Genomic DNA, 144,179 nt, shown 5'->3' with positions numbered 1-144,179 from the left:
ACTAGAAAAGACCGGCAAAACAATTGGAAGCATTTCTTAGAAACATCAAAGCAGGCAATGATTCCATACAAAGGATTAAATACCTACATTTATATAATGCCTTTTATAACTTCAGATGTTTCCTTCAGAAAATAATTAGTCCCAGTCTCTCCAGCCCTTGCTTAAAACCTAGTCCTTTCACAGCAGGGACCTCTCTTATACTGTAAGACCCTAGATGTGGGGAGCAGAGTAGGCCATTCAGTCCATCAATCCTTCTCTCCCATTCAATGAGATCATGGCTGATCTGATAATCCTCAGCTCCACTTTCCTGCCTTTACCCTATTACCCTTAATTCTTTTACTGATTAAAAATCTATCTCAGCCTTGAGTACGCTTGATGACCCAATCTCTATAGCCCTCTGTGATAAACAACTCCTCAGATTCATTACCCGCTAATAGAAGTGATCGGTCCTCATCTCTATATTAAATGTCCAACCCTTTATTCTGGGACTTTTTACATCATTCTTATCATTTGCCTTGCTGTCTATTTTTGTGCTGTTTGCAAACTTGGTGATCATACATTCACTTCCCTCATCCACATCATGAAGAGATATTGTAAATAATTGCAGCCCCAGTACTGATTCCTGTGACATGGAACTAGATTGTCATCCAGAAAACTCACCCCAATTCCCTGAATTCCTTAAGTTAGCCAGTCGCCTATCCATGTGATACACTAGCTTCACTACCATGGGCCCAGCAATTAAATGCCTTCCTCTTTTTAATAGCAAGGTATTGGATACTGAGCTCAGAGTGCGGTCTGTCCAACTCATGTTACAGGGTATGATCTGCTCTGACTTTGTGTTGCCACCATACGTTCAACATTGAATGGATCTGTCACTGGTTACTCTACATTGACGAAACATGTTGAACATTCTTTCCTGAAACACTACAACATCTTCCCATGTCACCTTTTGGGATTCAACACCATTCAAGCACTTTGGACTGTTTATGTTCCCTTCTTGTACTTAAAGTTTTTCACTTAATTGTTTTGTCTGTTATCTGTGCTCACTTCCTGTTGGGAACCATTTGAAGCTAACTCACTAGATGAGCTGCACACACAGGATTTCGGCAAAGTTGCAGTTGCCTGTATTTCTGTTCACTAATAATAATGCCAGTGAAATGAGACCGGATATAAACTCATCCTTTCAGTTTCCCATGACATATGTTGGGTTGCAGTTGTGCCTCATTATTCAATCAACACATTCAGTAATTTCTGAGCCATCTTCTTCAGTCTTTCTGCTCCCACACAGCTTGGATTCATGAGTGGTCAGATTGTGTTGAGGATCCAAATCCAAATTACTGATGTTGATTCAGAAACTATAATGGTTAGAGTCATAGAGTCATAGAGATGTACAGCATGGAAACAGACCCTTCGGTCCAACCCATCCATGCCGGCCAGATATCCCAACCCAATCTAGTCCCACCTGCCTGCACCCAGCCCATATCCCTCCAAACCCTTCCTATTCACATACCCATCCAAATGCCTCCTAAGTGTTGCAATTGTACCAGCCTCCACCTATTCCTCTGGCAGCTCATTCCATACATGTACCACCCTCTGTGTGAAAACGTTGCCCTTTAGGTCTCTTTTATATCTTTCCCTTCTCACCTAAACCTATGCCCTCTAGTTCTGGACTCCCTGACTCCCGGGAAAAGACTTTGTCTATTTATCCTATCCGTGCTCCTCATAATTTTGTAAACCTGTATAAGGTCACCCCTCAGCATCCGACGCTCCAGGGAAAACAGCCCCAGCCTGTTCAACCTCTCCATGATCCTCCAACCCTGGTCCAATATGTGTTCTCTGGGACACCCCATCCATTATCCCCGCTCCCAATCCTAACATTTGATTCCCTACAGTGTGGAAACAGGCCCTTCTGCCTAACAAGTTCACACTGACCCTCTGAACAGCAACCCACCCAGAACCGCTCCCGTACACCTAACACTACAGGCAATTTAGCATGGCCAATTCACCTAACCTGCTCATCTTTGGACTGTGGGAAGAAACAGGAGCAAACTCATGCAGACACGGGGAGAATGTGCAAACTCCACACAGACAGTTGCCCGAAGCGGGAATTGAACCCGGGTCCCTAGTGCTGTGAGGCAGCAGTGCCAACCACTGAGCCACCGTGCCGCCCTTTCTGCCTTTTGGCCAGAGTCGTAGCCATAACTAAGATTCCAAAGCTTTGAGTTTATCTACAAGCCTTTTGGATGGAATTTTATCAAATACCTTATATACAATACATTTTATCAAATACATTGTGGAAATTTGCATTCTTCACATTGCAGAACTTTTTATTTTCATTTAAACAAATTCCGGTGGCCTTCCTATCGGAAAGATGTTGTGAAACTTGAAAGAGTCCAGAAAAGATTTACAAGGATGTTGCCAGGGTTGGAGGATTTAAGCTACAGGGAGAGGCTATACAAGCTGGGGCTGTTTTCCCTGGAGCATCTGAGGCTGAGGAGTGGCCTTATAGAGGTTTATAAAATCCTGAGGGGCATGGATAGGGTAAATAGACAAAGTCTTTTCCCTGTAGTGGGAGAGTCCAGAACTAGAGGACATAGGTTTAGGTTGAGAGGGGAAAGATATAAAAGGGACCTAAGGGGCAACGTTTTCACACAGAGGGTGGTACATGTATGGAATAAGCTGCCAGAGGAAATGGTGGAGGCTAGTACAATTGCAGCATTGAAAAGGCATCTGGGTGGATATATGAATAGGAAGGGTTTGGAAGGATATGGGCCGGGTGCTGGCAGGTGGGACTAAATTAGGTTGGGATATCTGGTCGGCATGGACGGGATGGACTGAAGGGTCTGCATCCATGCTGTACATCTCTGTGAATTTATGACTAAACAAAGGTTAACACCAGGCAAGTGATTCTCCTACTGATCAGGAACACCTAGGACTCCAAATATTGACATTCCTTCTTCAAAATAAACTGATAACTGGGGATTTTGTCAATTTAGGGATCCACAGTCCTTCTGAACACGGTGCTCACTGAGTGGGGGGCTTCTACACTGGAAATAAGACTTCCTTTTATATAATACATTGAATTATTTCAGTGGTTGGTATCTCATCTGAAACAATCTGATACTGGGATGCATTGGAAAGGTAGAAACAGCAGAAAACAGGATGCCTGTGAGCAGTTGCAGGTCAGAATTGTACCATGTTGGCTGTACCTAGTCAGTGCAGACTTAACAGTTTCCAATAATACAATAGAACAGTTCTCCACAACTTGTGCCTTGAATCTTTATTCCCTACAAGGTGATCCAACCCATTTCTGAGTCATTTAAGCCAAGTGCCTTCAACCAGAGGATTAGTAAACTACAGCAGGTTGGATAGGATATAAACTTCATGCCCGAACTGGATCAGTTGTTTCTGTGATGACACCGGCACTCTTGTGTTACTGCACACTCAATGCTACCTTGCATGACTGGTAACCAGGGGCTCTTGATGGAATAGACCAAACTGCAACCATTGTAGGCACAGCCTCTACCTGTTTGGAAAGGTTCACCAGCACAGTACTTGGACTGAGAGAGTGACATTGTGAGGAGAGGTTGCAAAAACCTTGATTTATAAAAGATCAAGTGGAGATCAGGTTGAGGTTTTTCAACTGCTGAATGGACATAACAGAAACATGGAAGATAAGAGCAGGGGTTAGGCCAAGGGAAGGCTTGGGAATGGCATTGGGAGCAAACAGCGGAAGGCATGGCAGTCACTGGTGCAGTGAAGGAGGTGAGGGAGCAGCAAGAGGCCAGACAAAGCAGAGTTCTTTCGAGAGATTTTCTATGTATTTGTCTGCATCTCCGTATTAACTTCTATTGTGACAAAACCTGATCGTTGACACCTTCACTGGCATCAGATATTTTCTGTGGCCTTAACTTGGGTGACCTGTTTACCTGATTTTAAAAAAGTGACAACTTTAGCTGCTACCTGCTTGATTTGTACTCCCTCAAGGAGGAAGGAGAGTACATGTCTGCACGGTTGAAGGAGGTAGGCAAGTGGTCAGTCTTTGTTTTTACTCTGGAATGTATCTGACACTGCGGTCGATTCCCGGTACGGTTAGAATTTCCGTGACCCAGATGTCTGTGGTGCTTTGGCATTTGGCGCCATTTGATGTAAACAGCACTTAATGAAAATTACGCCAGAGCTGGGAAAATATACTCAAGAATAACCGACCACTCATATGGTAAAGATTATAAATCAAAGGTCAAGTTCATCAAAAGATTTTACAAATGCCAAATTTAACTGGAGACTTAGCAATAAGATCACAGGAGGTGTGAGGACTGCAGTCTGGCCCCCATACACATGTACATCACAAAGATGAAAGATTCTGAAACAGCCCTGATTCAGGAACACTCTCTGATTACCGTTGCCACTTGAAGGTTTTTGCATGTTTACTTCGTTTACTATAATGCCTGGAAGTGAGAAGCTTGCATTTGTCATTTATAAAAAAAAATTCTTCCCTCTTAAATTCTTCAGTATTCTTTGTTGAAAGGAATAGCATTAAACTAATCCAAAACAAAAATGCGATAAATGCTGGAAACCACAAATATTACCAGAAATTGCTAGAGAAACTCAGCAGGTCTGACCAGTGTATGTGGGGAGAGAAACAGAGTTAACGTTTCAAGGCTATGATCTTTCATCAGACCTGAGTAAAATTAGAAATGAGGTGAGTTCAAGTCAATGCTTTCCAAACTATTATCCAACAGTTTTAACATCCTATTTTAACCCTCAACAATTAAACCTGATCCCAGAACTCAAACAAAAATAAAATAATAACAAGATAGTTTAAAATAGCATTTAATTGGGAAAGTTCACAGATTTTAGATTATTTATTATAGATTGTTTGCAGTTGACAATCTGTTTTTGAAGTACTTTTTAAAGATGTGATTATTTTATACATTCCTGTAGGTTTCAGTCATGCCTTCCATATTCCTCAGTTAGTAATTTTTTTAGATTAGACTTACAGTGTGGAAACAGGCCCTTCGGCCCAACAAGTCCACACCGACCTGCCGAAGCGCAACCCACCCATACCTCTACATTTACCCCTTACCTAACACCAGGGGCAATTTAGCTTGGCCAATTCACCTGACCCGCACATCTTTGTGACTGTGGGAATTGAACCCGGGTCTTAGGCGCTGTGAGGCAGCAGTGCTAACCACTGTGCCACCGTGCCACCCACACAGTAATGTCTAAGTAAAACCTCTCTTCCTACTGTTTCATTCTGTAGTCATCCCCCTCTCCTTTCATCCCTGCACTTACAATAATTAGCCCCCTTTCCCCTCCACCAGCTTCTACACATGCATGAATCAGATCCTCTTCCACCATCACTTCCCTCCACACCTAATGGTGGAAGATGGAGTCAATGGTAAAAGACCAATGGCAGTCAGGACCTGAAATGTTAGTTCTGTTTCTCTGTCCACAGAAGCTGCCATAACCTGGCAAGTATTTCAAACATTTTCTGCTTCTATTTCAGAGCTAATGTTATTCCACTTCCTTCTCTAATCTCAGGATGGTAATGCACAAATTGATATGAAGATAAAATCAGGATGAGAACAATAACTTGCCTCTGTTTAAGACTCACCTTTGGCATATGGGTGTGGCTGGCAAAAGGGACATTTACTGCCCATCCTTCGATGCTATTGAGCAGTGGACTTTCTTAATCAGATCTTGCAAAGGGGAGTTTTCTAAGATTTTAATCCACTGCTGATGAAAGCGCAGGGATATGTTTCTGCATCAGTGTAATGTTTGACACAAGGGGCTCTCAAAGGGGGTAGTGTTCCCATGCACCAGCTACCCTTGTCCTTCCAGATGGTAGAAGCCAATATGGGCAACACAGTGGCTCAGTGGTTAGCACTGCTGCCTCACAGCGCCAAGGACCTGGGTTCGATTCCAGCCTCGGGCAACTGTGCAAACTCCACACAGACATCCTCCCTGTGTCTGCATGGGTCCCCTCCGGGTGCCCCGGTTTCCTCCCACAGTTCAATAATGTGCAGAGTAGGTGGATTAGCCATGCTAAATTACCCATAGTGTTCAGGGATGTGTCAGCCAGGTGGAATAGCCATAGGAAATGCAGGGTTGCAGGGATAAGGCAGGAGGGTGGGCTGTGTAGGATGCTCTACAGAGGTTCAGTGTGAACTCAACGGGGCCGAACAGAACTTGGCGGCAGTTTAGGATGTGTGTTTGGATGTACTCAAGTTTACAATGAGTGAATTATAGTACCTGAGGAAAGCTAGGCCGGAAAGATAAGACCAGAGTGGTGACTTATATTGGCTCATCCTCAGAAACCTCTAAAAGCTGCTACAAATTGGATATTGCTTTCCTCACTATCTCCCTCCCTTCAGACTCTCTTCCTCACTTACTGATGCTGGGGCTGGTGTTAAACTTGGAATGGATATCACTTGATCTGTGTAGGCTGCTTTTACACTCTGTGATTTCCAGTTTGCCACATGTATTATAGGACTGGGATGTTACAAAACGAGGCTCAAATAATGCAAATAAGGCTTGAATCCAATGTAAAACATAACAGGTGACATTAAATGTAGCTGAGGGTCAGAGGACAGGGATGAATGATGAGACAGCATTACCACATGTTGTGAACAGTGGAGCTGGCCAGAGCTTTTCATCATGTAGCTTGCTAATAGGGTCACTCCATTTGCATAATGTGAATGCATTATTGTCTACCTTCTCCTGTGCCTGTGAGAGATGGGCTGGGGAACGGAGGGGAGTCATTTCAGCTCAGAGACACTCAGTTACTCTGGGCTTTTCGGTAACCTCCCAATTGATATGCAGTAGCAGGTTTAACGTGACCAGTCCTGACGTTCCTGGGACGTGCCTGGCTATGTTACTGGGCCTCTTTCCCCATCATCCGAATATGGAAAGGAGGTGCCTGGTGGTGACTCGTCTTAGAATGATGTCAGCTTTGGCTGACAGAATAATTCAATGCAATGCTCTTAAAGTTGAACCCTAGTCAAGCCATTATTCAACAACTGGCAGATTCAACCTCCTGCATCTGTTCTTTCAGACAGTATTAATGTCCACTGGAATAACTGATTGTGTTGGGACTGGCTGCTTTCAGCTTGTTGTCTTCAGCTGAAAGCAGTAGACTATAAATCATTTGCCTCCTGCTGCTGCCCCGCAGGTTATTAATTGTTAGAAACATCACAAATCAAAATGGCTGTCAGGATGGTCAATGCACGTAGTGACCTATTGCCGAGGATTTCCTGTCGATATCAGTGCACCACCAGGAAATCCTCCTCATCCAGAGGGATTCCTGAGGCCTTTATCCAAGTACTGACTCATTCCTGGTATCCCCCCCCGATCTCTGCCCCCTCATGAATCGATATCAGTGTCAGCTACCCAATGGAAAGTATTATTTCTGTGACACAATGACTTTTTAAAAAATGTGGTGGGAAGTCAAAACAACTGGAGCCAGATGGGACGGAGAGGAACCGCCCTCTCCAGCAGGAGCTTTGAGTGTTCAGAGTGAAGACTCCATTTTGTTTACTCAGCAATACACCGTGATTGATGAGAGCTCCGTACCGTCACTCTGACAGCAGTCAGCTAACTCGACAGAGAAATGGATCATGAGACAATACCCGAATATGATATGTTTTTAGGGAGCCTCCATAGCTGCATAGCTGAAATACTGAGGAGAATTTTTCAGTTTAGAAAAGCTGTACAAGATTATTTTGCCTTTGAAGTTGTGAGACTGTTACATTATTGAGACAGAGCAGTACAAGGAGTCTTTGAGTTAAGGAGAAACTGCCTAATGACAGCCCACAGATTGTTCGAGCAGTTTACTTCAGACTGCTAGGATTAGCACAGCCAGACAAAAGTGGGTACTGCAGACGCTGGAGGTCAGGGTCAAGGTTAGAGTGGTGCTGGAAAAGCACAGCAGGTCAGGCAGCATCCAAGGAGCAGGAAAGTTGACGTTTTGGGCAAAAGCCCTTTATTAGGAATCGTCACTCCTGTTGAAGGGTTTTTGCCCGATATGTTAATTTTCCTGCTCCTTGGATGCTGCCTGACCTGCTGTGCTTTTCCAGCACCACTCTAAGCCAGAAACCTACTCAGTCAGCGAGATGATGACCCTGAAGTAATGAGAATACTCAAGCATTAAAACCTTGGGAAAAGCATCATAATTTGGAGATGCCGGTGTTGGACTGGGGTGTACAAAGTTAAAAATCACACAACACCAGGTTATAGTCCAACAGGTTTAATTGGAAGCACACTAGTTGGAAGCACTCTGAAAGCTAGTGTGCTTCCAATTAAACCTATTGGACTATAACCTGATGTTGTGTGATTTTTAACCTTGGGAAAAGCGAGCAGTAGCACTGAAGATTCACAAGCCAGAACCAATCAACTTGCAAGCTCCTTTCCAAAATTGTCAACTCATTATATTCTGAGAGGAACAGTGCAAGGATCCTGCCAGTTCATACAGAGTAAAAAGTGAGGTCTGCAGATGCTGGAGATCAGAGCTGAAAATGTGTTGCTGGTTAAAGCACAGCAGGTTAGGCAGCATCCAAGGAACAGGAAATTCGACATTTCAGGCCAGAGCCCTTCATCAGGAATTCCTGATGAAGGGCTCTGGCCCGAAACTTCGAATTTCCTGTTCCTTGGATGCTGCCTAACCTGCTGTGCTTTAACCAGCAACACATTTTCAGTTCATACAGAGGCCAGCCATGCAAGTAACAAGAACATAGGAAGTGGGATAATGGTGACATTCAGAGCATCTGAGGGAGATAGGGGTACAGTGGTAATTTCACTAGTCCTCCAGAGTCCCCAACTAATGTTCTGAGGATCTGGGTTCAAATCCCATCATGGTAAGCATTGAAATTTGAACTCAACTGGGAAAGCAATCTGGAATTATAAGCTAACCTAGTAACGACCACTGGGAAATGTCATTAAAACCCATTTGGTTCATGAATGCTCTTTAGGGAAAGCATTCTGTCACCCTGATGTGATCTGGCCTACATGTGACTCCACACACACAATGTTGTTAATTCTTGATAGTCCTCTAAAGTGGGTAAAAATGAGGAGTGCAGATGCTGGAAACCGGAGTCTGAATTAGAGTGATGCTGGAAAAGGACAGCAGGTCAGGCAGCATCCAAGGAGCAGGAAAATCAACATTTCGGGCAAAAGCCCTTCATCAGGAATTGAGGCAGGAAGCCTGCAGGGTGGAGATTTTGCCCTGTATAGTGGCCTGGCCAAGCCAGGTCAGTGGCAATTAGGGATGGACAATAACTGCTAGTCTTGTCGTTGACACCCACTTGAACAAATTAAGGAAAAAGTAGGGAGGATAGCAAAACATCAGCTGAGCTTGTATTCCCCGGAACTTAGGGGAATGAGGGGAGAATCTCATAAAAATGTGTAAACTCCTGATGGGAATGAACAGGCTAGTTGCGGGAAGAATGTTCCTGATGTTGGGGAGATCTGCACCTCGGGGTCACAGTCTAAGAATAAGGGGGTAAGCCATTCAGAACTGAAATGAAGAAGAAGTTCTTCACTCAGAGAGTTGTGAATCTGTGGAATTCTCACAGGAAGCTGTTGGGGCCAGTTCGTTAGATAGATTCAAGAGGGAGCTGGAAGTGGCCCTTGTGGCTATAGGGATCAAAGGGGATGGAAAGAAAGTGGGAATGGGATACTGGGATTGTACGATCAGACATGATCATATTGAGTAGTGGTGAAGGCTCGAAGTGCCGAATGGCCTATTCCTGCAGCTATTTTCCATGTTTCCATCCAATTAAACTAATTGATAGATGTTGGAAACAGATTTTCTTGTGAGCACTTTCAGACTGGGGTTATTATGTTGTACATAATTAAGTAAATACAAATTGAATTATGTGCCAAAATGATACGAGAAAAGTAATTGTTCACCAAATCCTCCAATGTTCACCATCAATGTAGCAAAAGTCAAACAAGGCTAAAGTGAATTAAGGAACACAAACTGATCATTGGGTTCAACTTTTAGAGTCATAGAGATATACAGCACAGAAACAGACCCTTCGGTCTAACCCGTCCATGCCGACCAGCTATCCCAACCCAAATTAGCTCCACTCACCAACACCTGGCCCATATCCCTCCAAACCGGCCCCATACATATACTCATCCAGATGTCTTTTAAATGATGCAATTGTACTAGCTTCCACCACTTCCTCTGATAGCTCATTCCATACACGTACCACTCTGCATGAAAAAGTTGCTCCTTGGGTCTCATTTGTATCTTTCCCCTTTCACTCTAAACCTATGCCCTCTAGTTCTGGACTCCTCTTTTAGAGAAATTCAGTTTGGTTTAAATGTAACATTTCCTCTTTCAATGCAGTTACTGAAAGTAAGCTGTACACCGTTTATAAAAGAATGCACATTGATATGTAACTCAAGTGTAATCGAACTTTGAAGGTCAGATCTGTGCACTATTGGGAATCAGTGTTTAAAATAGCTACTTACAACCACATCCTCCACCCATTCAACAATAACTCCTGATTTAGTGGTGTATAAATGATTTATTCTATATGGTGCAACTTATCGACATTTCTGGCTTGCAGATCATGGATTAGGACCTGATGAGTGCCCTCTGTACAAAGTGTGCACGTCAGTGGCTGGGCTGTTTCTGCTAAGGTGGTGGTGGTGGTGAGCTGCCTTTGTGAACATAACCGAATGGCTTTCTAGGAGAAAGTGAGGACTGCAGACGCTGGAGATCAGAGTTTAAAAATGTGTTGCTGGCAAAGCGCAGCAGGTCAGGCAGCATCAACGGAGCAGGAGATTCGATGTTTCGGGCATAAGCCCTTCTTCAGGAATGGCTTTCTAGGCCATTTCAGAGGGTGTGCTGCTGTAAGTTTCATCTCACCTGTAGGCCATACCAGGCCAGGATGGCATAGTGCTCTCATTAAATTACATTAGTGACAAGATGGATTTTTACAACAGTCGCACTCACCATCACTGACTTTTGCTTCGGACTTTATTTCATAAAACAAAGTTAAATTCCAAAGTTCCTTCCAACTCGCGTCTTTTGATCATTAGTTTACGACTGAGGATGTCACGTTGAGGTTGTGTGAGGTCTGTCCTGGAGTACTGTGTCCAGTTCTGGTCACCCTGTTATAGGAAGGATATTATTAAGCTGGAGAGGGTTCAGAAAGCATTTACCAGGATGTTGCCGGGAATAGAGGGCTTCAGTTATGAGGAGAGGCTGGATAGGCTGGGACTTTCTCCAGGAGGTTGAGGGGTGACCTTATAGAGGTTTATAAAATCATAAGGGGTACAAATAAGGTGAATAACAGAATAAGAGATTGCAAGTGTGAAAGGCATATTTTTAAGGTGAGAGGAGAAAGATTTAAAAAAAAACATGGGGGGCAACTTGTTTTGCACAAAGAATAGTTTGTGTGTGGAATGAACTTCCTGAGGAAGTGGTGCATGTTTGTACAGTCACAACATTTAAAAGATATTTGGATAAGTTGATGAGTAAGAAAGGTTTGGAGAGATATGCAGGTAGGTGGGACTAGTTTAGTTTGAGATTATGCTTGGCTGTTTCTGTGCTGTATGACTCTACGACATTATAACAGTCACTGATTTTTGTTTCAGATTTTATTTCAAAATACGAAGTTAATTTCCAAAATTCCCACCATGGGATTCAAACTCAAATCTTTTGATCATTCTTTTATGATTACTGCACTACTGGTCCAATTCGATAATAAGCTACCTACACAAAATATTGACACAATTCAGAATAACAATACTTCAAAAAGAAGGTTCTTCATCTTTAGAATTAAATATGTGTGTGTATCGTTCATCTCACAATGACTATCCCTTTTCTCCTCAAGTCAATCTACCAATCATTTACACTTTGTTTCTTCCGCTGTCTGTCATGGTGTAGCTGTCTGTATTAGATTAGATTACTTACAGTGTGGAAACAGGCCCTTCGGCCCAACAAGTCCACACCAACCCGCTGAAGCGAAACCCACCCATTCCCCTACATTTACCCCTTACCTAACACTACGGGCAATTCACCTGACCTGCACATCTTTGGACTGTGGGAGGAAACTGGAGCACCCAGAGGAAACCCACGCAGACATGGGGAGAATGTGCAAACTCCACACAGTCAGTCGCCTGAGTCGGGAATTGAACCCGGGTCTCTGGCACTGTGAGGCAGCAGTGCTAACCACTGTACCACTGTGCCACCCACATATCTTTCCCATTATGGTACTGAGGGTGTGCTGTATTGTAAGAGATGCTGTCTGCTTGCTAAGGAGAATGTAAACGATTCTAGTTATGGGGAGGAACAGTGGGGTCATCTCCAGTGACCTGGTCAATATCCAGCCCTCAATCAACATCACCAAAATATATTGCCCTGATTCTTCTAAGCTGAGTCAGAACCGGATCAGACAAACCTACGTCGAACACAACAGTGCAATACAAGTCCTTCGGCCCTCAATGTTGCGCCGACCTGTGGAACCAATCTGCACCCTATCTATCCTACATTGTTCCGTTTTTGTCTATATGTTTATCCAATGACCATTTAATTGCCCTTAAAGTTGGCGAGTCCACTACTGTCACAGGCAGTGCATTTCACACCCCAACTACTCTCTGATAAAGAAACTACCTTTGACATCTGTCCTTTATCTATCACCCTTCAACTTAAAACTATGTCCCCTGATGCTTGTCATCACCATCCGAGGAAAAAGGATCTCACTGCCCACCCTATCTAACCCTCTGATCATCATGTATGTCTCAATTAAGTCACCTCTCAACCACCTTCTCTCTAACGAAAACAGCCTCACCTCCCTCAGCCTTTCCTTGTAAGACCGTCCCTCCACATCAGGCAACATCCCAGTAAACCTCCTCTGAACCCTTTCCAAAGCTTCACATCCTTCTATAATGCGGTGACCAGAAGTGTATGCAATTCTCCAAGAGCGGCCACACAAGAGTTTTGCATGACCTCGTGGTTCCGAAACTCAGTGCCTCTACCAATAAAAATGAACACACAGTATGCCTACTTACTTTTAGTTTTTCAAGCCGTCTAATGGAGAATCCTTCACTGAAGGGGCAGTGGAAGAGAACAGCAAAAAAGATCTTTGTAGCAGCCACACCCCTCTTTTTACAGTGTGAGCTGCTGTGTTCCAGTCAGTAAAGGGTTTAAACATTCAAAGCTACTCTGAGAACTTCGAGAGAGAGATTACGTGTGAGTGGTTAAGGGTGTAGGTGTCAAGTGGGTGAAGGGTAGGATGGATTTGGATAGTTGGGTGTTAATGGCAGCTAGGTCAGGTGGCGGCCACATGATACATAGTCAAGGGCTCTGGAGGAATCAATTATATAACCACCCAGTAGTTAGAAATGTTTACTATTTGTCTCCTGTTTCCTGGGTAATTATTCAGGTAAGTCATCACTCTTCGAAGGCTTTGACTCTAATTAATTGGAGACATTTTTGGAACCTTCCAAACGCAGGGTAGTTGTCAATCAGAATTTTAAACCTTCTGGACACTTTCCACATGGTTGGGCAGCACGGTGGCTCAGTGGTTAGGACTGCTGCTTCACAGCGCCAGGGAGCGGGGTTCGATTCCAGCCTCAGGGTGACAGTGTGTGTGGAGTTTGCACATTCTCCCTGTATCTGTGTGGGTTTTCTCACGGTAACAAGGATGTGCAGGTTAGGTGGATCGGCCATGGGAAATGCAGGATTACAGGGGTAGGATGGGAGGGTCAATGTAGGCTGAATGGCCTCTGTGATGTACGTCCAGTATCCTATTTTCCAGAGACTGGAAACCCTCTGACTTAATCTGGTCATGGATTAACAACTCCATCTTGTTTCTTGGAGTTCTCTGTGTGGAAATTGGCTGTTACATCTCCTCTTTCTAACAGTGACAGCACTTCGAAAAGTACTCCATTTGCTGTAAAGCACTTTGTGGTTTTCACAGTTTGAGGATATTGCAATGGAAATGGAAATCTTTTTTCTCCCTTGCTCCAGTCAACCCCTGGGTGCCATGTAACCCACTGGGCATCCAATACAAGGAGGTGACATCATAGAATGTGTGAGCTCCAGGGCTTAGCTGTGCTCTGTCAACTTAGATGAGAGTTTGGGAACGGTGGGTTAATGTTGTCAGATAGAGATGTCTGGTTAACTAGATGCAGCTGCAGGTCATTGGAGTTGGGCAACTTTAATCACAAAATACATCTGCACTGATAAAGGGTGGAGTAAGCTATTTCCAAATAAACAATTTATTCTTGACTGTTTATCTTGACACAGCTGTCCCATTGCCCCAGGATTAGTGGAGTTAAGTGAGAATTCTTGTGGTAATTTGCTCTTCAGCTCTCTGTCAGGGGAAGAGGAATTTTATTTATCCTTGTAATGGGCAGTAGTTGTAGACATGAGCTCGAAGCTTGGTGAGCATACTGACTGATAGCTAATGTGGTTGATAAGGATAGGCTGTGGTAATGTTAATGAACTGATACTGCACTTTCTGTAACAAGTAGAGATTTTAACGAGCACTTAATGCAATTCCAGTTTCTATCAAAGACTTTTCTGCTATATCAGTTCAAGTTGGGTAGTCCACATTTAAACTGCCACGCGGAATTAAATGAAATCTAACGGAACAAATCATTCTGCCCAACCCAGGCTTACTGCACACTGGTCTCCCTCATCAAACATTTCTGACTGAATTTAATGTTTGCTTTACTTTATTGGGCTACCTAGGCATTGTTGGCAGTGCTGGTATTAGTTGTTAGGTTTGATAGGCGTTACTGTGTGCAGAAGGCAGTAAAGACTCACTCACATTGTAAGGGGAACCAGAATAACAGATCAGTTAGAACTGGTGTATAAGGATGTCAGAATTCCTTCCTAAAAGGGTGATCATCATAAAACCCTTACAGTATGGAAAGAGGCCATTCAGCCCATCGGGTCTATAGCGACCTTCCGGAAAGTGTCCCATCCTGACTCACCTCCCTCATCCTATTCCTATAACCACCGCCGCTCCCTCACCACCCGACGCCTGGAGGAAGAACGCCTCATCTTCCACCTCGGAACACTTCAACCCCAGGGCATCAATGTGGACTTCACCAGTTTTCTCATTTCCCCTCCCCCACCTTACCCTAGCTCCAACCTTCCAGCTCAGCACTGTCCCCATGACCTGTCCCACCGGCTAATCTCCCTTCCCACCTATCCACTCCCCTCTGACCTATCACCTCCATCCCCACCCCCTTTCACCCATTGTACTCTTTGCTACCTTCTCTTCAGCCCTACACCCTCTCCATTTATCTCTACACTCTGGAGGCTTCCTGCCTCTATTCCTGATGAAGGGCTTTTGCCTGAAACATCAATTTTCCTGCTCCTCAGATGCTGCCTGACCTGTTGTGCTTTTCCAGCACCACTCTAATCTAAACTCTGGTTTCCAGCATCTGCAGTCCTCACTTTTTGCCTATTCCTATAACCCCTCATTTTAACCCATCTAGTCAACCTTTATCTGCTGGTGCTGCTGCTAAAACATCCCTATAGTGTGGAAGCAGGCCATTCAGCCCGTCGAGTCCACATTGACCCTCTGAAGAGCATCCCACCAGACCCACCCCTCTACTCTGTTGCTGCAACCCTACATTTTGCAGAGCTAACCCACCTGGTGTCCACAGTCACTCAGTGATTAGCATTGCAGCATCACCTTGCCAGTTCCCTCCCACAGTCCAAAGATGTGCAGGTTCGATGGATTGGCCATGCGTTCAGGGATGTGTAAGTTAGTTGGATTAGCCATGGGGAATGCAGGGTTATGGGGAATATGGTAAGGGAATGGGATGCTCTTTGGAGAGTTGGTGTGGACTTGTTGGGCAGAATGACCTGTTTCCACACTGTAGGGATTCTATTGATCTTTGGACTGTTGGGGGAAACTGGAATACACAGAGGAAACCCACGCAGACACAGGGAGAATGTGCAAATGGACAGTTGCCCAAAGTTGGAATTGAACCCGGGTCCCTGGCGCTGTGAGGCAGCTGTGTTAACCACTGGGCCACCATGTTGCTCTGAATCAGTTGGAGTTTCTTGACAGATTACACTCACTTTTACTGACACCATTCATTTCCAAATTTTCAAACAAAATGTAAGCTCTGAAACAGCCAAGTTTCGATTGGAATGCACGTTCTCCAGGTATTTGAATCTCTGGATTGCTCAGTAAAACCAGTAAGTGCTGGAGAAACATAGCTTCTGTGGAGAAGGAAGCAGAACTAACTGGAAGTACAATCAGAAGAGCCAAAGTTCAGAACATCTGCTCAGGGCTGGAAGGGAACTTGCAGTGGGTGGGAGAGGATCAGTTGACGTGGTCCATGTAGGTGTCTAGATTAGAGTGGTGCTAGAAAAGCACAGCAGGTCAGGCAGCATCCAAGGGCTTTTCCAGCACCACTCTAATCTAGACTCTGATTTCCAGCATCTGCAGTCCTCACCTTTGCCCATGGTCCATATAGTTACAATGAGGTAGGGAGGCAAAAAAAGCAGTTTCTGCATACTCACTTAAGGGAGATAGGCGTCAAAGCAAGAAACGGCAGCAACATCTCTGCATTATTACCTGAGGCAGGTGCAAATTGTCATAGAGTTAGAGAGATGCATCTGTTGCTCAAAGTCTGGTGTGGGAGAACTGGGTTCCAAGACTGGGGAAAGTGGGATCTACACCAATGGGGTGGTCTCCATGTAAACTGTACTGAGGCTTGTATTCTTGTGATCAATAGAATTAGGGAAATAAAGAGAGGTTTCGGCTAAATACCAAAGGCAAACGATCAAATTTGGAAAGATGTGGCAGCACAGTGGCTCAGTGATTAGCAATGCAGCCTCACAGCTAGTGCTTCCAATCAAATCTGTTGGACTATAACCTGGTGTTGTGTTATAACCTGGTGTTGTGTGATCTTTAACTATGAGAGGAAGAGATAGAGAATTCAAGTCTAAAGGTCAATCATTGGGTAAGACTCAAATGTACAAAGAGAATAATGGATATAAATAAAGGCTCCGTATCTGAATACATGTAGCATTTGAAATTAAACAGATGAACGGAAAGTGTAAATAGAAATGAATCTCTATGAATTGGTAGCCATTCCAGAGACATGGCTGTTGGAGGACAAATATTGGGACCGGAACCTTGAAGGGCACAGGACATTTAGGAATTATAACAAACTAGGAAATGTGTGTGTCTCTGTTACTTCAAGATGGTGTTAGTGAGTGATGACCTAAGTTCAGAAAACCAAGATGTGGAAACCATTCAGGTAGAAATAGAAATGATAGAGACATGAGGTCACTTGTGGGAATGTGTACAGATCCCCCAGCAGGCAAGGTGGAAGATAAAGGAAGAAATAAGAAGGGCTTGTCAGAAAGGCATGATGACCATGAGACATTTAATCTACAAATCAACTCGAAAGTCAGATGGGCAAAGTCAATCTAAGTGAGGTATGCGTAGAATGTTTTCCAGATAGTTTCTTAAAACAACATAGATTGAACATACAATTTGTATCTGTCGTCACTACAAAGGATACAAGTGACACCCGGGAAATAGCATTAAGATAGGAAATGGAGAGAGGAAGGAACTCACAAAAATCACAATCACCGGAGAAGAGTTACTGAGAAAATTGTTGGGCGGACAAGTGCCAAGATCCTGGTGGATCTCATCCCATGGTCTTAAAAGAGGCGCCTAATGAGATAGTTGGTGCATTCTTTTAATCAGTCGAACAATCAAAGGGAATTCTTTGTGCAAAGTAACACATACTATAGCTAAAGGGGAACCAGTGAATGTACTGTACTTAGATTTCCAGAAAGTATTTGATAAGGTGATTGGTTAACTACCAAAAAGCAGAGAAGGCATAAGTTGGTCTTTCTTAGGTTGGAGAAAGTGAGGACTGCAGATGCTGGAGATCAGAGCTGAAAATGTGTTGCTGGAAATGCGCAGCAGGTCAGGCAGCATCCAAGGAGCAGGAGAATCGATGTTTCGGGCATAAGCCCTTCTTCAGGAAGCCCTTTCTTAGGTTGGCAAAATGTAATGGGCAGTGTGCTACAGGCATCAGTGCTGGGACCTCAACTGTATCTATAAATGGCTTATGTGAAGGGATGGAAGGCATGGCAGGAAAACAGGAGATAAGGATGTTACAAAACCAAAATAGAATAGAATATGAAATTGGCCTATTTGGCAGGAAAAATCAAAAAAAGTATATTATCTAAATGGGAAAACATTGCAGAGTTTGAGATGCAGGGGGAACTAAATGTCTTTGTCCATGAATTGCAAAATGTTAATATGAAGGTACAGCAAGAAGATTTTTTTTGTTCATTCATAGGAGAGAAGGACATTAATTTATTCTCCATAGACAAATTAAAATTCATTAACTTAAATGTGGTGTTAGGGGTCACAGTAAACAGAAGATGGGTTTTTAATGATAATTGATATTACTGCTATTGGGTTAGGTTTTAATTTCAGAGTTTACTGAACTCAAAATCCACCACCTGCCACATTGGGATTTGAGCCCACATCTCCAGAGAATTAGCCCAGGGTTCTGGATTACTAGGCCAAGTGACATTACTACTGTGCCACCCTCTTCCCATTAGGTGAGATAATAGAATATTATAATTTGTTATGCATGGAATTCAGTTTTAAAGTAGGGAAGTTATGCTTCAGTTATATAGGGCGACACCAAATCAGGAAAACATTGGTCATCTTGTTTGAAAAAGGAGTGAAAACACATTGGAAGTAGTTTTGGAGAGAGTTTACGGCCTGCGAACCTGGAATGAGCATGCTTTCCTATGAGGAACGCTTAGACAGGCTCGGCTTGTATCCACTGGGGTACAAGGTGATTTGATTGAAACTTGTCAAAGCTGAGTGGTCTTAACAAAGGCAGATGAGGAAAGGTTGTTTCCTCTTGAGGGCAAATCCAGAACAGTTTAAAAATCAGAGTTCGGCCCATTTAAAACCAATATGACTCTTGGAGGATCCTGTATCTTTGGAACTTTGGAAGCAGAGTCCTTGAATATTTTTATGACAGTGGTACATAGATTCCTGTTAAGCAGAGTGGTGAAAGGTTATCAGATATACATGAATGTCAATTTGAGGTTACAATCAGATAGTGGAACAGACTTGATGGATTGAATGGTCTACTCTCGCTCCTAATTCATATGATCAGACCTATATCAGACTAGGATGTAGTTCTTCAGATTCTAGTTATATGTTTGTCTAGTTTATATGCAATTGAAATTGGATCTGCTGTGAGCTGTATTTATAGAGTCATCCAGCATGGAAACAGACCCTTCGGTCCAACCAGTCCATGTTGGTCATAATCCCAAACTGAACCAGTCCCACCCTGCCTGCATTTGGCTCACATCCCTCCAACTTATCCAAATGTCTTTTAAAACTGTAACTGCACCCACATCCAACAAACACTTCTTCATTACACACATGAACCACTCACTGTGTAAAAATAGTTGCCCCTCATGTTTTTGTTAAATCTTTCTCCATTCATCTTAAAATTAGGTCCCCAAGTTTTGAACTCCTCCACTCTTAGGGAAAAGACTCTTCTCATTCACCTTATCTATGCTCCTCTTGATTTTATAAGCCTCTATAAAGTCACCCCCTCAACCTCCTACAGTGTAGTGAAAAAAGCCCTAGCCTTTCCAGTTTATTTTTACATCTCAAACCCTCCATTCCTGCTAACAATTGGGCAATGTTATGAAATATAATTTTTTTAAAAAGGAATATTAGAAGTATTATGTAGTATACTTAAGAGTTGTAGCTGGGTGTAGTTTGATTGATATGGGGTGTAAGTGATAAGGGATTAATCACTAAAAATTAGCATTTCTATGAATGTTTGCAGACATTTTAGTAACCCCATTTTAAATGATTGAAAAATTTGAAGGGAAATAATGTTTAAAGCTTTTGGAATTTGTTTATGAGCATCATTGTGCCCAATGAAAACTTAATTTTAACTCAGTTCTTGAAAGCATACAGTACAGGTATGATTGACAGACTCCCCAATGTGATTAATTCAGTCTGGGGCTTTCAGTGGTTGTGTGGGTGTGGCTGGCTTCAAATATTATTTAAACTAAAGCAAAGAATTGCAGAAACACAATTTGCTTTGAAAGCAATTTACATTTAGAACCGTTCTGTCGTTTGCACTGGCTTGTCTGATTTTTGTGAAGATTGTTCTGATAAAACCAACACCATCTGTCAAAAGACCTTGCCAGCTGCACAAGTAATGGGGAAATTAATTGTTACTTTACATTTTAACTAAAAAAAATCCTGATGACCAAGTTCAGAGAAGTTATCAAGCACCTCTAGAGAAGGTGGGACTTGGACACAGACCACCTGGTTCAGAGGTAAGAACACTACCTCTGTGCTACAAGAGCCTGAAAGCTTTAAATGTTAATTTTGTTGCAAATTCCACATTTGTCTGAGCTCTAGTTGGTTAAACTGATTGTGCTTCTTCTAAGTTTGGCTCTACTCTAATTAGATTCTTGGGGGATAAAGATCATAGAATCCCACCCGCTACACTATCCCCACTACCCATGACTAACCCATACATTCTCTGGGCAATTTAGCATGGCCAATCCACGTTTGGACTATGGGAGGAAACCCATCCAAATACAAGGACACTCCACACAGACAGTTGCCTGAGGCTGTGAATTGAACCCGGGTCCCTGGCACTATAAGGCAGCAGTGCTAACCACTGAGCCACCTCAATACAATTGATTTTTATCAGATTGGAGAACTGTCTTAATTACCTATCTTAATCATCAGTGGGTATGGATCAGTTCCAGTGGGTGCTAACTCCATTCCCACAACAAACGTTTTTGATGTTTGTTAGCTTTTGGGTCTTTGAATGATGCTATCTATGGGGACAACGTTTCAATTGTTTTCTATCCTGATTTCCACAAATGCTCTATGACAATTGTTATCTGTTTCCTTTAGCTCATCTGCCATCACAAAAATCCAGCCATTCCTTTCTGTTAGTAATGGCACATGCTGCCATGGGCAACCCTCAGTCTTGTGTTACAGGTTGGGCCTAGTGATATTAGCCCCTGGAATCAACACTTACAGTAAATTACACCATTCAGGAAGGCAGTCAAGAGCCACTTGACTAAATTCATACCCAATTAAACATAATCAGCTTTAGTTAAGAGAGAATCAATCAACAGGAACTCAACATTAAAGTGAAATCAGCGAATAATGATTGCAGGTGCAAGCCTATCTAACAAAAAAACTTGGAATAGCCGAGTGAATCCTGGTTTTATATCTCTATGAGGAATATAAGTAATGAGATTGTTGGGAGTATTATAATCATTCGATTTCTATTGTTTCTGAGGCTGGTAAATATTTGACTGAAATCACACCAACGTTAGCATCTCTGCACTATCTTTAGATATTTTTTAACCAATCTAGTCTGGGATCTTATGACACATCTCTGGAGCAGGTGGGACTTGCACCGAGGCCTCCTGGCTCAGAGTTAGGGACGCTACCACTACATCACAAGCACCCTCAATTAAGTTTTTATGTAAGTATTAGGATAAGGAGTAGGCCTTTAAAATAACACTCTGCCATAGGGATGGCTCTTGTGATGTGGTGGTACTATCCCTATCTCAGAGCTAGGAAGCCTGGGTTCAAGTCCCACTTGCTCCAGTGGTATGTCATAACATCACTGAATGGATTTATTCGAAATTATCTCCAAATGCATGTTTATTGTGCAAAGCCACAAGTGCAACAAATATCAGGAAGTATATATGTATGTGAAATGTATCCTCACCCAGTCTGCCCTGGCCAACCCATCCCCTTGAATTATTTTTTATTAACTCTCCAAAAAGTGAGCATACACACACACACACACACACACACACATTCTCTCTCTCTCTCACACACACACACACACACATTCTCTCTCTCACACACACACACACACATTCTCTCTCACACATACACACTCACATACACACACATGCAGGGTCTGATAGTTTTTCGTTTGTGTCCCTGAGTGCAGAATAAGTCACATGCTATCCTCAGTCCTGGATACTTAGTGGTTTTATTTGTTGGGATGTGACGTTTACTGTCAAGGTCAGATTTGTTCCCCTTTCGTAACTGCCCTTGAACTGGGTGGCATGCTAGGTCCTTTCAAAGGATAGTTTACAGTCAACCACATTACTGTGGGTTGGAAGCCATGTGTAGGCCAGACCAGGATAACATGGCCAGATTTCCATTCCAAAAGGACAATTTAAAATAATTGACAATAGTTTCAGTGTCACCATCAATGAGTTTGGCAGATCTTATTAATTTAAATTCCAACAGTTGCTGTGGTAGGATTTGAACCCATGTTCCAACAGCAACAGTCAGGGTAATAGAGCTTGGTCACTGTCTCCCCTTAATGTGATGTTCCCCCCTCCACTCCCTCCAATATGATGCTGCTGATTACAGTTAACCTATTCACCTACAATGACTGACAGTCGGGTGACGTTACGGTAGAAATCCCAGACCTTTAGCTGGTGTTCTCGACATGGAGCTCTGCTTCAGTTTTGCAAACTGCAAGCCAGCTGCTTTGCATGCTGCTGCACTGCCCAAACACTCATGAAAAGACTCCAATTGAACATAATTCGGGTACTTGGAACCCGTGCCAACCCAAATTACATCAACATTCTTCAGTGTCGACTTGTCTCGTAAAGTCGGCTGACAGGCGCTTGATGAGCGGGGGGGGGGGAATTTTGGGCTGAACGTTGCAGTTTACAAGGCCACAGGGAATATCAGAGGAATACTCAATATTAATCTACAGCCAGTTATGTCACATGGCATTGTCTGTACTTATCTGCTCTGCTCGTTGTGCAGATTATAGTGTTCCAGTAAATGGCAATCAAGGCCACTTGAATTGAGCATTCCCTGATTAGTTGCACTTGTGGGTTAATTGCAGGGCGTTTGAGGAATAGTTTGAGTAACTTAATCAGGCGCTGCTTGACTACTGATGCAGTGGAATGTAAGCATACTCAGAATCAGATGGCTGGATTAGATACAGGACAAATGTACAACATTTCGTTGTTCAGCCCTGTTGCTAATGCAACTGTAGGGACTCGAAGTCCCTGTTACTACAGATTTGCATAAGAATTTGATTTCATATTTATGTAAGTCAGAATTCCATCAACATTTCCGTGAAATGAACCTGATACGTTGGCGGGTAAAGGCACTCAGTCAAAGTTAATTTAGTATCTCCGACTCAAGATGATTTGAAGTGGGATATCAATAAGGGAATGCACATCTGAAATCTATCCTGCTGCTATTTTCATGGAATCATTAACCCGTTTATTGGCAGCGAGTTGACACTGTCATTATTTCAGAAGCCCCTGGGGTGGTGTGGCAGGAAATAAAGAATCTTCCTCTCCACCTGGTTTAACGATGTCAGAATCAACTAGTTGCTTCCAAACTCGGGAGCATTGACAGGAAAACCTCAGGGAATTGGGCCCAAGAGGGCATGCAGAATAACCTGAGTAACTGCTGAAAGAGAAAGGAAATGAGGCTGCTGCCTAAACTGCCTTGTTTCTGTCAGTGACCAGTGTGGTATTCCTTTGGTCACTATGTACAACTAAAACCGATATAAAATCGACATTCCAAACTAAATTGGTAAATTAGATCATGCCATAAACGTAAACTAATCACCCTTGAATCAAAGATGTGCAGGTTAGGTGGATTGGCCATGCTTAATTGCCCATAGTGTCCAGGGATATGTAGGCTAGATGGATTAGCCATGGGAAATGCAGGGTCACAGGAATAGCTTCGAGTGTCAGGGTAGGATGCTCTTCAGAGGGGCAGTGTGGACTCAATGGGCTAAAGGGCTTGCTTCCATGTCCTAGAGTTCTCTAATTCTGTGACTGAACATTTCCTTAGAAGCTGACTTCTGTATACTTTGCCTGTATAAATGCATTTAGGTATCTTTACTCCAGTGACTGTAGCATGGATGGTGAAAATCTACTTGCAGTGGGCAGGACTGTAGGTGGCCTGGGAGGGACAGATCTTCAACAACTCTTAGTGTGGAAGGATTAGCAAGACCTCAGAATAGATAGCGGCAGACTAAGGTGGGTTTCTAATGGGTAACAGCAAGGGTATTGATGAGTACGGGGCAGGCTGGCTACAGCAGTAGGAGTACATACGTTATTATCTTGAGGTGGGATAACAGACCCACGCACTATGGAGTTACCTTCACTTACCTGATGCAAGCATGCACCCAAAGAGTAGCAAGTTTAAGGCTGGCTCCACACCACAATCCTCAGCATGAGAAAATGGCATTCTGCCCTCGATACATTGAAAGGATATGGGAATAATCGCACATCACAATCCCCGCCCCTGTTTTTTCAGGGCACTCCAAATTGGCCACTGATATCATAAACACAGAAGGACTTATGCTCGAAGCGTTGATTCTCCTGCTCCTCCGATGCTGTCTGACCTGCTGTGCTTTTCCAGCAACACACTCTCCACTCTGACCTCCAGCATCTGCAGACCTCACTTCCTCCATTGACATCAATTGCAAAGTAGTCCCTGAGCTTCCCACACTGTTTGGAGATGATGGGTAGGCAGCTGTCCAACAAGTGAGCAATTTTCATTTGTATAGTGCCTTTCATGACCTCACATCAGATGCAGTCAATAAAATGAGGAGGTGTAGTTACAGCTGACATATAGGAAATGCAGCAGCCAATTTGCGAACAGCAAGAGCCCACATCTGCTCAGTGATAAAGACAAAATAATCTGTTCATTGGGATTACTTTGGTTGAGGAGGAAGGTAATGGTAAAGGCTTTTTTTTCAAAATAATACACAGGGATATTTTAAATGTATCTGTGAGGGAAAACAGAGCCTCAGGTTACAACTTGTCTGAAAAACGGTATAGCCAATAATGCTGCACTCCTGCTGTACCAACATTCTACATTCGACTGATGGTACATACATTTATAATTCAGATAGAAAAGTGTTGGAGGTGAATTTTTCAACATTTCACTGAAGTATCTGTCTAGATTTGTGTTCAACTCTTAGGACAGGGATTTCAACCCACTGCCTCCTGATCCAGAGATGACTGTGTCAACAACAGAACTAAAAGGGGCAAGAAATGTTGAAAGTTGGGAATGGAGGAGAGACCCACTAGTGATTCTGCTAATGTCAAGTGCAGTCAAACAGCATTTCATATCAGATTTGATGATGAATGGCTAAACAATGGTGAAAAGGTGGACAGTAAATGAAGGAACAGGATGACACTGCTGGGGAAGGTGTCCAAGCTGTCATGTTGGGATATCCACACCATTGCTCTGTGCCCTAAACCTAACCTTATTTCAGTGTCACACATTCACTATTACAGTGTGCCACCATGACCCACACCTTTACCAGTGTGAACCATATTACGCTTTTGAGAGTGACCCACATTATTACTCTGTACCAGTATGACCCACACTATTACTCTGTGCCAGTCTGACCCACACTATTACACTGCACCAGTCTGACCCACATTATTACTCTGTGCCAGTGTGACCTACACTATTACACTGCACCAGTCTGACCCACACTATTACTCTGTGCCAGTGTGACCCACACTATTACACTGCACCAGTCTGACCCACACTATTACTCTGTGCTAGTTTGACCCACACTATTACACTGTGCTATTGTGACCCACACTATTATACTGTGCCAGTGTGACACACACTAATATACTGTGCCAATGTGACCCACACTATTACTCCGTGCCAGTGTGACCCACACTATTACGCTGTGCCAGTGTGACCCACATTTTTACTCTGTGTCAGTGTGACCCACACTATTACACTGCACCAGTGTGACCCACATTATTACTCTGTGCCAGTGTGACGCACACTATCACACTGCAACAGTCTGACCCACACTATTACTCTGTGCTAGTGTGACCCCCACTATTACACTGTGCCAGTGTGACCCACATTATTACTCTGTGCCAGTGTGACCCACATTATTACACTGCACCAGTCTGACCCACACTATTACTCTGTGCTAGTGTGACCCCCACTATTACACTGTGCCAGTGTGACCCCCCACTATTATACTGTGCCAGTGTGACCCACATTATTACTCTGTGCCAGTGTGACCCATACTATTACACTGCACCATCTGACCCACACTATTACTCTGTGCTAGTTTGACCCACACTATTACACTGTGCCATTGTGACCCACATTATTACACTGTGCCAGTGTGACACACACTAATACACTGTGCCAATGTGACCCACACTATTACTCTGTGCCAGTGTGACCCACATTATTACTCTGTGCCAGTGTGACCCACACTATTACACTGTGCCAATGTGACCCACATTATTACTCTGTGCCAGTGTGACCCACACTATTACACTGTGCCAATGTGACCCACACTATTACTCTGTGCCAGTCTGATCCACAGTATTACACTATGTCATTGTGACCCACACTATTACACTGTGCCAGTGTGACCCACATTATTACACTGCACCGGTGTGAACCACACTATTACACTGTGCCAGTGTGACTCACACTATTACACTGTGCCAGTGTGACCCACGCTATTACACTGCACCAGTGTGACCCACACTATTACACTGTGCCAGTCTGACCCACACTATTACTCTGTGCCAGTGTGTCCCACACTATTACACTGTGCCAGTCTGACCCACACTATTACTCTGTGCTAGTGTGACCCGCACTATTACTCTGTGCCAGTGTGACCCCCACTATTACACTGTGCTAGTGTGACCCATGGTATTACCCTGTGCCAGTATAACCCACATTATTAATCTGTATCAGTTCAGGATATCTAGTGCTTGTTGTGGTTCCCTGATGGAAGAGCAATCCCAGATAATTATTGTGATTGATGTCAGTTATTTTTGAAAGAAATAGTTTTGAAACAGTTAACGTTAAAACTGCATCAAGCTCTGCCCCATCTGATGGTGTCCCAGAATCCCTTGATGTTGAAGAAATTGTTTGTTGGATACAGACATGTCATCTTCTGATAATATGTCTGACTATCAATGGAGCTTGTACCTATCGTTATCCTGTCTAATAAACTATATCTTGTTGTGTCAGACAAGTGACTCTTTAAAATGAAACAGTGGTTTAACTTCTAATTTAATAAGCCCTTGTACTCAGTGTAGAAATGAAGATTTAAAACTGGAAATTTTTCAGATGAGTAGAAATGAGAATTTTCCTGTGCCCTATAATATGAGTCAGTTTCAGGGAAATTCTGTCCGTGCCCTTTACAGTGACCTGGAGGAGGTTCCTGAATGTGCTGCTCCTGCTGCACATTCTCCATGTCCCTGGGCTTGGGTGCCATTTGGATACACCTTGGAATAACATTCCACTCTTGGCAGCAGAGATCCAAGTGGAGGGCCCTCCACAAAGGGATTCTTTTCCGTTGAGGATCTGGGGTGGACGTGGGTAGTTCATACTCTAGACGACAATCATTTGAGTAATTTCACTGGGAGCCAGGGCGTATGTAGTTTTTCTGTAGCCTGGGGGAAGCTGTGTTCCATATCTATGAGGAATGTTTTCCTTCGCAGCACTTGTTGAGTTTCTTAAAAGAGTCACCCTTAAATGTTTGGTTGCACTTCAGCCCCATGCTCCTAATCAATGGACATCTGTATGGAGGATAGGGCTTGGGTGAGGACAGACTGGAGAGCCTCCTCATAGACCTGCTGTTAGGCCTGGCCAAGATGGCCATCAGCATCTGCAATGGGCTGTGGGACCCAACCAATTGACCCTCCTACTTAGTTTCCGTGGCGAGGGAGCATGTGGAGCCCGCTAGCACAACAGCGACCCTCTGAGACCGGTGGGCACTGCCCGGTCTGGAATATTACAACTTAATTTTGGTAAGTTTGAACTTGTACATTCCCATAGACCACTTGACGTTTTCCTGCATTCCCCCCTCCTTGGGGGCTGTCCACACTAGTCATATTTAATTTAGTTAATTGTAAAATATTCAAAGCATGGCTGCACTCTTCCCTTACCATGGGCCCATTCTTGGCTGAGACCAGATCTACAATATCAGTGACTGCAGTTGGACCAGGACTGAACTTTCTAATTGGGGTGGGGGGTGGTGGGGGTTTGGAGGAATGGGGGAAATGCTCTGAATAGCTAGTGGTAATTATTCAGCACCCTGTTGGCATTTTTCACAAACTGCTGGATTATTTGAGGATCAATTCTGCTGTGTGCATTTAACCCACCATTAGTTTGACTTCATTGGGAAAAGAGAGGACCAGGTTGGCTTAGTTAGAAACCAAACTATCAAAGTGCAACATTCCTACACGGCAGTGGAAGAAATGTCTTTGAGTGCCATAGGGAATGGCTGGAATGAAATCCTTGCGTGGCTTATTGAACCTACCGGTTGTATTGTGTATTAGGTCGATCTGCAGTAGAATCCTCGTTTCCTCAAAATGTGAAGCTGAACAGTATGCATTTATTAATCCAATGTGGTTGTTATCAAAGCCAACCAATAGATGAAAAGAAAGATGAAAGTCTGAACAGCTTGCCAATTCCGAAGCCGTTCAAGATCAAACAGAGTGTTGTGGTACTGGTTCATCAAAGGAAGGAGCTGAAATGATCTGAAACCCATATAAAGTTCTCAACATCAAAAGCATGTATTGTTTTTGCATGCTAACCTGCAAACGATCATGCTTTGGGCTCAGTTACAGCTGAGAGGATGCAATGCAATAAATACAAAGCTACTGAACTGTGCACCTGCCGAGGATTTCCCAGTGTCTCTCGGGGGTGTGAAGCAGATGGTCCCTGCTCACTGATCAGAGAGAAGCTCTAGGTTTGTGTTTATAGAACGGATAATGGAGTTTTGCAGTAGATTTACCTGCTGCCCAGTCAGTTCAATCAACATTGCAAGAATTTTATTTCACATTGTTCTAAGGTCTAAGTAACAATTTGCTTTTTAAAGTGAAACTTGTGTTATAGTTTTCTATTGTTTTGGTTCACAGAATATGGGTGTCACAGGCAATGCTAAGATTTATTGCACCTCCCTGATTGTCTGTGAGAATGTGACAGCCAGTAACACTCACGACCCATGAAAAATTCCAAAGAAATTTACTTTGTACCTCAGTCATGTCTTTTGCCACCAGTCTGGGCCAGGGTCAGTCCTGCAGGTTTGACGCAGTCAGGGGATTTACAGCATGTCAGTCAGGGATCTGCATGAAGAAAACTGAGGGGTCTTCAGTTGGGGCTGTCTATTCAGGTCAGTCAGAAGCGATGGACCACTGTGACTCCTGAGGGTCAGTGACACATTCAGAGTGAGCAGATGCAGTGTTTTCTGTCAGGCCAAACGCAGAAGCTCCTGTCTGAGCAGCAAATTGCCTTTTAAAGGGTGTGTGTGTGCGCGCGCGTCTGTGTGTGTGTATGTGTGTGTGTGTGTGTATGTATGTGTGTGTGTGAATGTATGTGTGTGTGTATGTGCGTCTGTGTGTGTGTGACTGTGTATGTGTTTGTGTGTGTGTGTTTGTGTGTGTATGTGCGTCTGTGTGTGTGTGACTGTGTATGTGTTTGTGTGTGTGTGTTTGTGTGTGTATGTGCGTCTGTGTGTGTGTATGTGTGTATGTGTGTGTGCCTGTGTGTACGTGTGTGTGTCTGTGTGTGTATGTGTGTGTGCCTGTGTATGTATATGTGTGTGCATATGCGTGTATGTGTGTGTGTGTGTGTATGTGTGTATATGTGTGTGCCTGTGTGTATGTGTGTGCCTGTGTGTATGTGTATGTGTCAGTGTGTGTATATGTGTGTCTGTGTGTATGTGTTTGTATGTGTGTGTATCAGTGTGTGTTTGTGTATATGTGTGCATGTATGTGTGTGTGTTTATGTGTGTGTGTCTGTGTGTGTATGTGTATGTGTGTGTGAGTGTTTGTGTGAGTGTGTGTGTGTGTGAATGTATGTGTGTGTGTGTCAGTATGTGTGTGTGAATGTGTGTGTGTGTGTGTCAGTATATGTGTGTGAGTGTGTGTGCGTTTTTGTGTATGTGTGTGAGTGTGTGTGTGTCTGTGCGTGAGAGTGTATGTGTGTGTGTGTTTGTGTGTGTGTATATGTGTGAGTGTGTGTGTGTATGTGTATGTGTTTGTGTATATATGTGTGTGTGTATGTGTTTGTCTGTGTGTGTGTGTGTCTGTGTGTGTGTTTGTGTGTGTGTGTGTTTTTGTGCGTGTGTGTATGTGTGAGTGTGTGTGTGTGCCTGTGTGTGTGTGTGCATGTGTGTGTATCAGTGTCTGTGTGTATGTGTTTGTATGTGTGTGTATCAGTGTGTGTATGTGTGTGTGTGTTTATGTGTGTGTTTGTGTGTGTGTGTATGTGTATGTGTGTGTGAGTGTGTGAGTGTATGTGTGTGTATGTGTGTGTGTGTGTCAGTATGTGTGTGTGTCAGTATGTGTGTGAGTGTATGTGTGTGTGAGTGTATGTGTGCGTGTGTGTCAGTGTGTGTGTGTGAGTGTACGTGTGTGTGTTTTTGTGTATGTGTGTGAGTCTGTGTGTGTCTGTGTGTGTGAGAGTGTATGTGCTTGTGTGTGTGTGTGTATATGTGTGAGTGTGTGCGTATGTGTATGTGTGTGTGTGTTTTTGTGCGTGTGTGTATGTGTGAGTGTGTGCCTGTGTGTGTGCGCGTGTGTGTGTTTGTGTGTGTGTGTGTGTGTGTGTGAATGTATGTGTGTGTGTGTCAGTATGTGTGTGTGAGTGTATGTGTATGTGAGTGTATGTGTGCGTGTGTGTCAGTGTGTGTGTGTGAGTGTATGTGTGAGTGTATGTGTGTGTGTCAGTATGTGTGTGTGAGTGTACATGTGTGTGTTTTTGTGTATGTGTGTGAGTGTGTGTGTGTGTGTGTGTGAGTGTATGTGTGTGTGTGTTTGTGTGTGTGTATATGTGTGAGTGTGTATGTGTGTATATGTGTGTGTGTGTGAATGTGTTTGTATGTCTGTGTGTATGTGTCAGTGTGTTTGTGTGTCTGTGTGTGTGTGTTTTTGTGCGTGTATGTGTGAGTGTGTGTGTGCCTGTGTGTGTGTGTGTGCATGTGTGTGTGTGTCTGTGTGTATGTGTTTGTATGTGTGTGTATCAATGTGTGTGTTTGTGTGTATGTGTGTGTGTTTATGTGTGTGTGTGTGTGTGTGTATGTGTATGTGAGTGTGTGTGTGTATGTGTGTGTGTGTGTGTGTATGTGTGTGTATGTGTGTGTGTGAATGTATGTGTGTGTGTGTGAGTGTATGTGTGTGTGTGAGTGTATGTGTACGTGTGTGTCAGTGTGTGTGTGTGAGTGTATGTGTGTATGTGTGAGTGTATGTGTGTATGTCAGTATGTGTGTGTGAGTGTACGTGTGTGTTTATGTGTATGTGTGTGAGTGTGTGTGTGTCTGTGTGTGTGAGAGTGTATGTGTGTGTGTGTTTGTGTGTGTGTATATGTGTGAGTGTGTGTGTATGTGTATTTGTATGTGTGTGTGTGAATGTGTTTGTATGTCAGTGTGTGTGAGTGTATGTGTGTGTGTGTGTGTGTGTGTGCCTGTGTGTGTGTGTGTGTGTGCATGTGTGTGTGTGTGTGTGTGTGATCTGACCATGCCATTGGCCCTTGCAGATTGAACATGCTCATCTCTGTGAAGCAGTCACCACAAGCGAACCAAAAGAGGCTCCTGTGGGCAACAAAACGTAAAATCTCATCAGCTACACAGGGACATGGAACCGATTCCTCTCAGCTTGAACTGTAAGTACTGACACGCACTGTCATAAACAGTGATGCCTTTCCTGGGGGAAGTTAAAAATCACACAACACCAGGTTATAGTCTAACAGGTTTATTTGAAAGTATAAGTTTTCAGAGCTTTGCTACTTTGTCAGGTAACTAGTAGGGCAGGATCATAGGGCACAGGATTTATAGTAAAAGGTCAAAGTGTCATACTATCAGATGTAACAGAGAAATGAAGGAAGAACAGTCATGTCAATGAGTCGAGGACCAGCAGCAGCTGCTCAACAGCCTCCATCCAAAGAGGTTGATGTTGAGAGTCCCCTCAGGATACACAGGAGGATTGGAGGCCCAGACTTCATCATCCTCAGTGCCATTTCCTCCAGATGAGTGTGGCATGGTCTTGGCACAGATTGGGGAAATCCCAGGATACCGGCACTGAACCACACCAGCTGCTGTAGTGGGACATCCTCCCTGAAAGGTAGTCATCCAATCCCAGTGACCATTACAGTGACTGTTACAACAGAGATCCACCGGGGATCTGCATGGGATCACCCAATTATCCACCCACAAATTTGCCAAGATTGTGACCCACTTGTATCAGGTCAACCCACTTCCTTTCATTTCCCCATGATGGGGTCAGTGCTGAGGCCTGGGAGAGTAGGGTTCAGTAAAGTAGCTGCTTGTCCCTAGCTGCAGGGTGAAATAGACTGGACACAGCAGCTGAGTTCATCATTAGAAAGGGTTCCAACCCTATTAATGCGTAACATCTCTCCAACATATTACAGGTCTGTGCCATGTTCCCTGCAAGAACTCTATGTCCTCAGAAACTCTCATGTTCTTGCTGTGTTTGAGGGATCAGATGCCTTGCAGGGATGGTTACTGGGAGACAGGGTGTACCCACAGTGGCTGTGGCAGATGGCTCCATTACGTAGGCCCCTGCTTAGAAGCCGGGGAGAGGTGGAAGGGGTGCCTTACTGTCCAGGTAGAGAGTGACACACAATCGTAGCACAGTGTGCTCTGTACAAGCTGGGGTAGGATGTGGTGGAGGCTGATGGGAGAATGGGAATGGCCTTCTGAGGAGGAGGAGGAGGACATTGAGTAGGAGGAACATTGCCTTCAGCACAATAAAGCTCCGCAGCCTCAGGCACCACAGCCCCAGGACCTAACATCCAGTCCCAGGAGATGAGAGCCAGATACATTGAGCACCCATTTCAAAGTAACATTGTTGAAGCACGTAAGACAAGCAATTTGTTTCAGTTCCGAGAGACAGATGTAGCTTCATTTTGTTTTCTTTCCATTCGCTTTTGCTGTTGCTGAAAAGAAGTGCCTTGCTTTGAAGGGTTCCCTGGATGTGAACAATGGGAGGATGCAACGGCTGCGGGAAAAGAGTACCAGTGATGTTGAGGGGATTGTGCAATGGGATGTGGTTGAGGACAGGACAGTTGTGTGGCCTGGTGCTTAGATGAGGAATGTGCAGTTGTGTTCACAAGGAGGGGGGGGGGGGTGCGACTGTGCCACCTTTATGCCCTTGAAAAGCATTGGTTTGTTGTTGTTCAGTTACCATGTACATGGTGAAAGGTTTGGAGGGTCTGAGCTAGAGGGAGAGGCTGAATAGGCTTGGGCTTTTCTCCCTGAAGCATTGGAGACCTTATAGAAATTTATAAAAGTCATGATGGACATGGATAGGTTGAATAGTTGGGGTCTTTCCCCCAGGATAGGGAAGTCCAAAACTAGAGGGCATAGGTTTAAAGTGACGGGAGGAAGATTTAAAAGGGATCTAAAGGACAACTTTTTCTCACAAAGGGTAGTGTGTGTATGGAATGAGCTGCCAGAGGATGTGGTGGAGGCTGGTACATTAACAGCATTTAAAAGATATGTGGATGGGTATATGAATAGGAAGGGCTTGGAGGGATATGGGCTGAGTGCTGGAAAATAGGACTAGATTGGGTTGGGATATCTGGTCAGCATGGACGAGTTGGACCGAAGGGTCTGTTTCCATGCTGTACATCTCTATGACTCAAAAAATATTATTGCCATAGGGAGTGTGCAATAAAGGTTCAGAGACCTGCCTTAAGGCTGTGAAGGGAGATTGACCAAATTGGGCCTATTTTATCTAGAGCTTTGATGAATGAGAAATGATCTCATTGAAACCTATAAAAATCACATTTCAGATGGTGTTGGAGGAGTAAGATTGGGGAGCATCCATTCCCATTTGTTTCCTTTCTGTTTTTTTTAAATCTTTTCTTCTTTTTACTTTTATTCTTAGTCTTTATTTTTTTTTAAAGCTTGGCGAGTGCTGGTGGCCAAGGCCAAGTGGCGGGTGAAGGAGGAGGCCTCCAGCCCAGGGACTCCTGGCAAGTGAGGACCAGGTCCTGGGCTGACTCCCCAGGGATGGACTATCAGGCTAGGCTGAGGGTCCAGGTCCACAGTTAGGCCCGGGCACCTGAAAGATCGGAAACATTGGCAAAAAGGACTGACAGCGAACCTGTGTCAGTGTCTGGAGGAGCATGGAATAGGGAACAGGAGGCATGGAACCCACATGTCCCCAGGCCCACGGCTCCAGCTTGGACACAGTGGTCATAGGAGTGACAGCAGCGCAGGCCCTAACTGAGACCACGGAGCCTGTTACAGAGACTCCTTGAGACATTACAGAGACCCCAGAGCCCTGGAGCCCCATTACAGAGACTCCATAGCCTGTTACAGAGACTCCATAGCCTGTTACAGAGACTCTAGCTGCTGTCAAGCAGTGACTGGAGCAGGAGGAAGAAGAAGAAGAAAGATGTACTCTATTGCAATAAAATCTTGCATTATGCTTAGTGATTCAAGATGGAGAAAGTGAAGACTGCAGACGCTGAAGATCAGAGCTGAAAATGTGTTGCTGGAAAAGCGCAGCAGGTCAGGCAGCATCCAAGGAGCAGGAGAGTCGACGTTTCGGGCATGAGCCATTCTTCAGGAATTCCTGAAGAAGGGCTCATGCCCGAAACGTCGACTCTCCTGCTCCTTGGATGCTGCTTGACCTGCTGCGCTTTTCCAGCAACACATTTTAAGCTCTGATTCAAGATGGCACCAGAGCATGGCGATACTTTGAATATGAAGGCCCCACCCAAGATACTGGGTGTACTGTGTAAGAGTCAGCTATCTGCAGACGGCAGAGAATGTAGGAAAAGAAGCTTTTGAGTATTGACAGTTCAGTGCAACTGAGAGAACAGGGGTTAAAAAAGAATCACATCCAGTATTTGCTTGATGCAACTGAACAAGCTTGGAGCTCGGGGTAAACTCTCAGAGGCAGGACCAGCTCAGTGAGGCTAGCTGTCAGTGAAAAGCTTGGTTTATAGCCATAGGTGAACACTGGCTGAAATCCAGGAGCGGAGGGTGATTGACGAGAGTGGGAGCAATCGCTGAGTGCAGCCTGTGATAGAGCAGCTTTCATGGGAGAATTTTAAGGCCACATCAGCAAATGCGAGGAATTGTGAGCTTTAATAAGATTTGATGACCTATTGACATCTGTGAGAATTTGCTGAGAAATCATGGTATGTGTTCTGTTTGCATTTACTATTTGGTGTGCGCTGTGGGGTGTTCAATCACAATATATCATCCAAGTTTTAGCACATGTTAATTCTGGATGTTAGAAATAAGTTATACATACATTACAGAATGTAGTACCACTCTAACATTGCAAAACTTATAGTTGTCTGTTCAAAACAGTACAATCTTGGTAAGTGACCTACATTTCTACTTTAGAGAAACATTGCTGGTCCCTACTTAATTGTAACATGAATGTGCTGGTCTGTATTGGAACATGCTGCCCCTGTTGAAGTTTGAAGAGAAGCATCTGAGAATATGATTGCCACTTGTGGCTGCCTGGCAGTGCCAACAGTGGTCCTCAGAGATACCCGCTGCTCCATCATGTCAGTCAACAGCACACATAATCCTGGCTTCTGCTTGCATTTTGAAATGATTTCAAGATCCCACCTAGTAAAAAATGAGGTCTGCAGATGCTGGAGATCACAGCTGCAAATGTGTTGCTGGTCAAAGCACAGCAGGTTAGGCAGCATCTCAGGAATAGAGAATTCGACGTTTCGAGCATAAGCCCTTCATCAGGAATAAGAGAGAGAGCCAAGCAGGCTGAGATAAAAGGTAGGGAGGAGGGACTAGGGGGAGGGGCGATGGAGGTGGGATAGGTGGAAGGAGGTCAAGGTGAGGGTGATAGGCCGGAGTGGGGTGGGGGCGGAGAGGTCAGGAAGAGGATTGCAGGTTAGGAGGGCGGTGCTGAGTTGAGGGAACCGACTGAGACAAGGTGGGGGGAGGGGAAATGAGGAAGCTGGAGAAATCTGAATTCATACCTTGTGGTTGGAGGGTTCCCAGGCGGAAGATGAGGCGCTCCTCCTCCAGCCGTCGTGTAGTTGTGTTCTGCCGGTGGAGGAGTCCAAGGACCTGCATGTCCTCGGTGGAGTGGGAGGGGGAGTTAAAGTGTTGAGCCACGGGGTGATTGGGTTGGTTGGTTCGGGTGGCCCAGAGGTGTTCTCTGAGGCGTTCCGCAAGTAAGCGGCCTGTCTCACCAATATAGAGGAGGCCACATCGGGTGCAGCGGATGCAATAGATGATGTGTGTGGAGGTACAGGTGAACTTGTGGCGGATATGGAAGGATCCCTTGGGGCCTTGGAGGGAAGTGAGTGTGGAGGTGTGGGCGCAAGTTTTACATTTCCTGCGGTTGCAGGGGAAGGTGCCGGGGGTGGAGGTTGGGTTGGTGGGGGGTGTGGATCTGACAAGGGAGTCACGAAGGGAGTGGTCCTTGCGGAACGCTGATAGGGGAGGGGAGGGAAATATATCCTTGGTGGTGGGGTCCGTTTGGAGGTGGCGGAAATGACGGCGGATAATACGTTGTATGCGCAGGTTGGTGGGGTGGTAGGTGAGAACCAGTGGGGTTCTGTCTTGGTGGCGGTTGGAGGAGCGGGGCTCAAGGGCGGAGGAGCGGGAAGTGGAGGAGATGCGGTGGAGGGCATCGTCGATCACGTCTGGGGGGAATCTGCGGTCCTTGAAGAAGGAGGCCATCTGGGCTGTGCGGTGTTGGAATTGGTCCTCCTGGGAGCAGATGCGGCGGAGACGAAGGAATTGGGAATATGGGATGGCGTTTTTACAGGGGGCAGGGTGGGAGCAGGTGTAGTCCAGGTAGCTGTGGGAGTCAGTCGGTTTATAATAGATGTCTGTGTTGAGTCGGTCGCCCGAGATAGAAATGGAAAGGCCGCACCAACCAGTACCCTTCCACTGACACCCTCCTTCGACTGACTGAACTGGTAAAACCATCATCTCCCAGACCATCCAGGACCTCATCACCTCAGGGGATCTCCCATCCACCGCCTCCAACCTCATAGTCCCACAACCCCGCACCGCCCGTTTCTACCTCCTGCCCAAAATCCACAAACCTGCCTGCCCCGGCCGACCCATTGTCTCAGCCTGCTCCTGCCCCACCGAACTCATCTCCCAATACCTCGACACGGTCCTGTCCCCTTTAGTCCAAGAACTCCCCACCTACGTTCGGGACACCACCCACGCCCTCCACCTCCTCCAGGATTTTCGCTTCCCCGGTCCCCAACGCCTTATTTTCACTATGGACATCCAGTCCCTGTACACCTCCATCCCCCATCACGAAGGACTCAAAGCCCTCCGCTTCTTCCTTTCCCGCCGCACCAACCAGTACCCTTCCACTGACACCCTCCTTCGACTGACTGAACTGGTCCTCACCCTGAATAACTTCTCTTTTCAATCCTCCCACTTCCTCCAAACTAAAGGAGTTGCCATGGGCACCCGCATGGGCCCCAGCTATGCCTGCCTCTTCGTAGGATATGTGGAACAGTCCATCTTCCGCAACTACACTGGCACCACCCCCCACCTTTTCCTCCGCTACATCGATGACTGTATCGGCGCTGCCTCGTGCTCCCACGAGGAGGTTGAACAGTTCATCAACTTTACTAACACCTTCCATCCCGACCTGAAATTCACCTGGACTGTCTCAGACTCCTCCCTCCCCTTCCTAGACCTTTCCATTTCTATCTCGGGCGACCGACTCAACACAGACATCTATTATAAACCGACTGACTCCCACAGCTACCTGGACTACACCTCCTCCCACCCTGCCCCCTGTAAAAACTCCATCCCATATTCCCAATTCCTTCGTCTCCGCCGCATCTGCTCCCAGGAGGACCAGTTCCAACACCGCACAGCCCAGATGGCCTCCTTCTTCAAGGACCGCAGATTCCCCCCAGACGTGATCGACGATGCCCTCCACCGCATCTCCTCCACTTCCCGCTCCTCCGCCCTTGAGCCCCGCTCCTCCAACCGCCACCAAGACAGAACCCCACTGGTTCTCACCTACCACCCCACCAACCTGCGCATACAACGTATTATCCGCCGCCATTTCCGCCACCTCCAAACGGACCCCACCACCAAGGATATATTTCCCTCCCCTCCCCTATCAGCGTTCCGCAAGGACCACTCCCTTCGTGACTCCCTTGTCAGATCCACACCCCCCACCAACCCACCCTCCACCCCCGGCACCTTCCCCTGCAACCGCAGGAAATGTAAAACTTGCGCCCACACCTCCACACTCACTTCCCTCCAAGGCCCCAAGGGATCCTTCCATATCCGCCACAAGTTCACCTGTACCTCCACACACATCATCTATTGCATCCGCTGCACCCGATGTGGCCTCCTCTATATTGGTGAGACAGGCCGCTTACTTGCGGAACGCCTCAGAGAACACCTCTGGGCCACCCGAACCAACCAACCCAATCACCCCGTGGCTCAACACTTTAACTCCCCCTCCCACTCCACCGAGGACATGCAGGTCCTTGGACTCCTCCACCGGCAGAACACAACTACACGACGGCTGGAGGAGGAGCGCCTCATCTTCCGCCTGGGAACCCTCCAACCACAAGGTATGAATTCAGATTTCTCCAGCTTCCTCATTTCCCCTCCCCCCACCTTGTCTCAGTCGGTTCCCTCAACTCAGCACCGCCCTCCTAACCTGCAATCCTCTTCCTGACCTCTCCGCCCCCACCCCACTCCGGCCTATCACCCTCACCTTGACCTCCTTCCACCTATCCCACCTCCATCGCCCCTCCCCCTAGTCCCTCCTCCCTACCTTTTATCTCAGCCTGCTTGGCTCTCTCTCTTATTCCTGATGAAGGGCTTATGCTCGAAACGTCGAATTCTCTATTCCTGAGATGCTGCCTAACCTGCTGTGCTTTGACCAAGATCCCACCTCTCAGCCATTGCTCATGATGTGCTGCACTCACTCCCATGTCAATTAAGCCCTTTCCACGGCACAATGTACATTGCACCACTGAGGCTGATGCAACATATGGTTGGGAATGTGGAAATTATCCCAATGCTAAGTTCTCTACTCTGCTGGAAAATCCCAGCTCGGAACTTAAAGTAATTAGCACATGGAAAGAAAAATTAGTGGAAGAAGCTGGGGAACTAAAAGCCAATGAATCTCCTGCACTTGCTGGTCTACCTCCTGGGGTTTTAATGCTACAGAGATTTGGATGAATTGATTTTGATCATCCATAAATGGCTAGATTCAAGATCACTCACTTGGATTGGAATAAGCATCTTACTGTTTGAGTGACGAAGGAGAGAATCAGCAATGGAACCAAAGGCCAGTGTTAGCCTGCCATCAACAGTTGGATAACGCCAAGAATGGACGGTCTGAGTTCTGAGGAGAGGCTGGGGCTCCTTTCACTGGAGTGTAGGAAGTTGAGGGGTGACCTTATAAAGGTTTATAAAATCATGATTTGTATAGATAAGGTGAATGGCTGGTATCTTTTCCTTAGGGTGGGGGATTTCAAGATGAGGGGCTATATTGTTAAGGTGAGAGGAGAAAGATTTAAAAAGAACATGAGAGGCAATTTTTTTTTACACAGAGTGGTCCGTGTGTGGAATGAACTTCCCATTAAAGTGGTGGATGCAGGAACAGTTAAAGGATAATTATATGACTAGGAAAGGTTTGGAGGTACATTGGAACCTCGATTATCTGAAGGACACGGGGCGGAGAGTATTTCGATTGGTTAATCAAATTCTGGATAACACAGTTTAGCCAAGCATCAGGACCTTGCGATCTTGCCGGATAATCCGATATTCGGATAATCAAACCTTGGAAAATCAAGGTTCCTCTGTATACGGGCCAACAAGGGCAGGTGGGACTAGTTTAGTTTGGAATTATGGTTGGCATGGACTGGTTGGGCCGAAGGGCCTGTTCCCACACTGTAGGGAATCTATTCTAATCTAAATGCTCAAATCTGTGAAGCACATAACAACAAACCACTTCAAAATCATACTGTGAATTGGCAGATGCAATTCAGTCTTACAAAAGAGCAATTGTGTTTGAAAAATCTGTTAAAGTTTCTTGAACATAGACATAGAACATAGAAAAGTATAACACAGAACAGGCCCTTTGGCCCATGATGTTGTGCCGAGGTTTAATCCTAATGTAAAATATAATAACTTAACCTAAACACTCCTCAACTCACTTCTCTCCATGTGCATGTCCAGCAGTCGCTTCAATGTCCCCAATGACTCTGCTTCCACCACCTGATAATGGTATAACTGATAATGGTGGCTGAGGCTGAATTAATAAATTGACTAAATTTATATTTCTACTGGACTCGTGATAAGGTACCACACAAGAGGATGACCATCAGGTTAGGGTTAATGGTGGTAATATATTACCATGGTTTGAGCATTGGTTAACCAACAGACAACAAAGATAAACAGGTCATTTTCAAGTTGTCAAGTTATTAGTAGCAATGGTCAAGGATGGTCAATTCCTGTACCGTCTGAGATTACCTTTCCCCTCACCTGAGGCATCAGGACCCTCAGATTAAGCTACAACCAGTCACCTCTCTCTAATGAGAGAGCAGCCCTATAGTCTGGTGAGACTGTGGTGATTTTACCTTCAGTGATGGTCACTGCTTGGGCCTCTGCTATTGATCATTCATGACCCAGAAGTTTGCCAGTGATATAAACTTAGATGGGAATAAGTGTAAGACACAAAGCTGCCATAAAGAGATATTAAAGGGTGAAATGATTGGGCAAGAAAATATGGCAGAATATGAAATTGTTCACTTTGGCAGGGAGAATAGGAAAGAAGTTGGTAGTCAGTGAGATTCTTGGATGCTCTTGTGTGTAAAACACAGGTTAGCAAGCAGGTACAAACTAATAGGAAGGCAAATGGGATGTTAGACTTTACTCAAAAGGGGCTAGGACATAAGAAGAAGGAAGTTTTGCTTAAATTATACAATGCCCTGGTTAGCTGTATGCTGTAGAGGAAAGGGTTAATATTCAAATATGTAAATAGCAAGCAACTCAGAAGTGATCTAAAGGATCATATGACAGAGAGCCTCTGCAGAAAGAAGCCATTGTGTAGACTTCATTGTATGTCTGGGAGTGTGAATTAATAGTAATTTTAAATAAAATCTGAGACTTGATCAACTCATCTTAATAATGTAGAGGAATCAACCTCTTTCAAGAATCACTACCAGAACAGATATAGTCTTTTTAAGGGAGGGTGTTATCTTCAGTTGCAAGGAAGATTCTTTTGATTGATTCCTGGATTGAAAGGCTTAGGTGAAGTTGAGGAGAATGGGTTCACATTCTCTGGTGCTTAGAAAATTGAGAGGTGATCTCATTGAAACATAGAAAACTCTTCATGGGTTGGTCAAGGCCGATCCTGAGAGACTTTTCTACTGGCTGTTTTGGTATAATCATGATTAAACAAGTAGAATTTAATGGCCAACTCATTCTCCTATTTCTCATTAGAAAGAGGCCCATTCAAACCATTGTGAGTGCTTGTTATTTTGGAAGAATTATCCAATTTTGTCTCATGCAACTGTTTCTCATGATCCTAAAAACTGATTCATGGCTGGTACAATTGCAACATTTAAGAGGCATTTGGATGGGCTTATGAATGGGAAGGGTTTGGAGGGATATGGGCCGGGTGCTGGCAGGTGGGACGAGATTGGGTTGGGATATCTGGTTGGCATGTACAGGTTGGATCGAAGGGTCTGTTTCCATGCTGTACATCTCTATGACTCTATTTAAAATATATCCCTACCTATAACAGTTCCTGTAGTGTCTAATTTCACCATGTTTTTACATTGTCCATTTCAGGACATTAATGGCTCTCTGTATGAACACAGAAACATATGAACTAAGAGCAGGAGTAGGCCATTCAGCCCCTTGAGCCTGCTTGCCATTCAATAAGATCCTGGCTGATCTGATTACTCCACATTCCCACCCACCTCCGATCCCTCTGCCATACAATACTCAAAAACTGCTTTCATTGCGTTTTCAGGAACAGACGTCTGAAGGCTCACAAAACATTCAGAAAATAATTCTCTACATCTGTTTTAAAAAAAAACTTTTGAGCACTTTTTAAAAAAAGTGACTCCTAGTTTGAGAATCTCCCATGAAAGGAAACATCCTCTTCCTATCCATCCTGTAATAATCTTACATGTTTCAATCAAGTCGCCACTTCAGCAGAGACAACCCGAGCCGGTCCAGCTGTTCCGCATAACACCAAGTACTGGTCTGAGAAACCTTCTCTAAATGGTTTTCCATACATTTACATACTTTCTTAAATAAGGTAGCCAATATTGTACACAGGTACTCTGAATTACTTCTGTATTTAATTCCCCTCACAGTAAATAATAAACTTTTATTAAGAGTTTCTAAATAATTCCCATACCTGCCTTCCAACATTTTGCAATTCATGTATTGAGACACTTGGATCCCTCTGCATCCCAGAGCTCTGTACTCTTTTGCTGAAAATGTGTTGCTGGAAAAGCGCAGCAGGTTAGGCAGCATCCAAGGAACAGGAAATTCGACGTTTCGGGCATAAGCCCTTCATCAGGAAACGTCGAATTTCCTGTTCCTTGGATGCTGCCTGACCTGCTGCGCTTTTCCAGCAACACATTTTCAGCTCTGATCTCCAGCATCTGCAGACCTCACTTTCTCCTCTGCACTCTTTTCCCAATTTAGATAATGTGTTTCATTATATTTTTTGTCTCAAAATGAACAATTTCACATTTTCTCACATTATACTCTATTTGCCACATATTTTACCTACACTGGAGTGTACACCATTGACAAGGTGCTCTGCACTAACTTACCCAGATTCCTTAGAGAAACCTTCCAAACCTATGATCTTTATCACCTCTTTGAGGTCTGACAAAGGGTCACTTGATTCGAAATGTTAACTCTGTTGTTCTTTCCTTCTACAGATGCTGCCAGGCCTGTTGAGTTTGTCCAGCAATTTTGGTTTTTGTTTCAGATTTACAGTATCTGTAGTTCTTTGTTTTTAGTTAGATATTAGTACCAAGACTGTCCGGAGCACACTAGCCTTACGTCTGCCTCCTGCAAGCTCTATCTTTACTCTGAACAAGTCTCTGGCACCGTCACAGTGTGTGGAGTTTACTGCTCAAATATTAATTCTTTTAGACCCATGGACAATAAGGTGTAACTGCTCCGGCTGTGGCCCATTCAGAGATTTGTACACTATTTAGACCCATTGACTTGTTTTTGTCTTCACTGGCTGTATTTTTCAGAGCCATATATTCCCTATACTCTTTGCCAACTCCTCAACTAGTTCAGCCACCTAGAGTAATAGAGATGCACAGAAACACTCTTGAGTCAATGATGACCAGATTTCCTAAATTAAGCTAGTCCCATTTGCCAGCATTTGGCCCAGATCCCTCTAAATTCTTCCTATCCATATACCCATCCAAATGCCTTTTAAGTGTTGTAATTGTGCCAGCCTCTACCACTTCCTCTGGCAGCTCATTCCTTACATGCGCCACTCTCTGCATGAAAAGGTTACCCCTTAGATCCTTTTGAAATCTTCTCCTTCTCACCTTAAACCTTTGCCTTCTAGTTTTGAACTCCATTGCTGTGGGATAAAAACCTTGGCTATTCACCCTATCCATGCTCTGGCAAGGATGGGTGAAGATGCACCCCAAGGTCCGGGTTTTTTGCCCCAGCTCACTTGCAAACCACCAGTTCAGCTTGGAGTAAATAGCTCGTGTTCCTCTATTAGCCTGAGCTGAGGAACTTTCTGTGGGCCAATTATTCTTTAATATGCCATATAAAATCGTTCCAACCACAATTTATTTTGTTTTCTTTTATTTGTCCTTTGATACAATTCCATATTCTAAAAAAAAAGCTCTTTCCTCTTAAGATTTTATGACCACAAAAGTACTTCACAACTATAAGTCTGTTTGTGTTTGTGTTTCCACTATGCCTCTTTATTTCTCTGATTTTTTGGCTCCTTTATTGTGTAAAAAGTGAGGACTGCAGATGCTGGAGATCAGAGCTGAAAATGTGTTGCTGGTTAAAGCGCAGCAGGTCAGGCAGCATCCAAGGAGCAGGAAATTCGACGTTTCGGGCATAAGCCCTAACCCACAAACATGAATCTTTGGCTACATTGCAATCATTTACTTGCAACCCAGTACTGAGAATAAAAGGGGTGTTTAAAAAATCTTTTATTGTTCCTAAACTACTGATAATCTTGCACTGTGTAGCTAATACTATTTCTAAATTCAGCTGTATTTGACTTAATTAAAGTGCTCCCCTCTAATTAATTATTTTCTATAGCGATCTTTTAAAACGAATGATACAGCATAATATTGGAGATAATTCACTGCATGAAAGATAGTGCACTTCAAATAATGCACAGTACTATGGATAAAACACTCTGAAGGGGATAATTCATTGTAGCATAGAAAATCCATGGGATTATGTATAATAAATTGTACTGTAAATGAGACAAGCTGCAGTAGGTCATGTTCCATGCATTTTCCACTTCTGTTAGCATACCAGGCTTTCATCTGAATAATATATTGTTACAGAAGAGGCACCTTGAAATATGCCAAACAGCACTGTGGCTGTACCTATCCAAATGGACTGTAGCAGTTCAAGAAGGTGACTTGCTACCACTTTCTCAAGAGCAATTAAAGATGGGCAATAAATAATGGCCAAACCAACGATACCCACATCCTGTGGGCACCAATTGTAAATTTGTTTTGCATTAAAAATCCATTCAAATGATCATAGAGTTCATGGAGTCACATAGCACGGAAACAGACCTTTCGGTCCAACCAGTCCATGCTAACCACAATCCCAAACTGAACTAGTCCCACCTGCCTGCACTTGGTCCATATCCCTCCAAACCTTTCCTATTCATGTACTTTTCCAAACGTCCACTACACATTGTAACTGTACACACATCCATCACTTCCTCTGGAAGTTCATTCCACACACAAACCACTGTGTAACAAGAAAAGGTGCACCTTATGTCTTTTTAAAAACTTTCTCCTCTCACCTTGAAACTACATCCCCCAGTCTTTAAATCCCACACCCCAGGGGAAAGACAGCTGTCATTCACCTTATTCATGCCCCTCATGACTTTATAAACCTCTATAAGGTCACCACTTAACTTGCTACACTCCAGTGAAAGAAGTTCCAGCCTCTCCTTACAACTGAAACCCTCCAATCCCGGCAACATTAGAATTGATGTTCTCTTCATTAAACTATATCTATCTGCAAGCTCTTGGGTTCTCTTCCCCGGTGCATGGTTAAGAACATGGGACTGGGATATCATAGCAATTACAGAAACATGGCTCAGGGATGCGTAGGACTGGCTGCTTAATGTTCCAGGGTATAAATGCTACAGGAAGGATAGAAAGGGAGGCAAGGGAGGAGGGGGAGTGGCACTTTTGATAAGGTCTAGAATTACAGCTGTGCGAGGGAGGATACTCCCGGAAATACATCCAGGGAAGTTATTTGGATTGAACTGAGAAATATGAAAGGGATGGTCACCTTATTGGGATGATATTATAGACCCCCCAAAAGTCAGAGGTAAATTGAGAAACAAACTTGTAAGGAGATCTCAGTTATCTGTAAGAATAATAGAGTGGTTATGGTAAGGAATTTTAACTTGCCAAACATAGACTGGGACTGCCATAGTGTTAAAGGTTTAGATGGAGAGGAATTTGTTAAGTGATTACAAAACAATTTTCTGATTCAGTATGTGGATGTACCTACTAGAGAAGGTGCAAAACTTGACCTAGTCTTGGGAAATAAGGCAGGGCAGGTGACTGAGGTGTCAGTGCGGGAGCACTTTGGGGCCAGTGACCATAATTCCATTAGATTTAAAATAGTGATGGAAAAGGATAGACCAGATCTACAAGTTGAAGTTCTAAATTGGAGAAAGGCCAATTTTGACGGTATTAGGCAAGAACTTTCGAAAGCTGATTGGGGGCAGATGTTTGCAGGTAAAGGGATGGCTGGTAAAAGGAAGCCTTCAGAAATGAGATAACGAGAATCCAGAGAAAGTATATTCCTGTCAGGGTGAAAGGAAAGGCTGGTAGGTATAGGGAATACTGGATGACTAAAGAAATTGAGGGTTTGGTTAAGAAAAAGAAGGAAGCATATGTCAGGTACAGACAGGATAGATCAAGTGAATCCTTAGAAGATTATAAAGGAAGTAGGAGTATACTTAAGAGGGAAATCAGGAGGGCAAAACGGGGACATGAGATAGCTTTGGCAAATAGAATTAAGGAAAATCCAAAGAGTTTTTACAAATATATTAAGGATAAAAGGGTAACTAGGGAGAGAATAGGGCCCCTCAAAGATCAGTAAGGCGGCCTTTGTGTGGAGCCACAGAAAATGGGGGAGATACTAAATGAGTATTTTGCATCAGTATTTACTGTGGAAAAGGATATGGAAGATATGGAATGAAGGGAAATAGAAGGTGACATCTTGCAAAATGTCCAGATTACAGAGGAGGAAGTGCTGGATGTCTTGAAACGGGTAAAGGTGGATAAATCCCAGGACCTGATCAGGTGTACCCTAGAACTCTGTGGGAAGCTAGATAAGTGATTGCTGGGCCTCCTGCTGAAATATTTGTATCATTGATAGTCACAGGTGAGGTGCCGGAAGACTGGACATTGGCAAACGTGGTGCCACTGTTTAGGAAGGGTGGTAAGGACAAGCCAGGGAACTATAGACCGGTGAGCCTGACCTCAGTGGTGGGCAAATTGTTGGAGGGAATCCTGAGGGACAGGATGTACATATATTTGGAAAGGCAAGGACTGATTAGGGTTAGTCAACATGGCTTTGTGCTTGGGAAATCATGTCTCACAAACTTGATTGAGTTTTTTGAAGAAGTAACAAAGAGGATTGGTGAGGGCAGAGTGGTAGATGTGATCTATATGGACTTCAGTAAGGCGATCGACAAGCTTCCCCATGGGAGACTGGTTAGCAAGGTTAGATCTCATGGAATACAGGGAGAACTAGCCATTTGGATACAGAACTGGCTCTAAAGTAGAAGACAGAGGGTGGTGGTGGAGGGTTGTTTTTCAGACTGGAGGCCTGTGACCAGTGGAGTGCCACAAGGATCAGTGCTGGGTCCTCTACTTCTTGTCATTTACATAAACGATTTGGATGTGAGCATAAGGGGTACAGTTATAAGTTTGCAGATGACACCAAAATTGGAGGTGTAGTGGATAGTGAAGAGGGTTACCTCAGATTACAACAGGATCTTGACCAGATGGGCCAATGGATTGAGAAGTGGCAGATGGAGTTTGATTTAGATAAATGCAAGGTGCTACATTTTGGGAAAGCAAATCTTATCAGGACTTATACACTTAATGGTAAGCTCCTAGGGAGTGTTGCTTAACAAAGTGACCTTGGAGTGCAAGTTCATAGCTCCTTGAAAGTGGAGTCACAGGTAGACAGTATAGTGAAAAAGGCGTTTGGTATGCTTTCCTTTATTGGTCAGAGTATTGAGTACAGGAGTTGGGAGGTCATGTTGCGGCTGTACAGGACATTGGTTAGGCCACTGTTGGAATATTGCATGCAATTCTGGTCTCCTTCCTATCAGAAAGATGTTGCAAAACTTGAAAGGGTTCAGAAAGGATTTACAAGGATGTTGCCAGGGTTGAAGGATTTGAGCTACAGGGAGAGGCTGAATGGGCTGGGGCTGTTTTCTCTGGAGCATCGGAGGCTGAGGGTTGTAGAGGTTTACAAAATTATGAGGGGCATGGATAGAGTAAATAGGCAAAGTCTTTTCCCTGGGATGGGGAAGTCCAGAACTCGAGGGCATAGGTTTAGGGTGAGAGGGGAAAGATATAAAAGAGACCTAAGGGGAACGTTTTCATACAGAGAGTGGTATGGGTATGGAATGAGCTGCCAGGGGAAGTGGTGGAGACTGGTACAATTGCAACATTTAAGAGGCATCTGGATGGATATATGAATAGGAAGGGTTTGGAGGGATATGGGCCAGGTGCTGGCAGGTGTAACTGGATCGGATTGGGATATCTGGTCGGCATGGACAGGTTGGACTAAAGGATCTGTTTCCATGCTGTACATCTCTATGACTCTATGACCTCCCTCTGGGTGTTAGTGAAAATATTGCAGTGATGTTCAACAATTTGAGTTGAAAAATAAACAAGGTTTATTGGTCCTGGATATCATTATGTAACACAAGGTTTGATCACAGAAGCAGCCCAAAGATCACGAGACAGGGATGCATAACTCCACTGGTATCACATCATTATAAAACTGAAGGGACATTCGGTTGAAACAAGGAAGTATTTTCTTGAAATGAAACCTGTCATTCACATTGTCAAGGAATCCTTTGTCTATCTGGATTTGGAGATGCCGGTGTTGGACTGGGGTGTACAAAGTTAAAAATCACACACACCAGGTTATAGTCCAACAGGTTTAATTGGAAGCACTAGCTTTCAGAGCTCAGCTCCTTCATCAGGTGGTTGTGCCTGAGGAAGGAATGGCGTTCCAAAAGCTCGTGCTTCCAATTAAACCTGCTGGACTCTAACCTGGTGTTGTGTGATTTTTAATTTTGTCTATCTGTTCCTTCTTCTTATGAGACCACCTTTCACTTTTTTCTCAGTGAGGGCCCACTTGACTACTTTAATTGCCCTCCCGCACCATCACCACCCACTGTTGGAGGTCCCAGCACACGAACTTGAGCGGCCCCTCCTGCTCAGCACCCTTACTCACCATTGCTACCTGCTGTGGGTTCCACTGCAGTTACTGTACAAGGTGATTGCTAATGCAGGTGAGATCAGTCTGAGTCATGGCAACAGGTGGCTTAGAAAATATATCTAATGCAACTTGATTAATCATTAGTTGCACTTGCAAATGAAGAATGATCACTTGTAGAGAGGAACAAAGGATAACTCATTCCCATTGAACTAGTCTTCAGCACAAGGACTTTCAGGACAGGAGAACGGAAAGCTACAGGGAAAAAAGTAATCTCTTGTAAAGTTGTATTAGGTATTTTAAACTCCACCATCAAATTATGCACGTAACACCAATAGTGATGGAAACAGCTGCCCTAGTTTATGTGAAGTTAAGTTCATTATTGAGATCAAATCCAATTTTCAGCCTGTTTGTTGCACACTCACTGTCAAGTTTATGCCATCAGCTGTAGTTTGTCCCATCGGGATAAATAAAATTGACAATGATTTGCAACTTATGATTGTCAACTCGCTTGCATTTTCAACAGACAAGCTGTTATCTTTCACACTCACCTTTTACTGTAGCTCAAAAAGGGAAATGGGGAGAGAATAGGAGAGCGATAGTGATCAGAGGTACAATGGTTAGAGGAATAGACAAGAGATTCTGTGGAGACTCCGGGATGGTATGTTGCCTCCCAGGTGCCAGGTCGGGGATGTCCTGGATCGAGTCTACAGGATTCTTGGGGGTGGGGGGAGGGGGTGGGGAATGTGTGGTAGTGAGCAGCCAGAAATCGCTGTAAACATCAGTACCAATGACAGGATAGGGAAAGGGATGAGGACCTGAAAAGTGAATACAGGGAGTTAGGTTGGAAGCTATAAGGCAGGACGAGCAGAGTAGTAATTATGTAAGCTAGCTCACTGAGCTTGAAGGTTTGTTTTCAGATTCTTCGTCACCTTACTATGTAACATCATCAGTGAGAGTCTCTGGTGAAGCACTGATGGTGTATCTTGTCTCTCTATTAAAGTGAGGACTGCAGATGCTGGAGATCAGAGCTGAAAATGTGTTGCTGGAAAAGCGCAGCAGGTCAGTCAGCATCCAAGGAGCAGGAGAATCGATGCTTCGGGCATAAGCCCTTCCTCAGGAGTCACTATTTATAGGTCTTGGTTTCTTAAGGTGGGTGATGTCATTTCCTTCCCTTGAAAAAAAGAACTGGAAATGACATCACCCACCTTAAGACACCAAGAGCTATAAATAGAGAGACAGGATACACCACCAGTGCTTCACCAGAGACTCTCACTGATGATGTTACCTAGTAAGGTGATGAAACATCTGAAAACAAACCTCAAGCTCAGCGAGCTAGCTTACATACTTATCATCAACCTGAGCTACAAATCTTCTCCAAAATTGCGAGCAGAGTAGTAATTTAGGATTGCTTCAGTGCTACAGACGAGTGAGGCTAGGAACAGAACGAGTATAGCTGAAACTAACTCCGCGGGGGCATGGGAACCAGGACTGTAGCTTTAGGGTACAGGACCTTGAGTGTAGGGAGGTTAGGAATAATGCAGCGATCTCTAAGGAGGGTGCCTGTAACCAGAAGGGTGGATTGAAGTGTGTATACTTCAATGCCAGAAGTATAAGGAATAAGGTAGGTGAACTTGCAGCGTGGGTTGGTACCTGGGACTTCGATGTTGTGGCCATTACAGAGACGTGGGTAGAACAGGGACAAGAATGGCTGTTGCACGTTCCAGGGTTCAAATGTTTTAGTAGGATCAGACATGGGGGTAAAAAAGGGGGAGGCGTGGCATTACTTGTCAAAGATAGTATCACAGCAGTGGAATGGACGATGGAAGAGGACTTGCCATCTGAGGTAGTTTGGGCTGAGGTTAGAAATAGGAAAGGTGAGGTCACCCTGTTAGGTGTTTTCTACAGGCCTCCTAATAGTCCTAGAGAAGTAGAGGATAATATTGCGAGGATGATTCAGGAAAAGAGTGAAGGTAGCAGGGTGGTTGTTATGGGGGACTTTAACTTCCCAGATATTGACTGGGAGAGCTATAGCTCGAGTTCATTAGATGGGTCGGTGTTTGTCCAATGTGTGCAGGAGGGTTTCCTGACACAATATGTCGACAGGACAACAAGAGGGGAGGCTATATTGGATTTGGTTCTAGGTAATGAACCAGGCCAGGTGTTAGACTTGGAGGTAGGTGAGCACTTCGGGGACAGTGACCACAACTCGGTGACTTTTACTTTAGTGATGGAGAGGGATAATCGTGCGCCGCAGGGCAAGAGCTATAGCTGGGGGCAGGGAAATTATGATGCAGTGAGGCATGACTTAGGATGTGTGGATTGGAAAAACAGGCTTCAAGAGAAGAACACTAATGAGATGTGGGGATTGTTCAAGGAGCAGCTACTGCGTGTCCTCGATAGGTATGTACCAGTCAGGCATGGTGTAAAGGGCCTTGTGAGGCAGCCGTGGTTTAGTAAGGAATTGGAGTCCCTTGTGAAAGGGAAGAAGGCGGCATATGTAAAGATGAGGCGTGAAGGTTCAGTAGGGGCGATTGAGAGTTATAAGGTAGCCAGGAAGGAGCTAAAGAGGGAGCTAAGAGAAGCGAGAAGGGGACATGAAAAGTCTTTAGCTGGTAGGATTAGGGAAAACCCAAAGGCTTTCTATAGGTATGTCAAGAATAAAAGGATGACTAGGGTAGGTATCGGTCCAGTCAAGGATAGTAGTGGGAAGTTGTGTGTGGAGGCGGAGGAGATTGGAGAGACATTAAATCAGTACTTTTCATCAGTATTCACTCAGGAACAGGACACTGTTGCTGATGTGAATATGGAATCACAAATAATTAGAATGGATGCCCTGGAAATATGCAGGGAAGAGGTTTTGGGAATATTGGAAAGGATGAATATAGATAAGTCTCCTGGGCCTGATGGCATTTACCCCAGGATCCTATGGGAAGCTAGGGAGGAGATAGCAGAGCCATTGGTCTGGATTTTTATGTCGTCATTGTCAACGGGAATAGTACCAGAGGACTGGAGGATAGCGAATGTGGTCCCATTGTTCAAGAAAGGGAGTAGGGATAGCCCTAGTAACTATAGGCCAGTGAGTCTGACTTCAGTGGTGGGCAAAGTCTTAGAGAGAATGGTAAGGGATAAGATTTATGAACATCTGGGTAGGAATAACGTGATCAGGGATAGCCAGCATGGTTTTGTGAAGGGCAGGTCGTGCCTCACAAACCTTATTGAGTTCTTTGAGAAGGTGACTAAGGAAGTGGACGAGGGTAAAGCAGTAGATGTTGTGTATATGGATTTTAGTAAGGCGTTCGATAAGGTTCCCCATGGTAGGCTAATGCTAAAACTTCGGAGGTATGGCATTGAGGATACATTAGAGGTTTGGATTAGGAATTGGCTGGCTGGAAGGAGACAGAGGGTAGTAGTTGATGGATTATGTTCATCTTGGAGCGCAGTTACTAGCGGTGTACCACAAGGATCTGTTTTGGGACCATTGCTTTTTGTTATCTTTATAAATGATCTAGAGGAAGGACTTGAAAGCTGGGTAAGCAAGTTTGCGGATGACACAAAAGTCGGTGGAGTTATGGATAGTGAGGAAGGAAGTGGTAGGTTACAGCGGGATATAGATAAGTTGCAGAGCTGGGCGGAAATGTGGCAAATGGAATTCAATGTAGCTAAGTGCGAAGTCGTTCACTTTGGTAGGAATAACAAGATGATGGATTACTGGGCTAATGGTAGGCTACTTGGTAGTGTGGATGAGCAGAGGGATCTTGGTGTCCATGTACACAGATCTCTGAAAGTTGCCACCCAGGTAAATAGTGCTGTGAGGAAGGCATATGGTGTACTGGGCTTTATTGGCAGAGGAATTGAGTTCCGGAGTCCTGAGGTCATGTTGCAGTTGTATAAGACTCTGGTGAGGCCTCATCTGGAGTATTGTGTGCAGTTTTGGTCGCCATACTATAGGAAGGATGTGGAAGCTTTAGAACGAGTGCAGAGGAGGTTTACCAGGATGTTGCCTGGAATGGTAGGAAAATCTTATGAGGAAAGGCTGAGGCACTTGGGGCTGTTCTCATTGGAGAAGAGAAGGTTTAGGGGAGATCTGATAGAAGTGTATAAGATGATTAGGGGTTTAGATAGGGTAGATACTAAGAACCTTTTACCGCTAATGGAGTCAGGTGTTACTAGGGGACATAGCTTTAAATTAAGGGGTGGTAGGTATAGGACAGATGTTAGGGGTAGATTCTTCACACAGCGGGTTGTGAGTTCATGGAATGCCCTGCCAGTAGCAGTGGTGAACTCTCCTTCTTTATGGTCATTTAAGCGGGCATTGGATAGGCATTTGGAAGTTATTGGGCTAGTATAGGTTAGGTAGGATTCGGTCGGCGCAACATCGAGGGCCGAAGCGCCTGTACTGCGCTGTATCCTTCTATGTTCTATGTTCTATGTGGCTGCAGAGCTGGTGTAGGAGGGAGGCTTCAGATATGTGGATCATTGAGATACCTTCTGGGGAAGGTGGGATCTGTATAACTGGAGGGGTATCAATATCCTGGGCAGGGGGTTTGCTAGAGCTCTTCAGGAGGGTTATAGGGTGATGAACTTAGAGCATGATCAGTTCTTGGAGCTACGATGTTGTGGCCATTACAGAGACTTGGATATCACAGGGGCAGGAATGGTTGTTGGATGTTCTGGGGTTTAGATGTTTCAAAAGGAATAAGGAAGGGAATTAACTGTAGATTTCATAGTGGTTAGCGCTGCTGCCTCACAGCGCCAGAGAGCCGGGTTTTAGATTAGATTAGATTTACAGTGTGGAAACAGGCCCTTCGGCCCAACAAGTCCACACCGACCCGCCAAAGCGAAACCCACCCATACATTTACCCCTTCACCTAACACTACGGGCAATTTAGCATGGCCAATTCACCTGACCCGCACATCTTTGGACTGTGGGAGGAAACCGGAGCACCCGGAGGAAACCCACGCTGACACGGGGAGAACGTGCAAACTCCACACAGTCAGTCGCCTGAGTCGGGAATTGAACCCGGGTCTCAGGCGCTGTGAGGCAACAGTGCTAACCACTGTGCCACCGTGCCGCCCACAAAAGCAGCGTGGGATCAATTCCCACCTCAGGCGACTGACTGTGTGGAGTTTGCACATTCTCCCTGTATCTGTGTGGGTTTCTTCCAGGTGCTGTGGTTTCCTCCCACAGTCCAAAGATGTGCAGGTTAGGTGAATTGGCCACGCTAAATTGCCCGTAGTGTTAGGTGAAGGGGTAAATGTAGGGGAATGGGTCTGGGTGGGTTGCGCTTCGGCGGATCGGTGAGGACTTGTTGGGCTGAAGGGCCTGTTTCCTCACTAGAAGTAATCTAATCTAATCTAAAAGTGGTGGGGAGTGGTATTGTTAATTAGGAATACTATCACAACTGCAGAAAGAGAGGTTGTTAAGGAAGGTTTATCAACTGAGTCATTATGGGTGGAAGTCAGAAACAGGAAAGGAGCAGTCACTTTCTTGTATATAGACTCCCCAATAGCAACAGGGACACGGAGGAGCTGATTGGGAGGCAGATTTTGACAAGATGTGGAAATGACAGAGTTGTTGTTATGGGTGACTTCAAACTTCCCTAATATTGATTGGAATCTCCTTAGAGCAAATAGTTTGGATGGAGCACATTTTACCAGGTGTGTCCATGAAAGATTCCTGACTCAATATGTAGATAGGCCGACTAGAGAGGAGGCCATATTGGATTGGTGCTTGGCAACAAACCAGGTCAGGTGTCAGATCTCTCGGTGGGACAACATTTCGGTGATAGTGATCACAACTCCCTGGCCTTTACTATAGTCATGGCATGGTATAGGAGCAGACAGTATGAGAAAGTATTTAATTGGGGAAAGGGGAATGACAATGCTATCAGAGCCAGAGACTTTTCCCAGGGTGAAATGGCTTTCATGTGGGGACATAATTTTAAGGTGATTGGCAGAAGGTTAAGGGAGTTGTCAGAGGTTGGTTCTTAAGATAGAGAGTGGTGGAATGCACTGCCAGTGGTGTTAGTATAGTCAGATACATTAGGGACATTTAAGCAACTCATGGATAAGCACATGGAAGATAGTACAATGTCGGGTATGTCGGTTAGTTTGATCTTAGAATAGGATAAAAGGTCGGCACAACAACGCGTGCCAAAGGGCCTGTATAGTGTTGTACTGATCTATGTTCTATATTCTTTACATCAGAATAGAGAGCCAGGTACTTGTGACAATGTGAACATAATTGAGCAGAATTGCAGAGATTGCTGACTGGGGAAATTTAAATTTCTCTATTTGTTCATGGGGCGATTACTGACTGGGCCAGTAGTTATTACCAATCTGTGATTGTCCTGGAGAAGATGGGGGTGAGCTGCCTTCTTGCAATGCTATAGGCCGTGTGCTGGAGGGAGATGCACAACGTGGTTCAGGAAGAAATCCCAGGATTTTGACCCAATGACACTGAAGGAACCGTGGTATGTTTTCTGGAATAACTGCACAGAGGCCAGTATCTCGTCACCAAATCACCCTATTTTTACCTGTGCACAGTAGACTGGTTGCAACCAGCCAGCTCAGAATCTCTTCAATTCAGATGACTGACTCAGTCTCCCGTTTATCTATCGATAGCTTACTATCTATATTTATCTATTTATATCTACCTATCTATATCTATGTATCCATATCTATCATTCTATATCTATCTATCTATTTCACCTCGTGCTTATTTATTCCCTAGCTCCCATGTCGTGTTTGTGCATGTGTAGGACACAGTGAAGAACAACAAGTGCAGAAAATGTTATTCATATTCCCACCCCCAGGAAGAAAGGAAACACCCGAGTGGCCAGTGACAAGCAGTGCCCTTCACATCAAAGGGCAATGCTGCGTGATCAAACAGTGAAGGGGAGGGCAGGGATTAAATCAGAATAGAATTGGACAGGGAAATAATACACTCCATTCCCTGAGGTGCCCACCTCTCCCTGAACAGCTCAAGGTTGGTGGTAGACACCACGTGAATCCCCTGGTCATTTTTTTTTGTCTTTTTTTCGGAATTAACCCCCACAATACCGCCTAACTGCGGTAGTGCTTATTATTTTTAACCCCAGCACCCATGGTGTGTGCGCGCAGGTGTGAGACACAGTGAGAGACATAAAGTGCACAAATCTTTATTTAATTTCCACCACCAGGAAAAGTAGGAAAACACCCGAGTGGCCTGTGACAAGCAGTGCCCTTCACATCAAAGGGCAATGCTGCGTGATCAAACAGTGAAGGGGAGGGCAGGGATTAAATCAGAATAGAATTGGACAGGGAAATAATACACTCCATTCCCTGAGGTGCCCACCTCTCCCTGAACAGCTCAAGGTTGGTGGTAGACACCACGTGAATCCCCTGGTCATATTGCACAGCCAGGGCTTCCTGATTAGCCCAGGTTAACAACCTCAATCAAGGATCTCGTTGTCGAAAAGGTCCATTTGATTCCAATCACTACAGTTTCAAAGTAAGGATGGTGAGTGCATTAAAGGAGGGGAACTTGAAGATGGTGGTCCTCCCATGTATCTGTTGCCCTTGTCCTTCTAGGTTGAAGTGGCCAAGTTTTTGGAAGTTGCTGTCAGAAGAAACTTGATGAGTTACCCCAATGTTTCCACCCAGTGTTGGTGGAGGAGGGACTGAATATTGAAGGATCTGAAGGTGGGTCACTGGACCTGAATCATTAACTCTGTTTCTGTCTCCACAGATACTGCCAGACCTGCTGAGTTTCTTCAGCAGTTTCTGTTTTGTGTTAGATTGCTAGCATCCACAGTTATTTGTTTTATGTTGGCAATCATTTCACTTTTGATAGAAATGGAAGCTTCATTTTTGTGAAATCCTTTAAACTGCACACCATCCTCCCCCATGCTTCCTAGCAGCTATACAAATGGAGACATTGACTTAAGTCCCCAAACCAATGTTTGAGAGATAATTGTTGGCCAAGTCACTGGGTAGAACTTAAACACTTGGATGCTTCTTTCAAGATATTGCTGGTGCCAGGAATGCTGGGATATCCCAATGCCGTTATTAGTGAGTACTTCCAGCTACAGCAAGTGTCAGAATCAATCTAGCCTTAGGTGAGAGGGCGTCCGTAGATAGCTAGCGACAGAGCAAGAAAACTCACAAGGATTCATGGAAACAAAGCCTCCAAGAAACTTGGCTGAAATGACACTTAGTTAAAATATGTTAGATTTCAGCCTGTTGAATTATATGTAAATTTAATTTCTTATAATAATGAAACTAATTCTGATAAATCCCAATGCTGATTTTATGAGGCTGATAACCATTAGTTGCAGTGCTGGATTTCCCATTCAGCACTTTGGCAACGGTTCAGTTTTATTAGTTGAAAACTATCTTTGCTCAGTAAGTGTATTCATCTTCACAGTACTGTACTGGAACTACTGAACCAGTAAATTACTTGACTATGCCAAAATCAATAAGATTTTGATGTTTCAATTTAAAAACACACCTTTGTCTTTGCAATGAGACTAAACGTTACTTAGAGTGTTACAGATTATGCTCTTGAGATTAAGATTCAGGATTCAATCTTTGAGAAACTAAAGTCCTGTGTGCTTTGTGAATCTAACACCTGGATTTACACCAAGGTCATGAGCAGCTGCAGTGAAGTTTATTTTATATTCCATTCCCTTTGTAACATTCCATTTTTTTTTCCTAATCGTACACTCTCTGTATCTGCATACTAGCATCTTGTGATTCATGTACTTAGGTACACAGGTCCCTCTCTCTCTCTTTCTCTCTCTCTGTTTAGATAGTCCTGTACAAGGGTTATACTTGAAACGTTGACTTCTTCACCTCCTGATGCTACCTGGCTTGCTGTGTTCTTCCACCCTCCTACTTATCCATCACTTCCTCTGGCAGCTCATTTCAAACATGCACTACCCTCTGCATGAAAAAGTTGCCTCTTAGGTCACTTTTACATCTTTCCCTTCACAAATTAAACTTATACCCTCTAGTTTTGGACTCCTCTCTCCTGGGAAAAAGAGCTTGTCTATTTACCCTATCCATGCCCATCATGATTTTATAAACCTCTATAAGGTCACCCCTCAGCATCTAATTGTTCAGGGTAAATCGCCCCATACTGTTCAGCCTCTCCCTTTAATTCATACCCTCCAACCCCAACAATATTGTTATAAATCTTTTCTACACCTTTCAAGTTTAAGAACATCCTTTCTATCGCAGAGACCAGAAATTAATTAATACAATATTCCAAACGTGGCCTAATAGGTACAAACACAACATGACATCCCAACTCCCATATTCAATACACTGGCAAATAAAGGTGAGTATACCAAACACCACCTTCACTATCCTGTCCACCTGTGACTCCACTTCCAAAAAGTTATGAACTTGCACCCCAAGGTCTCTTTGTTCAACAGCACTCCCCAGGACCTGACCATTAAGTGTATAACTTCGGCCCTGATTTGCCTTCTAAAATGCAGCACCTCATATTTATCTAAATTAAACTCCATCTGCCATTCCTTGGCCCATTGGCCCATCTGACCAAGATCCCATTGTACTCTGAGACAACCTTCTTCACCATCCACTATACCACCTATTACGCTGTCATCTGCAAACTTACTAACCATTCCTCTTATATTCAAATCCAAATCATTAATATAAATGACAAGAACAGTCGACCCAGCACCAACCATCAGTATTTTACAACTGATTTGATGTCTGCCCTGCATTTTGGAGTCTTACTGGTCCTGCAACTACCCTCCCTTCAACATGTATTCAGCTGCATGAGGGATTCCGACTAACATTAATTAAATGAATTACCTTTCAACTGTCAGATACCTCTACTAATGGGAAAAAAAAGCACTTTCCTATGTGCGCTACCAATATTCTTCACAAATTCATACACATTTATACAATACAGAGGGTAGTGCATGTTTGAAATGAGCTGCCAGAGGAAGTGGTGGATAAGTAGGAGGGTGGAAGAACACAGCAAGCCAGGTAGTATCAGGAGATGGAGAAGTCAACATTTCGGGTATAACCCTTGTTCTGGACTATCTAAACAGAGAGAGAGAGAAAGAGAGAGAGAGGGACCTGTGTACCTAAGTACATGAATCACAAAATGCTAGTATACAGATACAGCGAGTGTACAATTAGGAAAAAAAATGGAATGTTACAAAGGGAATGGAATATAAAATAAACTTCACTGCTCCAAGGAATACAATCCCAATCTATCCAATCTTTCCACATAGCTCAGACTCTCCATCCCTGCCAACAACTTGGTAAACCTCTCGACAATGTTCACATCCTTCATATAATGTGATGAAAAGAACTGGAGTCAGTACTCCAGTTATGGCCCAACCAGTACTTCATACAGATCCAGTATAACCTCCCTGCTCTTGTATTCTGTGCCTTGATAAATAGAAACAAATATCCCATATGCTTTTGTAGCCACGTTTTCAAATTGCCCTGGTGACTTCACGAAGCTGTAGGCATGTCCGTCAAGGTTCCTCTGATCTTCATTACTTTCCAGAGTCCTACCATTTATAATTCAAGACATCTTCAAACACTGCCCACAAACAATACACAAAAACAATTTACTATTTTAAACCAAGCTATTTTACTGGGAACAATTAATTGTGTAATTGTCAAAGGAAGCTAATCAATTTATACAGTAAGGCAATACCCTCTGCCCCACAAGAGGTGTTAAGTTAGACATTTCTCCCAAAGAGCTTTAGGGTGGCATGGTGTCTCAGTGGTTAGCACTGAAGCCTCACAGTGCTAGGGACCCAGGTTCAATTCCCACCTTAGGCAACTGTCTGTGTGGAGTTTGCACATTCTTCTTGTATCTGTGTGGGGTTTCCTCCCACAGTCCAAAAATGTGCAAGTCTGGTGAATTGGCCATGCTAAATTGCCCACAGTGTTAGGTGCATTAGTCAGGGAATTGGGTACTCTTCAGATGGTTGGCGTGGGCTAAAGGGCCTGTCCACACTGTAGGGGATCTTAAAAAAAGATGTAATCATCTTTATTCTTAATGTATTCGTAAAACCCTTTCAGCTCTCCTTAACTGTCTTTGCCAAAACTTGAGCATTCCCAAAATCCTTTATCTTACTTTTTTGAATTGAATTCCATTTGCTACAGCTCTGTTCCTCAATCCTATCCTCCTCTAATTTACGGCTGTCATTCTCACTATTTAATATCCTACCAATTTTCATGTCATCCATGAATTTTTTAATCAAACCTCATGCATTTAGCTTCAGAATGTGGATGTACCGACTAGAGAAGGTGCAAACCTTGGCCTATTCTTGGGAAATAAGGCAGGGCAGGTGACTGAGGTGTCAGTGGGGGAGCACTTTGGGGCCAGTGACCATAATTCAATTAGTTTTAAAATCGTGATGGAAAAGGATAGACCAGGTCTAAAAGTTGAAGTTCTAAGTTGGAGGAAGGCTAATTTTGACAGAGTTAGGCAAGAACTTTCAAAAGCTGATTGGGAGCAGATGTTCGCAGGTAAAAGGGACGGCTGGAAAATGGGAAGCCTTCAGAAATGAGATAACAAGAGTCCAGAGAAAATATATTCCTGTCAGGGTGAAAGGGAAAGCTGGTAGGTATAGGGAATGCTGGATGACGAAAGAAATTGAGGGTTTGGTTAAGAAAAAGAAGGAAACATATGTAAGGTATAGACAGGATAGATCGAGTGAATCCTTAGAAGAGTATAAAGGCAGTAGGAGTATACTTTAGAGGGAAATCAGGAGGGCAAAAAGGGGACATGAGATAGCTTTGGCAAAGAGAGTTAAGGAGAACTGAAAGGGTTTTACAAATACATTAAGAACAAAAGGGTAACTAGGGAGAGAATAGGGCTCCTGAAAGATCAGCAAGGCAGGCTTTGTGTGAAGCCACAGAGATGGGGACACACTAAACGAATATTTTGCATCAGTGTTTATTGTGGAGAAGGACATGGAAGACATAGAATGTAGGGAAATACGTGGTGACATCTTGAAAAATATCCATATGACAGAGGAGGAAGTTTTGGATATCTTGAAACACATATAAGTGGATAAATCCCCAGGACCTGATCAGATGTACCCTAGACTCTGTGCAAAGCTAGGGAAGTGATTGCTGGGCCCCTTGCTGAGATATTTGTATCATCGATAGTGAGGTGCCAGAAGACTGGAGGTTGGCTAACGTGGTTCCACATTGAAGAAAGGTGGTAAGGACAAGCCAGGAAACTATAGACCAGGGAGCCTGATGTCAGTGATAGGCATGTTTTTTGGAGGGAATCCTGAGGGACGGATTGTACCTGTATTTGGAAAGGCAAGGACTGATTGGGGATAGTCAACATGACTTTATGTGTGGGAAATCATGATTGAAGTTTTTGAAGAAGTAACAAAGAGGACTGATGAGGGCAGAGTGGTAGATGTGATCTATATGGACTTCAGTAAGGCATTCGACAAGGTTCCCCATGGGAGACTGATTAGCAAGGTTAGATCTCATAGAATACAGGGAGAACTAGCCATTTGGATACAGAACTGGCTCTAAAGTAGAAGACAGAGGGTGGTGGTGGAGGTTATTATTCAGATTGGAGGCCTGTGACAAGTGGAGTGCCACAAGGATCGGTGTTGGGTCCACTACATTTTGTCATTTATATAAATAATTTGGGTGTGAGCATAAGATGTATAGTCAGTAAGTTTGCAGATGACACTGAAATTGGAGGTATAGTGGACTGCAAAGAAGTTTGCCTTGGATTACAACAGGAACTTGATCAGATGGGCCAATGGGCTGAGAAGTGGCAGATGGAATTTAATTCAGATAAATGTGAGGTGCTACATTTTGGGAAAGCAAATCTTAGCAGGACTTATACACTTAATAGTAAGATCCTAGGGAAGTGTTGCTGAACAAAGACACCTTGGAGTGCAGGTTGATATCCTCCTTGAAAGTGGAGTTGCAGGTAGATAGGATAGTGAAGGTTTGGTATGCTTTCCTTTATTGGTCAGAGTATTGAGTACAGAGTTGGGAGGTCATGTTGCAACTGTACAGGACATTTGTTCGGCCACTTTTGGAATATTGCCAATTCTGATCTCCTTCCTATTGGAAGGATATTGTGAAACTTGAAATGGCTCAGAAAAGATTTACAAGGATGTTGCCGGGTTGGGAGGATTTAAGCTATAGGGAGAGGCTGAACACGCTGGGGCTGTTTTCCCTGGAGCATCGAAGGCTAAGGGGTGACCTTATAGAGGTTTATAAAATTACAAGGGGCATGGATCGGATAAATAGACAAAGTCTTTTCCCTGGGGTGGGGGAGTCTAGAATTAGAGGGCATAGGTTTAGGATGAGAGGGGAAAGATATAAAAGAGACCTAAGGAGCAACTTTTTCACTCAGGGATTGGTACTTGTATAGAATGAGCTGCCAGAGGAAGTGGTCGAGGCTAGTACAATTGCAACATTTAAAAGGCATCTGGATGGGTATATGAATAAGAAGAGTTTGGAGGGATATGGACCGGCTACTAGATTGGGTTGGGATATCTGGTCAGTATGAATGGGTTGGACCAAAGGGTCTGTTTCCATGCTGTACATGTCTATGACTCTCTGATTCATTCAGACAGCAAGGACCCCAGGACTGAGCCCTGTAGAACCCTATTGGAAACAGACCTCCAGTCACAGAAACATCCCTCTACCATCGCCCTCTGCTTACTGCCTCGCTACCAATCTTTGGATGCAATGTGTCACATTGTAGATTCCAATGACCCTTATCTTCTCAAAAGCCTTGATAAAGTCTATATAGGCCACATGCAATATATTGCCCTCTCAGAACTTGCCTCAAAAATTTGCATCACGTTAGTCAAACACAACCTTCCCTGAACAAATCCATGCTGACTATTCCTGATTAGATTTGATTTAGTTCTGATATGGGCATTCTGTTGATCCAGATTTGTGTTAACAGTTCTAGCTTCCCCCTTGCATTCACATTAGCAGCATTAGAAAACTGGGCAATGCAAGGACTCCGGGATTGAGATAAGAGATGCCTGAGGACTAACTAATAGACACACTTAAAGCATTTTAATATAGTAGACATTGAAAATATGTTTCTATTTATGGAGTAAATCTCACCAAAGTAGAAATTTGCACTCCCCCAGATGGGATTTTTCAGAGAGTTGGGGTATAAAACTGGGGCCTTAATTTTGTGATGCTGTGCTCACTGTATATCAGCCCAGCCCTGATCCTATGGGTATTTTACCCTTGGGGCAATGGGGTATCCCATTCACTGTAGGCCGAATTAAACTCTTAAATGGCCAATTAATGGATAGTTCCTCTCACCATTATTGGGATTTTTCATGTGGAAAAGAATCGGTGCCAAGTCTCCAGGTTTCCCAATAAAGTCCACAAGCCGTGTGACCGGGCCTGGCTGGGGGTATGGTGGGCTTCCTGGTTGAAACCATCAGATGTTCAAGCCCTCAACCCCATGTTTTTGATCCCACTCACCTCACCAGATCCCATGATCTTGGACCTGACAGAATTGTAAAGCTGTCTTCCACATGCTGGTTTTTTATCAGGGTCTGCCTGCAGTCCAATTAATGGCTATTATCCCCAGAGGCACTGCTGAGGAAAGAGAGCTGCCAACTGTTTAATTGACTACTAGCTCTTGAAGAGCAGACTTCTTGTCCAGCGGTGATGGAAGGGCCACATCAACCTAAATGGAATTTGTTGCTCCCCTTGCCAAGCTCTTCTAGTACAGTTAAAACACTGGCATCTACCCAACAATGTGGAAGGTTACCCAAGTATACCTAAACACTAAAAGCAAGACAAATCCAAGCCAGCCAATTACTGCTCCTTCAATCTACTCTCAAAGGCATCATCAAAAGTGCTATGAAGCAGCACCTGCTCAGTGATATCGCAGTTTGGGTTCCACCACCACTCAGCTCCTGACCTCATTACAGCCTTGGTTAAAACATGGACAAAAGGGTTGAATTCCAGAGGAGAGGTGAAAGTGAAAGCACTTGACATCAAGACTGAATTTGACCAAATGTTTTTATTGACTTTTGGCTGGCCAGCATTTAATAACCTTGAGAAGATGGTGGTAAACCGCCTTCTTGAATTGCTGCAGTCTAATCTGTGTAATCAGACTCACAATGCCCTTCAGGAGGACATTCCAAGATTTTGACCCAGCAACACTGAAGGAACAACGATATTTTCCCAAGTCAGGATGGTGAGGAGCTTGGAACTTGCAGGTGGTGGTGTTCTCTTGTATCTGCTGCCCTTGTCCTTCTGGATGGAAGTGGCTGTTGGTTTGGAATGTGCTGTCTAAGGTTCTTTGGTGAATTCCTGCAGAGCATTTTGGAGATGGTACACACTGCTGCTACTGAGTCAGTGCTGGAGGGTGTGAATGCTTGTCGATGTGGTGGCAGTCAAGTGAAGTGTTGGATCAAGGAGTCGTATCAAAACTGGAGTCAATTCGAATCAGGGGATAAACTCTCAGCCGGGTGACTGTCGAAGGTTAAATATCTCAGCATTTGGAGATCTCAGCCGGAGTTCCTCAGGGTAATGTCCAAAGCTCAACCACCTCCAGCGGCTGACCAGAGGGCGGTAGTGAGAACCAACTGAGGAGGATTCTGGGAGAAGTCGGTTCACTCCCCACAGCCGAGAAGGGAATTGTGGAGGACCCAATGTCCTGAGAACAGCGAAGCCTCAACACTGTCATATTTCCCTTTCTACCTCCTCCTTGGACCCCTCCAAAAAAGAGAGGGGAGGTGGAGCTGTTTGTTGTGGCCTAGAAACAGCAGAGCAGAGTCTAAGTGCTGCTGTCGAGGGTATATTGTGGGTCTTGGGGAGTGTCAGCCTTTGCTGAGGAGAGGCAGCAGCATTAAGGTACAGCAACATTAAGTCTTTCCATTTCTTTTAATCCAATAGTTGCTAGAGAGAGGCAGCAATGGCAGTTAGTGGAGTGTTCTGCTGCTCCTGGGAGATGTAGGAGATCAGGAGACTGACCACTCTGTGCAGGAAGTGAGTCCTCCTGCACCTCCTCCCAGACCGCGTGGATAGGTTGGAGCAACAGTTGGACTTACTAAAGAGCATACAGGGGGCAGAAAGTTTCAGAGAGAGGAGTTTCAAGGATGTGATTACTCCAAAGGTTCAACCAGGCACATGGATGACCACCAGGAGGGGCAGGCGGGTAGTCCAGTAGTCCCATGTGGCTCTTCCCCTCTCAGATAGGTATGCTGTTTTGGATACAATTGGGGAGAATGGCCTCTCAGAGCAAAGCAACAGCAGCAGCCAAATCAGTGTCATCATCACGACTGGTTATGTTGTACAGCAGGGAGGGTCAAAGTGGAGGTGAGCAATCATGATGGGGGACTGTATAGGCAGAGGCACAGATAGGCACTTTTGTGGCTGTGAGTGATACTCCGGGGATGGTGTGTTACCCCCATGGTGTCAGCGTCAAGGACGCGTCTGAGCAGGCACAGGATATTCTGAAAGGGCAGGATTAGCAGCCCGAGGTCATTGTACATATTGGTACCAGCGATACAGAAAGAAAGAGAAATGAGGTTCTGCAAAGGGAATTCAGGGAATTCAGTCAAAAGTTAAAAAGCAGGCCTCTAGGATTGTAAGCTCCCTGGACCATGTACCTGTGAGCACAGAACTAGGAAGATAATAATGTTGAATGCAGGGTAAAGAGCTAGTGAAGGAGTGAGGGCTTCAGATAACTGGATTATTGGGATCTCTTCCAGGACAAGATGAGCCTATGCAAGAAGGATGGGTTGTACCTAAACTGGAGGGACACCAATATCCTGGCAGGGAAGTTTGCCAATCCCACGCAGGAGAGTTTAAACTCGTGTGGTTGGTGATGGTGGTGGTGGGTGGGGGGGGAGGCGGAGGGGGAGGCTTTGTGGTTGGGAGTGGGAGAGTGGTGGGAACAAGAGCAGTAAGTCAGCATGTGGAACAATTGAGGAGAAGTTAGAGGTTAACTCAAGTAGGTCTACTGGAAAGAGCAGGAATGGTCCGATTATTGAACATGGTGGAACTGACAGTCTGAAGTGTATTTATTTCAATGCAAAGAATATAACATTTAAGGAAGATGAGCTTAGAACTTGTTAATATGTGGGACTACAATGCTGTAGCTATTATGTAAACTTGGTTGAAAGGAAGGTGGGCTAGCAGCTCAGTGTTCCAGGGTTTAGATGTTTCTGGTTTGATAGAGATGTAAAAGGGATGTGGAATTTGCATTACTGATTAAGGAGAATGTCAGAGTTGCACAAAGAGAGGACATTTTGGAGGGCTAACCCAGCAAGGCCAGATGGGTAGAATTTAGGAATAAGAAATGTGCAATCACTATGGTGAGGTTATACTGTAGGCCTCCTAATAGTCATCAGAAATTAGAGAAACAGGTACATAAGTAGATCATGGGAAGATATAAAAACAACAGATTTATTGTTGTAACTAAGACAGAAATTGCTGGAAAAACTCAGCAGGTCTGCAGCATCTGTGGAGAGAAAACAAAGGTAACATTTTGGGTTCAGTGACCCTTCAGAACTGAAGATCAATTTTTTGTTTTAGTTTCTGATTTCCAGTAACCGCAATTATTTCTTTTTTTTTTGTCCAGAATTATTGTAGTGGGTGATTTTAACTTCCACGATACTGACTAGGAATCCTTTGTGACAGGGCTTAGGTAGGATAGAATTTGTTAGGTGCATCCAGGAGAATTTCTTGAAGCAAAATGTGGTTAGTCCAACCAGAGAAAGGGCCATAGTAACCCTTGTATTGGGGAATGAGCCTGGTCAGGTGATCAAAGCTTCAGTGGAGGAACATTTTTGAAACAGTGATCAAAATTCCATCTGTTTTAAGATTGTCATAGATAATGGTAAGACTGGTTCTCGGGTGAAAGTGCTAAACTGGGGCAAGGCTAATCACAATAGTATTAGCCAAGAACTGGAGCAATTAGTATGTTCCTCACAACTAGTGGCTGTTTGAGGGCAAATCCACATCTGACATGTTTAAAAACCAGTTGATCGGAGTTCAGGTAAGGATGAAAGATAAAGATGGGAAGAGTTGGGAACCTTGAATGACAAGAAGTATTGTAAGTTTAGTCAAAAGAAAGCATATGTAAGATTTAAGAAACTGGAATCAGACAAGATTTGGAGGTGTCGGTGTTGGGGTGTAAAAATCACACAACCAATCCCTTGAGGATTGTATAACAAGCAGGAAAGAACTGACAATAAAAATTCTGAGGGCTCAAATGAGCCATGGAATGCCCTTGTAGGATGAAGGAGAGTTCTAACTCATTTTAGATGCAAGATGGTAACTAGGGAAAGGGTAGTTTCTCTCAAGAACAAAAGACACAGTTTATGTGTGGAGCCAGTGGAAGTGGGTGAGGTACTTACTCAATATTTTGCATCAATATTCACCAAGAAGGAGGACATGGATGGTGGTAAGATTAGGGAGGGCTATGTTGATATTATTGGCCATGGTATCATTAAGGAGGAGGTGTTGGGTGTCTTGAAAGGCAGATAACTCCCCAGGATCCAATAGGATCTATTCCAGGATACTGAAGGAGGCAAGGGAAGAAATTGGTGGGACCATGACAGGGCTCTTTGGCACAGGCGAGCTCCCAGAAGACTGGAGATTAGCCAATGTTGTTCCTTTGTTTAATGAGGGCAACTGGGATAATCCAGGAAATAATACTCCAGTGAGCCTTACATCAATGATAAGAAAATTATTGAAGAAGATTCTTAGGGACAGGATTTACTTGCATTTGGAAAAGAATGGACTTAATAGGGATAGTCAGCCTGGTTTTGAGCAGGAGACATTTTGTCTCACAAACATGAATGAGTTTTTTGAGGAATTGACAATGATGATTGATGAGGGTAGGAGAGTGGACATTGTCTACACGGAATTTACTAAAGTACTGGACAAGCTCCTTCATGGTAAACTGGTCCAGAAAATTACATCACACGGGATTCTTGGTGAGTTGGTAAGTTGGATATAAAATTGGCTGATCATTGAAGACAAAGGGTGGTTGTGAATGGGTGACTTGAGGTCTGTGGCCAGTGGTATTCCACAAGGATTAGTGCTGAGACCTTTGTCATTTATAATATATGTAAATGATTTGGATGAAAATGTAGTTGATCTGAATAATAAGTTCACAGATGACATGAGAAAAGGTAGTGTTGTGGATAGTGAGAAAGGTTGACAAAGGATGAAGCAGAATAGAGATCAGTTGGAAAGTTGGGTGGAAAAAATGGCAGATGGAGTTTAATCCAGACAAGTGTGAGGTGATGTATTTCAAAATCTCCAGATTCTGAAAATCTGGTCCGCCACTTAGAAGTGTTACAACAACGTTTCAGAATCATGAAGTGCTGTGAATATTTTCTTACTTATGATTCCAAGACCTGCTTTTTAAAAGAGGGCTGATTTAACCAAAAATGGCTGTGGATGTAAAATAATTGGTTATCTGGAGAAAATACTGATGGAATTTTGTACCGACAGATGTGAAGAGAACTTTGAACAACAGTCTTTAAAGGGTGGGTGAGGCAAGTTAAAACTTATGATATCTTAAGTCTATAAAGATAATGAGGAGTTGATGCCATCCTGTTCAACAGCAAACCATCTCCTAAGGATTCTATCCCAAACTGCACACTCATTCTCTATTTTCTCCTTTGAAGAATATACCAGGACAGGGGTTTAAAATGTCTGCTTCTATTGTACCGGATGTCCTTGTCAGACTGCACCTCTCATGTGTGAGTTTACGCATTAATAACAACAAATGCTGAAGATCATAACAGGTCAGGCAGCATCCATGGAGAGAGAACAAAATAACATTTTGAGTCTAGATAATTCTTCATCAGAGATTCTTCACCTAGACTCGAAATGTTAGCTTGCTCTCTCTCCATGGATGCTGCCTGACCTGTTGTGACCTCCAGCATTTGTGGTTTTTCAGTACAGATTTCACCATCTGCAGTAATTTGCTCTTATATTAATGTATTGTAGCATGAGTGCTATCCTTTAGCTACCGAATGTTGTAGGTAAAGACACTTTTTCATCCTAAGGCTGCAATTTGGATTTAACAAAAAGGAACTAGGACTTCAAAAGTTCTCTCTTTCACCTTAAATGCTGCAATTCAATCATGGAATCAGATCTGCACAATCTCAGTCAGTCTTCAAAACTGACTTCTCAATCATCAACATTACTGTCACCCACTGTGATGACCACAATGTTCAACCATCTGCTCTTTGCAAACATTGACTTCACAAGCGAAGATGGCGATGGAGTAGGACGCTTCATCCGGAGCTCATCCACTCCGTCCATTTTGTTTTCATGTTTTCTCTTTTGTATTTTGTATTTTGTTTCTTTCCTTTTTTTTAGATTAGATTAGATTACTTACAGTGCGGAAACAGGCCCTTCGGCCCAACAAGTCCACCCCGACCCGCCGAAGCGCAACCCACCCATACCCCTACATTCACCCCTTACCTAACACTACGGGCAATTTAGCATGGCCAATTCACCTGACCCGCACATCTTTGGGCTGTGGGAGGAAACCGGAGCACCCGGAGAAAACCCACGCAGACACAGGGAGAATGTGCCAACTCCACACAGTCAGTCGCCTGAGTCGGGAATTGAACCCGGGTCTCAGGCGCTGTGAGGCAGCAGTGCTAACCACTGTGCCACCGTGCCGCCCACCACTGTCCTGTCTTGTCGGAGGAGATGTCCTGAACGCCTAGCCTCAGTGCAGACCCAGCGAAGCATCCTCTTGGCCTGGTGTGGTGGTCTACTATCCTCCATTCCTGCTGTTGATTTTCCTGCTCCTCGGATGCTGCATGACCTGTTGTGCTTTTCCAGCACCAGTCTAATCTAAATGCTGGTCTCTTGGCCCAACATGACTGGCCCGTGGCAGTCTTTCGGCCTGGCGTGGCCTCAACGTGGACATCCAGCCTTGGGGTGATTCCACACTAGTCTTCCAGCCTTGACAGCCTCTACATGAAGCCTGGTGCGGTCTGGAGGGCTAGGTACCAGCGTGGACTGGGTTAGAAGGATTGTTGTGCTGAACATTTTATTTCTCTATTTCTATTTTATCTCTACCATCTGTAATGCTGGACTTTTTATTTTTTTATTTTTCTAATTTTTTTTCCTGAGAACTTTGACTGAAGAATCTGTACCTTTGTACCTAAGGAGGCACCATAAGTGGCAATTTGTAAAATTTTCACTGTTCTCATTTGAGTGTGTGTGACAATAAAGCTAATTCGATTCAATTCAACATTTATCAGCCAATTGATAAATCTGTTTATCATACTTATTTCTTTTCAGGACTCCCCTTGCATTTCAAATCTGTGTGCACATATATTGTGTTACTAATACTTCTTGCATTTACTAATGGATAAATTCACTCTTTGTTAACTGAAGAATTCCTGAGTGATTTGGCTTCTCTGAAAACATCAGCTCCCTTCAATAGAGGAGAGAGATATCCACAATGGAAGGGGTCTTCTCATTTAAATTAATCCTTGTTGTAACTACCAAGGGAGTGGGTGAATAAAGAAGGGGAGTCAGTTTACCCCTCCTCATCACGGAGCTGGAGCATCCTGTCTGCGATTGGAATGAACTGGGGACCATTGCCCAGAGACTTGGTGTAACAGAAGGCACAAGTCAAGAGTGTAATGCAATGCCTACTTGGGTGGGTACAGCTCCAACAACACTCAGGCAGCTTGTACCATCCAGGACAAAGCAGCCCGCATGATTGACATCATATTCACTGAGTTACTTAAAAACAAATATAGCCTATATACTGTTATATGTATGTCTGTAGGCTAATTTTTAATGTGATTTCTAGTTCTTCAAATTAAGAACTAAACCTCGATAAGTGCTGTGGTCATATTTAAGTAGATAAATCAATTCTAATCCTTGAACCAAGGATTACCAAGAGGAAATTCCCAAGAGGAAATACAGGCCAGTTTTAGCTTGGCAGTGGTAATAGAGTCATAGAGATGTATATGGAAACAGACCCTTCGGTCCAACCCGTCCATGCCGACCAGATAGCCTAAACTAATCTAGTCCCATTTGCCAGCATTTTGCCCATACCCTTCTAATCCCTTCCTATTCATATACCCATCCAGATGCCTTTTAAATGTTGTGAATGTACCAGCCTCCACTATTTCAGCTGGCAGGTCATTCCATACACACACCACTCTCTGTATAAAAATGTTGCCCCTTAGATCCATTTGAATCTTTCCCCTCTCACCTTAAACCTATGCTGTCTAGTTCTGGACTCCCCCACCCCAGGGAAGAGACTTTGTCTATTTATCCTATTCATGCCCCTCATGATTTTCTTAATCTCAATAAGGTCACCCCTCACCCCTCAGCCTCCGATGCTCCAGGGAAAATGATCATAGAATCCCTACAATGTGGGAATAGACTATTTGGCCCAACAAGTCTACATTGACCCTCAGAAGAGTAACCCACCCAGTCCCCTACCCTGTTACACTACATTTACCCCTGACTAATGCATCTCACCCACACATCCCTGAACAATTGAGCATGGCCAATTGACCTGACCTGCACATTTTTGGATTGTGGAAGAAAACTGGAGCACCCGGAGGGGACCCTCACAGACACAGGGGAAAGGTGCAAACTCCACACGGATAGTCACCCAAGGCTGGAACTGAACCTGGGTCCCCGGCACTGCGAGGCAGTATTATTAGCCATTGAGCCACCATGCCACCCTCAACCTCAGCATATTCAGCCTCTCCTTATATACAAGGAAATAATACAGTGTATATAACTGTATTGTACAAAGATAGCTTAGTCCAAGTGTGTAATCTTTAATTGCTTTGCTTTTGAAAAGTTTGATGAAAGTATCACACCCTAAACAAGCTTCCCTTTAAAAGCATGTATGTTATTTAACCCAGCTAATCAAAATTCTATTTGTAACTCCACTCTGGGTAACAAAATCTATTCCGATTTCCCATTGGGAATATTTGATATTTACTTTTGTATTTCCTATGACTGTGTTTGATCCTGGAGCAGAACCACAACCCCAGTGTAAAAGTCAGGATCAAACCTGCTTGCATTTTGACTGCTTCACCTTGCCACCATTTCATCGCTACTGGGCCTTCCATTTTTAATTTACTTATTCACGGGATGTGGGCATCGCTGGCTGTGCCGGCACATTTTGCTCGTCTCTAACTATGCTTAAAAACGATGGTGGTGAGCTGCCCTCTTGAACCGCTGCAGTCCATGTGCTGTAGGTTGACCCACAATCCCCTTAGGGAGGGAGTACCAGGATTTTGTCCCAGTGACAGTGAAGGAATGGCGATATGTTTCCAAGTCAGAATGGGGTGAGGGATTGGAATGGAACTTGCAGAGGGTGGTGTTCCCATGGATCTGCTGCCCTTTCCCTTCTGGATGGTGGAGGTCACATGTTTTGAGGGTGCTGTTGAAGGGGCCTTTATGAATTTCTCTCATGGATCTTGCCAATGGTAACACTGCTGCTGCAGTGCGTTGGTGGTGGAGGGAGTAAATGTTGACGATGGTGGATGTGGTGCCAATCGAGCAGGTGGCTTTGTCCTGGGCACTTGCTGCTGCTCCTTGGCATCTCATCAAAGTGATGATTCACTACAAATATCGAAGGAAACTTTCACCGGGCTCTCGTTTAGCAGCTGCGGCTCAGTGGCTAGCATCCCTGCTTCTCTGTCTAAAGGCTCTGTGTTGAAGTACAAGGTGAAAAAACAATCGAGGCTGATACTTCAGTGGGATTGTTGCACTGATGAAAGTGTCACCTTTCAGATGAGAAGTTAAACTGAGGCTTTGCCTGCTCTCTTCAGTAGCATTTCGCATTGTGTTATCTTGAAGAGAAGCACAGGAAGTTATCCCTAGTTATTAACGCTACCAAAAACAAACATCCCAGATAGTCTGGTTTGCTGTTTGTGGGAGCTTGTTGTTGCTGCTACATTACGACAGTGATTACACTAGAAAGTTGGTTATTAGCTGTCAAATGCATTGGCATACCCTGAGATCGTGAAAGGTGCTATAAAAATATTGATGCTAATTTTTAAAAGTTTGAACGTGACTGACATCACAGCGATACAATACACTGTCCTCAATGGCATTTCAGTCACATGCACTTTCCAGCAGGGATCACAAACTGAAATCGTGACTAATTGTTATATCCATTACCCAGGAACGCATCCAAAATTATTTGTATGGATTCTTTCGCCATACCGAGTCGTACAAAATGGAAACAGACCCTTTGATCCACACTGATCATGATCCCAAGCTAAACTAGTCCCACCTGCCTGCATTTGGCTCATATCCCTCCAAACCTTTCTTATTTACATACCTATCCAAATGTCTTTGACATGTTGTAACTGTATCTGCATCCACTTCCTCAGGCAGTTCACTCCACATACGAACCACTCTCAGTGTGAAGAAGTTGCTCTTTTTAAATCTTTTTCGTCTTACCTTAAAAATATATCCTCTAGTTTTGAACTCTCCCAACCCCGGGGAGACACCAGGGCCAGACCAGATATATCCAAGGTTAATACGGTAAGCGAGGAATGAGATTGCTGTGTCTGGTAAAGATCGTTGCATCCTCACTCTCCACTGGAGCAGTACCGGATGATTGGAGGGAGGCGAATGTAGTTCCTCTATTTAAAAAAGGGAACAGGGAAATCCCTGGGAATTACAGACTAGTCAGTCCTACATCTCCGGTGAGCAAGGTACTGGTAAGGATTCTGAGGCATAGGATTTATGACTATTTGGAAAAACATAGTTTGATTAAAGATAGTCAGCTTGGCTTTGTGAGGGGCAGGTCATGCCTCACGAGCCTTATTGAATTCTTCGAGGATGTAACGAGACAGGTGGAGGAGCAGTGGATGGGATGTATATGGATTTCAGTAAGGCATTTGATAAAGTTCCCGATGGTAGGCTCATTCAGAAAGTTAGGAGGTATGGGATACAGGGAAATTTGGCTCTCCGGATACAGAATTAGCTGGCCGAAAGAAGACCTCAAGTGGTCGTGGATGGAATGTATTCCACTTGGAGGTCAGAGACCAGAGATGTCCCACAGGGATCTGTTCTTGGGCTTCTGCTCTTTGTAGTTTTCATAAATGACTTGGATAAAGAAGTGGAAGGGTGGGTTAGTAAGTTTGCCGATGACACAAAGGTCGGTGGTGTTGTATAGTGTCGAATGCTGTTGGAGGCCTCAACAAGACATTGATAGGATGCAGAGCTTGGCTGAGAAGTGGCAGATGGAGTTCAACCTGGATAAATGTGAAGTGATTAATTTTGGAAGGTAAAATTTGAATGCTGAATACAGGGTTAATGACAGGATTCATGGCAGCGTGGAGGAATAGCGGGATCTTGGGGTCCACGTACATAGATCCCTCAAAGTTGCCACCCGAGTTGAGAGAGTTGTTGAGAAGGAGTATGGTACTTTGGCTTTCATTAGCAGGGGAATGGAGTTTCAGAGCCACAAGATTTCACTGTAGCTCTATGAAACTCTAGTTAGATCACACTAGGAATATTGTGTCCAGTTCTGGTCACCTCATTATCGAAGGATGTAGATGCTTTCGGGAGGGTACAGGGGAGATTTACCAGGATGCTGCCTGGATTGAAGGGCTTGTCTTATGAAGAGAGGTTGAGTGAGCTTGGGCTTTTCACACTGGAGAGAAGAGGAAGACAGGTGTACATTATAGAGGTGTACATGGTAATGAGAGACATAGATAGAGTGGATAGCCAGAGACTTTTCCCCAGGGTAGAAATAGCTGTCACAAGGGGTCATGATTTTAAGGTGATTGGAGGAAGGTTTAGGGGAGATGTCAGAAGTAGGTTCTTTACACAGAGAGTGGTGTGTGTGTGGAATGCACTGCCAGCGGTGGTAATAGAGTCAGAGGCATTAGGGTCGAGAGTGTGGTGCTGGAAAAGCACAGGAGGTCAGGCAGCATCGGAGGAGTAGGAGAATCGATGTTTCGGGCATGACATTAGGGGCATTGAAGCGACTGCTGTATTAGCACATGGATAGCAGTAAATTATGTGTCAGTTAGGTTGATCTTAGAGTAAGATTAATGCTCAGCACAACATTGTGGGCCAAAGGGCCTGTACTGTGCAGGACTGTTCTCTGTTCAATGTTCAATGTTCTATGACATTAAATTTCAGCTCAGGTCAGACAACATTTGTATTTAAACAGTATTGAATAACTTATACATGATGTTGTGGCAGCTGAACTCTCTAGTTCCAACCTTCTTGCAGAGTCTTAAACATGTGACTACTGAGGTCACAGCATATCTCATGAGCTCATTTGCATGTTCATTAAATCTGATCTCTACAACATGTGCTGCAGTGAATATGGTCAACCACTCCAGCATAGCTGTTGGCCTTTTCCTGCTCAGTGTATAAACGGAGACACATTCTGAGAAATGTGACATTCTTTTAAAATGAACTGGGCTATTGACCAGGTTCAATTCAGACAGTCCATTCCAGAATGCTTGATTCAATCTTTCTCGTCATTAATAATTTTTAGTTAATGGCTGTTCCTTCTGATTAAATTTCCAAGTGTTTCTTTGACAGATCTCAAGATACTGAGGTTTTCCACAGCAGAGAAGGATATTAGACCTTCGGGAGGTCATTATATTGAGGAGAAGCTTATGGACTTTAAGATAGACTGATCTCTGACTGAGGCAGCTGGCATCTAATGAGCCCACTGGAGAAAACAGTCAGAACTGGTTCCTCTTCCTGGAATGATCAAACTCATTAGCATGAGAGCAGAATTGACAAATGGCTCAACTGTGACTCCGAGAGATAACAGTTAGATCACACACAAGCAATCCCAACTCTTCAAGTGATTCTTAAAGCACGCTCGATTTGAAATATTTTGATTGCATTTGTTATTCCTACTAACTGATTAATCAGGCAAGTTAAAGCAATAGGATAAGCATCACTGATCTGTTGTGTTGTAGCTCAATTGCTGTACCAACATGCTCCATTTATAATCTGTCTAACATTATTACGTTAGCCTCTATGCCATTCACAGTTTAAACCTTTAATTGCAGGATGTTCACACAGTTCCAACGGGAATATTCTACTCTCATTGGGCTCTTATTTCCATCAGCTTTGTTGTTTTCAGTTTTGATTTGGAGTTGCCAGTGTTGAACTAGGGTGGGCAATGTCAGAAATAATGATGAGGAGGCAGTGCTCCGACAACTTCTGAATTCAAGTAAGCATGTTGGACTATAGCCTGATGTTGTGTGACCTCTGCTCTCAGGTTTGGGAATATTTCCAAGGGGTGATGTGTAACAATGTCACAAAATTAAAAATCACACAACACCAGGTTATAGTCCAACAGGTTTAATTGGAAGCACTAGCTTTCGGAGCGACACTCCTTCATCAGGTGGTTGTGACACAGGTGCAGCGCTCCGAAAGCTAGTGCTTCCAATTAAACCTGTTGGACTATAACCTGGTGTTGTGTGATTTTTAACTTTGTACACCCCAGTCCAACACCAGCATCACCAAATGATGCAGGAGAAGATTGTCTCTGGCATCAACTGAGAAATGGACCATAACTTGCATCGAATGGTGTCTGCCGTGGTGGATATTTTGAGTCAACCTGTTTGGACATTTTATCGGCAGAACCTGAGGACAAGTAGGTCTTGAGTATGAGCCTCCTGGCTGAACTCAGAGGTATGGACACTGCCACCGCAGCACAAAACCTGTGTCTGATTTGTCGTTATACGCTTAGGAATTTTAAATCTATCTGGGAACTCACGGTAACTGAGTTGATGCTCTCACAACAAGGGAAACCAAACATCCGGGATCTGGGTGAACAGGGCAAGCAACTGTCTATCACCTTAATCACTCAACTTAAAGGATTGGCAAATTAATATCACAAAGAGTGAAGAGGAAGTGCAAAAGGAATAGATGAATTTGCTATCAAATAGGTACACAAAGCGAGTAATAGATTGGTTTGAGCTAGAAAGAGATAGAACTAAAAAGTAATAAAACTGTTTACATTTAGAATGTGACATTTTAAAAATTTCCAAGATGAATTAACATGTGAAGGGGTGAGATAACACAGCAGGAATAGTGGAATTCCAGTGCTAAGGAGGATTATTGGCAATAATTATAGTGATTGCAGTGTTAAAGGGTGCTTCCATTTGTGATGCTTGTTTGAATTGAGCATATACACTGTCTCACACGATTCATAGCTCTTTTCATTATTGAGGATAACAGCCAAATGCAATATTGGTAAAAAGTTAATGATGGAATAGTGCAACTCGTTCAGTAACCTTTGAATATTCATGTTTCAGATCTAAAGCTTCTTTACCTCCTACCTATAAATAATGGTGAATGCAATTAGCCTTGCTACACCCTTACATTTACAGCAAATACCAAGCTAATTGTTTTTTTACTGACCTTCTCTCTTGTACCTCTCTCTCTCTGTCTCCCCCTCCCCTCTTCATAGTTAACTCAATTGTCCAGACAGCTGGTTTGTGATCCAGCAAGAGCTCAATTCCTGCTTTGAGTGTGGTCACCATGAGGTCTGTGTCTTCTTAGCTTCACCCCTCAGGTTAAACACATCAACAGTCGTTCAACACTGGCACCTCTTGAGAGAGCAGTTACTGGGACAATGATGACTCTCACTTTCTTTTCCTTGCTCCTCCCTCCTTTGCTCTACTTTGTTCGGTTTCTTCAACATAATCAAAGAACCTGTACAGTATGGAAGTAGGCCATTTGGTCCACTGAGTCCACACCATCCCTCTGAAGAGCATCCCACCCAGACCCAAGACTAATTCCCAGTATAAAGTACCAAAGTGTCATGATGGATGAAAAGACTTTAGAATAGGAACCACATTAGCTGAGATCAGATCAAGCTTTATAAGATGATGAAAGGGATAGACTGTGTTCCAATAAAATAAGTTTGAAAGGACCAGGCATCATCATTTGACTTGTGTAAGACAACATTTACCTTAAATGTCAGAAAGGGGGTGTTTTCTCAGAAAAGAAATATACCTCATGACTCCTGTGGAAAAGATACCAGCTTAATGTGCAGATATGGAGATGCCGGTGTTGGACTGGGGTGGACAAAGTTAAAAATCACACAACACTAGGTTATAGTCCAACAGAGTTATTTCGAAGCTTTAGCTTTTGGAGTACTGCTCCTTCATCAGGTTGTTGTCCCTGGGACTTCATAAGACCATAAGACCATAAGACATAGGAGTGGAAGTAAGGCCATTCGGCCCATCGAGTCCACTCCGCCATTCAATCATGGCTGATGGGCATTTCAACTCCACTATAAGCGTTCTCCCCATAGCCCTTAATTCCTCGAGACACCAAGAATCTATCAATCTCTGCTTTGAAGACATTTAGCGTCCCAGCCTCCACTGCACTCCGTGGCAATGAATTCCACAATTTAATGTGCAGTGGACATCAACTTGCTGAGCTCCTCCATTCAAGGACTGGATCTGTTTCTGCCTGGAATAAAACTCAACTTGTTAACCGGTAGGCATTGCAGGATGACACTGGTCTGCTTGCCTAGCCTTGATCACCCAGCTGAGTTGGAGAGGGATCTCTCATTTTTTTCCCCAAAAATGGAAGGCTTTATATCTTCTATCCAGCCTCCCTCCGGAAATGATGTCGTTTTTAGGTGGGCTGGCAAGTCTTTATGTGGGCTGGAGTGTTTTTAGGTGGACTGGCGTGTTTTTATTCTGTATGGAAGATATCACAAATGCACAGGATCAGCAGCACATCACTAAATGTTCATGTGTCTTGTATTGTAAAGACTATGTCATTTTGTTTTGAGTCTTTCATTGTGGACTGAAATGAAAAAAGAGCATTTTGGGGTAAGGCAAATCAGGGCAGGATATAAACACTTAATGGTAAATTCCTAGGAGATATTGTCAAACAAAGAGAACTTAGTTGATTTCTAGTTTCATAGAGATTCATAGTTCCTTGAAAGTGGAGTTGCAGGTAGACAGAGTAGTGGCCTAATCAATGTCCTGCACAGCCGCAACATGACCTCCCAACTTCTGTACTCAATGCACTGACCAATAAAGACAAGTTTAGTATACTTGTCTTTATTGGTTAGTGCATTGAGTACAGGAGTTGGAAGGTCATGTTGCGGCTGTACAGGACATTGATTAGGCCACTTTTGGAATACTGAGTTCAATTCTGGTCTTCCTGTGATAGGAAGAATGTTGTGAAACTTGAAAGGGTTCAGAAAAAAAATTACAAACATGTTGCCAGGGTTGGAGGGTTTGAGCTATAAGGAGAAGCTGAATAGGCTGGAGCTGCCTAAAGTGTCAGGGGGTCACCTTATAGAGGTTTATAAAATCATAAGGGACGTGGATAGAATGAACAGCCAAGATCTTTTCCTCAGGGTGGCGGGTCCAAAACTCAAGGGCATGGGTTTAAGATAAGAGGGGAAAGATTTAAAAGGGACCTAAAGGACAACTCTGTCATGCAGAAGGTGGTGCTTGTATGGAATGAGCTGTTCGAGGAGGTGGTGGAGGCTGGTACAATTACAACATTTTTAGATTAGATTACTTACAGTGTGGAAACAGGCCCTTCGGCCCAACAAGTCCACACCGACCCACTGAAGCGCAACCAACCCATACCCCTATATTTACCCCTTACCTAACACTACGGGCAATTTAGCGTGGCCAATTCACCTGACCTGCACATCTTTGGACTGTGGGAGGAAACCGGAGCACCCGAAGGAAACCCACGCAGACACAGGGAGAATGTGCAAACTCCACACAGTCAGTCGCCTGAGGCGCTGTGAGGCAGCAGTGCTAACCACTGCCACCGTGCCGCCCGCAAAGGCATCTGGATGGGTATGTGAATAGGAAGGGTTTAGAAAGATATGGGCCAAGTGCATGTAAATTGGAGTAGGTTAATTTAAGATATCTGGTCAGCATGGTCAAGTTGGACCAAAGGGTCAGTTCCATGATGTACAAGTCTATGATTCTATAACTGTTGTAAAAATCAAGATTCTTGATGGTTTGAGTGAAAATAATCTGATACTCCTTGTGAGTTTGTATAGCTGTGGATTACACAGTGTTTGCAGATGAACTGGAGCCCAGAGGTTTTATATAAATGGAGCTTTCTCATTTCTCTGCTGTCCCTGACTTTCTAGATGGTAGATGTTGTGGGTTTGAAAGATATGTCTAAGGATCATTGGTAGATTTTTACAGTGCATCTTGTATACACTGCTGCCACTGAATGGATGTTTGAGGACATGGTACCAGTTATGTGGGCTCAAACAGATTATGATTTGGAGATGATGGCATTGGACTGGGGTGTAGATAGTTAAAAATCACACAACACCAGGTTATAGTCCAACAAGTTTATTTGGAAGCACTAGCTTTTGGAGCACTGCTGTTTCAGGTGCACACCTACATGATGAAGGAACGGTCCGAAAGCTACTGCTTCCAACTAAACCTGTTGGACTATAACCTCAAATAGATTAGAATGTTTCCTCTGGGTTAGAAGATTTTGGTTTCAAGTATCACTCAAGAACCTGAGAACAAAATCTAGACTGATCCTCCAGTACAGTAATGAGGGACTGTTGCACAGAGGTGTGGTCTTTCAGGACGCGTAATTAACCAAAAGCTTTTCTGCCTTTTGGGTGAACATGCCAAAACATTCCATGATATTATTAATAAGAAGTTTGTTAGCCAATCTTTATCTCTCAACCAACACCAATTGGTTTATTTAACTCCTATCTATGTAAACTTGCACAACATAATTGCTCTACATTACAACAGTGACTGCCCGTCAAAAATGTTTAATTAGCTGGAAAGCACTTTAGATTTCCTGAGGTTCAAGTAATGCTTTAAAGTTGCAAATCTTTATTTCTTATACGCTTGGGTCTTGAATGCCAAACAAAGCAGTTACATTACAAGACCAGTTTTTAGTTATCTTTGAAACCATCCGATATAAATCTCAGTGAGGTTGACATTTGCTGTTAAGATGAATCGCTGAAAGTCTGATCTCATTGTCCTTGTCATACTGATGCAGTCTGGAACATATTAAATTGAATTGCTATTTAAGAAAAGGGTGAGGCAGAACTTGCCTTACACAGCAGGCAAATCAGTCATTTGGAATTGCTGTGTTGTCACACTGTTCATATGAGGTGTTTGAGTCAGTGGTCTCTATGAGGTCAGGTCAAGGTGAACTCTTCACTGGTACAGCCAAGGTCCCTTACATGATCGACACCACCAATCACTACTTTTCAGAATCGAATACATTCCAATTGCTGAGATTACAACAGCGTTATTACTTGAAAAGATGTCTATTAGTTAATTATGAAGTGCTCTGGGATGTTCTTGGAATTTGATCAGTTGCTATATAAATACAAGTCCTTTCCTTATCAATTTATGTGCTGACCAATTCTGCAGCAGTTTGCAGAATCATGCAAACTAAAGGTCCAAGTACGACAGAAAGTACCAATCCTTGTCTCAATGCAGCTTCCTAGTCCTCTTGAGCATGTGCTGTCTTTTATTAGCAAATGAGGCAGGAGAAATGTGAATGATGAATTTGCACTAGTTAGGAAATACATAGTGCTTAACGAAAATCATTTTATAAAGTCAGTTATCCATTTTCAATCTTATGACAATCCAAGTCAACCCAATTATAGCTAGCTGTGTATTAGATGTGTTTTAGCTTTGTTTTAGCTGTGTATTAGCTGCATGATAGATGTGTATTAGCTGTGTATTAGATGTGCGTTAGCTGTGTATTATCTGTGTATCAGATGTGTATTAGCTGTGTATTAGATGTGTGTTAGCTGTGTATTAGCTGTGTATCAGATGTGTATTAGATGTGTGTTGGATGTGTGTTAGATGTATATTAGCTGTGTGTTAGCTGTGTATCAGATGTGTGTTAGATGTATATTAGCTGTGTATTAGCTGTGTATCAGATGTGTATTAGCTGTGTATTAGATGTGTGTTAGATGTGTGTTAGATGTATATTAGCTGTGTGTTAGCTGTGTATTAGCTGTGTGTTAGCTGTGTATCAGATGTGTGTTAGCTGTGTATTAGCTGTGTATCAGATGTGTATTAGCTGTGTATTAGCTGTGTATTAGCTGTGTATTAGCTGTGTGTTAGCTGTGTATTAGCTGTGTATTAGCTGTGTATTAGCTGTGTATTAGCTGTGTGTTAGCTGTGTATTAGCTGTGTATTAGCTGTGTATTAGCTGTGTGTTAGCTGTGTATTAGCTGTGTGTTAGCTGTGTATTAGCTGTGTATTAGCTGTGTATTAGCTGTGTGTTAGCTGTGTATTAGCTGTGTATTAGCTGTGTGTTAGCTGTGTATTAGCTGTGTGTTAGCTGTGTATTAGCTGTGTGTTAGCTGTGTATTAGCTGTGTGTTAGCTGTGTATTAGCTGTGTATTAGCTGTGTGTTAGCTGTGTATTAGCTGTGTGTTAGCTGTGTATTAGCTGTGTGTTAGCTGTGTGTTAGCTGTGTATTAGCTGTGTATTAGCTGTGTATTAGCTGTGTGTTAGCTGTGTATTAGCTGTGTATTAGCTGTGTGTTAGCTGTGTATTAGCTGTGTATTAGCTGTGTGTTAGCTGTGTATTAGCTGTGTATTAGCTGTGTATTAGCTGTGTATTAGCTGTGTGTTAGCTGTGTATTAGCTGTGTATTAGCTGTGTATTAGCTGTGTATTAGCTGTGTGTTAGCTGTGTATTAGCTGTGTATTAGCTGTGTATTAGCTGTGTGTTAGCTGTGTGTTAGCTGTGTATTAGCTGTGTGTTAGCTGTGTATTAGCTGTGTATTAGCTGTGTATTAGCTGTGTGTTAGCTGTGTATTAGCTGTGTATTAGCTGTGTATTAGCTGTGTGTTAGCTGTGTATTAGCTGTGTATTAGCTGTGTATCAGATTCCATCAATTTGTAAATAAGCTGACTCAACTGTACTGTTTCATCACTAGTGTATGGGGATGAGGATATCCCCTCTGTTCCTCTGTATATTTGTTGCACATCATTTGTCAATTAAATACTCATTAAATATCCATCAAATTGTCTTTGTCAAATGGACTACTACAGGCTCCGCAAAACAGCAGGTAATAAAGGTAATCCCTGATGTAGACAGAGTGCAGCTGGCAAACTCAGCAGCCTTTCATTTTGATTGTCTTAACCATAGCAACTCCTCCACTGCTTTGTCTCTGTGCTTATTTAAAGCAGTATGTTATTATTGAACAGTCCAAAATGAGCAATTTTAAAACTAGCAGATGCCCCAAGAATGCTTTTAGTGTGCTAGTGAGATCAAAGATAAGTCTCAACACCTTCTGCATAATCCCTCTGCAATTCTCATATCTTGTTCAGACCATGTGCATGTAAATCTAATCAATCAGTCACCCCATCACTCCCACTTCCACTCCAAGCCACATGCACCCTCCTTACACCCCTTCCTACATCCTGCACTCTGTAACTCGACAAACTATCATTTAGAACTTTGCTTCAACCCTGCACATCTTCCTTTCATCGGCATACAGTGTGAAATGGGTGCATTGCAAAATTGGCATGTTATTTTTCTCTTATATCTCCATTTTCCCTTCTCAAATGGTTTCCTAAGCATTTTCAGTAGTTATTCGCTTGTGCTTGGCTGCTGGTTTTTTCCAGTTGTTGAAACTGCGCCAACATTGGCACTCACCCACATACGAAACCTGCCAGGAAATGCCAACAGACTATTTACTCTCTCAGCAGAGCCTCGTAATCCTTTCCTTACCCAATATCCACATATGGTCCCTGAAAAGGTGAGTGGATCTTAAGAGAACAAGATGGAGGAGTGGAATTAGGCCATTTTACCCACTGAATCTGTACCACTATTCTGTGATACCATGGCTGATCTAATGATCTAATGATCCACTACTCCACTTTCCTGGCTTTTCCCACTAATAAAGAGTTATAGAGATGTATAGCACAGAAACATTCCCTTCGACCCCATTTGTCCATGTCGACCAGACATCCTAAATTAAGCTAGTCCCATTTGTCAGCCCTCTAAACCCTTCCTATTCATGTACCCATCCAGATGCCTTATAAGTATTGGAATTGTACCAGCCTCCACCATTTCCATGTCAGCTCATTCCATACTCACACCACCCTCTATGTGAAAAGGTTATCCCTTTGAAATTGATCCCTTCTCACCTTAAACCTATGCCCTCTAGTTTTGGACTCCCTTATACTGGGAAAACCTTTTGGCTCTTCACCTTATCCATGTCCCTCATAATTTTATAAACCTCTATAAGATCATCCCTCAATCTCTGATCCTCCAGGGAAAGTAGCCCCAGCCTATTCAGCCTCTCTCTGTAACTCAGACCCTCCAACACTCACATCATCCTTGTAAAATATTTTCTGCATCCTTTCAAGTTTGACAATATTCTTCCTATAGCAGGGAGACCAGAATTAAACAAAGTATTCCAAAAGTGGCCTCACCAATATCCTATACAGTCGGCTCTGTTGACTGGACAACAACCAACAGCAAGAACCTTAACAATTTTCCCACTTCCAGGTTAGGGTCAAATGTTATAAAGATAAAAAATGCTGGAAATACTTAGCAGATAAGGTGAGAATGACAGCAGTTAACATTTCAACTCAAAAAAACGTTCATAGACATGGGGAAATTAGAAATGTAAGTGAAGTGACAGCTGAGTGATTAGCACTGTTGCCTCTCAGTACTAGGAACCCCGGTTCAATTCCAGTCTCAGGCAACTGTCTATGCAAAACTTTGCACATTCTGCCTGGGTTTCCTCCCACAGTCCAAAGATGTACAGGATTGGTGTTGGGAAATGTAGGGTGATGGTGTGGGGCTGGGTGGGAGGGTCGGTGTGGACTTGATGGCCTACTTGCACACTGTAGGGATTCTATGATTAAACTGGTGAAGAGATCAGATGGGAATAGCTCTGGTAGGATGCTGGGGGAGGTAGGCGAAGATAAAGAGTAAAAGATTTTTATGATGTAGTGGTAACAGGAACAGTGAAGAAGCAAAAGATGTTTCCACGGGAGGTGGGGATAGTAGGATCCTGAGGGGTTGCAGTTGAAAGCCAAAAAAAAGGAAGCAAATGAGAGAGAACAGAAGGGAGTGAAAGAAAAAACCCAACCAGAAAAGAAAAAGGAAATACAACCGATGTCACCATTCCAACCCAAAATTGTTGAAGTTGGTTTTGAGTCTGGAAGGCTGTGAAGTGCTCAGTTGAAAGATTTAAATATTATTTTTTAACTCGAATTGAGCTTATTAACAATGCAGGAGGCTCAGGGCAGAGACATCAACACAGGAACAAGACTGACAATGAAACAGACAGCTGATAGCAAACCTGGGACCATGACGATGGACTGAACAGAGGTATTTCACAAATCCCATACCCATTCTGGGGCTGTCACTCCCAGAACAGTGAGGCAGATTGTGAGCACTGGAACAGCATGTGGGGAAGCAGCCCCGGAGCAGTGTGGCCATGGGTGCTGCAGCATGTGAGGGGAGTAAGTCCCAGAGCAGTGCAAAGGGAGCGAATCCCAGAGCAGTGTGAGGGGAGTGACTCCCAGAGCCGTATGAGGGGAGTGAGTCCCAGAGTCGTGAGGGGAGTGAGTACCAGAGCCGTGTGAGGGGAGTGAGTCCAGAGCCGTGTGAGGGGAGGGAATCCCAGAGCCATGCGAGGGGAGTGAGTCCCAGAGACGTGTGAGGAGAGTGAGTCCCAGAGCAGTGCGAGGGGAGTGAGTCCCAGAGCCGTGTGAGGGGAGTGAGTCCCAGAGCCGTGTGAGGGGAAGGAATCCCAGAGCCATGCGAGGGGAGTGAGTCCAGAGCCGTGTGAGGGGAGGGAATCCCAGAGCCATGCGAGGGGAGTGAGTCCAGAGCCGTGTGAGGGGAGGGAATCCCAGAGCCATGCAAGGGGAGTGAGTCCCAGAGCCGTGTGAGGGGAGGGAATCCCAGAGCCATGCGAGGGGAGTGAGTCCCAGAGCCGTGTGAGGGGAGTGAGTCCAGAGCCGTGTGAGGGGAGTGAGTCCCAGAGCAGTGCGAAGGGAGCGAATCCCAGAGCCGTGTGAGGGGAGTGAGTCCAGAGCCGTGTGAGGGGAGTGAGTCCCAGAGCCGTGTGAGGGGAGTGAGTCCCAGGTGGAGATCGGTGTGGGGGAGGCAATCCTGGAATTTATCTTGGAGCAGCTGAGTGCTGGTCCAGAGCAGACTGGAAGCTTGGAGTGGAGCGGGGATGGCTATTGGACTGGGGCCTGGCGTGGATGGTCAGACCACATGTGGAGACTCTGCGCTGAGCTGCTACACTGTAATGTTGATTTTGAAAATTTCTAACCTGACTGTAATGTCAATCCATTAACAATGCCTTATTTCTAACCTATTTCTTAAAGTAATGTAAAGTAATGCAATTACTTTTCATTCCTCTTTTTTATCTGTGATTTGTACCTCAGCACTTGTACCTAAGATGGCAAACCCTGTAAAAGCTTTTCACTGTATTTCTACAATGGAGCAAACATGACAGTAAAAGAATATTCTATTCTAATCTATATTTTATACTGTCTGTTTGTCACCACAGTACAAAGAAAACCATATCGATCTTAATTAGTACACAGTATTTAATATTACGTTGAAAGCACGCATAAATGGCTTTCATCGAAAAAGAACAACTGGGGCCAACTTGCAATGAGAAGGGAGGAGGTAAAAGGCTGGATGCTACATCTCCTGTCCTTTCAGAGAACGATGCTATGGGAAAGATAAGCATTGCTGGAGTAAGTGAGGAATGGAGCATGGTCTTACAAAGGGAATGGTTCCTTCAGAACGCTGGGAAATGAGGAGAGGAGAAGGTGGCCATAACAAATGCTGGAACAGGCTCAAAGGACTGAATGATCTACTTGTGCTCCTGTCTGGAGGTGGCATCGCACTGGAGGTGGTGAAAGTAATGGAGGAAGGTTGACTATGGCATTTATTGTGTGGAAGCTGAAGACAAAGAGTACTCTGTTGTGGCCCTGGGTGGCAGGGAAGAAGCGGGAATAGAAATATGATGGATGAGATTGAGTGCCCTGCCAACCAATGGGGGCAGGGGTGGAGTTAAAGACTTGGCTGGCAAAGAAAAGAAGATATATTGTAAGAGTAACTCCAGGGTGAGTTGGATCTGGATGGAATGGAGACAGAGAAACTGTAGGGATTGAGTTAGACCCTCACAGGCGACAGAGTGGAGGATGCCTAGTCAAGGCAGCAGCAGAAGAAGCCAGTGTGTGCTTGTAGAGACTGTTAGTTTTGTTTAAATTCATTCACGGGAATAGGGCTTCACTGGCGGGGCCAGCATTTATTGCCCAGAGGGAAGTTGAGAGTCAACCATATTACTGTGGGTCTGGAGCCACATGTAGATCATCCCAGGTAAAGATGGCAGTTTTCAGGTGGAATTTTCCTAACAATTGGCAATGGATTCATGGTCATCATTCAACTCATAATTCCAGATTATTTGTTCTTCTATTGAATGCGAGCTCCACCACCTGGCAAGACAGGATTCAAGCCCAGGTCCCCAGAGCATTACCTGGGTCTCTGGATTAACAGTCCAGCAATAATATCACTAAGCCATTGCCTTCCTGTTGAGGCCAGCGTGTTGGAAAACTATAGCATGAGAGCCGGACAATCAATACAGTGATTCAAATCCTGCCAAGGTGGAAGGTGGGATTTGAATTTGATTACAAAATATTGGTTTAAGAGTCCAATGACGACCACAAAAGCTTTGTTGATGTGGGAAAAGTAACGCCTGGCAGTGAGTGCCCCATGTGTGAGTGTGAAAGGGGCATACCATGCTCCATGTGTGAGTGTGAAAGGGACAGTGTGTGCCCCATGTGTGAGTGTGAAAGGGATAGACCATGCTCCATGTGTGAGTGTGAAAGGGACAGTGTGTGCCCCATGTGTGAGTGTGAAAGGGATAGATCGTGCCCCATGTGTGAGTGTGAAAGGGACAGTGTGTGCCCCATGTGTGAGTGTGAAAGGGATAGACCGTGCTCCATGTGTGAGTGTGAAAGGGACAGTGTGTGCCCCATGTGTGAGTGTGAAAGGGATAGACCGTGCTCCATGTGTGAGTGTGAAAGGGACAGTGTGTGCTCCATGTATGAGTGTGAAAGGGACAGTGTGTGCTCCATGTGTGAGTGTGAAAGGGACAGTGTGTGCCCCATGTGTGAGTGTGAAAGGGATAGACCGTGCTCCATGTGTGAGTGTGAAAGGGACAGTGTGTGCCCCATGTGTGAGTGTGAAAGGGATAGACCGTGCTCCATGTGTGAGTGTGAAAGGGACAGTGTGTGCCCCATGTATGAGTGTGAAAGGGACAGTGTGTGCTCCATGTGTGAGTGTGAAAGGGACAGTGTGTGCCCCATGTGTGAGTGTGAAAGGGATAGACCGTGCTCCATGTGTGAGTGTGAAAGGGACAGTGTGTGCCCCATGTATGAGTGTGAAAGGGATAGACCGTGCTCCATGTGTGAGTGTGAAAGGGACAGTGTGTGCTCCATGTGTGAGTGTGAAAGGGACAGTGTGTGCCCCATGTGTGAGTGTGAAAGGGATAGACCGTGCTCCATGTGTGAGTGTGAAAGGGACAGTGTGTGCCCCATGTATGAGTGTGAAAGGGACAGTGTGTGCCCCATGTGTGAGTGTGAAAGGGATAGACCGTGCTCCATGTGTGAGTGTGAAAGGGACAGTGTGTGCTCCATGTGTGAGTGTGAAAGGGACAGTGTGTGCCCCATGTATGAGTGTGAAAGGGATAGACCGTGCTCCATGTGTGAGTGTGAAAGGGACAGTGTGTGCTCCATGTGTGAGTGTGAAAGGGACAGTGTGTGCCCCATGTGTGAGTGTGAAAGGGATAGACCGTGCTCCATGTGTGAGTGTGAAAGGGACAGTGTGTGCCCCATGTGTGAGTGTGAAAGGGATAGACCGTGCTCCATGTGTGAGTGTGAAAGGGACAGTGTGTGCTCCATGTGTGAGTGTGAAAGGGACAGTGTGTGCCCCATGTGTGAGTGTGAAAGGGATAGACCGTGCTCCATGTGTGAGTGTGAAAGGGACAGTGTGTGCTCCATGTGTGAGTGTGAAAGGGGCATACCATGCCCCATGTATGAGTGTGAAAGGGACAGTGTGTGCCCCATGTGTGAGTGTGAAAGGGATAGACCGTGCTCCATGTGTGAGTGTGAAAGGGACAGTGTGTGCTCCATGTGTGAGTGTGAAAGGGACAGTGTGTGCCCCATGTATGAGTGTGAAAGGGATAGACCGTGCTCCATGTGTGAGTGTGAAAGGGATAGACCGTGCCCCATGTGTGAGTGTGAAAGGGGCAGTGTGTGCCCCATGTGTGAGTGTGAATGAGGCAGACCCTGCCCCATGTGTGAGTGTGAAAGGGGCAGACCCTGCCCCATGTGTGAGTGTGAATGAGGCAGACCCTGCCCCATGTGTGAGTGTGTGTGGTACAGAGTGTGGATGAGCAGTGAGTGTGGCTGGCTGTTTCACTACAGCTCCTAACAACAGCCATGGAAAATAGCATTCCCCTTTGCCAGCATGGTACTGTCAAGCCAAAACGATGTTCTGCTTACCACGCAAATAAGTAATGTGCAACTTGACTTTAGAATCATAGACACTTTACAGCATGGGAATAGACCCTTATGCCCATTGTACCTACAATGTTCATTTATTTATTCTAAGCCCATTTTCCAGAATCTGGCCTGTGGCTTTGTATGTCTGGTGTTCCAAGTTCTTAGGTAAGTACTTATCAAGTCATAGAGTCATGGAGATGTTATATGACAGAAACAGACCAACTCGTCCATACCGACCAGATATCCCAACCCAATCTCGTCCCACTTGCCAGCACCCGGCCCATATCCCTCCAAACCCTTCCTATTCATATACCCATCCAAATGCCTTTTAAATGTTGCAATTGTACCAGCCTCCACCACTTCCTCTGGCAGATCATTCCATACACATACCACCCTCTGCATGAAAAAGTTACCCCTGAGGCCCCTTTTATAGTTTTCCTTTCTTACCTAAACCTATGCCCTCCAGTTCTGGACTCTCCCACCCCAGGGAAAAGACTTTGTCTATTTATTCTATCCATGCCCCTCATGATTTTATAAACCTCTATAAGGTCACCCCTCAGCCTCCAATGCTCCAGGGAAAACAGCCCCAGCCTGTTCAGTCTCTCCCTGTAGCTCAAATCCTCCAACCCTAGCAACATCCTTGTGAATCTTTTCTGAACCCTTTCAAGTTTCACATCATCTTTCTGATAGGAAGGAGACCAGAATTGCACACAATGTTCTAAAACTGGCCTAACCAATGTCCTGTACAGACTCAACATGACCTCCCAACTCCTGTACTCAATACTCTGACCAATAAAGGAAAGTATACCAAATACCTTCCTGACTCTCCTATTTACCTGTGACTCCACTTTCAAGGAGCTATGAACCTGCACTCCAAGGTCTCTTTGTTCAGCAACACTCCCAAGGACCTTGTCATTAAGTTTATAAGTCCTGCTACTCTTAAATGTCTTGAGAGTTCCTGTCTTTACCATCCTTTTAGGCAGTCAGTTCCAGATATCCACAACCCCCTGGATGAAAACATTTTCTTTAAACCCCCTTTAAACTGCCTACTCATTATGTCTAATCTGTAAACCCTGGTTATTGACCTCTCTACTAAGGAGAAAATAATTCCTATCTACCCTATCTTTGCCCCTTAGAAAATTTCACCACGTCAGCCAGATCCTCCCTCAGCCTTCTGTACTCTAAGGAAAGCTTCTCTACTCTCTCTTCAGAGCTGAATTGCTGCAGCCAAGATCACATTCTAGTGAATCACCTCTGCACCCCCATCAGGGCAATCTCATCTTTCCTGCAGTGTGGTGACCAGGACAACATACAGTATCCCAGCTTTGTCTGAGCTAATGTTATATACAGCTCCATCATAACCTCCTTGCTCTTGGATTCAGTGCTTTGAATAGTAAAGGTATTTAATATGTTTTCTTCACCACCCTATGTAGCTGTCCTGCCATTTCTGAGGATTAATGGACATGCAAACTATGATCCCTCTGATCTTCTGTACTTCCAAGGGTCCTTCCATTCAATGTGTACACCTACACCTTATTAGTCCTTTCAAAATGCATCACTTCACATCTTTCAGGATTAAATTCCGTTTGCCACTGCTCAGCCCATCTGATTATCTCATTGATATTGTCCTGTAGCCTGTGCTTGCAGGAGCTCGTAATAAAGTGCCCAGAGTTAATGGTGATTCTGTAAATCCTCAGCAGTTGCTGAAATTCCTGCGTGTGCTGTGAATTCCTCTTGGATCCTAAGAACAGGATTATGCCATGCCAGCCATGGATCCTGCCCTGATCAAACATTTCAATGCCTCACTGGGCACCATTAGCAATCAGAAATCCATCAACTTCTCCCTTAAACAGATTCAAAGAGTGAGTTTTGTGGTCGAGAATTCCAACTGTTCACAACTCTTTGAGTAAAAACAATTTCTCCTCATCTTCGACCTAAGTGACATCCCCTTATTTTTTAACTTGTGCTGCTTGGTTTTAGACTCCCCATCTTACCTGCTTCCACCTTGTCCATCCCTTTGAATATTTTGTAAGTATCAATGAGATCATTAGTTACATCCCAGGTCTGCAAATTATTTGTATGTAATTATATTTTTGACACCTCTTATCTAGATTTTTAAAAATGTGTGCATCTAATTTGTGTGAAAGGCTTTATCCACTTTGAGTTTGATTAATTGAGTTAATGTCTCACTATTATACTTTAACTGTGATTATATATTATCTCATCTCATTGTCTGGTGTCATGCCCACCCGATCCACTTCTCTGGTGATCACTGAGAAAATAATTATCTAATATTAGTTTGGATTTTTGCAAAATAATGTTGTACAAGAATACAAGGAAAAGGCAGGAGATTGAGCCATACAGTATGGAAACAGGCCGTTTGATCCAACTTATCCATACCAATCAGATTTCCTCAACTGAATTAGCCCCATTTGCCTGCATTAGGCCCATGTACCACTATAATTGTTTCCTATCCCCATACTTGTCTAAATGTCTTTTAAGTGTTGTAATTGTATCCACTTCTATCACTTCCTCTGGCAGCACATTCCATATATGCGCCACCCTCCGTGTGAAAATGTTGCCCCTCAGGTCACTTTTAAATGTTTTCCCTCTCACCTTAAACCTATGCCCTCTAATTTTGAACTCCCCTACCCTGGAGATTGGACTGTGGCCATTCACATGCCCATCTGTAAGGTTACCCTTAGCCTCCAAACCTTCAGAGAAAAGAGTCCCAGCCTATCAGCCTCTCCCTATAGCTCAAACCCTCCAATCACGGTAACATCCTTGTAAATCTTTTTTACACTCTTTCCAGTTTAGTAACATCCTTCCTGTAGCAGGGCAATTAGAATTATATGCAGTATTCCAAGTGTGGCCTTACCAATCTTGTACTGATGTAACACAATGTCCCAACTCTTGTACTCAATGATTGGCATTAGATAATAGACCCAGTGCAGACACAATGCGCTGAATGACTTCTTTCTGCACGGTAATAAATTTGTGAATTCTGTGAGTCTAATGCTGCCAATTTGCTGCCTGTAACCACATCTGTCCATCTCTTTATAGCACTACTCCATTCCAGCTTTCCTATTCATATTTATGTGCCTGTGGAATATTTTACTGTTTTATTTTCCTTAATAATTACATTCCATTTGTTTCTCTCTGCCTTCCTTTATTTCAATTTCCTTACTAGTGTCTCTGTATTCTCACATTTCATAATCTCCCCTGCTGCCCCTGAAGTTTGTGTAGTCGTTTGTTATCCTTAATTTGTTCCATTGCTTGATCTTGCATTTTTAGGAGGAGAAAGTGAGGACTGCAGATGCTGGAGATCAGAGCTGAAAATGTGTTGCTGGAAAAGCGCAGCAGGTCAGGCAGCATCCAAGGAGCAGGAGAATCGACGTTTCAGGCATGAGCCCTTCTTCAGGATTCCTGAAGAAGGGCTCATGCTCGAAACGTTGATTCTTCTGTTCTTTGGATGATCCTGACCTGCTGCGCTTTTCCAGCAACACATTGTCAGCTTGCATTTTTAGCCCAACATATTTTTCCTTGAGTCAGTTAACATGGTTCTAAGCATTTTCCATTGGCGTTCCAAACCATTGTTTGTCAAAATCGTCCATTTTGTTTTCATCAAGTTTCATTCTCACTCCCTCAAAATAAGATGGCAGCTCCTCAATCTATTAACCTGGCCTAAGTCTCACCTCTGTTCTTTCTGATTCCTAACTTTATGTTATGTCTGATTGTGCGGTTTGCACTATATCATGTGAAGATTGTCTGAGGTGTATCATGTGAAGATTGTCTGAGGTGTATCATGTGAAGATTGTCTGAGGGGTATTGCAGTGGTGAACTGCTCCAGGTAAAAACCTGAAATTGTGGAGCAACTGACTTTAAGAGTGAATAAAATGATGAAGACTTTAGTAACGATTCCCGCCTCAGGTCTGCGTGGAGTTTGCACATTCTCCCCGTGTCTGTGTGGGTTTCCTCCAAGTGCTATGGTATCCTCCCACAATCCAAAGATGTGCAGGTTAGGTGAATTGACCATGCTAAATTGTCCATAGTGGTAGGTGCATTAGTAAATATAGGGTAGGGGAATGGGTCTGGGTGGATTACTCTTTGGAGGGTCGGTGTGGACTTGTTGGGCCGAAGGGCCTGTCTAAATCTAATCTAAACTTCATTTTAAAAAAAAAGCCTCTGAACATTAAAGTTGCTTCAAGGTTTGTAACGCCCCTGAATTGTGTTGATTTTTGAAATGCCTGGCAGAGTGAATTCCTTCACATCACATTGGAAGGAAACATTAAATTTGCAGTACCTTTGACTTGTCCTTATTTTCTAGTATTTATTCCTCCTATAACTGAATCTATTCATAACTCCAAATTTTTATCCGTTATTTCACTTTGCAACTAATTCCAAAAATAGCTTAAAACAATTGAGATTTTCTTGATATCTGTTCGAACTTTGTTTTACACTCATCTGTACCTGTGGTCCTGCTCATCTGTTTCATTTTACTGATAACTTGTAGAAAATTTAATATGCCACAATGAGATTCTTCATTGACTACCATTCAGATGGACCAGATGATATTGACCGAGGGTCTACCTTTCTGAATTGGATGTTCAGGCTTGGCCTCACCTGTCCTCTCAGGTAAACATGATGTGTAGGTGCCGGTGTTGGATTGGGGTGGGCAAAGTCAGAAATCACACAGCACCAGGTTATAGTGCAACAGGTCTATTTAAAATCACAGGCTTTTGAAGAACTGCTCATTTGTCAGATGAAGTGGAGGGAGGCATACAGGCACAGAATATATAGGTGTAGAGATAATGACAAGATAATTCCAAATAATTAAGTGTGCCAATAGATAAGTACTAATAGTAGAATGCCGACAGGCTGAATAACAAGTCATTGTAGGTAATCAAAAGTGTTAACAGATTAATACCAATGGTGTGAATAAAATGTCAACAGTTGAATGGCAAGTGCAAGGATGACTTATGAACTGATTATTTAAAGCAGAGAGATAACTTCAAATATCTTATTATACAAGAGACAACCCAATTGACTGGAATGAGTAGGTGTCAGATTTGTATGATGAGGGTCTAACCAAACTAACAAGTAATCAGAAAATGTACAAACTAATTAAAGTGGAGAGATAATTACAAGTAATCAAGGTAATAGTGTTAAAAGACCAAGAGAGATTTATCTGGTGGCAGCACAGTATCACTAATACAGACTGTCACCTCCTTGTTGTCTATGTGAGCTTAATGTATCCATAACTAGTTGTCTCATTTCTACAACAGTGACAACACTGCAGAGTACATCAGTGGTTCTAAAGTTCTCTGGAGCATCATGAGATCATAAAGATATTGTTATATAAATTCACATCATTCTCGTTTCTTAAAGAAGGGTTTTTGTGCTTTTGTGTGAAATTCCTTTGTTAAACTCACATACAATAGAATTTTATACAAGCCGATAATGCACTGTGTGATTTCACCACATTGTTATGAGTGGGATGAATATATCTTCCTTTCAGTTGTTTAGTGCAAGAGAACAGAATCAAGGTAAAGCTCTTCTTTTATTCAGAATCCCAATAAAAAGGGGAATGCTGTTTCTCCACAGTTAGCAATCCATTTCCGCATCTGTATATTTGGTGAGTGAAACATATAACTGATAACACAAACTGCTTAAACAGGCTGTTTAATCCTTCCTGCAATTTGACACAAGGTTAAATTCACTGACAAGTCTTTTATCGCAGGTGAGGAATACAGCTCACTGAATATTAATGAACAAATTCATGCTCAATGATCCATTTAAGTTGCTGCAGCTGTCAAACATTGCCTTCAGACACATCACTTAAGAGGGAGAGAGGGGTCCTGTGGTAGTTCCCTATCTCTGAGCCAGGGAGGCCTGGGATCAAGTCTCGCCGGCTCCATAGATTTGTAATAACTTCTCTGAACAAGTTAATTAGGAAAATATCAGCTGAGAGGGAAGGAATCTTGTGGCATACTGGTAGTGACCCTAGCCCTGAGTTAGAATGCTCAGTTTCGAGTCACATCTGCTTTCCGAGGTGTGTAGAAACATCTGAACAGATGATTTTCAATTAAAAACACAGTTAAGAGGAGGGGATTGTAGTGATAGTTCCCTAATGCTTCCCTGGTTCAGGTCTCACCGGCTCCAGGGGCATGTAACATTATCGCTGAACAGGTTGATTCGAAAATATCTCTGTTAAGAGCAAGAACGTGCTTGTGGTGTAGTGGTAGCATCCTTACCTCTGAGACAGGAGGCTAGATTCAAGTCCCACCTATTCATGCGGTTGTGCATTCAGATCTCTGCACAGGTTGATTAAGTTTGTTCTGTGGAGTTGACAGGTAACGCAACCAACTAGACTGACACTCTTCCATTTGTCAAATGTTAGAATTTGTCATTGCCAGCACATGACTGCAGCAATTGGAAAACCATTCCTCTCATATAGCCTTCCAGATATTCCGAACCTTCATGTCCACTGATAGGAAGTTATTCCGGTCACTTTGGCTGGTCAAGGTTGATGGTGAAGATGTTTCTATTTATGATGTTGGGAGTTAGATCCAGGCTTGGAGGACAACAGAATGATTTCAGAAGACTTGACAAGGGACAGCAACCTGCAGTGAGTCAGAAAAAGATGGAAATATACTGGAGGCTCAGGGAGGAGGTGGACGAGACAGCAATTGTGAACAAAAACATCAAAGCACTATTTCAGTATTTCATAATTAGCTGCACCTAACTTTTATATGGTGACTCTATGGCCTGCTGTTTTCTTCATGTATAAGGGGCATTTAGAAAAATCTGGCTACTTTAAGGAGTCAGAAGTCACACAACACCAGATTATAGTTGAACAGGTTTGTTTGAAATCACAAGCTTTCGGAGCGCAGTCCCTTCGTCAGGTGCAGTGAGAGAGTTTATAGAGTTTATAGGCAGAAAGATCAAGGGTGGAGAGATCCAAGCATCATACAACAGATGTGAGTGAAGTGTCAGATAATGTGTCTCTGCAGGTGACCCAGAGTGTTCGACGGTGTGTAAAGTGTTTATAAAGTCAATGACAATGCTGTGCTGTCACGAAGATCATGTACAGCGAGAGGAATATATAAAACGTGACATCTCAGGTCAGACACTGGATTGTAGGTGTGAAGCTTTGATCAGAATCTGTCTCAGAGTTTTAACCTGGAATCAAGCTGGTTTTATTCCAAACTCTGGAATTTAAAAGATGCCTTATTGACTGATGGTGACTAGAAATTATGTGTTTTTTGAACAAATAGAACATATCTGCAAATAAACAAACATCTTGGATGAAATGGTCCACCCCATAGATTTATATCTCTCTTTCTCCTTCACACACACACACACACACACACACACACACACAAATTTGTAGTTATCGTCAGTCAATGTGGCATCTTATAAATTCCAGCTATCAGAATAACACCAGCCTGATTCCAGGTTAAAATTCTGAGGCAGATTCTGAACAAAGCCTCATGCCTGTGATTCAGTGTCTGACCTGAGATGTCACCTTTTGTATATTCCCATTGCTCTGACTGATTGCCATGACAGCACAGCACTGACATTGACTTTATAAGCACTTTACGCACCATCTAACACTCTTGGTCACCTGCAGAGAATGAGCCTACCATGGTCAACTTTACCAAACGCCGTGCTAAACTCCATGTACACCACATCTACTGCTTTACCTTTATCAATGTGTTTTGTCACATCCTCAAAGAATTCAATAAGGTTTCTGAGGCATGTTCCATCACTCACAAAGCCATGCTGACTATCTTTAATTAAACTGTGCTTTTCCAAATAATCATAAATCCTCTCTCTCAGAATCCTCTCCAATAATTTGACCGATATAAGGCTGACTGGTCTGTAATTCCTAGGGTTATCCCTATTCCCTTTCTCGAACAAGGGAATAACAGTTGCCACCCTCCAGTCATGTGGTATTACTCCAATGAACAGTGAGGACATAAGATCATTGCCAACGGCATAACAATCTCTCCCCTCGCTTCCTGTAGTAACCTTGGATATATCCCATCTGGCCCAGGGGACTTATCTATCCTCACAGTTTTTAAAATTTCCAGCACACACTCCTTCTTAACATTAACCTGTTTGAGCATATCAGCCTGTTATGTGCTGACCTCACAAACAATGAAGTTCCTCTCAGCAGTGAATACTGAAGCAAAATGTTCATTAAGGACCTTCCTTACCTTCTCCGACTCCAGGCATGGGTTCCCTCAATTACCCTTGATCAGTCTTACCCTAAATCTTGCCATCCTTTTGTTCCTCACCTAAGTGTAGAATGTCCTGGCGTTTTTCTTAACCCTATACATTTAAGCTTTTCAAGCTCCCTTCCAGCTCTCTTAAGTCCATTCATCCTTTCCTTCTGGCTACCTTGAAATCCTCTGGAGCCCTGTCTGATCCTTGCTTCCTCAGCCTTAAGTAAGCTTCCTTCTTCCTCTTGATAGATGTTCCACATCTCCAAGGTTCCTTCACCCTACCATTCCTTCCTTGCCTCATTGGGACAAACCTATCTAGCACTCACAGCAGGTGTTCCCTAAACAACCTCCACGTTTCTGTTGTCCATTTACCTGAGAACATCGATTCACAAGAGCTCCACAGTTTCTGCCTAATAGCATTGTAACTCCCCTTCACCCAGTTAAATACTTTTCCATATCGCCTGCTCCATGAGCCCAGTAAAAGTCAGGGAGTTGCGATCACTATCACCAAAATGCTCTCCCACCTGGGGATCTGACACCTGGCCTGGTTCATTGCCAAGCACCAAATCCAATATGGTCTCCCTTCTAGTCAACCTATCTACACGCTGAGTCAGGAATTCTTTCTAGACACACCTCTCAAAAAGTGCTCCATCCAAACTATTTGTACTAAAGAGGTTCCAATCAATATTAGGGAAGTTGAAACCCCCCATAACAACATCCCTGTTACTTCTGCGCCTTTCCAAAATCTGCCTCCCATTCTGCTCCTCTGTGTCCCTGTTGCTATTGGGGGGTCTGTAGAAAACTCACAAGAAAGTGACTGCTCCTTTCCTGTTTCTGACTTTCACCCACACTGTCTCAGTAGATAAACCGTCCTTAACAACCTCCCTTTCTGCAGCTGTGATACTATCCCTGATTAGCAATGCTACTCCCCAACCTCTTTTACCTCCCTCACTATTCCTTTAGAAACAACTAAACCCTGGAATCCTGTGATATTCAAATCTCCATAACGGTCACAACATTGTAGCTCCAAATGCTGATCCATGTTCTAGATTTGTACCTGGACATTTTTTAACCTAAGGTGGCACCGTATGGGGTGACAATGTAAACTGTACTCCTTTACTTGAGTAACAGTAACATGACAGTCAACCTAATTTTAAATTCTAAAGTTGAGCTTTTGGAAAACACCATTGGGAGAGGAGTCTGGGCTTACTACATCCTTCATGATACAATTTGAAATCTTTTGTTTTAAAAGGCTTCCTTTTGGAATAAGTTTAGCACCAGCAATCTTCTAAAGAACAAATCTTTCACAGGCTTTACACTACACAGTGTTGTTCACCACAGGGATGATGTGTTAAAATACATGTCTCTACTCAAACTGACATGAGAATGAGAATATGGCAGGTTTTCACAAACTACAATCACACTTTTTGGTCACATAGTAAGCGCATCTCAAATAAAGGTTGCTCCACTGAGGATCAGAGTAGGAATAGAATTCCCCGCTCCAAGGAACAATGCAGAGTTACAAAGGTTCAGGTGCCAATACTTCTGAAAAAAAATCATGGAATTCGATGAGCTCATTGTCAGTTGCTACACCAAGCCAGTGAATGGTGTGGGAGCAGACACATCAGAAAACGAATCAAGTTTCCACAATTACTGTGATATCATCACACAACACTGAGGCTTTCTTAGATTAATAGAGAAAGTCAGGGAGGTGTCAGAACTATAAAAGTACGTCTAGAAAACAGTGAGAACTTTCAACTAACACCCTGGAGTTCCTGGATCCTCATCCTTACAGATGGATTGGCTCCCTGTGAATTACTCTTGGAAGGAAGGTTGTGAACATAAATTCCTACCATTCCTCATGCATTATTGTCTCAGTTCAAATACACAAACTTAGAGGAAGTACAAGAAAGCAAGGGACTGTGTAAAAGTTGGCAGATGAAACATTGCGAGAGTCATCAGAGCATGAACATTATCAGATCTTCAACAGGGAGAACAGGTTTAGATCAAAGATCAACCAATAGTTGGAGAAATGACGGAAAGATCACTGTATTCGAGATTTTGCATTATTTAGAAGGAACAGAGCGCAGTAAGAAGGAAAACATTGATTGCAATTGCGGTGGCACGGTGGCTCAGTGGTTAGCACTGCTGCCTCACAGCACCAGGGTCCCAGGTTTGAATCCAGCCTCAGGTGACTATCTGTGTGGAGTTTGCATGTTCTCCCCGTGTCTGCCTGGGTTTCCTCCGGGTGTTCTGGTTTCCTCCCACGGTCCAAAGATGTGCAGGTCAGGTGAATTGGCCATGCTAAATTGCCCACAGTGTTAGGTGCATTAGTCAGAGGGAAATGGGTCCAGGTGGGTTGCTCTTTGGTGTGGACTGGTTGGACCAAAGGGCCTGTTTCCACACTGGAGGGAATGTAATCAATTGAGAGGCAGTGAAAATCACAGGCTGGGAGAGGAGACAATCACCAGAAATGAAAGGTAGATACTGAAGCAGGTCATCCCGAAGTCTGTGCTCGTCTGAATTCTGTTCAACACAGTGCAGGTGGTCAACAGCAGAATGAGAATGTCTTATTCCTTATAAACAAGAGGAGAATGGAGTTCAGCAGACAAATGAAGACACTGCAGTGCTAATTCATGTAAGAGAATGTAAGAATATCAAAACCTAGGGGAAGGAGAGAGAAGAGGAAGCAGGACAAGAACATGCAAAGGGAAAGAAAAATGACATTTGCTTAAGAAAGCACAAAGATGTGACACTTCCTCCAAGACTTCAAACCACTTAAAATGATTAGAATGGCGAAAGGATTTTAAAACTGGGTTCTCAAGAACATCAAAGAGCATTTTAGTCTGTACTTTGAGATGGCAAAGCATGGGGAATGCTACGAAGGGAAACAATTCCCACTTACAAGAAGCAACAGCAGATTTTATTCCTCAGGTTCACTCTGATTCATTACACGTTGCCATTATCTAATTGCAAATCCTACTCCTACACTCTATATTTTAGAGTAATCATTTTTCTCAGAATCAGTTTTAATTTGAATGTCTTAATAATCTGAATTCTTGTTCTTGAGGCACACATGCAGATTTGTCAATAATTTAGGAGGCATGGGATAAAGGGAAATCTCGTTTTCTGTGTAATGAATTGGCTGGCCCATAGAAGACAGAGGGTGGTAGTGGATGGAAAGTATTCAGCCTGGAGCTCAGTGACCACTGGTGTTCCACAGGGATCTGTTCTGGGACCTCTGCTCTTTGTGATTTTTATAAATAACTTGGATGAGGAAGTGGAAGTGTGAATTAGTAAGTTTGCTGCTGACATGAAGGTTGGTGGAGTTGTGAATAATGTGGAGAGGCTGTTGTAGGTTGCAATGGGACATTGATAGGACGCAGAGCAGGGCTGAGAAGTGGCAAATGGAGTTCAAAGCGGAAAAGTGTGAAGTGATTCATTTTAGAAGGTCAAATTTGAATTCAGATTACATGGTTAATGGCAGTGTGGAGGAATAGTGGGATCTTGGGGTCCATATCCATACGTCACTCAAAGTTGCCACCCAGATTGATAGGGCTGTTAAGAAGGCGTATAGTGTGTTGGCTTTCATTAGCAGGGGGATTGAGTTTAAGAGCTACGAGGTTATGCTGCAGCTCTATAAAGCCCTAGTTAGACCACATTTGGAATATTGTGTTCAGTTCTGGTCGCCTCATTATAGGAAGGATGTGGAAGCTTTAGAGAAAGTGCAGAGGAGATTTACCAGGATGCTGCCTAGACTAGGGGGCATGTCTTATGAAGAAAGGTTGAAGGGGCTGGGGCTTTTCTCATTGGACCAAAGAAGAATGAGAGGTGATTTGATAGAGATAGACAAGGTAACGATAGGCATTGTGTAGTGGATAGCCAGAGACTTTTTCCCAGGACAGAAATGGCTATCATGTGGGGGCATAATTTTAAGGTAATTGAAGGTTTAGGGGAGATGTCAGATTTTTTTTTAAGATTAGATTCCCTACAGTATGGAAACAGGCCATTTGGCCCAACAAGTCCACACCAAACCTCCGAAGAGTAACCAACACAGACCCATTCCCCTAACCTATATTTCCCTGACCAATGCACCTCACACTATGCACAATTTATCATGTCCAATTCACCTAACCTACACATCTTTGGATTGTGGGAGGAAACCAGAGCACCAAAGGAAAACCATGCAGACAAAGGAAATTTCACACACTCGCCGGAGGCAGGAATTGAACCCAGATCCCTGGCCCTGTGAGGCAGCAATGCTAGCCATTGAGCCACTGTGCCACCCTTCCTTTACAAAGAGTGGTGCGTGTGTGGAATGCACTGTCAGCAGTGGTAATAGAGTCAGGTACATTAGGGACATTTAAGTAACTCTTGGATAGGGACATGAATGATAATAAAATGAGGGGTATGTAAGTTAGTTTGATCTTAGAGTGGGATAAAAGGTCAGCACAACATTGAGGGCCAAAGGTCCTGTAGTGTACTATGTTCTAAATCTTAGATACAATTAGCATTTATTTTAGGGAATACCGAGGAATCTTGATTATCTGGCATTCGATTATCCAAATATCAGCTTATCCGGCAAGATCGCAAGGTCCTGATGCCTGGCTAAACTATGTTATCCAGCATTCGATTATCTGGAATTTCATTAACCAAACGAAATACTCTCCGTCCGTGTCTTTTGGATAATCAAGGTTCCTCTGTATTAAACTCAAGCCTAACTTTACTGGCTTCCATCCATTTTTACCTGTGACAGTCCTGTGCCTTTCACAAGTGTTTCATCTTGTGGAGGGGCATCGTCATGGTGGTGTCAAAACGTCTCCTTCTGACAGACAGTTGGTAAACAACTTTTGAATTCTCCCTGGCTGCTTTTTTTTTATTAAAAGTAAGTCAAAAGAATCATGAATTAGTAGGATCAGGCTCAGAGAGACATCAAATGGACTTTTGTGTTGCTTTCAGATAGTTGAAGTGTTTACTGGCTGCCGAAACTGAACACTTGAGTTCCCTGTTGTTACACTGAAGTCTTAGACAGAGAGGTTTCCTCACAAAAAAAAAAGCTTGTTTCTTTCAGTATTTCTTTCTCCTGGACTGGAGAGCCCCAGCACATGAGAATAATATCGGTGTTGTTTCATTGCCTTTGTTAAGGGCATGTTTCTGAGATGCTGACTGTATTGGAACAGTTGATGATTAGGAGTGAAATATTTCAACAAAGTTATGCCAATTCTTCTTGTGTTATATTTTAACTGTGTTATAACAATAAAGCTCAGAGTTTAATTTAAAGTTAAAGCTTTGATGAAAGCTTAATGGTGGACTAATTGAATCGGATCTGGACACAGTGCCTTACACTTGCCTTTTCAAAAAGATATAAAGGTCTAGGCTATATCCATAATATGCTTTTGGGGGAGATCTAGTCCGCTCCATAATATTTGCTTTCCACTGATTTATTGAGTTCTGTGAGATCAAAATGTTTTCTTGTAGAGCTGAGTGGCTTTGAAACCAACCCTGAGCACCAATGCATCTAGCGTTATAGAGCCATAGAGACAGCACAGAAACAGATCCCTTGGTCCAACTCGTCCATGCCGACCAGATATCCCAACCTAATCTAGTCCCATTTGCCAGCATTTGGCCCATATCCCTCTAAACCCTTCCTATTCATTTACCCACCCAAATGTATTTTAAATGTTGTAATTGTACCAACATCCACCACTTCCTCTGGCAGCTTATTCAATACACGCACCACCCTCTGTGTGAAAAAGTTGCCCTTTAGGTCTCTTTTATATCTTTCCCCTCTCATTCTAAGCCTATGTCCTCTAGTTTTGGAGATACCCACCCCAGGGACAAGACCTTGTCTACTCACTGTATGCATGTTCCTCATGATTTTACAAACCCCTGTAAAAGGTTCCTCCTCAGTCTCTGACCCTCCAGGGAAAACAGCCTCTCCCTATAGCTCAAATCCTCCAACCCTGGCAACATCCTTGTAAATCGTTTTGAACTCTTTCAAGTTTAACAACATCCTTCTTACTGCAGGGAGACCAGAATTGCACACAGTTTTCATATTCTATTTAGGGTGAAATGTCTCTTTGTCTGACCTGATCTGAGTAGATCACTTGCTGATTTTTGGAAATAAGGAATGTGAAATGTTTCTGGGTGTATATAAACTTATTGGATTGGCTTCTTGGTTTAGTGTTTCTGATACATTGATTTCAGCTTTCCCAATCAATAAATAATTTCAGAAATTTTGCTCTGCAATTTGCCTTTGCTTTTAAGGGTGAACAACTCTTATCATGAATGACATACAATGCTTCAGCAATTACTTTCTGTCTGTGATCTAAAGTAGTTTTTAGTTCTCCCAGGACCTTTAGCCCTGTGCCTTCTGGCCTTGTAGTTTTTAACTGGATGATTGAAGAGCCTTTTGCTTAATCATAGAGTCTAAAAGTACAGAAACATCTGCCCTCCTATTTAATTTAAAGTGTGTTTTGAGATTTGCCCCCAGAGCCAGAGGCACCAAAGGACATTATCTCAGTGTAAGAGGTTGCTTAGTCAGGACAGAGGTGGGGAGAAATTTCTTTTTTCAGAGGGTAACTGTGTATCTGAGGAATTCTTTACCTCAGAGGACTCTTAAGGTTGGTTCATGACTTGGGGGGGAGGGGGGGGGGGGGGGGTGGGCGTCTGCGGGTTGGCATGGTGGCTCATTGGTTAGCACAGCCACCTCACAGTGCCATGGATCCAGGTTTGATTCCAGCCTCGGGCGACTGTCTGGGTGAGTTTGTACATTCTCCTTGTGCCTACGTTGGTTTTCTCTGGGTGCTCTGGTTTCCTCCTAGAGTCCAAAGATGTGCAGGTTAAGTGGATTGGCCATGCTAAATTGCCCGTAGTATTAGGTGAAGGGGTAAATGTAAGGGTCTAGGTGGGTTCCTCTTCAGAGGGTCGGTGTGGGCTTGTTGGGCTGAAGGGCCTGTTTCCACACTGTAAGTAATCTAATATTCAGGTTAGGTGAATTGGGCATGCTAAATGACCCTAATGTTCAGGGATATGTAATTTAGGTGCATTAATCAGGGGTAAATGTAGAGTAAAAGGGTAGGGGAATAGGTCTGGGTGGGTGACTCTTTGGAGGGTCAGTGTGGACTTGTTGGGCCAAATGGCCTGTTTCAGCACTGTCAGGATTCAATGATATATTCCAGACTGAGGTGGACAGGTTTTTAATTAGGGTGGAAATCAAGGGGTTATGGGGAAAAGGCAGGAAAGTGTGTGTTATCAGATTAACCATTATCTCATTGTATGGTGGAGCGAGTGGCCTTCTTGTTCTCCTACATCTAATGGTCTTATCTGTACTTCAATAACCTCTCTCTCAGTTTCTTTCTCTCTCTCTCTCTCTTCTGCTCCTCTACCTCCATCTCTGTATAAATGAATTGATTTGGTTTAATTTTAAAATACCTCTTTGGTATATGTGACTTTAGCCTCATCTGTCTCCAGGACTGCACTTGGCCAATCACCGCAAAAGTGAGCTGTTCTGCTCTGGCTTCACCGTGCGAATCAGTGTGAAATCAGATGACCCTCTTCCATCACTGTGACTGTGCCTCAGCCTAATAAAGCCTGTGGTTTTCTGGGAACTCTTGTTGGAGGTGGAGAGTTTTCTATCAGCAGTTGCACATGGCTTGTTTATACGATATCATTGTGCTTTTGGATGTGAGTAGTTTTAATTACTCAAAGAGAACGGCCTACACAACACACTGGCTTCATGGATATAACATGAGATTTGAACACTCATATGGCCCAGAAGATAAAGAAGCAGGGATTCTTTATCCCCCTGACTGAAACATGAAGGGAAATTAAAGTTAAAGATAGAAACGCAGTCCACCTTTGAAATGATGTCTTCTCCAGGTGGTTCACTGTCCATGACAGTGGCAGGTTTATGGATACCTATGGCATTCTTTGCTGCTTCCATCAGTCGCTGAAGTTGGCATCTTCTTGGGGGCCCTACCCTTTTCTCTCAAAGTCACAGGGACAGTTCCTAGAGCTACACCGTGGGAGCTCTGTGATATGTAGCACTTGATGCTCTGACAAGGACTGATGTTGTCCAGTTGGAAACTGCCTTCAAGAGCAATGTTGGGGCAGATACGGTGGCTCAGTGGTTAGTACTGCTTCCTCATAGCGCCAGGGACCTAGGATCAATTCCAGCTTTGGGTGACCATCTGTGTGGAGTTTGCACATTCTTCCCGTGTCTGTGGTGGTTTCCTCTGGGGGCTCCAGTTTCCTCCCACAATCCAAAGATTTGCAGATTAGGTGAATTAGTCATGCTGAATTGCCCATAGTGTTCAGGGAATGTGTAAGTTAGGTACATTTGTCAGGGATAAATTTAGAGTAATAGGGTAGGGGAGTCGGTCTGGGTGGGATACTCTTTGGAGGATCAGTGTGGACTTGTTGGGCTGAAGGGCTGTTTCCACACTGTAGGGATTCTATGATTCTATTCAATGAATTACTCGACTTCCTGTCGGACCAACAGTTCTCGGGTCCTGTAAAGGTTGATACGTCTTGATTGCTCAGAGGCTCCTGTGTCCCATCTGCCAACATAGCAGTCACAATAAACATTTTCCAAGGATGCCCAGATCTCTTAATACGTTTGACACCACACTACAGGTAATCCCAACTTTATTTCCACTAGCGTATCGATAAGGCCACGAACTGACCCCAGGCTGATGGTGTGTTGGAGGACAGTTAGGGAGAGCCCAATGTGGCCAAGCTGGAGGATTTGCAAACCCCTGGGAAGCAAAGACCAGGATGAGGGAAGAGATTCAATCAGCTCACACTCCTCAACCAGATGCTTGTGGAAAATGTGCCAAAGAATGGCCAACATTTCTACTCCTGTGTCAATTAGGCATGATGTTTTGACTTTACTCAATCCCACCCTAAAGTAGGGCAAGTCCCTATCAATCTACATAAGACTGAGCCTCCTTCTGGAGAAACCTTACCCTCTGACTTGACTCTCAGTGGCAGGCCTAACTACTGTGACACCTGCCGAGATGGAAGGTCATTGTGCTGGACTGGTCTCTGTGCCTAAGGGCAGTGGCAGTTGAAGTTGCTGAGGGAAGTCTCATCCTGTTACAATTCCAAGACCACTTTGGAGCATCCCTTTGGGTGGGCTGGGTCAGGAGGTATACTGTGGAGATGGACGCCAAGGTCTGGTTCTGAGTTTGCTGTGCAGCAATCTGTTTGTCCTGCCTGTTCAGCCTGAGGGCTACACCTCCGTCTGTGCTAACAGGTACCTCCCTGATGTTACCCTCATTCCTGGTCTGAAGAGTCCAATATTTCCCCATGAGCTCAATGTTATAATTGCGTACTTCAAGAAAAGACATTTGAAAATTGTCACTACTATGCCACTGAGATTCTATCCGGCTGTTCCCATCTTCAGTGTTTTCTGTTGGGCAAAGTGTCACAGAGTCATACAGCATGGAAACAGACCCTTCGGTCCAACCAGTCCATTGCTGACCATAATCCCAAACTAAACTAGTTCCACCTCTCTGTGCTTGGCCCATATCCCTCCAAACCTGTCTTATTCATGAACTTATCTAAATGTATTTGAAATATTGTAAATGCACCCACATCCATCACTTTTTTGTAAGTTCATTACACAGACATGTGGAAAAAAAAATTGTCCCTCATATCCTTTTTAAATCTTTCTCCTCTCACCTTAAAAATATGCCCCTGGGCTTGAAATCCTCCACCCTAGAGAGAAGACACCAGTCACACACCTTATCTATACTCATCATGAATTTGTAAACCTCTATAAGGTCACCTCTCAACCTCCTGCATTCCTGTGAATAAAGTCCCAGCCAATCCAACCTCTCCTCATAACGAAAACCCTCCATTCCCAACAATATCCTGGTAAATCTCTTCTGAACCCTCTCCATCTTAATAACATCCTTCCTATAACAGGGTGACCAGATCTGGACACAATACTCCAGAAGAGGTCTTCATGGTCATGTCCTTGATCAATTTGAAGAAGGGTTCCAGGAAGACAATATGTTTGAACACGTTCACCAGCTCTGGGGATATGGAGACTAGCTCCTCTCCTTCAGTTTGCTCATACTGGTAAGGAGTCTGCTGTAACTGTATCAGGATATTGCTCTCCCAGTAAACCCTCGTGGGGACATCAAAGATCTGCTGTGGACTTCTTTGATCCTCTGTACCTCTTCCCGGTATTTCCCAAGGGACTTTCCCACACAGCGTTCCCAACACGAATGCTGCCTGCTCATTCACTTTGACGCTCCTGGATGCCACAATCAGCTGTGTGTCCTCAATCTAGTCTTCAGTCATCAGTTGGATCGTTGGGTGTTTCCAACCTTGCCCTAAATCTGTCCAGCTTCCAACTCCCCCGCAATACTCCAGGAATACTTCTTCCTTCATCTGTGGCATCATCAGAATAAACATGAGGAGCCTCAGCCTGGGTTTGGCCTGTAGGTCTGATTTCCCCGCCTGCGCCTGAGCTTCTAATGATACTAGAGCAGCCTCAGCCTCCCTCACAAACAATCCCAGTTTCAACTCCTCTATCATCATCTCCATCTTGGCCAGGAGTCTTTCCAGCTTCTCCGCCAATACCTGCCAATGATGCCATCAGATTTGAACACACAGAAGGCCTAGTGATCAGAAGCAAGGATTCTTTATTCCATCGGCATCAGTTCACTACATGCATGATGGGAAATTAAAGTCAAACATGGAAAATGCAGTATTTACATGGAATTAAACCAAGCTTGTATTTACTTGAGGAAAATCCTTCATCTGTGTGAACTTGCTTTCTGTCAGGTCACTACCCCGCCACACCCCTCCCCGCCCCCGCCCCAAAGCCAACATAAGAGAAGGTCCATTCACCTGGCCTAACTGTCTTGCTTAATGCCCTCTCTCACTATCGCTACCCACTGCTGGAGGTCCTGACACAAATGCTTGAATAACCTCAGCCACACGCTTAGCTGCTGCTTGAAGTACCACAACATATTTACATTTGTGAGAACATGGCCTTCTTTTCATTCTCTTCCACTTGGATCACAGTATCTCACCTCCTTCTACAATGTGACAGAGTTAACTCTTTGTGGAGTGAGACAAAGTCTAACATGATCTATTACAAGCGAACACTGGATGAACCTCCCAATGGCATTGTTGATTTATTAATCTCCTGCTCTGTACAGTAACAGGGCTGTAATACACAGTAAATATGGTTCCTGCTCTGTACAGTAACAGGGCTGTAATACACAGTAACTATGGTTCCTGTTCTGTATAGTAACAGGGCTGTAATACACAGTAAATATGGTTCCTGCTCTGTACAGTAACAGGGCTGTAATACACAGTAAATATGGTTATGGTCAACTTTGGTCAAAAGCACTTTTTGAAAAAAAAAGGTCCTCCCGTGCTGTTTGTTTGGCCCTGATGGTGCTATTAGTAATCATCCTTTACACAGTAGACAATAGGGACGATGGATCATAAGAAGGCAGTGGTAAGGAGTACAGAACTGTATTGACTAGTTACTAACCCTACTGCACCTTCTGGGAATACCTTGACAAGTAAGTTATTAGCTCCTTTTCTGGGGCAGCTGTGCTCTTGCTGGTTATAAAGAGAGCTTTATAAAAACAAAATTGGTATCCTGTCAGTTTCAAGCACTATACTCGATATTGCTGTAGACAAGAAATTCTATTAAGTGCCCATGCTTCACAAGGCCCTCTGCACTTTTGTTGAATTATTCACTAGGAGGTCTCGCAAACTGTGTTCTTGTAATACTCGCTGAAATTGAAACTGACATCTTGGCACACAGCAGGAATTGGTCTTCAGATTCCACACCCTGTGACTGCGCTCAGCAACAGAAACAACTGACTTGGGCTTGATTTTGGAAACCGTCAGGTCCACCTAAAAGCTTAAGGCTTTCGAACTAAAACTGTTTCAGAGAAACCGATGTGAAGAGAATCAAAATTCAGATACGCAGCAAGAGGGAAGTCAATGGGAGAGCTGGAGAGCTGGTGCTGCCAGGGTGGATGGGAGAGAGAGGAAGTGACACGAGGTTCCAAATATCCAAACACACACAGAAGCTGGTTAAAGAAGGAGGAGATGGAACATCGAACCTCGATTTCAACACTGTCCCCTCTGCAGCTCATGAGGAAGGACAGAGAGAAAGGGCAGGATTTCTAGACAGGATTCCTGACCCTGAATGCTGGCACCTAACTGGGTTCAGAGCCTGCACTTGTTGGGAACCAGACAGGCAGAACTTGTTTGGAGGTTGCCTCTTCATTAGCAGTCCACTCCGTTCAGTGCAGAATGAAGGATGGAGGCGAGAGTGGGAGGGTGTGGAGTGCTGTTGCATTTCGGGTGCCAAGAAGAGGCACGGAATGGCGTACAGTTCAACAACCATTGCTGGGTCCCGTTGAGGTACGTCAGCAAGACCATGGGTACAATCCTTCCCAGTTAACAGTGTCAGATTGGGGTTGTGAAAGGGGCCAGAAAGGTTTGTGCTGTCAAGTGTGACTTGGGAAAGCCCTCATACCCATGTATGCGGCTGGGCAAATCTGTGGCTATGGGGGTTTATTCATCGTAGGCCTGCTCTCCCTCACTAGAGGGGCCCTCCAGCTCTGAACTCAGCGATGCAAGATGGTGCCGGAGCGTGGCGACATTTTGTGAGCTGTCGACAGCAGATCCTATTCTTGCATATCTTGTAATGGTTCTGTTCTCCTAATCCTCAGTTCTCAGTCTATTAGAATTACTGACAGTGTTGTCTTAAATCTGCTTTCACTTTCTTTGCAGCTGTAACATTGTACTCTTTGCTCTGTTCTATTACCTTATGCACTTTTTATGATCTGCCTGTAATGCACACAAAACTTTTCACTGTACCTAGGTACATGTGACAATCATAAAGCAAATCAAATCAAATTGCTCTTGCTCACTATCTCTTTCAAGCCCCCAGCCTCTGTAAATAGGTGGTGTTGTTTCCCAACTGGGAAACAAATAGCAGGGGAATCCTTTAAGTTGCTCCTAATTGTTGTATTCAACATGCACCTTGACTGCTCAGCTCTGGAAGCCAAAATGTGAGACAACTTGTTGGAAGGTTTTTGTCATCTTGAGCCTCTGCCCAGTCCCTCCTGTTAATGTTGGCATGTTTCAAAGAGATCTAGTGGAGTGGGGCATTCAATGGCCATTGATAAAATTGAAAATTGGGTGCACCATTGGGAAGCCCATCTTAAAAATAGAGATATATTCCCGGAACCTCTTCACAAAAGGTATTGCAGGAGAATTCTGTTTCTCATTTGGGGTGGAATGTTAGTGAATATACTCTCCTCAGTTAGTTCTGACTCGGTTTTGTCTCTGAGAGGCAGGTTGTGGTTAGTTGGGAGACTGTCTGATGATGACACAGCTCATACTGCTGGCTTGAATTCTTGGTTAATCACAGCATCCCAAGCCAACTGAATGTTTAAAATGACACATCCCTCTTTCCAATTCTGTTGAAGATTTAAAGCAGTCACAAGTTTGACTGTCTCGAAGTGTTTGCCCCTTCCTTTCGCAGGCATGCTGACTCATGTTGAGCCTCAGCTGCCCTTCAGCTTATTAGCTCGGGAGTTGTTGCCAATGTGTGGGTCTGGAGAACATTGGCAGCCAAGTCCCTCTATCAGGTCTGTCACACTCCAGTCTGATCACGTCATCACCTGACCTTCACATGGGTCCACACCTTTTAGCTGTATTCACACAATCGCGAAAGAGCACAGAAAGGAGGCCGTTTGGTCCATCGTGGCAGTGATACCTCTCCAAATGCATCCAGAGCCATTCCTTCACCTTCCCCCTGTATCCCTGCACATTCTTTCTTCTCAGATCACAGCCCTTTTGAAAGCTTTGATTGAAGCTGCCTCCAGCAAACTGTCAGGTAATGCATTCCAGAGGGTAGCCACTCGCTGCATGGAATGGTTTCCCATAGTGTCTCCATTGCTGTTTTGTCAATGATTTACGTGTGTGCCCTCTGCTTCTCAATCTTTCCCTCATCGGGAATAGTTTTATCTGTATCTACTTGGTCTGGACTCCTCATCCTTTTGAAAACTTCTGTTTGATCTCCGCTCAACCTAGTCCCCGAGGTAAATGTCTCTAACCTATCGACAGAGATGATCTCCATCTCTGGAACCATTGCTTGGGAACTGGAACTGCTGAGCACCTGGTGATAGTTCCCAGCCCGCCATTAACGGAGAGACACTGAAGCTAACTGTGATTTCCCTCCCAGTGCAGACTGGGCATCAGTTCCACAGCTCCTCAGAAAAGCAATGGGTTAGATTTTCAAACGAGAAGTGGGATTAGAACCTGGCGTGGGTATGTTTTTAAAATCACCTTCCGAGGATTCCAAAACCTCTGGGTTGGTTTGTTATTTTCAAAAGCATTGGGAAACCTCCATTGCTGCCAATTAACAGACCCATAGGCTCTTTAAAGGGCCTGAAAAATGCAGGATAGAGTTCTTAAACTTTATTTCAGAATGACCTGCCACACATTCATGCATGATGAGAATGCGCTTTATTAAATGTATTTGTTTTCTGTGCCCTCATTGTGAAGGCTGACCTTTATTTCCGACATGTCCCCGATAACCCCCTGGTCACTGCTGATCCTCTGCTGATTTGCTTCCTTATTTCAGCGAGGCAGCGTCAGTCATCAACGTAACTCCAGTCCTTCCTGTGCTGGCCACACGGCTCCTGTCTCCTTGACCCTGCGAGTTTGGAGTGGAGCTTACCCCCTGTCCAGCTAGGCCATTGCAGTGTTAAAATCGCAATGTGAGAACAACCCTAATGAAACATGAAGGGACGACCCAGAGTTCACCTGGGTGTCATATTCCTGGGTTTAATCATCCAGCCCGGCACCTCTGACAGTGCAGCACTCTGTCAATGCTGAGCTGGAGTCACAGCAGGGGATGCATGCTCTGGTCTTGAACGCAGAACATTCTGACTCAGAGATAAGAATGAGTTTGAGTCTCTTGTGAAATACAACTCAGAATGTTCTTCACTGACAGCTGGAGCAAGCTCACTCTCAAGGCTGAATTTTGTACTGTCATTGGTGAATCCTGGAATAAGTTGGGAATCCAGTGTTGGGAAGGACCAACCTGATCATATGGTGACATCTGAGGAACGTGAGAGACCCAGGTTCACAGCTGGATCACATGGTGGGGGAGAGGGGATGGTTTTGACATCAGGAGGCCAAGGTAACTTGGTCCTCATCTGGTAGAAGGTGCCATATTTATTAGGCAGAAGGCCCTATTTGAAAACTGAAATTCTGCGGGTTTTCTGAGGGAGTACTATCGTCCAACAGTCCCAGCAATGGCAGATATTTGAATATCACAACAGATAATCTTTGTGTTTCCAGGTCTCTGGCTTTGTAAAGATTCATTCAATATCATCAATGGTTGTTCTGAGCTGTCACAATCCACCTAGTGCATTGGCCTGTGGTTCAGTGAGAACATCTCTGAGACACCTCCTCCTGACCATTCAGGGATACAGAGATCCCACTGCCAGCCAATGGCTGCTGAGGGACATTGTAAATGAGTGACGTGACCTGGACAAAGGTCATTGTGGAAGTGAGCAGCCATGGGCTCCAACTAAGGGACTGGGCCCAGTGTCAAGTTTGGATAAATGAGCTCCTCCGTACTGCAAGGATAAGATCGAATATCTTATTGGCTGGAAGGTGAGTGAGAAAACGAGGAGCATTGATTCTCACAAGCCAACCAAGCCAGCTGACCACCCAAAGTGAATGATGTTTAGGCCACATGCAAGTGATGCTTCTGAATATTTTTCAAGGTCCTACTGATAACTCTTGTTTTCCCCTCTGGCTTCTCCCTCCTGAGACTGATATGATCAATTGCCGCTGGGAATCTGGTGCGCGGCCTCCACTGTGTGATTCTCCAAGCCTTCCCGTCATCTTGCCCTCTCCAGCTAGCAGCCTGCAGCCCATTCGCCAAAGGACTGGGTGGTGCCTCATTATAGGAAAGACGTGAATGCATTGGAGAGGTGCAAAGGTTATTCACAAGAACGGTTCCAGGAATGATAAACGTCAGGGCAGCGGGTTGGCGCGGGACATTTCTCCTTGAAGAAAAGAAGGCTCAGAGAAAATCTGAAAGAAGTTTTCGAAATGATGAGCCAGAGTAGATAGGGAGAGACTGATTCTGCTTGGAAAAGGTAAAAAAGAACGAGAGGTGTAGATTTAAAGTGATGTGCAAAGGAAGCAAGGGCAATGTGAGAAAAAGCATTTGTTACTCAGCGAGTAGCTAGGGTATAGGTATACTGGCTGGAGATGTGGTGGAGGCAGCTTCAATTGATGCATTCAAAAGGGCAATGCATGGTTACTTGGATGGAATTGGTGAGCAGGGATATGGGTAAAAGACAGGAGATTGGTACTGAGGAATGGAACCAGTGCAGTCACAATTGACTAAATATCTGGTTTCTGTACCATAACAATTCATTGATTTGTAAAGATCAAATTGTCTGCTGTCAACCGAAGTGAACATGCAGCTGTACTCTGAACAGCACCTTAATCAGGTAATTTAAACTTCTTCTGCACTGTAACTGGGCTATACTTCAAAGGGACTTCATTGGCTATAAAGGTGTTTGGCTTTAAAGTTGTGAAAACTGCTTTCAAAATTATGAATGTTAGTCATTACCTATCAAAAGTCTCTTGATTTAGGAGTGGAACATAAACAATTCCCCTCCAATACGCAAGCAGGCCAGGAAATGTTTGCTATGAATCACAGAGCTGCCAGTCTAATAGAAAGTGAGGACAGTAGATGCTGGAGATCAGAGTCAAGAGAGCGGTGTTGGGAAAGTACAGCAGGCCAGGCAGCATCCAAGGAGCAGGAGAATCGACGTTCCAAGCATAAGCCCTTTATCTGCCTGAATCATCAATTCTCCTGCTCCTCAGATGCTGCCTGACCAGCTTTGTTTTCCAGCACCACACTCTTCAAACCTGCTAGTTTGATGTCAATTGTGGATTTTAGGGACAGCGATGAAACACTTTGGCCAACATGAATGATCAAAGAGATGGCTTTCTGAAGGCTAAGAAATATCTAACGAATTTTTAGAAGGGTTAACAGATAGAGTTGATAGATATTACTTACATGGGCATTCAAAAAGCATTTAATAAGATTCTGCCCAAGTAATTCAACAAAATTGAAAGGAATTGGGAGGTGCATAGATACAGAATTGGTTATGGATAGGAAACAGAGTAGAGGTAATGACTACATACTGTCAGGGACTGAGTTGTTGTTCCCTGCTGCTGTAGCATCAATCTTTCATGCATAAGCCCTTCTTCCTGAAGAAGGGCTTATGCCCGAAACGTCGATTCTCCTGCTCCTTTGATGTTGCCTGACCTGCTGCGCTTTTCCAGCAACACATTTTTAAGCTCTGATCTCCAGCATCCGCAGTCCTCACTTCCTCCCATCAACCTTTCATCACATGGATAACAGGACTGAAGGAATAGAGAGCTTTGTGGTCAAAATTGTTGAAGACACAAAGTTATTATCAAAGTTTATAGAATCCTTACTATGTGAAGAGCATCCCACCAAGACCCAACCCACTCCAACCCTGTCCCTGAAACTGTTCATTCCCCATGGCCACCAAGCCTGCACATCCCTGAACACTATGGGCAACTGGGCATGGCCAATCCACCTAACTGCACAATCTTTGGATTGTGAGAGGAAACCCACACAGACACTGGGAATCCCTGCAATTTCCACACAACAGTCACCCAAGGCTGGAATCGAACCTGTGTCCCTGGCCCTGTGAGGCAGCAGTGCTAACCACTGAGCCACCATGCCGTCCCCCACACTAAAAAAGTGTGGATGGGAAATGAAAGTTTCAGTAGAATAGACTAAATCAACAGCCAAACCTATGGCAGGGGGAGTTTTGCTTTAGGAATTGTGAGGTGATCCAATTTGGAGTGATAAAAGATAGACCCGGAGGCTGTTTGAAAGGGTTACAAGCTGGGAGTACTGAATGGTCAGTAAGATTGTGCAGTCTGAAATCCGTGGGGAGGTAGTCGACAGCAACAAAACCTTATTATTGAGAATGTGATTTTATGGATTTGGCCTGTGCTCCTGGGTGATCGACTCGATGTGTTGAGGACAATTAAGAACTTGCCAGAGGTAGTGGATGCACTGAATACTGTGACAGACAGGTTCCGAGCAACGGTGAATTGGAGTGTCATGGCTCATTCACTTAGTCCGCAGGGCCGACCAGGCTAACATCCCCAACATCAAGGCACTGAGCACCCTTGATCAGCTACAATGAGCTGGGCACATTATCCATGTGAATTCCCAAGCTGGTGCTCTACTCCCAGCTCCGAAATGACAGGCAAGCCCCAGGTGGACAGAGGAAGTGCTGCAGGGATACCCTCAAGGCCTCACTGGTGAAGGGTGGCATTCCCATAGACATCCGGGAAGCACTGGCCCAAGATGGTCCAAAGTGGAGGGAGAGCATCTGGGAAGGAGTCGAGTACCTTGTTGTCAGGAAAAAGATGGAAGCCAGATGAAAACAGCAAAGGGAGCGTGCTGCCCCACCCACCACTTCCTCTGGCCTCCACCTGCTTCTAAGGGGAACAGAGCCTGTGGTCGTTGCATTGGTCCATACAGCCACCTTACAGACTCATCCTGAGATTGGAAGAGAGTTTGCAAAGGATTGCTGCTGCTGCTGCTGGTGATGATGATGATGATGAAGCTGATACTGATGATGATGGATGCTGGAGAAAAGATTAGATGTTGTATTCATGCATATGTTGGTAGAAGAGAGTGAGTAACGTCAGCATGTTGTGAGAGTGTTGAATGTGGCACATATGTTCAGTGTAATGCAATTTTGAGAGGTACAGCTGCTTCCTCCTGACAGGCTAGCTCTGCTGAAACATTTTTTGGAACACATTGCTGAAGATGGAATAATTATATTTGTACTGATTGCATTGGCCTCCCATTATATTAATAGAGCCATAGAGAAGGCCATTTGTGCCAGTTATAAAAGTGAGAACGATCCAGTTGATCCTACTTCCTTGCTCTTTCCCTGGAGCACTATAGGTTTCTCCCTTTCAAACAGATATTCAATTTCTGTTTGACGGTTTCTATCAGGCAATGAACTCTACACCAAAGCAACTCATTGTGAAGAAAACAAACATCTCATCTCCTTTCTGTTTATCCACAGCTACTGTCCCCTGAACCCTGTTCCAACCCTACGCCAGTGAACACCACCCCCCCCCCACCTCACCCACCCCAAATGTTCACTCAAAGCTTGCCAAGTGTCATAACCCCTCAGTGAGAACAGCAACATGGGACTGCAAAGGATAAGAATTGGTCATCAGTGAAATGTGGTCCAATTTCAGAGACTGCTACATCCAGCATTCCATGTATGGAAAATAACCTCTTCAAAGAGGTGTGAACAGCTTCTAAAATGGGTTAATCAAGCTTCTGGGCTTCAGTCATAGAGGCATCCAACGTGGAAACAGACCCTTCAGTCTAACCAATCCACGCTGAACATAATCTCAAACTAAACAAGTCAGGAGTAGCATTCCATCAGGATGAGAAATGTTGTTCCCTTAATTTCAAATTGGTGAATGCCAAGGTGTTTCTATAGCCAGGCAAAGAGGTTCCTCCTGCTCCAATGTGTGAGTGGCGCAGATGGCACATTTGGAGACCATGTCCTCAAGGGGATGTAAGATTGCAGACTCCCATACTTATCATACACAGATGATGTATAATCTGGAGGAAATCTCATGGACCATCACTTCTCATTGTAGACCATAAGATCATTGATAATATGAATGGAACAATATTGTTGGGTGAAGTCACTGGGAACGTATTCCAGTCATAGAATCAAGGCTCAACACCATCAGTTCTACAGACTCCCAGTCAATCAGCGCTCCCTACTCCACACAATCAATCACTTAACTATCAAAGGGGAAATAAATTCATAATACTCCACAACCCTGACCTAAAGCCCTTCTGAAAACTTTCCACAACACCTCTGTCCTCTTACTGCATTCATTGGAATTTACTTAACTCATATAACATTAAAGATGCCTCACAAAGTCCCATAGCAATTTTCAGACAATGAAGAGCTGTGTGAGATGTGGCCACAGTTGTAACTGTGTGACAGAAGGCATCGCATACTGTTATCCTAAGCTACGGTGAAAATCTTTTATATCTCCACATGATTTAATTTGATTTTTAACATAATGGGCTCTGTGCACAAACTGGCTACATTAAAACAGTGGCTACACTTCATTCGTATGTCCTGGCTATAAAGTGCTTTAGTACATCTGGTGGTCATCAAAAATGCTACATAAATGCTAGTATTTATTGTCTTTAGCTTAAAAACCATTTGGGCAGAGTCCATGCCCATGTAATGAAAACAATTATCGATGTAAGAACCAGGAAAATCAGCATTAGCTTTAAGTTCATGCACAACTTAGAATTACTTTATCAACAATAAAAACGACATCTTCTTGCTGTCTAAGGCCCCTTTTGGAAAGGAAAAATCTTACACAGATGAAAGCTTTCATTAAATATAAATAGTAAAGCTTCTGCTCAATGTGGTTGTGGCTTCTAAACATCCGAATGGGCTTGTGAGAGAATGGAACATTCTGGAGATAACCTCTCGAGCTGCAACCAGGGAAAAAAAAACTGGTGAAGCCATCCTCCTTTCGCAAAGTTGTTTTATTTTTAACTTGTAGTGATTTTAATGATGTCAGCCAGGTAAACCTTATAGAATATGGGTTCCCTGATTGGGGCTGTTAATCTGATCCAATCAGGGAGCCCTGGCTGACAGACATAACGGGAATGTCAGAGGTTGTGTTCACTCTGACTATGCACGTCTAACTAAAGGGTGATTTGGTGATGGGATACTGGCCTCTGTGGAGCTATTTCATAACTCGCTCAGTCTTGGCCAACATCCTTGGGGCAGCATGGATGGCTCAGTGGTTAGTACTGCTGCCTCACAATGCCAGGGACCTGGGTTTGATTCAATCTTTGGGTGACTGTCTGTGTGGAGTTTGCACGTTCTCCCCTCTTCCTTTTCAAATAATGAATAGCCTTTTCCCACCTGGAAGGAAATTCCAGTTGAACTAGCAAACTGCACATACTGCTCTGACTGGTACGGTGTACACAAAATGGTGGTCCAGTGCAGGTAGCATTGGTTTTACCCTCTGCCACCTGAGAGGGGTGGCAGTGCAGCATGGCTGGAACATTGCTCTGCAAGTGTCAGCCAAGATTTCATGCTCAGGTCTCCAGTATGTGGCTTGAATTCATGGTCATTTGACTCAAAGGCTACCACTGAGCAGGGGCGGGGTGGTCAGCTCAGTTGGCTGGATAGATGGTGAGTGATGCCAACAACATGCGTTCAATTCCCCTACTAGCTGAGGTTACCAAGAATAATTCTCCTGCTCAACCTTTCCCTTCACCCAGGGCACAGTGACCCTCAGTTTAAGTGACCACCAGTTGTTTCTTTTTAACAAAACAGTGGCCCAATGGTCCTGTGGGTCAATGGTGACCTTACCTTATCACTGAGCCAGAGTTAACATCCACATGACACAGACATCAGCCATTGGTAAGTAGCAGCACCAAACATTAACAGCTCTGTGATTTACAAGATGGAGCAGCAATAATGCATTGTGCTTGTGGCTGGAGGGTGAGAGAAATGGATGTTAATGCTGATATCCTATTCTTCACAAGTCGAATACTTCCATCAATTATTTTTTGATATGAGGTGGCAGGGGCAAGGTTTTTTTGACTGGCGCTAACAGTTTATTTGTCATATTCTGCTTAATGTGAAACAAATAAAGTTGCTTTGTTAAACTTCCAATTTCTGTTGATCTGGTAAATGTATACACACTTCAATACATACTAAACCTCCACAGGTATACGTTAACTGCACCTTAGTGTAGCTAAAGATTAATCTCTAAAAGATTCAGCCTTAAAGTTTCACAGCTATGTTTATTGATTGTTCCAAAACTATAGGGCTGATACTGGATAAATGCTGTTGGAGTCATGCTGTGTACCTCAGGCTAGTTAGTGTTTGGCAATATCTGAGCCTAACTCAAACACATCTGTGAAATAGCTACTTGCTGGCTGATTGAAGATTGGATAGAGTTTACAAAGTGTGGGTGATCCACTCTGCTGTAATCCTAGCCAGTGATGAAGATTTACTTCAGTGAAGTTACAACACGACAGTTAGCCAAGACGGTTAGAGACAATGAGAAATTTACAAGAGCAAGGGGATGTGATGGATGGTAGTTAAAGGAAGGGGGGAAAGTCTCAGATACGGTCACATAGATGGGTTAACTCCAGGAAGGATAAGAGAGGTAGGCAGGAGGTGCAGGAGATCCTGGTGACTACCCCCATTTCAAACAAGTATGCTGTTTTGGAAAATGGAGGGGGTGATGGATTCTCAGGGGAACGTAGCACGAAAAGCAAAGTTTCTGGTATTGAGAGTGGCTCTAATGTACTGAGAGGTACTTCGGTTTCCAAGAGATCAATTGTGTTAGGGGACTCTCTAGTCTGAGGTGCAGACACACGTTTCTGTGGCCATCAGCGAAAAATCAAAATGGTGTGTTGCCTCTGTGGTGCTAGGATCAAGGATGTCTCAGAGAGGGTGCAGAATGTTCTCAAGGGGAAGAGGGGCCAGCAGGAGGTCTTTGTACACATTGGAACTAATGACATAGGAAGGGAAAAGGTTGAGATTTTGAAGGGTGATTATAGAGAGTTAGGCAGGAATTTAAAAAGGAGGTCCTCCAGAGTAGTAATATCTGGATTACTCCCGGTGCTACGAGCTAGTGAGGGCAGGAATAGGAGGATAGAGCAGATGAATGCATGGCTGAGGAGCTGGTGTTTGGGAGAAGGATTCACATTTTTGGATCATTGGAATCTCTTTTGGGGTAGAAGTGACCTGTACCAGAAGGACGGATTGCACCTAAATTGGAAAGGGACTAATATACTGGCAGGGAAATTTGCTAGAACTGCTCGGGAGGATTTAAACTAATAAGATGGTGGGGTGGGACCCAGGGAGATAGTGAGGAAAGAACTCAATCTGAGACTGGTACAGTTGAGAACAAAGGCGAGTCAAACATTCATGGCAGGCAGGGACAAAGCAGAGAACAAGGTAGGACTGATCAATTAACCTGCATTTGTTTCAATGCAAGAGGTATAACAGGGAAAGCAAATGAACTCAGAGCATGGTTAGGGACCTGGGACTGGGATAGCATAGCAATTACAGAATCATGGCTCAGGGATGGGCAGGACGGCAGCTTAATGTTACAGGATACAAATGCTACAGGAAGGATAGAAAGGGAGGCAAGAGAGGAGGGGGAGTGGTGTTTTTGGTAAGGGATAGCATTTCAGCTGTACTGAGGGAGGATATTCCTGGAAATACATCTAGGGAAGTTATTTGTGTGGAACTGAGAAATATGAATGGGATGAACACCTTACTGGGATTGTATTAAGGATCCCCTAATAGTCAGAGAGAAATTGAGAAATAAATGTGTAAGGAGGTCTCAGTTATCTGTAGGAATAATAGGATGGTTATGGTAGGGGATTTTAACTTTCCAAACATAGACTGAGACTGCCATAGTGTTAAGGGTTTAAATGGAGAGGAATTAGTCAAGTGTGTACAAGAAAATTTTCTGATTCAGTATGTGGATGTACCTACGAGAGAAGGTGCAAAAATTAACTTACTCTTGGGAAATAAGGTAGGGCAGGTGACTGAGGTGTCAGTGGGAGAGCATTTTGGGACTAATTCTATTAGTTTTAAAATAGTGATGGAAAAGGATAGACCAGATCTAAAAGTTAAAGTTCTAATTTGGATGAAGGCCAATTTTGACGGTATTAGGCAAGAATTTTCATAAGCTGATTGGGGGCAGATGTTCGCAGGTGAAGGGATGGCTGGTAAATGGGAAGCCTTCAGAAATGAGACCTCAAGAGTCCAGAGAAAGTATATTCCTGTCAGGGTGAAAGGGAAGGCTGGTAGGTATAGGGAATGCTGGATGACTAAAGAAATTGAGGGTTTGGTTAAGAAAAAGAAGGAAGCATATGTAAGGTATAGACAGATTAGATCGAGTGAATCCTTAGAAGAGTATAAAGGCAGTAGGAGTATACTTTAGAGGGAAATCAGGAGGGCAAAAAGCGGACATGAGATAGCTTTGGCAATAGAATTAAGGAGAATCCAAAGGGTTTTTACAAATGACTCGCTGTATGGAGTTTGCACATTCTCTCCGTGTCTGTGTGGGTTTCCTCCGGGTGCTCCGGTTTCCTCCTACAATCCAAAATGTGCAGTGAATTGGCCATGCTAAATTGCCTGTAGTGTTAGTTGAAGGGGTAAATGTAGGGGAATGGATCTGGGTGGGTTGCGTTTCAGCGGGTCGGTGTGGACTTGTTGGGCCAAAGGGCCTGTTTCCACACTGTAAGTAATGTAATCTAATCTAAGAAGGGTAACTAGGGAGAGAATAGGGCCCCTGAAAGATCAGCAAGGCGGCCTTTGTGTGGAGCCGCAAGTGATGGGGGAGGTACTAAATGAGTATTTTGCATCAGTATTTACTGTGGAAAAGGACATGGAAGATATAGAATGTAGGGAAATAGATGGTGACATCTTGAAAAATGTCCATAGTACAGAGGAGGAAGTGCTGGATGTTTTAAAATGCATAAAAGTAGATAAATCTCCAGGACCTGATCAGGTGTATCCTCAAACTGTGTGATAAGCTAGGGAAGTGATTGCTGGGCCCCATGCTGAGAAAGTTGTACCATTGATAGTCATAGGTGAGGTGCTGGAAGACTGGAGGTTGGCTAACGTGGTGCCACTGTTTAAGAAGGGTGGTAAGGAAAAGCCAGGGAACAATAGCCTGACATTGGTAGTGGGCAAGTTGTTGGAGGGAATCCTGAGGGACAGGATGTACATGTATTTGGAAAGGCAAAGGACTGATTAGGGATAGTCAACATGGCTTTGAGTGTGGGAAATCATATCTCACAAACCTGATTGAGTTTTTTGAAGCAGTAACAAAGAGGATTGATGAAGGCAGAATGGTTGACGTCATCTATATGGACTTCAGTAAGTCATTCAACAAGGTTCCCCATGAGACACTGGTTAGCAAAGTTAGATGTTATGAAATTCAGGGAGAACTAGCCATTTGAATGCAGAACTGGCTCAAAGGTAGAAGATAAAGGGTGGCGATGGAGGGTTGTTTTTCAGACTGGAGACCTGTGACCAGTGGAGTGCCACAATGATCGGTGCTGGGTCCTCTACTTTTCATCAATAATATTAATGATTTGGCTGTGTGTATAAGAACTATAGTTGTTAGCTTTGCAGATGAAATCACAATTGGAGGTGTAGAGTTCAGCAAAGAAGGTTATCTCAGATTACAATGGGATCTTGATCAGATGGGCCAATGGACTGAGAAGTGGCAGATGGAGTTTAATTTAGATAAATGCGAAGTGCTGCATTATTAGAAAGCAAATCTTAACAGGACTTATACACTTAATGGTAAGGTCCTAAGGAGTGTTGCTGAACAAAGAGAACTTGGAGTGCAGGTTCTTAGCTCCTTGAAAGTGGAGTCGCAGATAGATAGGATAGTGAAGAAGGTGTTTGGTATGCTTTCCTTTATTGGTCAGGGTAGTGAGTACAAGATTTGGGAGGTCATGTTGCGGCTGTACAGGACATTGATTAGGCCACTGTTGGAATATTGCGTGCAGTTCTGGTCTCCTTCCTATTGGAAGGATGTTGTGAAACTTGAAAGGGTTCAGAAAGGATTTACAAGCATGTCCCAGGGTTGGAGGATTTGAGCTATAGGGAGAGATTGAATAGGCTAGGGCTGTTTTCCCTGGAGTGTTGGAGGCTGAGTGGTGACTTATAGAGGTTTACAAATCATGAGTGGCATGGATAGGGTAAATAGACAAAGTCTTTTCCTTGGGGGTGAGGAGTCCAGAACTTTAGGGCCAAAGTTTAGGGTGAGAGAGGAAAGATATAAAAGAGACTTATGGGGCAACTTTTTCACACAGAGGGTGGTACATGTATGGAATGAGCTGCCAGAGGAAGTGATGGAGGCTGGTACAATTGCAACATTTAAAAGGCATCTGGATGGGTATATGAATAAGAGGGGTTTGAAGGGATATGTGCTGGGTGCTGGTAGGTGGGACTAGATTGGGTTGGGATATCTGGTCGGCATGGACTAGTTGGACCGAAGGGTCTGGTTCTGCAATGTACTTCTCTATGACTCTATGACTCTATAATTGCAATGGTCGTAACATCAACAATTCCAGTCTAAATAAAAACAAGGGCACAATTTCTTTGCCCTGGAGGTGGCACGAAAGGGAAATAATTGGGAGAGTTGTCCCCTGGGAGTTTCTCACCACATCTCACCACCTCCGCAAGTGTGTCCTGGTGCAAAAGGTCCATGGTTGTCTTCCTCCACTCGTCAACTGTTAAGGTCCTTTAGTGGTCAATTAATGGTCACGTTAGAGCCCTCAACAAGCCACCTCCCTAAACACAAGCAACAGTTCTTCGCCCCCCCTCCCCCGCCCCTGCCCCAGCACTTTCGGATAGGGAAACCATGACAACCTGCTCGCTAAGATAATTGGTGAATACTGTGGCAATTTAATGGCAGCACAGTGGCTCAGTGCTGAGCACTGCTGCCTCACAGTGCCATGGAGCCAGGTTTCACTCCACCCTTGGGTGACTGTCTGTCTATGTGGAGGTTCCATGTTCTCCCCATGTCTGCATTGATTTCCTCCGGGTGTTCCGGTTTCCTCCATAATGCCAAAAATGTGTAGGTTAGGTGGATTGGTTATGGGAAAAGCAGGGTTCCAGGGATAGTGTAGGGGGCTGAGTCTGGTTGGGATGGTCTTCAGAAGGTTGATGTGGACTCATTGGGCCAAATGGCCTGCTTCCACACTGTAGGGATTGCACCTCCTAGTCATGTCTGCAGTTTGCAATGTATGAATGGTTTGTACATGTGGTTGCCCCCTGCATCCTCACCCATTCTGTCGCTCCCCTCTCTGTTGCCCTGCTTTCTGCTGACTCTCTGCTGGTCTCCTCACCCCAGGTTATTGGTATTGTTGGGCATCATTTTAGTTCTCATCCGCTGGTCCAATTAAAATCGGCTTCAGTGTCCCCCATCCCAAAGCTGTGTCTGTCCATATCTGCAAAGACTATAGATAAGCCTTTCACAATGAGCAGCCTATAGCCTAATGGGATTTGAGAAACTACCAGTGAGTGCGAAGAGCTTACAGTTGTCCCTGTGCTTGCCTGTTTGATTAATCCTGGAAATTGATGTCTAACCTTTTTTCCATTTCAGCGGTGACCTTCAGAAAGCTCAAAAAAGTAGTTCATGTGTTGTAAACTTTAAATAATTCTGAAATCCTCATTAAAGTAGCCTGATTTTAACATATTTCGGACTTGATTCTCTCTCTTTCTCTCTGTCTCACACACACACACACACACACACACACACACACACACACACACACACACACACACACACACACACACAACCCCCTCCCCACATCTCGCTCTCTCCCTCTCTCTGTCTCACGCACACAAACACACACACAGAAGACACCTATTCACACAAAGCACAGATATACACACACGCAACATATTAATATATACACACACCAATATTTGGGACAATCTGCACAACAGCTGAAAAATGCCACATACACTTCATTACCTCTGCCATATCACTTTCCCCCGATTCAAATATACCAGGCACAGAACTTTACATTTGCCATTTGCCCAGGAAGAACTACAATTAGAGGGTACATTCACCACCACAACCAGTCCCCACCATGCGCGCACACACACACACACACACACACACACACACACACTCTCTCTCTCTCTCTCTCTCAATGTCTCTCCCCCCCCTCACACATTCACCTTCCATGTGACACACACTACATCACATGCACACTATGACTCTCCCCTCACACATGCAGAGACACTCATTTTTCATGTGACACAGACTCTACATCACATACACATACACAGATACAGGCACACATGCATGCATGCACACTCTATAATTCCCCCTTTCACATGTAGCCTTCCATTCTCACACATAGGCTCCCTCCCCAAGACATCAGTTACAGAAATTAAACTATTTGTTCTATCACCAAGGAATTCCATGCCATGACCTCAAAACAATGCAATTCCTCCTCCTACCATCTTCCTTTTGACCTATTATCTACAGGTTTTTGAAACTGAAGTTTGGTGTCATTTCCCCACTACTTTGTGACTTACCTTATCTTTGCTACTCCATCTCGCTGAGGTAATGTTTTGCAGTCTGGTTCAGGCTACTCACTCTAACTTTCAACTCAAACAAACAAAACAAGTTCACAAATTCAGCAATGAAATTATGATCATTTATCACCTTAACAACTAGGAGCAAACCATTTAACCTTTGTTAATAACTGCAGCACACACATATACAGGGACAATAAACTACAGGAACATTCAATTCCACTGCATTATCAGGAAATTATTCAATCCACAGAGAAGGATCGGCCATAAATAGGATTTCTGAAAGAAAATGTGCTCCAACAAAATACTATTATGTATTCTTGAGCCTCTGTACAATTATACAATAATCATGATTTAATCACAGACCAACGAATCACCCAATCCTTAAAATATGAAAGGATGCCAGAGCAGAGACAAGAGTGAAGATTATTTCATTGTATGGTTTGATGAGGCTTTATGAGTTTACGTTAAAAACACAGAACGGTCATGGAGAATATAAATGTCTTCAGTGACACTATTTATTATACATTAACACTAAATACTGCTATACATGGTGATCATAGATAAACCAGATATACTATAGATACACTATAGTTACATTAGATAAGGACTGCCCATCATTGAGTATGTGTCTATGCCCATGCGCTGTCTATATTTCTTCCAGAAACTCACTCCTATGTGTTTTACAGAGAGTTCCTTCTAGTGTAGTCTATCTCTACCCACCTTGTGTATTTATGCTCAGGGAGGTACAGCTCTGTGACTATTGCAAGGCTGTTCCAATGTCCTGAAGTCTTTATTTGGCAACGATGATTGCAATGATATAATTTAAAAACTGTTTTAGATAGAGAGGCAGAGTTGTTTAGAAAGGGGCTATTGGACTCTTTGCAAATCCTAGATTACATGAATAATGTAATATGTTCCATCTCCTCTACTAACAAGCAGCTTCACAGGACTGCTCAGCATTAATACCACGCTGTGCATTCCAATTATGTGGTTGGACACAATGGAAATTGAAACAAAATGATTTGCTCAAGAAAATTGCTTTGTACAGTACATTCTCTTCCTCAATAATATAACTTGCATAACCCTGCTACCTTGCAGCTGGTAGCTGAAATAAAATGTTTTCACTTGTTGAATGAGTTCTCTATAAAGACTCCGTTTCCACAACGACAGGACTAAACTTTCAACATAGATACTGGTTGATAGCCTCAGTAGTACTTTGAGAAGTATAAGCAGTTTGTATATGTGCAATGATTGGGGAAATGGAACAATTAGGCAACTCACACATTCACTGCCAATCCCAAGTGTATTACATCCGATCTATACCGAATGCTGATTTGTTGATGAACCCAACAACATATTACACACATTGTAGTCCCACTAACTAAACTGAGGTGATTGACAAATTAAATCTCTTTGAGGCAATGAAACCTGCTGGGCTAGTTTCAGAGTCTTCTTCCCCAACTTGCCAAGGACTGTTTATGTCCATCTGAAATAGCGATGAAGTCTTAGTTGAACATATCATTCAGAAAAACACGGAACTAAGATGATGCAGCATGCCCTCAATGTTATCAACCTGGGCATCTTAAACAGATAGCCTTCTGACTGAAGTAACATTGAACTAAACTGACCACAGAACGCCACTAATGGAATTTTGTCCTCAGCAAGTATAAAGCTTACAGCTGTCAAAAATACAACTTAAGCACTTAGGGTGAAGATGTTCCTATTATTTTCCTGCTGGACAAAGAAGCTTCTTTTTGGCATCCCATCCACCACATTGAACATCCATTCCTGACAGCACTGATGCACAGGGGCAGAATTGTGTGCCATTTACAACTCATAGAGCCTTTTTTGACAACACCTTCCAAACCCATGACCACTACCATCTAGAAAAGACAAGGGCAGCAGGTACATGGAAACACCACCCCTTGCGTTTTCCCCACTAAACCCCTCACCATCCTGATTTGGAAATATATCACTCTGTTCATTCACTGTTGCCTGGGTCAAAATCCTAGAACTCCCTTCCTGTCAGTATTATGAGTGTCCCTTCAACACATGAACTGCAGCGGGTCAAGAAGGTGGCCTTAGAAGAACAAGAACATTTTATGCGTATGTGAGAAACATGAGAATGACGAGAACGAGGGTAGGTCCGATCAAGGACAGTAGTGGGAGATTGTGTATTGAGTCGGAAGAGATAGGAGAGGTCTTGAATGAGTACTTTTCTTCAGTATTTACGAACGAGAGGGACCGTATTGTTAAAGAGGAGAGTGTGAAACGGACTGGTAAGCTAGAAGAGATACTTGTTAGGAAGGAAGATGTGTTGGACATTTTAAACAACTTGAGGATAGACAAGTCCCCCGGGCCTGACAGGATTATGTGGGAAGCAAGAGAGGAAATTGCAGTACCGTTGGCAATGATCTTTTCGTCTTCACTGTCAACGGGGGTGGTACCAGGGGACTGGAGGGTAGCGAATGTTGTGCCCCTGTTCAAAAAAGGGAATAGGGATAACCCCGGGAATTACAGGCCAGTTTGTCTTACTTCTGTGGTAGGCAAAGTAATGGAAAGGGTACTGAGGGATAGGATTTATGAGTATCTGGAAAGACACCGCTTGATTAGGGACAGCCAGCACGGATTTGTGAAGGGTAGGTCTTGCCTTACAAGTCTTATTGAATTCTTTGAGGAGGTGACCAAGCATGTGGATGAGGGTAGAGCAGTGGATGTAGTATACATGGATTTTAGTAAGGAATTTGATAGGTTCCCCATGGTAGGCTTATGTGGAAAGTCAAGAGGCATGGGATAAAGGGAAATTTGGCCAATTGGATAGAAAACTGGCTAACCGGCCGAAGTCAGAGAGTGGTGGTAGATGGTAAATATTCAGCCTGGAGCCCAGTTACAAGTGGAGTTCCGCAGGGATCAGTTCTGGGTCCTCTGCTGTTTGTAATTTTTATTAATGACATGGATGAGGGAGTCGAAGGGTGGGTCAGCAAATTTGCAGATGATACGAAGATTGGTGGAGTTGTAGACAGTGAGGAGGGCTGTTGTCGGCTGCAAAGGGACTTAGATATGATGCAGAGCTGGGCTGAGGAGTGGCAGATGGAATTCAACCCTGCCAAGTGTGAGGTTGTCCATTTTGGAAGAACAAATAAGAATGCGGAATACAGGTTTAATGGTAGGGTTCTTAGTCAGGTGGAGGAACAGAGGGATCTTGGGGTCTATGTACATAGATCTTTGAAAGTTGCCATTCAGGTGGATAGAGCTTGTAAGAAGGCCTATGGTGTATTAGCGTTCATTAGCAGAGGGATTGAATTCAAGAGTCGTGAAGTGATGTTGCAGCTGTACAGGTCTTTGGTTAGGCCACATTTGGAGTACTGTGTGCAGTTCTGGTCGCCTCATTTTAAGAAAGATGTGGAAGCTTTGGAGAGGGTGCAGAGGAGATTTACCAGGCTGTTGCCTGGAATGGAGAATAAGTCGTATGAGGATAGGTTGAGAGTTCACGGCTTTTTCTCGTTGGAACAGCGAAGGATGAGGGGTGACTTGATAGAGGTTTATAAGATGATCAAAGGAATAGATAGAGTAGACAGTCAGAAACTTTTTCCCCAGGTACAACAGAGTGTTACAAGGGGACATAAATTTAAGGTGAAGGGTGGAAGGTATAGGGGAGATGTCAGGGGTGGGTTCTTTACCCAGAGAGTGGTGGGGGCATGGAATACACTGCCCGTGGGAGTGGTAGAGTCAGAATCATTGGCGACCTTTAAGCGGCAATTGGGTAGGTACATGGTTGGGTGCTTAATCTAGGATAGATGTTCGGCACAACATCGTGGGCCGAAGGGCCTGTTCTGTGCTGTATTGTTCTATGTTCTATGTTCTAAGTATGGATGGGTAATAAATATTGGTCTATCCAGATGCCCACTTCCAGTGAACAAATAATGAAAAGATCATGAGTCCTCTCAATAGGGGAGATCAGTGATGATTGATAAGGTTTACTGTGGTCTATTCGGACATTGCTTTAGAGAAGAAATGGCTGAAAAGGTTTTTCCGATGATGAAATAGAGTGTGTGAAGAGACATAGTCATATCAGTTTCAGTCATTACCATGATCAAGTTGTCTATTATTCTGCTGGTTCTTCGTGAGAGAAAGGAAGGTGGACCAAGCATGCCCGTGTTTAGTCTCAGGCAGAGAATTCATGATGTTTCACTGAAATAAACAAGACTGTAAAGTGAAGTAGTGAACAACCAAAGTTTGGGAATGATGCCCTTTTGAACTAAACACTTGAAGATAATTGTGAGTCAAAATGATGCAAACAAAGTACCGACCCCACTTTGGAATATTAACTAAGTTGGAAATGAACTCCGACAGATGGGACGATGAAGCCCAGGTTTATCAGATTTGGGATCATGCTCTTGACTTTCTAAGTTGACCTTAAGCAATGTGATGGATCTCATTGTTGAAAGTGTCTTCATAGATGATATTTTGCCAAGCTTCTTTCGCATGTTATTCCATCATGTGCAAGTCTATTTTGTATTAATACAGAGTCTCTTTCCAGCAAGCCTCAAATTCCTCTTGCTGTCCATTACAAACTTGGTTCCCAGTTGTCAGTACACCAAGTGAGATCTTTTGTGAGATTCATTCATACGAAATAACCTGAAAATCACTTTTTATATCTTTGAATGCGTTGCTGCATTAAATGTTTTTAAGAACTTCAATGTCAGTTCTCATCTAATCAGCCAGAGGGGAGTGAATCTGTGGAACTCATTGTCACAGTAGGCCGTGGAGGTTAAATCATAAAGTGTACTTAAGACAGAGATAGAGAGGCTCATGATTGATAAGGAGATGAAGAGTTATGGGGAGAAGGCTGGAGATAGCAGTTGAGAAACATATCAGCCATGATTGAATGGTAGAGTACACCTGATGGGCTGAATGACCTAATGTTGCTCCTTTATCTTAGTCTTATGGTCAAAATATAACTAAGATACTTTTTTTTCTGAATACCAGACAAAAATTAAACATTTTGTTTAAATTGGTCTTGATTCCCCCATGATCTTATGGAGATTGACTCACACTGAAAAATGTGTTGCTGGAAAAGTGCAGCAGGTCAGGCAGCATCCAAAGAGCAGGAGAATCGACGTTTCAGGCATGAGCCCTTCTTCAGGAATGGAATTGACTCATACTGAGCTTGTTCAGACACATATGCAATGGTTGGACTATCATCTCACCTGAATGTCAACAGTGACATGTCCCGAGGATAATGATGAATTTATACAAGACCTCAGACTGCATTTTGATATATAAAAGGGGGCAAAATGCTGACTATGGCATAAAGCACGAGACCTAGAAATTGAATCTTATTTTGTTAGAGTAATGTAACAGGAGTTCCAATGATGAAAGAATGAAATGGGGTAGATCAAGGGACATCAGCTGCAGACTTTGGGTCTGGGTAGAAGGGCCATAAGTGCAAGTTTAACTATAAGAGATTTCAAATAGACGACAGGAGAAACCCCTTCATAAAGAGTCCTGTGAGACTGGCCAATTTAATAATTCTGAAACAAACTAGGGGTGGAATTTCATTGAGACCCCTGTCCTAGGCATAGTATTGGGTGTGGGGGAGTCCATACAATTGGGTGGGAGAGCATGCATCGGATTCCTGCAATCAAGAAAACTGCCTCTAATTAACCTGGCAGTGGGAAAGGCTTCTCTCGTGAATCCTCCCCACAGGATGTGGAGTGTCAGTTAGGTTAATTAATAAACCACTTGAATTCATGGCGTTTTAATGGATCAAACAGGACTTGACTTGTTATCCTGTTCTCCTTTGGACACTGCCCAGCCAACCCTATCAGGATTGCCTGCTGCTGCTGGGGGCGAGGTGGGGCAGTGTTGGGGTTCTCATTGATAATTGTAGAACCAAGCTGGGGGAGAGCTGCTGAAAGTCACACCTTTGGCCCTGTATCCCCCTGACCTCCCCTATCCAGTCGCTCCCTACCCCACAACCGCTCTACTATCCTGCTCAGTCGCTGGTGTCCTGGGTGACAGTGAAGGACCTCACTGGGCCTTGGATCATTACTGGGGGCAGTGCCAACAATAGAGAGCCATTGGCTTTTGACTGACCAGCGTTAAAAAAAGGGGTGCAATTTCTACCCCTGACATCCTCGCTCCCGTGGATAATTCAATGTCCGAGACCAGTGAAATGGCAACAGACCTTCCCCATACAAATCAGTCCTGTTCGGGATTTAAAGAAAGTCACCAAATGAATCCAGGAATTGAGGTATTTAAATGTAAGGCCTAACAAGTGAAAATCTGAAATGGTGCCAGGAAAGCGTCCCAAGCTGATGTTGTAGATAGTTAGGCAGGTGTAGCGACTGGGACCAGGTGGATCTTATTGAGTATGAGATCCTTGATTGGGGCTGTTAACCTGGGCCAATCAGGAAAGCTCTGGCTGACCAGGATAACCAGGAGATGGTAAAGAAATGAAAAAAAACAGGAGAGTCAGAGATTGTTAAAAAAAGAATGGGAGTGTCAGACACACACAAAAAAACAGGAGATTAGAATCTCCTCAGGTGAGGATTGACTCTGAGCTGACTGGCCACAGCTCCCCGTTAGACTGTGCAGAAGTAAATAAAGGGTAACTTGGTAATGGGGCATTAGCCTCTGTGTAGTTATTTCAGCAGGTGTGTGTGACCTTGGCAACTGGTAGTTTGTTTTCTATGAACTAAACTTTATTTTCAAAAGGGATTATTATGATCCATTGAGAATTCTGTCTTCCACAAGACTAGATCAGATTTCTTACAGTATGCAAACAGGCCTTTCAAATAACCCACCCAGACCCATTCCTCCTGACTAATGCACCCAACGCTATGAGCAATTTAGCATGGCCAATTCACCTGACCTGCACATCTTTGGATTGTGGGAGGAAACCCATGCAGACACGGGGAAAATGTGCAAACCCCACAAGACAGTCACCCAAGACTGGAATTGAACCCCAGTCCCTGTGAGGCAGCAGCGCTAACCACTGAGCCCCCATGCCATCCTATGTAACTATGAAAACTAGTGGCTGTTTTCCAGATCCACAGACTGCAATCAGAAATTTATTTAAAGAATTTGTGGATTAGCAGTGTCTAAGCAGAGCAGTTGTATTTTGACCACACATGAATTTCAAGTCTGCGAAAGACGTCCTCTACCCTGAAGAAAAGTTGAAACAAAGACACTTTGTCTGGCTATGAAATTTAACTGGCTTGCCAGTATAATCATCTTGACATATTTGCTTGACTATCAGGTGGATTTGAAGATTGGGTATATTTAAAGGAAGATTGTTGTGTTAGAATTATCTTTAATCAACAATATATGGCGTGACTTAATACTCATTAACATAATCCAGAATTGATGCTTGTATTGTAAAAGAAAAAAAAGGAAAAAAATTGTTACTTGTATTGTTTTCTAAGTAATAAAAAAATGCAATTTTTATACTTCCTCAAAAACCCACAGACAGCAATGTCTTACAATTCATATATTAGGATTCTAAGTATTGATATTTAATTAACATGCATGACTTGCAATAATACCTCTGGGTATATTCTATCTGTGCTGAAAAATGTGTTGCTGGAAAAGTGCAGCAGGTCAGGCAGCATCCAAGGAGCAGGAGAATCGACGTTTCACATCGATTCTCCTGCTCCTTGGATGCTGCCTGACCTGCTGCGCTTTTCCAGCAACACATTTTTCAGCTCTGATCTCCAGCATCTGTAGTCCTCACTTTCTCCATATTCTATCTGCGATCATTTTGCCAGTTTGAAAATTCTGAAAGGGAAGTCTATGTCACTAGAGTTCACATTCTATAGCTAACAACACAGATTAAGTTCGTTTAATGATCTGAAATGTCTTAATCAAAGATTGAGGCTAACAGCAGATAGGCTTTACCAGCTGGGAGTGGAGTCTGAATGGAGATAATAGAACCAGTGACAAGGAGGTATATGAGGATGGAACAAAATTCCAAGCTTTTAATTTAACCATTTGAATCATTCCAGTTGCACAACATTTAAAGAATTAAGTGTATTTATTTCAGTATTCTTTTATCTGTTTCTTTCTTTCATTTATTTGTTCACAGGGTATGGGTGTTGCTGGCTGAAATGGTATTTATTGAAAATCCCTAGTTGCCCTTCAAAGGTTGGAGGTGAGTTGCCTTATTAAAAAATTGCAGCCCAATGTAGTTGGGTAAGGCAACAGTGCTTTGAGCCCCAAGATGTTGACCCAGTGACATTGAAGGAATGATGCTACAGTTTCTAGTCAAGGTGATGTGTAGCTCAAAGGGGAGCTACATACCATCTGGATACATGCTTTCCACACTTAATTAAAGTGAATATATTACATATGAGCTAAAGTTATAGAGATTTGCAGAGATATGGAGCAGTTCAACTGATGCTTCCATTTGAATGGGAGGCATGATACAATGAGAATACTCTTGTCTCTGAATCAGAAGATTATATGTCTGAGCCCTGCCTCATTCACTCATGGGATGTGGGTGTCACTGGCTGGGCCCAGCATTTACTGTCTGTTCCCAGTTGCCCTTGAGAAAGCGGGGGTGAGCTGCCTCTTGAGGGAGAGAGTTCCAGGATTTTGACCCAATGGCAGTGAGGAAAGGTGATATATTTTGAAGTTAGGATGGTGAATAGCTTGGAGTGGAACTTGCAGGGGCTGGTGTCCCACACTTCCCTATCTTTCTAGTTGAGAGTAATCGCAGATTTGGAAGATGCTGTCTAAGGAACCTTGGCGAGTTACCCCAATGCATCTTGTGCATGGCATGGCACACACTGTGCTACCCTGCATTGATGGTCAAATGACTGAATGTTTGTGGGTGTAGTGGCAATGAAACAGCTGTTTTGTCTTGGATGTGTCAAGCATCTTGAGTGTTGTTGAACTTGCAGTCGTCCTGGCAAGTGGAGAGTATTCCATCACACTCCTGACTTGTGCCTTATCAATGATCAACAAGCTTTGGGGATCCAGGGGGTGAGTTGTTCACTGCAGGATTCCTAGTCTCTAACCTGCTCTTGTAGCCATTGCATTTAGACTGCTAGTACAGTTGAGTTTCTGGTCAATGGTAACCCCAACGACTTTCGACCTGCAATGAAATCAAGTGTGGCCTCTAAAGTGGATATCAAATATTTTATTGTGCTGTTTGAAAAGAAACACTGGAATGTTCCTCCCGGTGTCCTGGGCAGTGTCTAACCCACAGTTACACAGTTGTCATCGCTGCTATTTTTAGAGGTTCCTGTGTGTATTGTTGCTACTGCAACTTTGACATTTATAACAGTGGTCACATTTCACAAATACTTCATTGATTTTTTTACTGCTCTGGAATATTGTGAGGTCATAAAAGACATTTTGTAAGTATGAGCTGTTACTTCTTCTTTCATATTTACTGAGTAATTGATTGTGATCTCCTTTCAGCAAGGTGGTGGTTCATCCTCCAACTAATAGGAGGCAATGGGTAACACAAAACATTGCTAACTTCCCATCTGCTTCAGCAGCTCTGCCTGGCAATTGAATTAAGTCCCATTTGCCAGTTTTGGCATCATCCCCTCAAGCAATATGGAGGTTGAAATAAATGCTGTTTAAACAGTATATCTATATCAAAACAACTTAGCTAATACTGTTTGAAACATGCATTGGAATAAGTGCAGAGAAAGCACATTGTCAGAACCTTGAATTCTTTGCTCTGTAATCTGGGGAAACTAGTCCATTTTGACCGTCTTCCCAGTAATATCCTATTTTCAAATGCAAGCTTTGTTGCCTTCCTGTCACCAAGACAATATTTATTAGAGGTGTTCCCACAGAAGATGAGCGCAGCCTACAAAATGGACAGAGTTCAAAGTGCGCAAGGAAAGGGACTTCCTGTTCATGAATTTATTCATTCCTCATCATAGCAAAACAAAAAAAAAATCTCTCAAGGAATCCGACAAAATCAGCTGTCATTTCTTTTCTGGTTGTCTGCAATCGAAAGTATCAAAGTCGGACTTTTCCTTTGTTCCCTGAAATTTTGCTTTCTCTTTACTGCTCGTGCATGAATTAGCTTGTTGTCGCCTGACAAGTTTGAATTGTCAGCCTAGACTTCAGGGTTTGAAGAGAAAATGAAGGGATGGGAGCTCCCAAATGGGCTTCATTAAAAAAAAACTGAGAAATTTATCGCATGCTTGGCTTTCCGCAATGTTGAACATTCTGCAAGTGGATATTTGTAAATTGAAAATCAAAGCAAAAGACCTATTGATGACAAGTATGCATTGCAAACACATCTTTCTAAAGTGTTGAATTCATATTGATATTCTTGTGAATTCTCATTATATTTTCTCATGAACAGGGAATACGCTGTTATGATGACCAATGAGGAAAAGTGGAGATCTCACAACTATTCTTAATAGTAGATCATTCAGCAATGAGTTCATTGGTTTCCTGAAAGTGAAAAGATAATTTGTCAATTTTTCTGCATTGCGTCAAGCATGAGACTGTTTAGAACCTGAATACACTCAGATCTGACTAATCATTGGTTTTAAACTTGCTTTCCTGCTTATCTTTTTCTGGTAAACTGAAACAAGATGAGCAATACTGATGAGACAGTATGATTCATAAATCATGAATGATTGTACATTAATGAATGCATTGATGCATGCATTGGTCTGAGGCCCAGATAGATGAGGGAGATGGTTCACATCACTTTAGATCTCCTGCTCACTGATGCCTGCTTCCAAATTTTGCTACTGCTGTTCCATTTAGAAGCCCATTCCGTGTTGATCATCTAAACACCAAGACCAATGTCCTGCCATCAGTCCTATATTTGTCTTTTTTTGCAAATGTGTCTCTGTCCTGCTATCCAACATCAGTTAGAAGTTGTATTCTGCATCTACTTATTTAAAGATTCTGCTGGGATCTCAGTGATGAGCCCCAAGTATTCTCCAGCTTTTCTGGATCACACAAGGCCTTCGAGTCCAAGGCTCAGTTCTGTGGCTTGTGTCTAAGCAGCTTTGCTCATGTTCTGGTGATGAATCATGGGATGTTGTGTGCTTGCATTGACAGGGGTTTAAGTCCAGGGAATCTGCTGGTACATGTTGGTTCCCCCAAGGAATCTAATCACCTATAATTATCCACAGATTTAAAAGGAAAGAAAGACTTGCAGTTTTAGAGGGTCAGTCATGACCTGGTCAAGTAAAGAGCCATACTTCACAAAAGAGCACAGGCAAGTCTTTCCATTAGAGAGAGAGGGAGAGAGAGTGAGAGAAAAACAATGGATTTGCATGGCTTGAGGGTAACCACTCCATAAGCCTGAATCAGGCAGGGCCTTCATGAACTACCACAATGTGGAAATTGCATCTATTCTGCACCAAGCCTTAGTCATCACAGAGGAATGTGCTAACTGTCTCTCCCCAAGAAGTAAAACCACTGTTGTGGTGGAGGACAAAGGAACCATTTCAAAGACTCCCTGAAGGCTTCCCACGAGAAATACCACATAGATGTCAACACATTGTAGGGGCACAGTTCTTCGAGAACACCTATCAGCAAGAGGAGGTACAGAAAAGGACCCGGAGAAAGGAATACCAGCAATCTCTGGCCAAGGAACAATTCCACTTCCCGGAAACACCTGCCAAACATGTGGCTCTAGGATCAGGCTCATCAGTCACACAAGAACACACAGAACCCATGACCAGTGACATGGAATTTCTTAGGCGGACAATCACACTCGTTAGCAAGTGAATGCTAATGATGATTAAATGATATGAAGACAGAAGATTGGAATTTACAAGTGGAGTTGCCATGGATAATAAAAATGAGGGAGCAGAGTCCAGGACTGAATGTCCACACCCTGCATCCGTCAGAATGCTAACTGAGTGCAGCTCACCTCAAATCAAGCAGCAGTCAAACATGGATCTTCCTTCAGGGCATTTAACATCTAGTTTCATACCAGGCCAAACATTTGCTATCACAATTAAATTCACTTCCAATTTGTTCATGGGGCACCAGTGGAAAATGTCCCTTGACAAATAAACGGCATAAAAATCCCAAGGTGTTGTTACCCTTTATCATTGTTTTGTGTTTTGTTCAGTGACATTTTGTTCAGTGCTATTCTGTTTTGGGGCCACTGCAGTTTGTCATTTTTATAAATGACCTGGATGAGAATGTAGAAGGATGGGTTAGCAAATTTATGGATGACACTAATGCTGGTGGAGTTGCGGATAGTGCTGAAGGATATTGCAGATTACAGTAGGACATAGACGAGCTGTAGAGCTGGGCTGACAGGTGGCAAATGGAGTTTAATGTGGAAAAGTGTGAGGTGATTCACTTTGGAAGGAGCAACAGGAATAAAGAGTATTGGGCTAATGGTAAGATTTTTGGTAGTGTAGATGAGCAGAGAGATCTCGGTGCCCGTGTACATAGATCCCTGAAAGTTGCCACCCAGGTCAATAGGATTGTTAAGAGGCTTATGGTGTGTGAGCTTTTATTGATAGAGGGATTGAGTTTCGGAACCATGAGGTCACGCTGCAGCTGTACAAAACTCTGGTGCGGTCTCGCACTTGGAGTATTGCGTATAGTTCTGGCCAGCACATTATAGGAAGGATATGGAAGCTTTGGAAAGGGTGCAGAGGAAATTTACTCGGATGTTGCTTGGTATGGAGGGAAGGTCTTACGAGGAAAGGCTGAGGGACTTGAGGCTGTTTTTGTTAGAGAGAGGAAGGTTGAGAGGTGACTTAATTGAGACATATAAGATAATCAGAGGGTCAGATAGGGTGGACAGTGAGAGCCTTTTTTCCTCAGATGATGATGGCTAGCACGAGGGGGCATAGTATTAAATTGAGAGGTGACAGATATAGGACAGATATCATGGTTGTTTCTTTCCTCAGAGAGTAGTCGGGGCGCGGAACGCACTGCCTGCAATTGTAGTAGACTCATCAACCTTAAGGACATTGAAATGGTCATTGGATAAACGTATGGATGAAAATGGAATAGTGTAGAATAGATAGACTTCAGATTGGTTCCCTATGTTGGCGCAACGTCAAGGGCTGAAGGGCCTGTATTGCACTGGAATGTTCTATGTTCTACTACCTTGAGCGATTTGCAGTCTGCTGGTTAGTCTGCTGGGGTCCACCCAGCTTTGTTGAAGAAAAGGCATTAAGATTTCATTTAAGCAGGCTGCCTCAGGAAAGCAGCCAACACAATCACCGTCCCCTCCCACCTCAGTTATACGGTCTCTGATCTGTAGCTTTCCGCAATCTTCCTCCGTTCCGTCAGGCAGACGATGCAAACATTTGGAAACATGCACCAACAGAATCAAGGACAGCTTCTTCCCTGCTGCTTTCAGACTTATGAATGAACCTCTCATGTATTAGAGCTGAGCTTTCCCTGCATCTTCTCTGTAGCTGCAACACTATATTCTGCATTCTGTCCTAACACCCTGATGTACTTTATGTAAGGTATGATTTCTCTGTTTGACATGCATAACAATACTGTCTCTCAGTACATGTGAAATTAATAAATTAAATCAAACCTTGCACTCAAGACTTGTACTCAAGTCTGGGAAAGACATGAAGAGTATTACTGAAGCCACATTCTCTCGCAGTCTAAATATGTGCCTTTCAATTATTTACGACATTGGTCTTCAGGCACCATTTCTAGGGCAGTCAATTAAATAGAAACAGATGCTGTAGACACATAACAGGAACTGGCCCCCTTTCAACTGTCTTATTGGCACCATTTAACCAGGAGGACTATGACAGAGGTTGGCATCAGAACACAGGTTATAAATTGTGATGTGTCGTTACACTAAAAAATGGACAATACTCCTAATATAAAGCATGAACAAATAACTTGTTTCCCTTCTCAGCAATGTTTTTTAAATTTGCATTGTAAATTACATTGAGCTCACTCTCTTGGTTTGTAATGACTGTACATTCCATTAATCATAGGCTTGACACATAGCTAAGTCCCTTAATTTTATACAGACAAAAATGACCTTCATCTTCCCCCCATACTATGAACGGCACCTTCATACAGCAGTACTATCTTATAACCATGCAATCCTTTATATTTCTTCACATAATTAATCTATACAAAGGAGTACAAAAGCAAAGAACAAAGGAAATTTACAACCCAGGAACAGGCCCTTCGGCCCTCCAAGCCTGTGCTGATCCAAATCCAATGTCTAAACCTATTGCCCAATTCCTAAGCATCTATATCCCTTTGCTCCACACCTACTCATGCATCTGTCCAGACACACCTTAATTGAATCTACCGTGCCTGCCTCTACTACCTCTGCTGGCAACGTGTTCCAGGCACCTACCACCCTCTGTGTAAAGTACTTTCCACGTGTATCCCCCTTAAACTTTTCATTTTCACCTTGAACGCGTGACCTCTCGTTATTGAATCCCTCACCCTGGAAAAAAGTTTATCTCTATCCACCCTGTCTATACCCTTCTTGACTCTGTAGACCTCAATCAGGTCCACCCTCAATCTCATTTTTTAATAATTTATAACTCAAAGTAACTTATCTTTGATCTGCTGGTCCCATCCCAGCTGCACATCCTCAGAGTCTGTTTCCTCATTTCTAGTGGGAATGTTAGGAACTGGGTGCTAACAGTTCAATCTGATAGGTCATTCAGGTGCCTTATTGCTGACTGCCATCTCAGCTCTGACCACCTTCCTTCACTCTATATCACTTCCTTTAGCTTACCCCCCTAACTGACCTTCGTGAACCATCTTGGAAACAGCAACTTTCTCCACTTCTTACTGCCTGTCCATTTTAAAGCAAAATTACACGTTTGTGATGATGGGAAAAACAAGTGGGAAGGCTAGAGGTGAGGATGACATGAAGACAGGTGAAGTGGATGTGCAAAAACTGGCAGATGGAAAATAATGTGGGTAACATGAGGTTATGCATCTTGGCAAGAAGAATAGAGGAACAGAATATTCATAAAATCATAGAATCCCTATGGAGGCAGACCATTCAGCCCTTCAAGACTACACTAACACTCCGAAGAGCATCCCACCTTCCAAGGCCAATCCACCCAATCTGCACATCTTCGAACTGTGGGACCCTTGGATTTGTTTAAAAGGAGAGACACTGCAGAAAGCTGCAGATCAGAAGATGTCTTTGTCCACGAATCATAAAAAAGCTAGCATCCAAGTTCAGAAGGTAAAATAGAATGGAAACAGAATATAGCCCTTTCTTTCAAAGGGAATTGAGAATAGAAATAGAGAAATTTTGCTAAAACCATATGAGGCACCAGTTAGACCACAGCTAGAATACTGTGAATAGCTTTGAGCCCCTTATCTAAAGAAGAATACATGATCATTGGAGGCAGTCCAGAACAGACTCACTGATATCAGGTATGGGAGGGCGGGGAGAGGTGAAGCTCGTTTGGCCTATACGCATCGGTGTTTAGAAGAACGAGAGGTAACCTTAATGAAACATGTATGATTCTGAGGGGACTTGACAGGACAGATATGGAAAGGTTGTTTCTCCTCATGGGAGAGAATAAGACCAGACAGCATCATCTCAGAATAAGGGGTCATGCCTTTAAAATAGAGATGAAGAGGAATTTCTTCTCTCTGAGGCTAGTGAATCTGTGGAATTCTTTAACACTGAGGGCTGTCAAGACTGAGTCATGAAATACATTCAACCTGAGATAGACAGATTATTAATCAGTAAAGGAATCAATGGTTATGGGGGAAAGATAAGAAAGTGGAGTTGAGGACTGTCAGATCAACACTGGATGGTGGAGCAGACTCAATGGGCTGAATGGGCAGTGTTTGCTCATATGTTGTATGGTCTTGTGGAGGATGTGAGAGCTGAAAATGTGTTGCTGGAAAAGCGCAGCAGGTCAGGCAGCATCCAAGGAACAGGAAATTCCTGATGAAGGGCTTATGCCCGAAACGTCGAATTTCCTGCTCCTTGGATGCTGCCTGACCTGCTGCGCTTTTCCAGCAACACATTTTCAGCTCTGATCTCCAGCATCTGCAGACCTCACTTTCTCCTGGAGGATGTGAGAACACAGTTTAAAATAACAAGTCCTCATTTAAGTTGAAGATGAGAAGAATATTTTCTCTCTCAGAGCGCCATGGGGTTTGGAACTCTCTTTCACAGAGATTGATGAAGGCAGAGCCATTGAATATTTTCAGCTTGGAGGTAGATAGAGTCTTGATTAATAAGGGAACGAGGACTATGGAGAAAAGTGGAGATAAGGCCACGATCAGAACAACCATGATCTGACTTGAATGGTGAAGCGGGGGTGAGGCGCCACATAGCCTCTTCCTGTTCCTAATTTGTCTGTTCATAAATATCATTTGATTTGATATAGTATTGTCACGTATACAGATATACGACAAAAAGTATTGTTTTGCGTGCTAACCAGAAAATTTATACCTTATATAATCGCATCAGGGTAATTGAACAGAATGCAGAATAAAGTGTTACGGCTACAGAGAAGGTGCAGAGAAAGATCAACTCTCATGCACGAGAGGTCATTCATAAGCCTGACAACAGCAGGAAACGTGTAAGATTCTGAGGGGACTTGACAGGATAGATATGGAAAGGTTGTTTCTCCTCATGGGAGAGAATAAGACCAGACAGCATCATCTCAGAATAAGGGGTCATACCTTTAAAATAGAGATGAAGAGGAATCCCTTCTCTCTGAGGCTAGTGAATTTATTGGTATGTGGTTTCAAACTTTTCTATCTTCTGTCTGGTGGAAGAAGGTGGAAGAGAGCATTCCCGGGGGGAAGTTGTCTTTGATGATGTTGGCTGCCTTCCTGAGGCAGCAAGAAGTGTAGATGGAATCAATGGATGGAAGGCTGGATTGCATGACTGACTGGGCTATGTTCACAACTGTCTGATATTTCTTGGGCAGAGCAGTTGCCAAACCAAGCTGTGAAGCATCCAGATGAAATCATTGAAACCAATGAATAATATTCAGTGAATATTTTCTGGCTTTTCTTTGCCAATGGTGCCTAATATTGTAGAAGCTAAATAAAACATGATTTTCCAAAGCATGCAGATCAATAAAGAAGTGCATTTAATTAGAATCCTGCACCGCCTCAGGACATTTACAAGTTTTATTTTCATACAAGTAAATATATGTTGAAGGATAGTCACTGTTCGCACCATTTAGCTCAGTTGGAATTTCTGTACCAGATGAACTAGCTTTCAGGGCCTTCTCTTCACCATTTATGAGAGTATTATCAAAGAACAAAGAACATTACAGCACAGTAACAGGCCCTTCGGCCCTCCAAGACTGCACTGATTCAGATCCTTTATATGAACCTGTCGCCTATTTTCTAAGGATCTGTATCCCTTTGCTCCCTGCCCATTCATGTATCTGCCTAGATACATCTTAAATGATGCTATCATACCTGCATCTACCACCTCCATTGCCAATCCATTCCAGGCACCCACCACCCTCTGTGTAAAGAACTTTCCACGCATATCTCCCTTAAACTTTTCCCCTCTCACTTTGTACTTGTGACCACTAGTAATTGAGTCCTCCACTCTGGGGAAAAAGCTTCTTGCTATCCACCCTGTCTATACCTCACATGATTTTGTAGACCTCAATCAGGTTCCCCCTCAACCTTTGTCTTTCTAATGAAAATAATCCTAATCTACTCAACCTCTCCTCCTAACTAGTGCCCTCCATAGCAGGCAATATCCTAGCGAACCTCGTCTGAACCCTCTCCAAAGCAATTACATCCTTTTGGTAATGTGGCAACCAGAAGTGTACGCAATATTCCAAATGTGGCTGAACCAAAGTCCTATACAACTGTAACATGACCTGCCAACTCTTGTACTCAATATCCCATCTGATGACAGAAAGCATGCCATATGCCTCCTTGACCATTCTACTGATCTGCGTTTGCCAACTTCAGGGAACAATGAACCTGAACACCCAGATCTCTCTGTACATCAATTTTCCCAAGGACTTTTCCATTTATGTATAATTCATGCTTGAATTGGATCTTCCAAAATGCATCACTTCGCATTTGCCGAGATTGAACTCCATCTGCCATTTCTCTGCCCAACTCTCCAATCTATCTATATTCTGCTGTATTCTCTGACAGTCCCCTTGACTATCTGCTACTCTAACAATCTTAGTGTCATCTACAAATTTGCTAATCAGATCACCTCCACCTTCCTCCAAATAACTTATGTATATCCCAACACGGATCCCTGTTCAACATCGCTGGTCATAGTTTTCCATTTTGAGAAACTCCCTTCCACTTCTACTCTCTGTCTCCTGTTGCCCAGCCAGTTCTCTATCCATCTAGCTAATAGAACCTGGACCCCATGCAACTTTATCTTCTCCATCAGCCTACCATGGGGAACTTTATCAAACGCCTTACTGAATTCCATGTATATAGCATCTACAGTCCTTCCCCCATCATTGTCACTTCCTCAAAGAATTCTATTAAGTTGGTAG

The sequence above is a fragment of the Hemiscyllium ocellatum genome, chromosome 25, assembly GCF_020745735.1.
Source record: "Hemiscyllium ocellatum isolate sHemOce1 chromosome 25, sHemOce1.pat.X.cur, whole genome shotgun sequence".
NCBI lineage: Eukaryota > Metazoa > Chordata > Chondrichthyes > Orectolobiformes > Hemiscylliidae > Hemiscyllium > Hemiscyllium ocellatum.
Note: the sequence above shows the minus strand (reverse complement) of the source record.